The sequence below is a fragment of the Trachurus trachurus genome (genome assembly GCF_905171665.1).
Source record: "Trachurus trachurus genome assembly, chromosome: 21".
Lineage (NCBI taxonomy): Eukaryota > Metazoa > Chordata > Actinopteri > Carangiformes > Carangidae > Trachurus > Trachurus trachurus.
The window spans coordinates 7,717,227-7,861,405 of NC_139899.1; the positions used below are offsets into that span (position 1 = coordinate 7,717,227).

Below are 144,179 nucleotides of genomic sequence, written 5' to 3' on the forward strand. Positions count from 1 at the left end.
TTCCTTCCTAACTTTTTGACCCAATTGACCTAATCTTTTCCCTCCCTCCATCCATCTTTCCTTCATTTTTTCCTCCCATCTTTCCCTTTGTCCTTCCTTCCTTCTTTCCCTTCATCCTTCCTGCCTTCCTTCCTACCTATCTTCCTTCTTTCCCTTCATCCTTCCTTCCATCCTTCTTTGATTCAGGAGGACAACAGGAGGGTTAAGAAATGAAACAGATGCATATTATAGGATTTTTTTTTCTTCTTTTGGACAGCTAGCTCTTTTGGCACGGCTCACTAAAAAGAGCCGGTCTGTTGTTTGAAGCAACCTATTACCAAAAATAATGTAAAATGAATTACTAATATAAAGAACAAATGTTTATCATTTACATGGCTATATTTAGATTACATACTGGGTCTAATTCATGAAACGTAAGTAGGCTAAATCTGTGTGAAGATTTGCACATAAACTAAAACCATACTCCGGATTCATGAACAGTTCAGGAATCTCAGATTTGATTGTAGCTAAGTGTAAAATCATGAATGCCCACCCATGTAAATTGACTGCACACCCCTGGTGATCAGCAATTAGCATAGATCTCCACCCATGAATAGCCATAAGGAGACCCTGACCACCATAAGGAGGTAGGTGCATCCTGTTCACCTGCGGCCATGATGCAAATCTCAATAGCTAAGTCAGAAAAAAATTACCACGAAAAACAGAAAAAACGAAAAAAAAGTATATAAAAAATAAATAAATAATTAGAAAAAGAGGATTTAAAAAATATATATATATTACTCAAGTGAATGCAATACCCTTCTGTACTGCCGGCCTATTTTTGTTTCTATTGCAAATCACACTGCAAAACTGTGAACTGTGTGTTCACAAAAAACACATGTTTTACAGAGTAATCTTTTTAGTATCACATATACCAATCGATACTTACACTTCTTATTGAATGTATCAGGTGCAGCTTCCTGTATGGAACAAACAAAAGCTTTTATCAGTCAGGTTTAAAGGGATATACCAGCGTAAGTTTAAAGAAATAGTTAACCAAAAAATGAAATTCAGTCATTATTGACTCACCCTCATGCTGACGAATACTCCAGAGTAGTTATTTATTCCTCAAAGTGCATCTGGAGACCCGGGAGGAGGGTTCGTAGTCCAACAAAATTCTTATGAGAGTCAATAGTAATTCAGTAATAATCCTCCTCCCGGAGCTCCAGATGCACTTTGAGGAATAAATAACTACTTCGGAGTATTCATCAGCATGATTTTGTGGTGAACTATTCCTTTAACCCATGGTCTACACATCGTCGTGACACAGCAGAAATCACAGTGCAGTGCACCATCTGGGTTTATGATGAGGCACATGATAAAGAATGTGCCTGGGCAGCTCTCTACCTTTTATAATCTCATTTGATCACTCTGGTTAGAAGGAGGGAAGGTAGAGGTATTAAGCAAATTAGGGACAGTTGTAGGAACAGGTGTGTTATTTCAAAATATAATGTGAATGTTATGGAAATGAGAGAAGTGATTCCGTCACTTGCTCTCCAACCTACAGGCCATATAACACCACACTGGGGTGGGATCTCAGAAACACTCTCTAGACACATCAGGTCTCAGCTCACCTGCTGACAGCAGCTGCTTCTCACCTGTGCTGCTTCCTCATCTGGAGGTAGGCGAACTGTCACCTTCAACACACCCTTATCCAAAGAGATCTGATGCTCCTCTTTCCCCAACACATTTTTCTGGTCTGTGAGACAGTAAAAACACTTTCACACAACCTCGGTTGATTCTAATGAGGTAACAGTAATGACAAAGTACAGATCCACACTCACCCTTCTCTGTGCGGAAACGAAGTGTCGCTGTCCTGCTGCCGCTCTCATATTCGACCTCACAGTCTCCTCCATTAGATTTCTTACTCTGAAAGTATTTGACTAATTTGTTTTTTAATCTCGGTATATTGTTTTCTTCAAGCTCGATGAGCAGAGGGTAGGAGTATGCGTCTGCCATGGCTGCTGACTCTCAGCCTCTGTCCTGACTTATACTTTCACTTTAGTTTAATGCATAAAATGTGGGCGTTGCCGATCAATAAAGTGTATAATCATAGTGGGCTGTGAGATATCAGTCTGCTAAAGCTCTACCCATATGAAGACCAAATGGGCACAGGTTAAGGGCATCCACCACCAGAAATGACCCAGAAACCCCCCAGAAACTACACCCCCCTGAAGGTATCACACTGCACAGCAACACACTATAGAACAAGATGTGTTATAAGGGCGCACATGTAAATGCATACAGAGGTCATGTTTCCTCATCAGCCCTCTTTCAGCTCCAGGGTGAAACTGCCTTCAGCCGTCGACTTCCAGGCTGCGCAGCCTGGGAGGCTGCACTATGGGCTGCACAAGCACCACCCTCAACCGCAAGCGGCAAAGCGGAGTGATTCAACCGAGCGGCAACCTAAACAAACCTCTTAGCAACACTGCAAACTAGAGCTAGTATTTTTGTAAATAAACTGGTTAGTTGAGCTGCTCAAATTTTTTAATTTTAAGTGCTAACGTGAGCTTAGCTAACTTTGTTTGTTTGTTGATAGAAAAGGCATCAGCATGAAAGGCTGATAGCAGAGATTCCTTGCAGGCTGGCCATAATGCTATGATAATCTATCATTATTCAGTCATCTGCCTTCAAGGCTGATTGTAGAAACCAGTGCCTTGCAGGCTGATTATTAGGCTAATGAAGCTCAGCCTTGAAGGCAACAAAGGCAATAATGAAATGTGAAATAATCAGCCTGCAAGGCACTATTTCTACAATCAGCCTTGAAGGCAGCTAATGCAATGAAAATATATGCAATCAGCCTTCAAGGTACTATTTTATACAATCAGCCTTGAAGGCAGCAAAAGCAATAATGAAATGTGAAATCTGCATTAGCCTAATAATCAGCCTTGAAGGCAGCTAATGCAATGAAAAAATATGCAATGTGAAATCTGCATTAACCTAATTATCAGCCTGCAAGGCACTAGCTTCTACGATCAGCCTTGAAGGCAGCTAAGGCAATAATGAAAATATTATGCAATGTGAAATCTGCATTAACCTAATAATCAGCCTGCAAGGCACTAGCAACTACAATCAGCCTTGAAGGCAGCTAAGGCAATAATGAAAATATATGCAATGAAATCTGCATTAACCTAATAATCAGCCTGCAAGGCACTAGTTTCTATAATCAGCCTTGAAGGCAGATGACTGAATAATGATAAATTATCATAGCATTATGGCCAGCCTGCAAGGAATCTCTGCTATCAGCCTTTCATGCTGATGCCTTTTGTATCAACAAACAAAGTTAGCTAAGCTCACGTTAGCACTTGCAATTAAAAAATTCGAGCAGCTCAACTAACCAGTTTATTTACAAAAATACTTTGAAAATCTAGCTCTTGTTTTTATTTGTCGAATCAAACAGCAATATCTAGCTAAAGCAGTTTGCAGTGTTGCTTAGCGGTTTGTTTAGGTTGCCACTCGGTTGAATCACTCCGCTCTGCCGCTTGCGGTTGAGGGTGGCGCTTGTGCAGCCCATAGTGCAGCCTCCCAGGCTGCGTAGCCTGGAAGTCGACGGCTGAAGGCAGTTTCACCCTGGAGCCCTCTTTCATGTCCCTGCTGTGGTCCTAACCACTGCCTTAAAATCAATAACAAATATAAACCCAGCCACCCCAAAAGACAAGAAAACTACAGACTTTAAAATTATTTTAAAATGATTTATCTCCTGGGAGTCAGGACTGTCCCCTGAAGTCTGGGTTTTAGTCTGGTCCAGTTTCTTCCTAAATCAGTCCTGTGTCCAGCACAGCAAGGCATAAAACAGGAACTAGTCCCTCCAGCCCACTGCCACTGCCAACTAAGTGGCATAACATCTATTCACCAGAACAATTAAATACATACATTATTGTTGTTTCATTGTTTTTCATGAAGGTCTCTGGGCCACATGGCCTAAATACTGTTCCATGCATTACACCGGTCATTAATTGAGAAATGTGCATAGCCCATTTTTTAGAAACTATCCCTTTAACATAAGCAGACAGTACTTCCTCCTTTATGTGACGTCACAATGAAGACATCAACGTCCTCGCCTGGCACTGCCGATCTGGACTCGTCATCTCACCGCCGCTTCATTCTCGGCTTTCATTCTGTAAGTGAACTAAAAAGGTAAAAGAAAAAGTTTTTTTATGCAGTAGAATGGATGTCAGGAGACCAGTGTGGCTTATGTTCAGCACCAACTGTTTCATCAACCTGGCTAAATATAAAGCGGGTTTCATGAAGAAGATATTAAAAAAGGGATACTGCTGTCCCCACATGGACCGACTTCAACTCCACAACCATTAAAGAAGAATTACGGTCATTTTTGACCCCTAAATTGTTGTCCTGATGGTCACCCAGTGTTGGGGGGAGCAAAAAACGCGACTAAAATTGATGCAGGCAAACCGGAGTTACACCATGGCTAGACCGGCGCTAGCGACAACGCTAAACTATGTAAGTCCTTTGGAGAATTCTAAGGGCGTATTCACACCAGGAAAGTCCGATAGTTCACTTGCTTTGGTGCGGACTACATTTTTTTTTACTTGGTGCGGTTTGTATTCACATTGCATTTTTTCACAAGCGGATCAACTTTGTAAACAAAAGCACGTGTGTCCCACAGTCGCTCAATCATTGGATAAAAATTATCAGCGTAGCCTACTCAGACCAGGGTTTTTTCTGCATTATACATTTTGAGGCGGCCGCCTGTCTGCGTTTGTACGGAGAGATCGCGGCGCGCTGATCCGCTGCTGTTTACTTTCTCTCTGAGCGTCACCCCCTGCAGATGTTCAACTGAGGGAATACGCTCCTTGCGTCAGGAGCAAATTGATAAACAGCTTCATAGTACCGTGTTAACTCGGGTCGGGGCTTGAGGTTTTGCTAAGCTGGAACATGAACACAAAGCCTGGCTATGTTGAGCCTTCTTCGCAGTACTACAGGCCGGAGGAGTCGTGTTTTTTTTTTCCCCCCCGGCCTTTATTTTGAAAGGACAGCTGGAGAGAGACGGGTAGGCTACGCGGAGATACACGCAGTCCATTATTATCTGAAGCTTTCAGGCAACATTATCACCCCTAAAAATACCCTATATATTGGTGAGAAATGAACGAGGAGGAGGGGGGAAAAAAGACGTGTAAACGGCTATTGATTTTTCTAAACGGTTATGATTTGTTGTGTACCTGTTTACACGTGTAGATGTTGACACCCCTAGTCTGAAGGATGGTGCGCAAAAAAAAAAAAAGGACGGCACAGCAAAAAACAAACAAACAACAAAACATAAAAATTCTCTCGGGATGCCGCGTGCCTATCGGCATTTAAGCCTAGTCATATTTATTTCTATTAACGGTTATTAATTGGATAACGACTTTCTGTTAGGCTATCAGTTAAAAAAAATTGAATGTGCATCCTTAATGGCGACGGGTGCGTCCTCTCCGGCATCTGATAAATGTTTTCCACTGACCAAATATCAAGAAGGCAGCGTGTCTATCTGTACTCCTGACCCACGGCTCATTGTTGATAATTTCCACATTTTCTGACAACAACGGAAGCCTGTTGAATCCAAAAAGGCGCTTGGATTTTGCATTTGGTTCGGGAAAGGTTCGGTTTGCATTCACACCGTACGCGAATCGCACCAGGGTTTGTTTGGGACTCTGGTGCGGATCAAACAAGTGAACCGAGTCCCAGCTGCAGAGGTGGTCTCGGTCCGCTTGTTTGATCCGCACCAGAGTCCGCTGGTTTGTATTCACACCTCCCCAAAAAGTCCGCACCAGAGGAAAAGTCTGTTTTAAGCGGACCAAACGGGGCGCATGACATCTGTCTGACTACCCATTTCTCCGACCATACATTTCTTTATTTTTGCGTCCATTAGTCCGACCTCCCATTTCTCCGACTTAAGTAGCCCTAACCCTTAACCTTACCCTAAACCTAACCTTGACACTGTAGAATGGGTAGTCGGAGAAATGAGCCGTCGGACTTTTGGGCAGTCGGACTGATGTATGCTCCCCGACCAAACGAGCCTGGTGTGAATACGCCTTAAGTGATACACAAAAACTTTCATGAAAGTTTGACCTGGCTTAATGGCCTGAGACACATTTCCTCTGGGACAGTCTGACGTGTTCAGTCAGCACACATGAGATTTACATGTTAATGATGGATAATAAGCTGATGCAATACTCATCCATTACATAGTAAGCATGATGATTAAGCCTCAGGGTCATTAGTCCACTACACCTTTGTATCCCCAGGACATCAATTTATTGTTGATGTTCTGAGACCAGTGTCTCCATGCAGATGTACCTGTGTGTTAAGTCCCTGTCCACTGAGAGACAAGTAGTTGTTTGCTGTGGGGGGTTAGGATCTAGCCTTTCCGAAAATAGACTTCCATTCATCATAATAGCGGGGTTTTCTATTTTTTCTAAAGACCCCGCTATTCCGAAAAAGCTACTGGGGGAACCCCCCCACTCCGAACGGACAGACGGACGTAATCAGAAAGGAACCGGAGGCTGTGCAGTGGGCAATGATCCTTTTTTTCCTTTTTGGGGTCAAACGGATCATGTGCATAATTAACTGCAAAACAAGCAAATACTTCATATTAATGACATATAACGTTCATTATGCTTCTAGCCTGTCTAGCCTCTACCTGGTATTTTTTATTAAACTTAACCAACTCCTTTCTTAATTGCCTAAATCCAACCAAAGCATCTGAACTATCCCTTTAATCCGTCAGTGACCACTCCCTTAAAATGGCTCTGTTGTTTAAACCTCTCTGAGACTGAACTCCCAGCCATCCTGGCCAGTCCGTATTTTCATTGAAAAAGCTTGGTTACTGGAAACCTGGGTGTTTTTTGATGACCAGTTGTGTTGCAGCTTCTCTCAGTCATGTTGCTTTGCACAAGACAGCATCAAAGAAATCAGTGAATAAAATGCTGTTCTGGTGGGCTGTGCTGTGCACAGTGACACCCAGTTTTTAAGTCACTGTGCTTGTTCTCAGAGTGACTGCTGGGTCTGCACCTACTCATTCACTTAATACAGCCTTATGATCCCTCTTCTGGCATATGTCCTTAGATCTTCAGCTCCACTGAAGCAAGCCAATCCAGTGTTTTCCTTGTATAGCTCAATTAGACTATGATCGCCATTCAGCTGGTTTTTACCCAGACATCAATACAGTCATTCCGATCATAACTACACTTATAATAAACACTTACAATAAAAACAACAGTAACAACAACAATACACGCACACACATGTCAATTTACATGCATACTGTCACAATATATCAAAAACACCATAACTGATACACTATAATAGTATTGTAATGCTCACAGAAGTGTCCGAGACAAGGTTTATCTTCTGAGTCGCAATTTTTATTTAACTTCACCAAAACAAGCCTCGAGTTGTTTTTTAAAAGTGAATTTGTTTTGTGAGCGAGATATGTGAGGAGGTAAAGAGTTCCAGGACATTATTGAACGATAGCCTGGTTGGCACGACTTTCCAATGTTGATACTCAGCATTGGGTCTGGCCAAGACGTTAAGAGAATCCATTTCTCAAAGCGCATCCTTCAAACCTGGTTTACCCGCCCCCCTCAAATGCCTCAGTCTGCTATTGGTCGAAGCCAGAATAGGCGGTGTCGAAGCTTAAACCAATCACACTGCTGTCCGCTGCTCCATGCTGCTGTTTACAATGAGGTTCCGGTCGCTGCTCTACTGCGTCACTTACTTGAACACGCCTCTACCCAGAGCCGTTGGAGAGGCTCGACGTTGATTGGCTCTCGAAAAAGAGGGTGGAGTTCCCGAAAATTCGGGAGACAGAAATCCAGTTAATAGCACGGTTGGCCAGACTAGCAGTCAGCAGTGCTTTTGCGAGGCGTGACGTCACTAGTGTGGGCGCGACCAGGCTAATTGAACGATAGATAACAGAGTGTTTGAGTTATTATGTGTTTCACAAAGTTTGTGGAGTATCCCCACATTCACAGTGGGCACTGTCATTTTTCCATTGTTGCCCCCAAGTGCTATATTCCTGTCCTCAGGCAGTTGTACGGTGTCCTTTGCTTTCGGGTCAGGAACATCTATAGCAGGCATGTCCAAACTATTCCACAAAGGGCCGTGTGGCTGCGCGTTTTCGTCCCAACCAAGCAGCAGCACACCAGACTTTAACTCATTTAATCAACTGATTGGTCCATGTATGTGCTCTTGATGCTCAGTCAGTTGCATTTTTGCCTTGGTGATTTATGTATTCAGGGTGGATGCTGTCTACGCCTGGTACCTTACCAGTCTTCAGGTGTTGGGTGGCCTGCTCAATTTCTTGTGTCATGAAATGGATGGACAGGTTGGAATCACATTCTGGGGCCCTGAGCATTTCCTGGACTTTCACAAATGTTATTCTGGTGAAGTCCTTGTCAGCTATAGCAGCCATCACTCAGCAGGAGTGACGCAATGTAGTTTGCAGTGATGGGACACTGTGTTGGAGTTGCTGACCTCAGACTCAGCTTGTTCAAGGCCTGCCTGCCACACACAGCAGATGCAGTGTGTGTGGTTGACTCATTCCGCAGTCTCTGTCCATGATTGTCTAGTGTAGCGACTCAGCTGGTTGAGCCAAGTTTCTGCCTTGTCCCAGTTTTTGCTGGTGTGTGCCTCACATGGGCACTTAGTGAGTCTTTACATTTCTCATCCCAGAAGGGAATGTAGGCTTTACATAAACCACAGGGAACACTGTTCTTGGTGTTGGCAGCCTGCAGTATCTTATCCTTTGGATGGATGGATGGATGGATGGATGGATGGATGGATGGATGGATGGATGGATGGATGAAAGAAATGTATTATGTGACGTTGAGACTTTAACTCTATATCAGACACATGTAGGGAGGGGTGTCTTCTCTTACATCTGAAAGATTCAGTCAGATGTGTGTAGTGCAGCTGCAATTGGACTGACAAACAATAAGTTTTGTGCATCACATGTCTGTGAAGTACTTTTCCGCATTTTGATTGTTTTTCTTTGTGGGATTTCAATGATAATGAGTAATATATCTAATATAGTTTTATTTTCATTGTCTGGCCTCAATGCTACAGTCAATTACAGAGTAACTCTTTTCTCTCTCACTCTACTATGTTATAGTGTAATTTTGATGGTAAATGTGTGTCTGATTCTAACTATAATCTTCGATGGAAACTTACATGAACCCATGTATATTTGTTTGTGTAACTTGGGCATCAATGGACTTATTGGAACTGCAGGCTTTTACCCAAAATTTCTCTCTGATCTTCTGACTGATACTCGTGTAATATCATATGCAGGATGCCTTTTGCAAATCTATGTAATATACAGCTATGCAATGGTTGATTACTCTGTTTTAGTCCTCATGGCCTATGACAGATATGTGGCTATATGCCGACCACTTGAGTATCACTCTATCATGTCCAGGCGAAGGACCGCTGTGTTAGTTAGTTTATCATGGCTTGTGCCTCTGTGGATAGAGGCTTTGACAATATTTCTCACATCCACACTAAAACTATGTGGCTCCCAAATACAGAAAGTCTACTGTGACAACTGGTCAGTTGTTAAACTCGCTTGTGGTTCAAGTGCAGTGAACAGTGTAGTCGGATTGATTATTATTAGCTTCTATTTTGGGCATTTTCTCTTCATTGTGTTTTCATATGTGCTGCTGGTAAAATCAGCTTTAAAATCCAGAGCAGGCAGAAAAAGGTTTACACAAACATGTGTGCCACATTTGTTGTGTTTGCTTAATGTTACATGCACCCTGCTTTTTGACCTCATGTATTCAAGATATGGAACAGCATTTGTGCTACAGAGTGTGAAGAACTTCATGGCCATACAGTTCCTCATCACCCCCCCTATTCTCAACCCTGTTATCTATGGCCTGATCCTGACTAAGGTTCGCAGTAGAGTGATATCTTTACTCGTGATGGTAAATCAAAGGGTTGAACTGAGAATCTTGTAACTGTTGCATGATCACTCTGTTTTACTATAGAGGAGGTTATTTTGTTAATGTTTTGGTTTTTGATGTCTTGTCAGGTTTACTACCCTAGCATAGGGGCAAGATACGTGAGCTGTTGTTACCACCATGCAATCTGTACTTTTTTATTACCAGTAAGCTCTCTGACATTTAAAGGAAGGAACAAACTAGACAACATAAATGAATTATTAGCAGACTGAACACCTTATTCAAAGTTGAGAGCTGACCTCTGCCTATGAGTCAGACTGTGCTCAGTAGTCTGACTGTAAAATGTGTGAATAGTCTGTTTCTACCAGGAAAAGAACTGTCTACTCACATGTAGCAATAGAAAAAGTATAAAAGGGAGGCTGCGGGGCATACCGAATGCTTGTGGTGGAACAAAGAGGTAGACTCCAGGTGTTGCGGGGTGCTCTTGAAGCTAAGAAATATTAGAAGAACGAAAAAGCACTGGGCTTACTTCAGGCACTCACTCGCAGGAGCCAAGGGTGATGTGTAAAAGCCTTTAATCAGGGCATATACAGTAGAACAATAGTAAAAAAACGCTGAATGGTTTCAACCGTCTTGTTCTTCTTCAGGGCGTGTCGCTAAAGGAGAAGTATAAATCAGGATTGTTTTTGTACAGAACTGAAGTCAACATGCTTTTAACTCATTGAGTGCCATTGACGTCTATGGACGTCAATCAAAATCCAATGCTTGAGTGCCAATGACGTCCATAGACGTCAAATGCAGTTTTCTGCGGCTGGTTAAGGGGGACACTGTCGCGCACACTTGTGAGTAATTTTGGGGCTTCTGGGATGCGTAGAACGAAGAAGACTGTAGATCAGAGCAAGAAGTTAAGAAGAAGGAGAAGACGAGCGCGATCAGTATGGAGATAAAAAAAGTTGTCTTGTTGTATTTTAGTTGTTGTTTTTTTGTTTGTTTGTTTGTTTTTTTGAGGGGGGGGGGGGTCAATGAAAAAACATGTGAAATGAAATTTTCAGATGTCTTACATGTTTTTGAAGCCAAAATTAAAACGGATAAATCACTGTTTTTCTTGAGAGACTCTCTTTCACAAAAATGCATTTTTCTCAGCTTTCTAGAAAAAATTTGGTCTTTTTGGTGCAACCAGGCTCTATTCAACTTAAAGACCGGGGAAACCAAATTCAGTATTTTTCTTCTTATCGTATTAATTAGGCCTTAAATGTGTCCCTCAAAACATGTAAAAAATATTTGGTAACACTACATAATACAGCCCGCGACTTAGAACGTACCTACCGCTCTCTTTCCGCATAGGTTGCCCCTTATTTCACACAAGTACTGAGTAACTGCGGCTCACTTCCCCCTTTGTTTCCCCCGTGCATTTACAGTGTAACTAGGCTGCGTCTTAGCGCGTAACTCCGGTTAACTTACATCCTGCTTTACACCAACTTCCACACAAGTACAGAGTAACTCTCGCTCACTTCCCTCACGGTTTTACAGTATAACTAGGCTGCGTCTTAGCACGTAACTCCTGTCCTACTTTACACCAAATTACACAGTAACTCTCGCTCACCCCGCCACTATTTCCCTGCATTTTACAGTATAACTAGGCTGTGTCTTAGCACGTAACTCCTGTCCTACTTTACACCAAATTACACAGTAACTCTCGCTCACCCCGCCACTATTTTCCTGCATTTTACAGTATAACTAGGCTGTGTCTTAGAGCGTAACTCCCGTACAATTACGTGCTACTTTGCCCGGACTTACAGTGTAACTCCTGGTCATTTCCCACCAATGATTTTAACCAATATTAGAAATTAAAAAGTCTACTACAATATGAGCACAATTGTTACAATCCATTTTTTTTTATTGTCAGCAGGAAAATGTCACCTCTATTCCAGAGATTTATTATTAATTAATTAATTGTATGGTTTGGAATACTGAGAAATTGGTATAGAGCATGGAAATTGGTCAATAACAGGCTGGCTGGTAGCAAACTTACCTCTCTAAAATGCACATCTATGAAAGTCTAGTTCTGTCATCCAAGGGCAAAACACAAACTATACAGTAATACATCCACAATAATGAATCATTCAGAGATAGAAAATGTTTTTATTATTTATTCTTTATTAAACAGAAAACACATGACACATCCACATCCATGATCATTCATAAACTTTAATGCAAGTAGATCTTAATTTCCCTGTAAATGAGCACTGTTATCCTGTCCTTAGTGTGCAAATACACTCTAGTTGTCCTGGAGTTACCCAGTAACTACAAGATAGTGGGCTGTATTATAAAGTATTCTTATTCCCTCCTTAGTGTGCAAGTACACTGTAATTGTCTTGCAACTACACTCTAGTTGTCCTGGAGTTACCCAGTAACTACAAGATAGCGGGCTGTATTATAAAGTATTCTTTGTTATTCCCTCCTTAGTGTGCAAGTACACTGTAATTGTCCTGCAACTACACTCTAGTTGTCCTGGAGTTACCCAGTAACTACAAGGTAGCGGGCTGTATTATAAAGTATTCTTTGTTATTCCCTCCTTAGTGTGCAAGTACACTGTAATTGTCCTGCAACTACACTCTAGTTGTCCTGGAGTTACCCAGTAACTACAAGATAGCGGGCTGTATTATAAAGTATTCTTTGTTATTCCCTCCTTAGTGTGCAACTACAGTCTAGTTGTCCTGGAGTTACCCAGTACCTTCTACTACAGCTGCAACTACTGTCTAAGTAGAACCAGTAAGTTAGAACACAGTTTGTTTCACGAGATAAAATCATCTGAAAGTACAGTAATACAAAGACAAAACTAGCTGAAGTGTCCCCGACCCTGACATCATAAAATAACAGATTTCTACTGGCTTTTGTTATTTACATTAAAGTTGAGTTTTGTTCCTTCTGTTATAAACTGTTTAATTTAGTTTTGATCCATCTGTCTGGTCCTTCTAAGTCTAAAATAGTCAGTCAAGTCAGTTTCATCTGACAAAATGTACTTTCTAAGTTAGAAGAGTCAAGTTGAAAAGATCGTTGTGATACTACTATCACACCGGAGTGTGACACTCAGTAATGGAGAATGGATGGGCTCCTCCATAAAAGGTGATCTTGATCTTGATCCAGCTCCTTGGGTCAAGGCAGAGATCAGGGTCATGGGTGGCGTGCCATCTCCCTCGTCAGGCACCATTTTCATGGCATCTCAAAAACCTCACCTGTGTAGAAACATAATTATATATTGTATCATCAACTTCATCACATAAAATGCATCACTGTAAAACAAAGTGAGAAAATTAATAACTTTGAACGGTACAGTTTTTCTCTGACCGAGTCTCAGTCGGTCTCAGTATCAGTGCGAACCTTGCGCATGCGCACTGGCAGCGGAAGACCGGACAACAAACACTAGGAGCTAATGCTACAAACATGCTTGGAATGTGGACTTATTTAATTTTTTTCGGGACAATTACGCAATTTGGGGCTTCAGCACAAGACGGACATTACATACGAGCATCATGGAGGTATTTGGATGTTTTTTTGTGTGTGTTTTTTTACGAAGAGCTCTGGTGTCCCTTTGCAACCGTTGCATTGAAATGCACTGCTACGCCAAGACCCCCTGTAACTCAGAGAAGGGACGGTGGACTCTGATAATTCTTCCAGCCCTTAGTCAACATGAGGGTGAGTAGATAATGAGCGAAATATCATTCTAGGGTGAACTATCCCTTTAATATTTATCTTTAATAAGTTACAGTACTTTCTGTGTTATGATTTAGTCCGTTTTCTCTTGCGTATCCCAGCTCAATGATTGGATTGTTTGAATTCCCATGTTCATTAGCGCCTCATCTGTTGCTCCAATAAAGGATATCAACTGCAATAAGAACAACAGATGCAGCACTGGATATCTTGTTTTAAATACCATAGGAGCAAACAGTAACATAATATTTAATAAGATGGATAATGTTTCAATGATTACTCTGCTTACTCTGTCAGGGTTAAATGGCACAGCACACTTCAGAGTCACTCTCTTCGTCCTCACTTTGTTGTGTTACTGTGTGATTTGGCTGGTAAATGTGACCATTATTGTGATAATTATTGTGGATAAAAACCTTCATGAGCCCATGTACATCTTCCTTTGTAATCTGTGCATCAATTCACTGTACGGGACAGCAGGTTTTTATCCAAAGTTCCTCTTTGATCTTTTGTCTCCCACTCATGTCATCTCTTATGCTGGATGTCTTCTGCAGGGTTTTGTGCTGCACTCATCAGCTTGTGCTGATTTCTCTTTTCTAGTAGTAATGGCCTACGACAGATATTTAGCGATTTGTCAACCTCTAATATACCACTCTGTGATGACCAGGGAAAAAATAGGCATATTTGTGTTTGCTGCTTGGCTTGTTCCTTTGTACTTGGTGCTCATGGGCACGATAACCACGTCATTATCAAGGTTATGCGGTTCACACATACCAAAGATCTACTGCATTAATTTTCTGGTTGGTAAACTAGCCTGTTCTGTCTCTATAGCATATATTATAATTCCAGCTATTAATTACACGTTTTATTTTTTGCATGTCATTTTTATTGTATGGTCTTACATGTATTTGATAAAAACCTGTATTGTTTCCAGTGAGAACAGAAGTAAGTTTATGCAAACATGTCTACCACATTTACTATGTTTAATTGTTGTTGTTGTAAGTTTGTTTTTTGATTTGTTGCACATGCGATTTGGCTCAAAACTGTTATCAGAAAGCATCAAGAATTTTATGGGAATAGTATTTCTCTTTATTCCTCCAATCATCAATCCACTCATATATGGTTTTAAACTGACACAAATTAGAAACACAATTATACAACTTTTGTGTGGTAAAAATAAAATTCATCCCTCTTGGAGAAGTAACATGTAATCGGTAGAAAGAAAGTTGATGCTGTATAAACTCATTTTCCCAAGTGGTTCAGTACATATAGGACATATTTTTAGTTTTTAGTTACCTGCCTCTTATGTCCGAGGTCAGAATATTTGTCTTTCTCTTATCTTGCATTATTGTATAATTTGTCCTGTCCCCTACTTCAATAATACTTATACCAATAATAATGCTTTTTCGATGTTGATTGACACAATACTTTTTATATATTGACACACACGCACGCACACACGCACACACACACACACACACACACACACACACACACACGATATGTGCGTTTCTTTGTGATGTCTATTTAAGCAGTCAAAATATGTACAATAATCTTTTATACATGGATGTTGATATCAATAAATCTGCATCTGATACAATTTTGATGTGCATCTTGTAATACAAAGAACAGAAACCTGATAGTGCCATTACTTAGAATCTCAGTGTGAAAGAAAAAACTTTCATGTTACTAATTGTAAAATGACAAATACTTTATTATGATCATGATTAAGTGTGTTATTTGTGACCTTCAACACCTCACACCTACCTTACACTTACATCTGATCAACAGGGCAGCTGCACCACTATCGTACAATAAAATGCAAATAAAAATGTATTACAGTAATTACTAGCCCTACTTGTTGCCATATTTTGTTATTTCAACTTTTAGAGAGACTGAATCCTCTCCTCAAGGAAAATTTGCAACAACAAAAATAAAAAGGACCTAGTGGAAGTGGAGAGAGGCTTCCAAAAATCACAAAACTAACTTGTTGGTTGATACCAGTTGTAAATGGAATACCAAGAACTTTAACTTGAGTAAAAACCACTGCGTAAAAGTACAAAAGAATTACGATGAAAAATATATTGATGGATAATGTAGTCAGGGGTTTAACATTGGAGTTGATAGTGGTGAATCCTGTTTAAACAATGGTTGGGCTTTATCTGTAATAACACATTACAATTTATTAAAGTAACATTGCGGAGTTTTTCGGCCTTAAAATAATGTTTCCAGACTCATTGCAATGGTAGAAAAATGGTTAATAGGATGAATGGTGCTGCCGCTGCAGCCTGAGCCAGGTCGCGTCGGCTGAAACTGCACTATGTAACTTCCCTGCACGGGTACAAAACACCGCCCCCCCTCCCCTCTGCGTCGAGAGAGAGACGTGGTGGGTAAAAGCGAAACTTACGGTTCCCCTCCGGTCGTCGCCGCCGCCGCATCCCCCTTCACCCGCCACACAGTCTCCTTGCAAACATGTGGGAAATACTGTCGTTTATTAATGGGAATAAACGCTGGATGCGCTGGCTGATAAGTTTTGTTTTCGTTAAGTTTCGTTTTTCCCCCCAGACGATAGCGCTTCTCAACCAGATGGTGGAAGCACTGAGCTGAAACTCTGCAATGTTGCTTTAATTGACCTTGATTTTAAAATATAAAATAATAATAAAATAATACAATAACAAGTCACTTAAACAGATAAATAGTAATAAAATAGATCGGGAAATACCAGTTATGTTTTGTTAGGGTTCTCTGTGGTGTGGGAGTGAGGGAAGGTGTCCACTCATTCATGTCGTGCTCTGGATGAGCAGGAGACCCTCATCCCACTCCCAAAGAGTGGGATGAGGGTCTCCTGCTCTTGTTGTTTGCAGTAAGGGAAACGACTCTAGAATCCCTCGGTTTCAGCCCAGCTGACCTATCGGCCACACAGTGCGGGGAACTTTGTGCCTGTTAAAAGATAAATGACTTTTGACTCAGATGTTACGTGTGGAACACAATGTGTTAGATTATGTTAGCTCCTTTCGTGAACGTTTGCATTATGCAGCGGTTGATGTGGTGGTCTTTGCCCCTGCAGGATTTTGATTTACAGATCTGCCACAAGAAGGGGATTGAGAATGTGTTGGCAGATGCACTGTCATGTGTGGATGCAGGCTAGTGGTGGTGGTGTTGTTGTTTTCCTTGACCCTCCAACTTAGTAGTATTTCACTTCAACACGTCTGTGACTGGATGAACAAACTGTTTTATTCCCATGTGTTTCTTGTTGCTGTAGTTAAAACAGTATATTAATAGATGGTAGAGAGAGGGCAGATTTGCTAGGGGATTAATTGCAGCATGATAACCCCCTTGTTACTGCTGATGCTGTGACACAGGGAAGAGGAGTTCAAAGTCATTGGTGGTATTTGTGTGTAACCTTAGTGTATAGGTGTTAGACAAATTGAAACTGAATTGTTACAGAAAGTAGATTTCATAACTGCAGATTTGCTCTCTGACCATGGATAATGTTTCTGTTGTTAGAATTTTTATATTGTCAGGGTTAAACGAGACTCTTAACTACAGAGTTACACTGTTCTCTCTCACTTTACTGTATTACTGTGCCATTTTGTTTTTCAACATCTCTCTTGTCATCATCATTATATCAGATGAAAACCTCCATGAACCTATGTACATTTTGTTGTGCAGTTTTTGCATGAATGGACTTTATGGGACCACAGGTTTCTACCCTAAATTCCTTTTGGATTTACTGTCGCCCTCACCAGAAATCTCATATGAAGGCTGCCTTCTCCAGGCTTTTGTCATGTACTCATTTGCTTGTTGTGATTTGTCCATCCTAGCAGTTATGGCCTATGACAGGTATCAGGCTATATGTCGACCTCTGCACTATCATGTGTTCATGTCAAAGAGGAGGCTCTCTCTGCTGGTTTGTTTCTCCTGGCTAACTCCTCTCTGTATTTTCTCCATCAATGTTCTGCTAACATCCAGACTCAAGTTATGTGGTTCGACCATGCAGAAACTCTTATGTCTGAACTGGATTATTGTTAAACTTGCTTGCCCGGAAGTCGACACATTTTTAAACAGTGTATTTGCATATTTTACAATTTTCACATATGTGTCTCATGGGGTTTTCATTGCTTGGACATACATGCATCTTGTCCGAACTTGTGTGAGGTCCAAAGATGACAGGGCAAAGTTTATGCAGACATGTGTGCCCCATTTAATTTCCTTAGTTACATTCCTTGTTGTAATAGTTTTTGATTTGATGTACATGCGATTTGGCTCCACAGATTTACCTCAAAGCCTTCAAAACTTCATCTCTATGGAATTTCTCCTTATTCCTCCACTTATGAATCCTCTAATATACGGTTTCAAACTGACCAAAGTACGAAACAAAATCCTGTATTTAGTTCATATTGGCAGAAAGTGATCTCTTTTATTGATTGAATAATTCTGTGTAATGTGACAAAGAAAGATCAGCTGCCTTTGCTTTAGAATAGTTTCTCATCTCTAGTTCAGGGATTCCTGAAATATCTACTGGATATCTACAGGCCCGGTGATACAGGGTTCAATATGTTGACTACCTAAACATTTGACTTGGCAGTATTTGATAAATGTCAATTAACAATGTACCATGATGAAAACACTTCTTTGTAATGAAACCTCTGCATAAATGTTTCTTTTCTTTCAAATTGTCTTTGGTATAGTTTTAATCAGTGTGTAAATAAAAAAAGCACATCCGTATGGATGCACATGTACTGTATATCTAACAAATTTTCCAACTATCTGGTGGGAGAGGTATGCAGTGAAATACGAACTAGTAGTGATTAAAATGACAACATAAGTAAGAAAGAAAGAAAGAAATCCTGTAAAATGTACTCACATGCTATGCTATTGAAATTAGCTGTAGCTAACAGCCTCTCTTGCTCGTTGTTCAACAAATGAACTTTTCATCAGTGTAAGGTGTTTCTGTAACTTTAGTGTATAGTTATGATGTCTGTGTTTGTCTTTTTTTCAGTGTTTGTAGTTCGGTTTTCAGAGACTTGCCTCCTAATTGCAATTTTATTTGTATAAAGCCCATTTTTTACAAACAATGGCTTTACACAGCATTATCCCGAGTCCCGACATCGACTTAGGGAAAAACTCTCAAGAAAGCACTTAACACAGAAAAAAACAGGAGAAACCTCAGGGTGAGCAAAAGAGGAGGAATCCCTCACCCAGGACGGGCAGACGTGCAATACTGTAGATGTCGTGTACAGACAAGTAACGTGTTTATGACAGAGAAGACTACACAAATACACACATCGTAACATTTAGCTATATGATAATCCATCAATCCACTAATTGATTTCCTTGAAAACAAATCCACATGACCAGGAGGAGGCTTAGCAAAACAGTGGAGTGACCCCCAATGGCGGCTATTGGCTGGTGTGAGGTAAACAGGAAGTCATTGTTGAACCCATCAAAATTTCTTAAATTATTTTATCCAGACTAAATATAATTTTTTTTTGGAAAAGCAATACTTGTATTCTGCATCCCCCAAATGGCCTGTGGGTGTATTATTTTTGAAAAGATATAGCTTTTAATAAAAATTCTCCTTATTCAACCTTTGATGTTTAATTTTTTTTTTCCACAACAGTGTTTAAATCCCAGTTGTTCTGTCATCCAAGCTGTTATCAATGCTTGGTGTTGAAGGAGCAGAGTCAGAGCAGGCAGCACAGCCTCAGTGTAGGTCATAGTATTAGATGAGTAGAGATTGAATTGTTACAATTTGAAGATTTCATAACTGAAGGTTTGTCCTCTAACCATGGATAATGTCTCTGTTGTCAGAATATTCACTCTTTCAGGGATAAATGAGAAGATGAATTACAGATTAACTATTTTCTCTCTCACTTTACTGTATTATTGTGTGATTTTGTTTTTCAACGTCTCTCTTGTCACCATCATTATATCAGATGAAAACCTCCATGAACCTATGTATATTTTGTTGTGCAGTTTTTGCATGAATGGACTTTATGGGACGACAGGTTTCTACCCTAAATTCCTCTTGGATTTACTGTCGCCCTCACCAGAAATCTCATATGAAGGCTGCCTTCTCCAGGCTTTTGTCATGTACTCATTTGCTTGTTGTGATTTGTCCATCTTAGCAGTTATGGCCTATGACAGGTATCAGGCTATATGTCGACCGCTGCACTATCATGTGTTCATGTCAAAGAGGAGGCTCTCTCTGCTGGTTTGTTTCTCCTGGCTAACTCCTCTCTGTATTTTCTCCATCAATGTTCTGCTAACATCCAGACTCAAGTTATGTGGTTCGACCATGCAGAAACTCTTATGTCTGAACTGGATTATTGTTAAACTTGCTTGCCCGGAAGTCGACACATTTTTAAACAGTGTATTTGCATATTTTACAATTTTCACATATGTGTCTCATGTGTTTTTTATTGTTTGGACGTACATGCATCTTGTTCGAACTTGTGTGAGGTCCAAAGATGACAGGGCAAAGTTTATGCAAACATGTGTGCCCCATTTAATTTCTTTATTTACATTCTGTGTTGTTAGATTTTTTGATTTGATGTACATGAGATTTGACTTTACAGATTTACCTCAAAGCCTTCAAAACTTCATCTCTATGGAATTTCTCCTTATTCCTCCACTTATGAATCCCCTAATATACGGATTCAAACTGACCAAAGTACGAAACAAAATCCTGTATTTAGTTCATATTGGCAAAAAGTGATCTCCTTTATTGACCGAATAGTTCTGTGTAATGTGACAAAGAAAGATCAACTGTCTTTGCTTTAGAATAGTTTCTCATTTCTGGTTCAGGGTTTTCTTGAAATATCCACTGGATATCTACAGGCCTGGTGATACAGGGTTCAATATGTTGACTACCTAAACATTTGACTTGGCAGTATTTAATAAATGTCAATTAACAATGTATCACGTTGAAAACACTTCTTTGTAACGAAACCCCTGCATAAAGGTTTCTTTTCTGTCTAATATATTTGGTATAGTTTTAATCCAGTGTGTAAATAAAAAAGCACATCCATATATATGTGGATACACATGTATAACTAACAATTTTTCCAGCTATCTGGTGGGAGAGGTATGCAGTAAAATATTAACTAGTAATGATTAAAATGGCAACATAAGAAAGAAAGAAATCAATCTATAACATCTACTCACATGCTATTGAAATCTGGGCATCGGTTTATTATAGCCGTAGCGAAGAGCCTCTCTCTCTTGCTCGTCATTCAAATTGACTTTTTCATCAGAGTGAGGTGTTTCTGTAACTTTAGTGTAGGTTATGATGTCTGTGGTTTTACCTTTGACACAGCTTCTAATCAGAGCTGCTTTGGCCTGTGTCTGTATACAGCAGCCTTCAGCAGAGTGACAGACTGCTGCTCATGATATGTTGTATACACAACAAAATATATTGGTCAAGTTCATTTTTGATATTTTCATGTGCCAATATTACTTATCATACTTATGAATGTGCATAGGTATTTTATAGTATATTGCCTAATCACTTAGTTCAGAATGTGGGTCCTCCTTACAGACTGTAACTGACTCACATCACCCCACCTATCTTATAGCAATGTCAGTCTGGTTGCAAGGAAACATTTTCAACTTGATCAATTTTATTGATTGTAAAGTTTATTTTAAAGCACATTTAGATAAAAGGCTTTAAAGGGACAACGAGGAGTTTCTATTCGGTTATAAAAAGTCTCACGTTAATGTGGATGAATCTCCGCTACCCACACTTGTTAATGGGCCCATTTTCGATAAATATATCATTCTGTCTCTATCGTTATTTTGTTATTATTAGTGGTGGCGGAAATGCTGGTCGAGCCGACCAGCGTTTCCTTCGTGGCGAGTCATGAGAATAACGCCGCCGAATCGCCGTTTATGGTCAGAACTACGACGGTATGTGAACCTCTTCGAACCACTGACTTTAATTATTGATGAATGAAAACATGAGTCCGTCTTGCGCCGATCAAAGAATTTTACGGTGCGCACGGAGGCTCATAAATGTAGTGTGAAAACGCTTCGCTTTTCCAAAACTCCTCGTTGTCCCTTTAAGAAATACATTTATTCCACTATCCAGGGCCAGGTGATCGTGGCTGTGGGCTAAGCATGGCATTTCATCTCCCAATCCCCAATCGACACTCTCTATAGCTGCCAAAGCTCCCTCCAATGGGTCCACCCTGTCATTGGATGTGGCGCCCATGACGTGTCCCAATCAAGTCCAAACTATTTCCACTGTCTCCTTTCAACATAAAGGATTAGAGACTCGACTCAGCCTCCTCTGGCTGACCAAGCTCCTCACCCTATCTTTATAGCTGCACCCAGACACCCAATGGATGATCCTCCTGTCAGGTGCCGGAAAAACTGTCTGTAAATCTCCCACTCTATTTCACTCCCATACATGTCCAAGATGTTAGGATACTTGAATTATTCGATTTAGGGGCACCAACTAACCCCAACCCAGAAGAGGCAGTTTGCTGCTTTCTGGTTGAGAACCATGGCCTCAGGCTTGGAGGTGACTGACTCTCATCCCAGCTTCCTCACACTTGGCTGCAAAATGTTCTAGTGAACACGGGGGTTCACGTTGTGATGAAACCATCAAAACCACATAATGTACAAAGGGAAAAGATGCAACTCTGAGGTCCAATGAACAGCACAGACAGAATCAGGGACAAGGGACAACCTTGGCAGAGTCCCAACACTCAAGGAAAAAAGAGATACTTTATATAGAGGCTGTGACACAGCTCTCACTGTGGTTTAACAGGGTCTGAATGGCTCTTGGCAACAACCCCCATGGTCTTGCATTCAGCCCATCTGCTTCTCTATTCTATAGACTAAAAACCATCCACCTCTTGCCTCTGAGAGTGGATGGGGGTAATTGTGAGGAAGACAGAGTTAGTGAAGTGATAATTTTTGATGTCATGAACAGTATAGAAATGGGAATTGAAATATCTCAAAAAATTATGAATGAAACATTAGTTCTTGGCATTCGAACAAAACAATTTGTGCTGAATTCAATTGAAAGCCTTAATTGTCATTGCACATTAAAAATACAATGAGACTGGAACCCCTGCTCCCCTGTGGTGCATACAATACATATAACTAGAAACAGCATTTCCTAACGGAACATGCGTGTGAATGCTGAAACCCAATGCTGAACCATGCTGAATTAGCAGAATAAATTGACAAAGACATGCGGAATGGCATACAAGAAACATGTCCATGGAAGGAATTGAAGCCACAACTTCATGAGTGGTAACCTAACACACTAACCATATGGCCACAGAGAACCTGAGTTACAATGAGCTTTATACTATGAGGAATCAAAGACTGTCCAATGACAGCTGAATAATTGGAATCAAAAGTCAAGCAATGATGTGAAATGACAGAGGCAGGAATCGAACCCATGACCTTATGATCATTAATCCTTTACTCTGCCACTCGGCTACAGAGAGCACACTGCTGTCAAGACTGTTGTCATTCATTATAATGTGATGATGTGCTACAAACTGGTATGAGTAATCAAGGAGATAACAAACACCTGTAGCCAATTGAAGGCGGGGGAGGAGAGCAGAATTCAACATAACATAACAAGAGTTCTTCCCTTGAATTCAAACCAGTGACCTTGGGGTTGCCAAGCAGCCACCCTACCCCCTATACTACAGTGGAGTTGTGGGGAAGGAATTGAGACTTTGATGAATTTGACATTTGTCAATGATGCTTAAGAAAAAAAGTAAGAAAAGTGCAGAAATTAGCCACACCAAGCAAGAAGAGGACTTTTTTGTGACCTGTGACTATTTTTTGGTGAATTAAAATGAATTAAAAAGCACTTAACAGCAAGTTACAAAGTTGAGCTCCTTCTCCTGCTGCTGTGAAAAAATGCATTGGGCTGAATGAGAGCAGAGAGCTCCCTGGCTGCATTTAAAAAATATTTTAAATTATTATCTAAGTCTCTTTGCATTTTTGACCAGAATTTTAGCCAGAAGACAAGTGTGGCTACAAAACTGGAGAAAAAAGTTTGTCTAGAGTTTAATTTGGAGAAAAAGTTAAATGTTTGAAAAAGTATAAATAGTTAAAAAGAGAAAAGTAATGCCGATAAAGTTCAAAAAAAGCTGCACGTTTTGATATATGAATTGTTGAAATAGCACAAAGTATGAAGGACTAGAAGAAGACCGTGGGGTCACGTGATGCGCTTGCACTGAGAGGTTCGCTTTTGCCGACCTCCCGCTCCGTCAGCCGATAAACTCAATTTTTAACTGATAAACCTCAACATTTCCTGGCTACACTTGCTGGAGAACATGTCCAACGCTAAAGGGAATACTTCTCGAGTTGTCCCCGCGTCAGAAATACCCGTGCGAACCGTAACTCGTCAAGACACAAAAAAGCTACTCGCGGCTAATGCAGAAGCTAACATGGAAGATGGCGGCAGCACGTCGTTTGAGGAAAGCCTGGCTAACGCCGTTTCCGACACAGTTACTAAAGAGATTGGCGCTCTCATGGAACGGAAGTTTACAGAGCTGCATTCTACTCTGGACAAACTGAGCCGCTGTGTGGAAGACAACACAAAGCGGATCGCTGAGACTGAAACCCGCATCTCTGACGGCGAGGACCGCACAGCTTCTCTGGAGAACAAGCTAGCTGAACTCGAAAAAAAAGTGAAGATATTAACCGACCGAGCCGAGGACAGCGAAAACAGGAGCCGCAGAGATAACATACGAATCATGGGCCTCAAGGAAGGCACAGAGGGGAATCAGGCTGTCAGGTTTTTTGAGACCTGGCTTCCAGACACACTGGGTCTGGAGACCAAGCGAGGCTCCATTAAGATTGACCGAGCACACAGAGCCTTAGGTCCGCCGAAGAAAAATTACAATCGACCTGTCATCATAAAGTTACACAACTTTAGTGACAAACAACGGATCCTTTCTGCTGTCCGGGAGAAACGCGAAGTCACCTTCCAAGGAGACAAGATCTACATCCGTCAGGACCTATCGCCCCAGGTGAGAGAAGCCCGACGTCAGTTCAACGGTGTGTGTGACCGCCTCATCCAGAGAGGGCTGCGGTTCCAGATGCGCTACCCGGCCAGCTTATGCTTCACCCTGAACGGCGAGGATCACTCCTTCAAAAACCCACGTGAAGCTGAGGATTTTCTGAGCAGACGCGTCTAACCTCGGGCACAGGATATTGATGACACTGAAGTGTTTAACACGGTCTACACAGCGGACAGAAATTAAACTCTTGCCGAATGGAAGATGAACAATTCATAATCCACCCCGGTGTGGACCTCATCACTTGGAGTTTACTTTCAGAGCAACAGTGAGTCCCTCTCCCCTGACATGATACAGGTACCTGTTGTTAATCAGCCTATAGCCCAACGTCTTGATTCTCCCTGAATAATATTATTTTTATTCAGATGGATGGACTTATTTGTTCGTATATTGATATTTTAGCTGTGGCCGTCACAACTACAGTTGTCAGTACGATTTCCGCTCCTTAAAAAGAAAGGGAAAAAAAAAAAAAATCAATAGCCTATGTTTACTCCCTTTTCTGTTATGGATACATGCTCAGGTAATTTGCCTGCGTTCTTTTTTCTCTCTTTTTTTTTTTTTTTTTTTTTTTTTCTCTCCCAGCGGTATTTAATTATTTCTTGAGACTATATGCTTCAATCACAGGACGTGATTAATAATCAGCTGTCGGCTGCGGGGCGGGGGGGTTGCGGAGAACAGGCATCAGTAGTGGGATGCATGTGAACATTCCTGCAGCTGGTGTGTTCGTTTCTCTCACAGGTGGGAGGATACCTCTCTGCTTCACCTGCCCCAAGACTCTTAACGCCTTTATAAGGATGTTCTTTGTTCTTGTTTTTTCGTTTGGGGGGCTCTATTTTGTTCAGGGTTCAGAGCCTCAGTTTGGGGAGGGGTTTCTACAGACAGCAGTAACTATTGTATTCTTTTCTTGTGTGTTTGGCTTCAGTCCTTTATTAACTACCATATCAGACACTGCCTTTTTTCTTCTCTGTTTCATGTATAGCTGCATAGAACACTTACTGTATAGAGGGCGTAACCCTACATGAGTGATCTTAAGATTGTTTCACTTAATGTAAAGGGCATTAACCATGTCATCAAACGCCAGAAAATCCTGTCCTTCCTTAAAAAAGAAAGATGCCAAATTGCCTTTCTCCAAGAGACCCACCTTTCAGACCTAGAACATATAAAATTGAGGAGAAGCTGGGTAGGTCAGGTATTTTATTCGTCTTATAATTCTAAAAGTCGAGGCGTTGCAATTCTCCTACATCGCTCCCTGCCTTTTACTCTTGACAAAACATTATCAGATAAAGAGGGACGCTATGTAATTCTGTCTGGCTATCTTTATGGAGAACATGTCGTTTTTGGTTGTATATATGCACCAACAATATATGAGGCCTCTTTCATTCCACAGCTTATTTCGGATTTAGCAACATTTTCTTCTCCATATTTAATTCTAGGAGGCGATTTGAACTGTGCTTTTAACCCAAATATTGATTTATCCCCCCCCCAATCTACTCTCTCTAAGAAAAGTGCAAAAATGGGCGAATTTTGTAAAGATTTTGATCTATATGATACTTGGAGGGTGCTACACCCCTTAGATAAAGACTACACATTCTTCTCAATCCCCCACCAGGTTTCTTCTAGAATAGACTACTTTTTATCTTCAAGAACAATTTTGAACAGAATACTGAACTGCACAATTGGCACCAAGTTTCTTTCTGACCACTCCCCCATCAGTGTAACTATCTCTCCTCCTTATAGAGATCCTGCTTGCAGACACTGGAGGCTTAACCCTACCCTTCTAAGCAACCACTCTGTTACAGAGTATATAACATCTGAATGGCGGCAGTTCATCTCTATAAATAAAACCCCAGATATCAGTCCTTCTACGCTGTGGGAAGCCGGCAAAGCATATATACGTGGGGCTATCATATCGTATACGTCAGCACAGAAGAAAGACGCCCTTAAAAGACAGTTAGATTTAGAGAAGACAATAGATAATCTAGAAGCTCAGTTTAAGATATCTCATAGCAGCTCTCTTGCGAAACAGCTGGATGCAGCCCGTTCTGCTTTGAATCAGCTCTTAACCAGGAAGGCGGAGACACAGATTTTTTTTGCTAAACACAGACTATTTGAATCAGGCAATAAACCAGGCCGATTACTGGCCCGCCTTGCCCGAGGTAAAACCGATCCCAATGTAATTCCATCCCTTATAGACAAAAACGGGATGAGATGCCTCAAATCATCTGATATAAATGAAGTAATGAAACTGTTCTATAAAGACCTCTATAGCTCTGAATGTACATCCTCTTCTGAGGCTAGAACAACATTTCTTAACAAGATAAAATTACCGTCTCTTTCAGACACACAGAAGGCAGAGCTATGCAAGCCAATTACTAAAGAAGAAGTCTTACAAGCCATACACACTCTTAAGGGAGGCAAGGCTCCGGGACCGGACGGTTTCGGCCCGGAATTTTACAAAACATTTAGACAAGAACTAGTTGGTCCCTTAACAGACATGTATTCAGATTCCTTTAATAGGGGTTGTCTCCCCCCCACGTTAAACACAGCTAATATCTCGGTTACCTTAAAGAGGGATAAGCCATCTGACATATGTGGTTCCTATAGACCGATCAGTCTGATTCCTGTAGACAGCAAAATACTGTCAAAACTTTTAGCCAGACGCCTAGAAAAATTACTCCCCACTCTTATAAATCCAGATCAGTCGGGCTTTGTTTATGGACGCTATTCAGCTAGCAATGTGAGAAGGCTCTTGAATATTTTACAATTTACCTCTCAATATAAACAGAAGGCTCTGGCCATTTCTCTAGATGCAGAAAAGGCCTTCGATAGGGTTGAGTGGGGCTATTTATTTGACATCTTGGGGAGATTTGGCCTAGGGGGGGACTTCCTTAAATGGATTCAAACCATATATCACTCACCTACAGCTGTTGTTATAACTAACGGGCGGCGCTCCGAACCCTTCCCAATAGCAAGGGGTGTACGCCAAGGGTGCCCCCTCAGCCCACTCCTCTTTGCTTTAGCATTAGAACCATTAGCTGAAACTATTCGACTCCATACCGATGTAAAGGGAATAACAATAGGACATGAGGAACATAAAATTGTCCTATACGCAGACGATATCCTTTTGTTTTTATCCTCTCCTCAGCTTTCAACTCCCACAATTATAGATATCTTCAATAAGTTTAGTAATATATCTGGCTATAAAATAAATTTTAATAAATCTGAAGCTATGCCACTGGGAACCCTAGATATTACAGATGTTCAGGAAAACTTTCCTTTCCGGTGGTCAAGATCTGGCTTCACCTATTTAGGGATAAAGGTGTCCTCGGACCTGAGAGATCTGCAAAAACTGAACTTTACCCCTATATGTACCTCAGTCAAAAGAGACCTGGAGCGATGGCAGAATTTACCCCTATCCCTGTTCGGTCGAATCAGTCTCATTAAGATGAATGTGCTCCCTCGACTCCTATACCCTTTACAAATGCTCCCATTATATCTGACCAAAAAAATTAACCTAGATTTAGAGAAGGCGTTTTCCAAATTTATCTGGCAAGGCAAAAAACCTAGGCAGAGGCTTAAGATATTACAATTACCTACAGACACAGGTGGTCTCTCTATGCCTAATATGCTGTTTTATAATTGGGCCTGCCATGCACGCCACTTCTGGCTGTGGCTACATTCATATATTAAGAGAGAGACCTGTATTGATTCTTGGGCCTGCCACCCTCATTCCCTGTGGAGTTTAATCACTTGTGAAGCAAATAAGATAAATCCGGAAATAAAATGTAATCCTATTATCTATAACAGTATCAGGATATGGCGTGATATATCTAAATACCTGGGAAGAAGAAGTGCAAAATCCTTACTGTCTCCCATAACCCACAACCCTGACTTTCCTGCAGGTGTTAACTCACCTACATTCCTTTCTTGGAGGGACAAGGGAATCCACGTAATCGGCGATCTATTGAGGGATGATACTTTTCTATCTTTTCAACAGTTACAAGAAACATTCAATATCCCCAAACAGCACTTTTTTGGGTATCTACAGATTAGACATTTTGTATCCTCACAGACCGCCTCTTTCTCTACCAACATCTCTTATAGTGATGTCGAGAGATTTCTCCTAGAACGCAAAAATAGAAAACATTTTATAGCATCATTTTGTTCGCTTCTGGGTTCTTCTGTCACTTACTATTTACCAGACATCTCTCATAGATGGGAAAAAGACTTGAACAACGAATATCTAGAGGATGACTGGCTGTCAGCTATACGCCTGATCAAGTCTACATCTACCTGTAACCGGTTAAGAGAAACTCAATACAAGATACTTCACAGGCTGCATATTACTCCTATTATTTTAAACAAAATTGACCACTCCATTTCTCCTCTATGTACCAAGTGCAACTTAGAAAGGGGAACATATTTTCATTATTTTTGGGAATGTAAACTGATCTCCAGATTCTGGTCACTTATCTCAAAGGTACTCAGTGGTATATTTAAGATAAAAATTAAAAAAGATCCAGGGGTTTTCCTCCTAGGCCTGCCCTCTAGGGACCTACATCTCACTGCATCACATTATAAGCTTTTTGAAAAACTCCTTCTTGCTGCCCGAAAATGTATCCTGCAAAACTGGATCAAACCTCTTCCACCTACTGTCACCTTTTGGTATAGAGAGATCTTTAATACTCTCCCTCATGAAAGGTTGGAAGCTGTCGTGAAGGGCAAAGATGAGTTATTTTTAAAAGTCTGGACACCCTTTTTAGATTATATACCTGCAGATCTGAAAAATCTGCTAATGATGGGCAGACAGTTTTCTGAGTGGAATAAGACTCCCCCTGTGCGGGGACAATAGGCTGCTGATGATTGTTTTCTCTTAACTCGTAGTTAAATACTGACTGGAATCAAACCAGAAATGTAATTATTTTTCATTTTAATTAAATTTAATTTACATGTATTTTATTTATTTATTTTCCACTATTTATTATTATTTTTTTTTAATTCTGATCATTTAATTATATATTTCATTTTATTTAGTTATTTTACTTACTTATTTTAATATTACTTATTTATCTATTTATTTTAATTGTATTTTTATCTACTTATCTACTACTTTTTATCTACCATTAATATCACAGCCCTGGTAAATGTAACTACTTTTCTATTTTTTTTTTTATTTTTTATTTTATTTTTTTTTTTTTTTTTTTTTTTTATTATTATTATTATTATTTATTTTTTTTTTCTCTCTCTCTACTTGTCTAACTTTGTATAACATGTGCTGTCTGATGGGTTGGGGTGGGGGGTCTGTTTCTGTGTTTTGTATTGTTTATGTTTGGAAAAACAATAAAATGTGTTTAAAAAAAAAAAAAAAAAGAAGAAGACCGTAAAAAGGCGGAAGAAAATGGCCGAACAGAAGAACAATAGTGTGAATGCTTTCAGCATTCACACTAATAAACACAACATTAAAGCCCCGGTACAGAGCTTTCAACTGGATATGCAAAAGTCTCTGGTTTCTGCTGATGTGTCTCTGTTACCTACAACAGCAAATGAGCCCGAAGATACGCTATTTAGTGTGACTGCTGAAGCAGTCACACTATTGTTCTTCTGTTTGGCCATTTTCTTCCGCCTTTTTACGGTCTTCTTCTAGTCCTTCATACTTTGTGCTATTTCAACAATTCATATATCAAAACGTGCAGCTTTTTTTGAACTTTATTGGCATTACTTTTCTCTTTTTAACTATTTATACTTTTTAAAATATTTAACTTTTTCTGATTTTTTTCAGCTTTATAATGTGTGTGTGTTGCGTCTAACGAGCAGAGCCAGAGTGGTGTCAGAGTGGATAGAGGCGAAAAAACATTCTAGAGTTTTTCTGGCTAAACTGTCAGCACGGCCACAAATTAAACTCTAGACAAATTATTTTCTCCAGTTTTGTAGCCACACTTGTCTTCTGGCTAAAATTCTGGTCAAAAATGCAAAGAGACTTAGATAATAATTTAAAATATTTTTTAAATGCAGCCAGGGAGCTCTCTGCTCTCATCCAGCTCAATGCATTTTTTTCACAGCAGCAGGAGAAGGAGCTCAACTTTGTAACTTGCTGTTAAGTGCTTTTTAAATCATTTTAATTCACCAAAAAATAGTCACAGGTCACAAAAAAGTCCTCTTCTTACTTGGTGTGGCTAATCTATACTCATTTCTCTTTATTTTAAGCATCATTGAAAAATCTCACATTCATCAAAGTCTCAACCTCTCATCTTCACAACTCTGTCTGTAGTCCAGTTGGTAAGGTGCTTGCTTGCCAACCCCAAGGTCACTGGTTCCAATCCAGGTTCAGCACTCTTGTTATGTTATGTTGAATTCTGCTCCCCTCCATCACCCTGAATTGGTTACAGGTGGTCGTTAAGAGACGCGTTAATTGCTAGTGCCACCGTTTGCAGCACATCATCACATTACAATGGCAACATGCTTATGTTTGTGCTCTCTGTGGCGAAGTGGCAGAGTAAAGGTTTACTGATCATGAGGTCATGGGTTCGATTCCTGCCTCATTCATGTTGTACTTTCTGCTAGAGACTTCATTCAAATTCTGATTTGTAGACAAACTTCTAATGGCTCATTTATGATGCTTTTATAAAGACCCACTCCCGTGAAAATCGTGTTTTTTGAGCTTTTCACATGTTCCTGTGGCATTTTTCTTGTGTTAGAGCACATATCAGCAGAAAAGGAAGTGCAAAATTGCATTTCTGAGTTTTTCTGCCTTCAAACTGCTGTGAACCAATGGCAGACTCAAACTGGCAGTTTCAGGGAGACTGGAGCTGACGTGTCACAGCTCCAGGGGAGGGCACTAGTGCTACAAGCTCCCGCCCCGTTCTTCATCTGGCTCAGAGGTGAAAGGCTTGGCATCTCGGTGTAGCTGTCAAGGTATAATAGGTTTAGCTCACCTGGTAGAGCAGCTTGCACTGTGAGCAAGGACTATGCTCCAGTCTAAATGCGCTGAATCTGTAATTATACAATGTCCAGCTGTCAGCAACCGGGGGGTGGGGTGCGAGGAGGTGGCTGGGCGGGTGCAAAACAGCGCAGTCTCCGCCCACCCCCCAGAGGTGAATTGCTAATATGCATGGCTAATGAGCTGGTTTTAAAATGGCCGAAAAGGGTCGCGGGAGTGGGACTTTAAGCATCATTGAAAAATTTCACATTCATCAAAGTCTCAACCTCTACTTCATCAGAAGTGTTGGAATGGCCTAGTGGATAAGGTTCCTGCCATCCAATCACAAGGTCACAGGTTCAAATCCCACCTGAGCAGTCTTGTTAGTGTGTCAGCCACTTTGACCTTTAACCAATACCACTTGGTCTGGTCACAAGATCAAACTTGATAATGCATATGCACCCCCACCTAATCTTGGTTTGTGTTTCTTGTTTATACCACTGCACTAAGATTGATTTGCACTGGAACTACAGCTTTGGGCTTGTTAACTTCAGAGTGTGACAGAGTGCAGTTCATCAACAGACAACAGTCCCTGCAACTGTGTGTACACTGTGGCCTAGAGGCAGAGTGAAAGTCTGCTGACCATGAGGTTGTGGGTTCGATACCTACCTTGGTCAACCATTTGTATGGTGATCACTGCTTGCACTATTTGCTAATTCTGCAACAGTGTTTTCTTTACCCCTCAAATACTGTCTCTGTCTGTAGCCTAGTGGTTAGCTTGCTGGTCTGGAGACTTGAAGGTTGCTGGTTCAAATCTTGCCTCAACAACAATTATAGTGAATTATTTTCCCAGTTGTCCTCTGTTGACTTCTGATAACTTGCTTCATGTTGAAACTGCTGCTCTCAGCCTGAAATTCACAGAAATTTTCATTCTAAGTCATTCAAGCTTGACTCTCAAGCTTTCTTGATGTTGACAGTGTGCAGATCATTAACAGACAACAGTCTCTGCAACTGTGTGTGCACCGTGGCCTAGAGGCAGAATGGAAGTCTAATGACCATGAGGTTGTGGGTTTGATTCCGACCTTGGTCAAACATTTGTATGGTGATCACTGCTTGCACTATTTGCTAATTCTGCAACAGCATTCAGTTGCTATCAGCAGTCACACCATTTCCATTCTTGGAAATGCTTTTTCTAGTTCTAAATAGTCTAATTCTATACCTCTGGAAGGCATGGTCGGGTCAGACCACTGACGAAACGATACGAATAGATACATTACCTCATCCATATGCATGTCTTCTTTCCGTCTCCAAAAGAAATCTACACGTGCTGGCCAGACAAACGTCTTCACGACAGTGGGAAATGCAGTCTTCATTCCGGCAAAACACCACTGCTTTTGTCCACAGGGGCCACCAAAATCAACACTAAATGAAAAGTTTGCACAGGGGCTTTAAATACAACCACATACGGACAACAATAAGAAGACATGTGTGAGGTGTCTATGATGATAATTATTCTTTTCTCATTTAAAAAAAATTATGTATCCTTTCTCAAACTAAATACAGATTTTCTTGTCATGTCGAGTCATGTAACTATCACAATTACCAGGAGCTTTTTAATTAAGGGAAAAATGTACAATAGCCACGGGAAAAATCCTGCTTAGTTCCTCTTTAATGTTTCAACAGTGTTTAAATTCCCAGTTGTTTTGTCGTCCAAGCTGTTATCAATGCTTGGTGTTGAAGGAGCAGAGTCAGAGCAGGCAGCACAGCCTCAGTGTAGGTCATAGTATTAGACGAGTAGAGATTGAATTGTTACAATTTGAAGATTTCATAACTGAAGGTTTGTCCTCTAACCATGGATAATGTCTCTGTTGTCAGAATATTCACTCTTTCAGGGATAAACGAGACAATGAATTACAGACTAACTATTTTCTCTCTCACTTTACTGTATTATTGTGTGATTTTGTTTTTCAACATCTCTCTTGTCATCATCATTATATCAGATGAAAACCTCCATGAACCTATGTACATTTTGTTGTGCAGTTTTTGCATGAATGGACTTTATGGGACCACAGGTTTCTACCCTAAATTCCTCTTGGATTTACTGTCGCCCTCACCAGAAATCTCATATGAAGGCTGCCTTCTCCAGGCTTTTGTCATCTACTCATTTGCTTGTTGTGATTTGTCCATCCTAGCAGTTATGGCCTATGACAGGTATCAGGCTATATGTCGACCGCTGCACTATCATGTGTTCATGTCAAAGAGGAGGCTCTCTCTGCTGGTTTGTTTCTCCTGGCTAACTCCTCTCTGTATTTTCTCCATCAATGTTCTGCTAACATCCAGACTCAAGTTATGTGGTTCGACCATGCAGAAACTCTTATGTCTGAACTGGATTATTGTTAAACTTGCTTGCCCGGAAGTCGACACATTTTTTAATAGTGCATTTGCATATTTTACAATTTTCACATATGTGTCCCATGGGGTTTTCATTGCTTGGACGTACATGCATCTTGTCCGAACTTGTGTGAGGTCCAAAGATGACAGGGCAAAGTTTATGCAGACATGTGTGCCCCATTTAATTTCTTTATTTACATTCTGTGTTGTAATACTTTTTGATTTGATGTACATGAGATTTGGCTCCACAGATTTACCTCAAAGCCTTCAAAATTTCATCTCTATGGAATTTCTCCTTATTCCTCCACTTATGAATCCTCTAATATACGGATTCAAACTGACCAAAGTACGAAACAAAATCCTGTATTTAGTTCATATTGGCAGAAAGTGATCTCTTTTATTGGAATAATTCTGTGTAATGTGACAAAGAAAGATCAGCTGTCTTTGCTTTAGAATAGTTTCTCATTTCTGGTTCAGGGTTTTCCTGAAATATCTACTGGATATCTACAGGCCTGGTGATACAGGGTTCAATATGTTGACTACCTAAACATTTGACTTGGCAGTATTTGATAAATGTCAATTAACAATGTACCATGTTGAAAACACTTCTTTGTAATGAAACCTCTGCATAAAGGTTTCTTTTCTTTCAAATTATCTTTGGTATAGTTTTAATCCAGTGTGTAAATAAAAAAGCACATCCAAATATATGTGGATATGTATAACTAACAAAATTCCAACCATCTGATGGGAGAGGTGTGCAGTGAAATACTAACTAGCACTGATTAAAATTGCAACATAAGAAAGAAAGAAAGAAAGAAAGCAAGCAAGATTTCCAACTTGATCAATTTTATTGATTGTGAAGTTTATTTTAATGCATATTTAGGCTTTAAAAAGTAATACGTTTCTTCCAGGGCCAGGTGATTGTGGCTGTGGGCTAAGCATGGCATTTCATCTCCCAATCTACACTTTCTAGCTGCCTGGGCATCAGTCCATGAGCCAGGCCACTACTTGCAATTGAAAGGGTGGGCAAATTCTTGTTTCTATTTTCCTATCCCACTGTCCACGTTATTTATTGGTATGATAGCCTTTGCAGAGGAGTAGCTTAGCAACATTTGTCATGCATTCACTATTTTGACCATAAAAATGTCATATGCCAATAGTGGCCATTCTCGTATGTTGTACATTTTCATAATTTTTGTGCCACTACTAATGATTTAGATCACTTTTGCAGTTGCAGAAAGGCCCTGCAGATAATATTTGTTTGCACCACTAGTTGGTGCCAATTCCTCTGGGTGCATGAGTTACACACATGGAAGAGCACGGGAGAAAATCAGCTTTAATACTGCTGTTAGTAGGTGGTTCTCACCCTTTTTTGAACAGACCATACCATGATCCTCTTACAGCCTCTTACTGCAGAATTTGTTGAAAATTAGTTTTAGTAGGCTAATGTATTCAGAGATGGCAACACCACGCACACTTCACACGGACAACAGTGAATGAGCCAATAAAAGAACAGAAATCGCTCATGCATCAATTAATGCGCTCTAGGCTTATCAAAAATTTGAAAAGGAACGGTCATTACCTGAGGACTGAGACACTGGCACCAAGAAAAAAAGTGCTTTATTAATTGAAAGTGTGACAGTTGACGGTCCTGTCACTATGCCTCCCAGGGTTCCTACGCAAGTATGGAAAGTATGAAAAATTATGGAATTTGATTTTATACATTTCTGGAAATGTATGGGAAATGGAAACTATTGTATGGAAATATATTTATCTTAATATTTATCTGGGTTTGATCTTATCTGAAGTTATTTGGGTTAATTATTTTGTATGCGCTATTGTACCTAGCTACAAGCACCACATAATGGCATACACATTCAGAATAATGAAAACAAATGATTTATTGCTTTTTTTTATATTATGCGCATCTATTTGCTCAAATATCACAAATAATTTGATTTTTTTTTTTACCGAGAAGTCTGGAAAAAATATGGAATCTGGAAATGTCAAATGTGTAGGAACCCTGGCCTCCAATTGATCATGCGCCCTGGCTACTTGGCCACAGGGAAATCCCTTTGGTTGAATGGTCAGAGTGCATGACTCTTACTCGGGAGATTGGGGTTCAAACCCCACTGGGCCCTCCTACGTTCTGCCACAAAAGCAACTTTTGAGACCCCTGTGCTTGCTGGGCCACTGCCAGCTTTTTCACATCTGAACACTGGGATGTTAGTTTCAGTCTGAGAGCGCCAGAGCTAACCAGGTTCAGACGGTTGCGGTATTTCGTCTGCATCTGGAGAGCTTGGTTGAATCCCTGTTCGACGAGAACGTGGGGAAAGCGAGGAGCAGGAGATGGACCCTCTCCCACAATGGGGGTAAACACTGACCTTGTGTTACACACATCGCACGCCAACCAGAGGTCTGGAACGTTGCTTTTGCCTCTTCGTCGTTCTGAAGATCAATGATGGCTCGCTTGGATTTCGGGCTAACAGCTGGCAGCATCTGCTTGCCATGGCTCCATCACCCAGTCAGGCACATCTAACTGCTCGAGGTCCCTGAAACCAAAACCGAAGCTCAGGCACAGAACTCCTGGGAGTTCCTTTTTTTTTTTTTTTTTTTACTCCTAGGAGTTCCACATACGCCCCGCCCACTGAAGTACATGTTCCCCTGTGGGAATCCCCTTAGTGGAGATAGCAATTTTTGCATTGATTGAGGAGGAGAACAACACATTTGAAGCGGCGGAGGAGGATTTACTGATAGCTTATTATGCGCGATTGCGGATGAGATGGAAAGAAAGAGGCAATGGAGGTGGCATGTCCGACCTCTAATATGAAATACCTATTCTGACCAATCACACATTTCTTTCTTCTTGCGTAGTATGAACAGGCCTTAATTCAAAAGCCTACCTTGGCTAACTGTGAAAAATGAATTAATTGTTGCCTCCCCAGGTTCTATTGGTAGAGCTCCAGTTTTGCGAGGCAGCTACAGATGGTGACCTTGGAGTGGACCAGCGTCATCCCATCCCCCTTAGGCCTCATCATTTTCCCCACACAGCTGTCTGAAGAGCCGATCATTAAGTGCATGGGCTTTTATTTTGTTGACCGCCTTGACCACGACATCCAGGGACTGATAAAGTGACGGGTACATTCCTTTGGCCACCAATTTGTGACGGTGTAGTACGCAGTGCACTGTCAACACCCATGGGGACTTGCTGCTTGAGTAGGGTGGCGAATCCCCGGTGCCGACCACAGCTGGCGCTCCATCCGTGGCACAGGCAACGATGTTCGTCATTGGGATGTCCCTCTCCCACAGGAACTCAGTCAGGGCAGCGAAGATTGTTTCCCCTCACGTGTCTGTGGCCAGGTATTCCCCGAACAGGAAATCCTCAAGAGGATCCCTCCCGGACACATAACGGACATAGGCCATGTTGGTTGTGGTGGTCTCATCTAGCTGGACACTAAAGCGACAGCTGTGCAATGTAGCATACAGCTGTTGCTCAGTGTCCAATAGACATTTCCCGTATGCGCTGGGCCACACACATTGCTGAGCGGGATGGCCTTGGTGACTGGCGCAGGGTAGCGCTGGAGATTGCCTCCTTTATTGCAGGAATAACTAGAGACTCCCTTAGAGTGAACGGTAAAGCCAGTCTTTGTTATTAGTAGAGCTATATTATAAGATGCCACCAACCCGCTCTCTGTTTAGTTGACGCTCAGGGAGCAGAGATTAGATGGAAGCAAAAAAAAAAACTGAAGTGCTAGTTGTTGCCCCTGACAACATTTCCTCTAAAGTTGCTAGCTGTTGAGGGTCTCTCTCTTCAAATGTCAACTCCAGTTTGAGAAACCTGGGGGGTATTTTTGATCAGGCCATGCTTCTTGATGAGCACGTAAAAATATAACCCGTTCCTGTTTTTTCCACCTCAAAAACATTTCCAAACTCAGACACATAGTATCCCATTCTGAGCTATGATCACCCATGCTTTTGTCTCCTCAGGTCTCGACTACTGTAATTCTCAATAAAACTTCTATAGACCAACAATTAGTCCAGAACGCTGCCGCTTGGCTTCTGTCCAAATCTCACAGATTCAGTCATATCTCTCCTGTTTTGGCATCCTTACACTGACTCCCTGTTAATTTCAGAATCCAGCATAAAATATTAACTGTCACAGGGCCCTCCATGGTCAGGCACCTGCATACATAGCTGATCTTCTTTCTTGGCATCGTCCCGCCACTTCAGTCAGCTGAGCGCCATCTTCTCACTGTCCTTTGCCAAAAATTAAAAACCAACGGTGACAGAGCTTTTGAGGCAGTCGCTCCTAAATGGTGGAACACACTACCGTATGAACTAAGAAATGCCTCGTCGGTCGATAGTTTTAAAAGACAGTTGAAAACGTATCTCTTCAGGTGTGCGTTATGCTATTTGTTACCTACTGTAATTTTTTTTCTCAATTTCTAAATACAGACCCCCCCCAAAAAAAACAAAACAATATACACCAGTTTTCTTTTGAGGTGTCTATGATGATAATTCTTTTTTTTCTCGTATTTGAATACATAACTTTTCTCAATCTAAATACAGATTGTTTTGCTAGGAAATCAAAAGTATGTGTACAGATTTATTCACAAGAATAAAAACAACTGTGTTTAAATTCCCAGTTGTTCTGTCGTCCAAGCTGTTATTAATGCTTGGTGTTGAGGGAGCAGAGTCAGAGCAGGCAGCACAGCCGTGCATGTAACGTTAGTGTAGGTCATTGTATTAGACGAGTAGAGATTGAATTGTTACAATTTGAAGATTTCATAACTGAAGGTTTGTCCTCTGACCATGGATAATGTCTCTGTTGTCAGAATATTCACTCTTTCAGGGATAAATGAGACAATGAATTACAAACTAACTATTTTCTCTCTTACTTTACTGTATTATTGTGTGATTTTGTTTTTCAACATCTCTCTTGTCATCATCATTATATCAGATGAAAACCTCCATGAACCTATGTACATTTTGTTGTGCAGTTTTTGCATGAATGGACTTTATGGGACGACAGGTTTCTACCCTAAATTCCTCTTGGATTTACTGTCACCCTCACCAGAAATCTCATATGAAGGCTGCCTTCTCCAGGCTTTTGTCATGTACTCATTTGCTTGTTGTGAATTGTCCATCCTAGCAGTTATGGCCTATGACAGGTATCTGGCTATATGTCGACCGCTGCACTATCATGTGTTCATGTCAAAGAGGAGGCTCTCTCTGCTGGTTTGTTTCTCCTGGCTAACTCCTCTCTGTATTTTCTCATTCTGTATTATACTAACATCCAGGCTTAAGCTATGTAGTTCAAAAATTCAGAAGCTTTTTTGTGTGAACTGGATTGTTGTTAAACTTGCTTGTCCTGAAGTCGACACCATTTCAAATAACATTATTTCATATGCAACAATTATTATCTATGTGTCTCATGGGTTTTTCATTGTTTGGACGTACATGCATCTTGTTCGAACTTGTGTGAGGTCCAAAGATGACACTGCAAAGTTTATGCAAACATGTGTGCCCCATTTAATTTCTTTAGTTACATTCCTTGTTGTAATACTTTTTGATTTGATGTACATGCGATTTGGCTCCACAGATTTACCTCAAAGCCTTCAAAACTTCATCTCTATGGAATTTCTCCTTATTCCTCCACTTATGAATCCTCTAATATACGGATTCAAACTGACCAAAGTACGAAACAAAATCCTGTATTTAATTCATATTGGCAGAAAGTGACATCTTCATTCGACCAACTCAGAATGATTTGATGAGTAATTGCATTTAACAGGGACATTATAGATGACCAATGTTAGAAAGAAGTGGTGCAAAAGTAATGTTGTATTGTGTGTCCAGATGAAACAAATTTCAGACCCCGTTGTCTGGCAAAAGAATTCAGTGTGTTGACCTTAACATATGTCTGTGTTTTGAAAATGTCTTCAGTAGAGTGTGGTTTTACAAAGCTGAGATGTGTTCACTAACAAAGCATTTCATTTCCATTAGACTAATGTTGATTTAATGTCTGGTTTGCTACATGCAACATGTAGGAAAATATGGACCTGTTCTGGTCCTCTCTGTGTATGTAATGCCGAATAGGAAATTTGTAACACTAAATCATACAAACTAAGATGTATGATCCAAACCTCTCATTTAGTCTGGAATCACAGCAGAGGATGTATTTTATATGTAAAATATTACCAAAGGAAAATAAATATTAAATACTGTAGAACTTGAGATCTGTACATATGAATATAATTGATAGAGTTACCATACAATCAGAGAACAGCTATTAATGTCAAAAGTTCAGGTTACCTTAATGAGAATCTTGCTGTGACTTGACAAGACTCCCCCTGAGCACATCACTGACTCAATAGTTAACATAACTAGTGAACTGACTTTGATGATTTCGGCCATTGTTCATGACCATACTGTTTGAAAAACTGAGCAAAAAATGTGGAACTTCAACCCATTCATGGATGAATTCACCAATCAGGGCAACATGTTCTGTTCATGAATTCAACGATGAAGCATTTTGAAACTGCAGATTCTCACCCTGCTGGCTTTGTCCGAGGTTCTTGAGTAATTTGACTCACAACCAGATTGTCTTCAGGGTTCACCCAGCTCATCAGGGGGACTGCAGACAAGTTGTTGTTGGTTCAGATTATTGTTTGTGTAACAAAACAAAAGAAGAATAAGAGGAAGAAAGAAAGAAATCTATAGTAATAGGAACATTTCAAGTCAACATGTCTTGTCTATAAACCTTATACTGTACAACCTCAGCTTCTGCAATATCATATGGGCCTGTAGCCTAATTACCCAAAATATCTCCAGAAAGTATAATGTGTTTAATTCACTGGTGACAATGCTTTTATGTATGTTTGTTTCCTTGCTTGTTTGTTTGTCTGTTTTTTATATTGTAAGAATGCTGGTAGGACAGGCATTAATATAAGCATTATGCTTCTGCCTGTGCCCTTTCAGTCACTACCTTTGTTGATAATGTTTGTAGCTATTATGTGATGTGACTGAATAAAGAATTTCATCAATAATTTCATCATCACAATGTTGAAAGGACTGACTGACTTTGCAGGTTTTGAGTTATGTGAATGAGGTTTTGATTGCTCTAGGTAATTTAGTCGTATGAGAAATAAATGGACTGTTTTGAGAAGTGCATTCTCAATTTGTGGGAGAGATGTATGAAGTGAATCAGAAAATTGTATTGAAATGTATTACATTTTTTAGCCACTTGGACATTGGGCACTGACATATTGCAGTTTTATTTTAGTTGATACTGTGAAATGCCTCATAGACACACTTACATTAATCTTGGGACAACTCTATCAGTCTCTCATACTTGGTGAATTTCCTTAATTTGTTCCTACACAGGGTTTGTTTAACAGCTCAACGGCTCCCTCTACTGTCCACTCCCTGCCTCTGAAGGTTGATGGACGTGACCATGCTCACCAGCCTGAAATGTTGCGACGGTAATGGATCCACCTTTCATGTTTTGATCACGTTCATGTTTTTTCCTCTTCTCCATCATGGTCATGTAGGACGATGCTCAGGTCCAAAGTCCTGTTAAAAGTCACATTGTATAAATAACAATTATTCTCAAATGTGGAAAAAAAAATCAAATGAAGCTCAGGTCTGTTTTCTTGAGATTTTCTTGAGAAAGTCTATCCATGACGCTGAAAAATAGCAGAATTCCTAATGATTGCCTCCCAATCAAGGGGAAGTGTGTAGGTCTTCACATTTCAGACGACACATCCCAAAATGCTGTTTAAACAAGTGGACAACCATCATCTGTTAAAGACAATCATGTGATGATCAAACATCTACTTAATGGACCTTTAACTAGCAGCTGCTGCTATTCACACTGTTTTTATATTTCTAATTACAGTTTTACTCAAATAATACACACACTTGGAACTTGGTTGTTCTGAAAAACCAAGTCTGCAGTTTATCGATATGTAGTAAATAACTAATATCAGACTGAGAAATATGAAAACTACTTTGTAGCTTTTTTAGTTATAGTTTATGGCTTGAGGGAAAAAAAGTCATTTGAGTCAAGATATTTGACAAAAGCACGAATCACACTGTTTCAGCTTCCTCAGAAAGCCTTTTATTCAGATTCAAAGTCAGAGTTAATGCCACAGCTGTTGCATTGCCAGTCTTTAAAAGAGTCCCTGAGTCAGAATTAACTCGATTCAGTGACTGTGCAATAGTGCACATCATGCAAAAAGTAATGACAAAAGTAAGAAACCATGATTAATTATAAAGTCTGAAAAATGCTTCGTAAGCATCATCTGTGACTACAGCCTTCTGTCTGCGGCTTTTATCAGAAGAGAGGCATCGCTGAAGGTATTTACAGCTCCGAACCAGACAGACAGTGAGACAGTGTCAAGTATAATAATCGTTGCAGATAATTTTGTAAACTGCACCCGTGAGGCCAGCTCAGTTTGAATCTTGCTCTGCCGTAGATTTTCATCATTGGTACATTTGGTTGTAGCCTGAATGCATGGTCCTATCATTCAAAAGAGCTATTGCAAAAGAACAGAAGAGCATCTCGGCCATTTCTAAAACTGAAAGTCATAATGATCATTTACATTATGTACACATTTATACAGTCTATCAACACCCTGTCACACTCGGTGTGACTGTACAGTGGCAAGAAAAAGTGAGTTAATCCCTTTGGAGTGACCCGAATTTAAGTATAGATTTGTCTTCTTTCAGGTGAAATTCAAGTAAATCAAACCCCATCTATTTAACCAAAAACACACTGTGTATTGGTCTTGTCTATACTGAAATCCCTATTTAAACACTCAAAGTGTTGGCTGCAGTCAGATAATCATTAAATAAACAGATACTAGGAGTCCAGCAAAGATGAGTCCAAAGACACAACACACAATGTTTAGTTCAGAGGCTTCAAAGAACGATAGAAATTAGTGAACATCTCTGTACACAAGTCAACCATATGCAAATCATGTAACATGGTGTCCATGGATACTACAGACGAGGCTGCTGCCCTCTAAAAAAAGAAAAAGAAAAGAAAAACATCCTCCACACCTGAAGTTGTCAAAAGAGCATACAGCAATGACAACCCACAGTGTAACTGGGAAGCTATTTAACAGACTGGTGAGTTGCTTGGGAAGATAATAGCTCTATGGAGAAAGAGAAACACTGGATACCAACTTAGAAACATCAATCCAGAGGTTTAGTGGATGAAGCATCATGATTTGGGGACAGCTTGATATCGTCACCAGCTGAAGCTCTGTAGAACTGGAGTTTGGTGACCGTGAACTTATCATCTACAGAAAAATCTGAGAAAATCTTTTAATGTGGCCCAGTGAGAGCTCAGACCCTACTCCCAGTAGAGTAAAGGTGCAGGGGAACGACCCGAAGGGAGCTGCTCACACCTCACACACCCTAATAATACGTCTGATCTGAAGCAGCTCTAGAAGACAGGGTGGTCCGAGCTTCCTCCTGAACATCAGCTACTAGGAGCGCTTGTTCAAGGTTATCACTGCCAGGACTTTACTGTAAGTCACCAGCACTGTGAATGTTAAATGATTACATTTGTCTGTTGCAAGCTCAAGAATGATGTGTTCGTTTGAATTTGTGACTTAGACGAACATCAGATCTTATTCATGACCCAACAATATAGAAAACCAGGTCCGTCCAAAGTGATTACAGACTTTTTCTTACCACTGTATGTCCACAATGTCCTGTGGGCATCTGATGGAAAACTGGCTCATGTCATTCAGAGTCTACTGCAAAAGAAAAACTAAGTACATCTCTACAATTTCTAAAACTGAATGTGACATTCATCAATTACCTTATGTACATATTTTCAATTTACAGTTTCTACATACCGTCACACTTGACTTTATACTGTAGCTTAATGGAAAACTGTGGCTGTGTAATGATGGAAGGAGGAGGATGGATGTCAGTGTGCCTCTGTGAAAATGGCTGTGGATGGAGAAAAAACATGGGAGAACATGCTTTGTGTGGATTCAGCTACCACTGCCCCCGTTGTTGTGCGGAGCTACAATCCTTTCATCCAAACTGCAACAAGAGAAAGTCACACAAATCCAAATGAGTCGAAGAATAAGAGTTGCTTTGTGATTAAATCCTTTAATATTCTCAAGTGTTTGAATTGAAGAAAACATAAAAATAGCCTTAGAAAACAAAACAAAAGCTGACGCAAGAGGTGCCACTAACGGACTTATATTTGAGGTTTAAAAAATGTCAAAATTGTGTCAATTTGTAAAGGTATTTGGTTCCAGTAGAGAATTCAGAAAAGGAGGAAAGCAACCACAAGTTACACTTATATTTCTTTACTGAATAAAAAACATCCAGTGAAAAAAGTTTTTTTTTTTTTTTTTTAATTTCTAAATACTTGTTTGAAGTTCTCAGCATCCTTTCTGCTTTGGAAAATTTGTTTTACTGAATGACAGGATGGACCAGAGTGCATTTGTAATCCGATGCCGACTGATGGGATTTAAGGGAAAACGGACAACAGGCTAAGACCCTAAAGCTTTTCACAAATGTTTGAGGTAATGCAACTCCAAGAATCTATGTGTAAAAAAAGTGATGGATTAATTAGGAATCTGATGTTATCCATTCTCAGTTCTCTTTATTTATTTATGTTGAAACTTAAGAACAAGTCACTTGACAACTAATCCCAGCAACTTGCTTTTTTACTATACTGGAGGACATTTTTCACATTTTGATCTTTCACTACAACAGGGGCTCAGTTAGCTTCTACATGTTCACACAAAAATTAAGCAGCACTGTCTATTAAGGCTTGCATGAATTCTGTCTGGGTTGAGAAAACTCTACAGAAAGTACACAACGTATCGCTGCTGAGGAGTGATGATCCCAAAAATTTTAACCGACTAAACAAAAGATGAGATTAATACTACATGTGGCACGGGAGAGCAGAGGGGGAAGAGAGAAGGGGACACAAAATATCCCCTCCATGTCTTGCTACTGTCGCGTGTATTTTGGGCTGCGTAACGTGATCCACTCATATACTGCAGTAATTTTAAACTGTTAAAAACCACCAACTCTGATTCTAAAATTGTGAAATGTATGAAACTGAAAGTGCTCTGACGAAGGCCAAATGTCGCTGTGCCAAGTTTCTAGTGAAACAAAGTTGGCCTGATCATGAGTGTAAAGCAGCTTTCTGTAACGACTCTTCACAGTTACAAAGACGCCTTCGACAAGCCAACACCTTTCTAACTTTAAAGACTAAACACTGGTTTTCAATTATTCATACATTTTAGCCATCAGATCAGTTGAATGTGTGCTACTCCACCACACACTGTTGTAATGGGAGGGAGAGAGGGTGGGTATCCAAACATAACAGAGGTAAGAGGTGGGTGCTGTTTTAAAGGGCTGGCGAATAAGCAATCCCTTGCCTGAGCAAGCTTGATTTAAGGCAAAGGTTGAAACATCACTACAATAGATCTATGTCAGGAAAGCAAAACATAACGCTAACAGCTGTGAGGCTACATGAAGACAGTTGGTGACCTTTTTCTGGAGTCTGGGTCCACTGCCATTCAACAGCAGAGTGGCCACATCAACCCGAGCAGAGCGAGCTGCCGATTAACTGGCATCAGAGGGCGAGTAGTTTGTTGAACTGCTTCAGTGTTCAGACTGGGATTGCTGGTTGAATTAACGTCACATTTAGGGGTCAGAGATGGTCCAGTAATGTTAAAAGAAATGAATAACAGCATGTATGCATATTCCTATTTGTGTAAAGCAAGTGAAAATAGGAATGGAGGTTGGAAAGAGAACTGAAATGTTTTCGAATGAATCCGTGGGAGTCGGTGCTGCGGGCTACTAATGAGACCTGTAACAGATGATAGGTTTCCTTGATAAGGACAGTTTCACATTCAGAGCCCTTGTTGTAATTTAACAGACACCAGCATCTCCAAACCAGGATGTTAGTGGGTCAATTCACCAAGATCACAAGGTTTTAAAGTAAAAAATGACTCCCCATCTTCACCCCTGTGATATCTAGTCCTGGAGATGATGTGGGACTTTTATTCTGAGATCTCTCCTTTAAGACTTCTGCTCATACACTTATAAAACTGAGGTGAATTAAATATCACTGTGGGGGCTCAAATGATATGAAGTGATATTTGAAAACTTCAGAGAGAGAGGGCTCTTCACAGAAACAGTCTGCCAGTGACTTGGATAATCCAGTGATGTCAGTGTGGACAGTTTTCACTCATTCTTTACATTCGAAACATAGTTTCTGACTAAAACTGTCAGAACTTATCCGAGTAACTGAGTCACCGTTTCAAAAAAGACACTCAGCTGTTAAGTGTAATCAAATACAAAATGAACAAATGATTTGAGCCCCATTAATAAACTTTTATCCACCTCTATTTTTTGGTGTGGAAGTGGAAATCTCAGTGGTTTTTATATCAGACCTTGATTGTATACAAACGACTACAATCTACATTGCTAGATAAGTAGGGGATAAATGCATTTTTTCTTTTTTTTGTGATTTGGGTGAATTGACCCTTTAAGTTTAAGGAAACCAGGCTGGGCCTCAAGGCACCGGTTCCCATTACAAGTCCCACTTAGTGAAAAAAAGGGAGGGAGACGTCCTGCATACATATTACAGATTGCTGCAGCAGTGACGCTCTGCCCCTGGATGGAGGATAAGATTAAAAAACAGATCAGGTACAGACCGATTTGTGTTCTGTGGGCTAAAACAATGAGCACGCCCCCCACTCCCTGATTGGCTGATGAATGTGACAGGGAAGTGGAGGTAGTTAGTGCAGAGCAGAAAATGGGCGGACTGGTTGTCCATGTGACCTCAGACAGGTTAGGAGCTTGACCTCGGGTGTTACCAGGATTTAATGGGGCTGGGATGGGGACTAGCTGGATTAAGAAAGATGCAGGCGATAGATACGGCACTGCATCTCCCCTTCCTTTTGTTGTGTGTTACACCGGAGAGCTTGAACCCCCAGACCTTCCATGCTCTTTCTCAAATTAGTGCCATTAGTATCTCTAAGTCTGGTCTCTATTATGTTTTCACAGCTGGGTCTCCTCCCCGGCCTACCAACTGACTCAACAGTAGGAGGAGAATGGAGTTGGGTAGTGGTGAGACACCGCAGGGCGACCACACAGAAATGGCCGTACATGGGAGGGGCGGGGTGACACACTCTAGTTTTGTTTCTTGGCCTCCGGGTCGCCATAACTGGAGCCAGTTTTCTTCACCTCAGTGACCCCTATGAGGCGACGAATGGCTACGGAGGCTGAGGAGAGAAGAGATTTAAAAAAAAAAAAAAAAAAAAAAGAAGTGAATGAGAACAGCAATTCAAAATGTTTAATAACACTGAGCCTGGAGCAAATTTAAGAGATTTGAATTTAATTTATTTTCTTCCAGGTGAAGTGATAATCGACCAGTTTACTAGTCGATCCTCAGGAGACAGAAAAGTTTTCACCTTAGTGTCAGTGATGAGAGTGTACCCACCTATGATGAGGAAAATGGTGAAGCCAATGATGAGAAGGGGGGAGCCGCTGACAACCACTCCACATGCAAAGTTGATGAGGGGTGAAAGCAGCAGAGTGGCCCAAAACAGGAAGTTTAGCAGCGTCCATAGTCGGCGAGGAGGGATTATTGTGGGTCCGGGGAACTTGCCTTCCTTGCTGTAAGATTCCTGTAAGGCATCCTGAGAGGGGCATAAAGAATAATTTGTCATGTAACTTGAAAAAAAAAAAAACACAGAAATCTCTTGTCTATTTGCCTGACACATTCTGTAGAGTTTCTATTATAAGTAAGGGGTAGTAGGTAAGTAATAAGTCTTCTCACAAAAATGGTCATAAACATTTCCACTACAACATCCAACAGTAAGGAGAAAAAAACTTTGTAAATGTCCAAACGAGCCTGACTATGACTTTCTAAATAGAAAGTAATCAGTCCAAAAGTGTTTTAGTCAGTCATTGGAGACTTCATTCAAATGTGACTTCTTAGTCAAAACATGAAGTTTCTGGGCTCGGGTGTCTACTTGATATTCACAAACCACTTGTTTTAGCGTTGGGAGAAAATCTTACACACAATTCAAAGCACTAGACAACGCATACAATTTGTCCTGTATGAATTCTGATCATAAATGGTTTAATCAATTTTACCTTCTCCTGATAGAGTTTGTGCAGCCAACTGGCACACTCCTCTTCATTATCTGGTATTTCCTCCACAGGGAACCGCCTGCATGGGAGAGAATATAGAGATAGAGGTGTCATTTACAATTTTAGTCTTGATGGCCAGAGACGCACACATAATGAATAACTAGCTCAACTCGCTCATTTTATGCTGCTATTTGTGAGAAAGCAGCAAATAAACAGATGTGGAAAAATGGTGGATATACAGAAGCTGGTAGTTTAAAATGGCAGACACAGTCATGGCACAAAATGTATATTCCTTTTTTTTTTAAAACTTCTCCTGCTCAAAGCTACAAGAATGTACCTTGATGATAATGGCTGTCGTTACAACATACAACAAGGCTTTAGTCTTATTTTGGAACTGAATGTTTTTGAACACGTTGACCGAAGACTGTACAATAAAAACCTCAATATTCACTCTCTGCCTCTGCCAGAGCTGCCACTAGAATTTCACACAATCATTTATATCAATGGGCTTGCAAATGATTTTGACTCACACACACTGTGTGATCTTGACAACGGCCAGTGTTGTCTTCACACAAACATTATGACAAAAGTCTGAGTGGCAGAGGTAGTGATTCTAACTTGATATTAAATGCTACAGAACAGATGAATGTCACAATCCTGTCTATGATGATACTAAAGTTGTTTCATTTAAAGCTATTCTGACTTGCATGAACACGGGCTGACATCGCATCCACACCGTCACAACAGCACCACTGCTGAAAATACATTCGAGGGGGGAAACACTGAAAAATGTATTCTTTCATTATTGACAGGCGCCACAACCTGAGCCTAAAAGCGCCTTTGTAAACAAATAAATAAGATGTGTATTCTGATATAATGGAAAAAAAGATGAAGATACACTTCATGATCATTCTCATCAGGAGGACACAAACACACGGACACTTTCCATTTTCCTCTCAGCAGGCGACAGAGAATGTTTCATTATCAGTAATACCCTGCGTCAGACGTGGCCTGTTATGGCAGCTTCTCGCCACCAGAGGGCTCCCTCACCTAGAACTCACCTCCACTCTGCATCGTACATCATCTTCTTTTCCTGCCGAGTGACTTCAGCCACCAGGTCTATATTTAACTGACTCTGGTCAACTCAGTGTTCCCACAAAACTATTAGTAGGATCCAGCCTTCTCCTTTTTACTGTGGTTATCTGAGTAAAATTCACACAACACTATATCTTTTTTCTAATTATTCTGTTATGCCATCTGGGCAAAAGGCGCACTGCTCCTGGCCCTTTCAATGGGAGCCTTCAGAATCTGTTTCCTGCTCTTTAAAGTCAGGCTGCATCCACACTAATGCATTTACGCTTTAAAACGAAAATGTTGTCCATACAAATGACTCATTTGGCTCCGTATCAGAAATAGACTCTGCCCATAACGCGCCTGATAATGCGCACAACATAACCATTCATAGACACTCGGGGATGTGCATGCCAATGTATACAGGAAGCGGCTTGTCTGCTTTGTAGTTTTGTAGCTGTAGAAATCAGGAAGAGCTACGGGGAAAATGTTTAATTACACAGCTGCTAGCAAAGACTGCAAAGTCCACAAAGTGTTTAACTCATTATCCATGTTGCATTCACCACCGGTAGTTGAGACAGATACCGTTTGTTTTCGACTTGATAGGTGCAACATGTTGTGACTGATCAGGACCCAATCAGGAACCAAAGCGTGGGTGTGTGTGAATGTCTGCATCACTGTTTCCATAAGACTCTGTTTAAGGGGCTTGAAAACCCAACATCAGTATGGACGGCAGGCGTAAACAAAGCAAAAGTGATGCGCCTCAAAGCTAAAATGTATTAGAGTGGATGCAGCCTGAGTAAAGAGTGTCTTCCCCATCAGAGTTACTGTTCTGAAACCATAAACGTGGTGGGAGACTGGCCAACATTTTGAGCACTCTCACAGTCTCCTTCATTGTTACAGAACAAAAATGCAATTGGAAGGAGGCCAAAGGTTTAAAACGCATTCATCATCTTCCACTTGAGGAGATTCAGAGCAGCTGACAGTGTAATGCATCATTACTACAATAACCCAGTACAGAAATACACAGAGGCTGAAGTAAACAGAGGGTATTGGTGGCACTCACCTCACACTCAGGTCAGCTTTGTATTTCTTGCCGTTGACGATGCCCAGGAGAGTCGGAGTCTGGTTGTCTTTGAAGTTCAGGGTCACATCGTACACGGCAGTAACTGTAAGACACAGTGAAATGTCAAATTTAGAACAAATGACCCGTGTGTTTTGAGCGTGGGGAACTTTGTGTGTTGTGCGTGCTTGTGTTTGTATACACCACCTGTGCCCTTAAGACAATGCAGCGTTGTGGTGAATCCTTTAGTTCGCGGTAGGAGGTGGTACTTGAGCTTGGGCAGGCCTTTACTCTCCGCAACCTGCATACTGATTTGGTGTTTCTTCTCGGTGAAGCGGGTGCCCTCGCAATACAGGAGAAACTGTGAAGGGAAAAGAGCTGCGTTAGTACCCCAGAGCACGCGGACACACAGACACACGCACACACCTATGAAGTGACCTCCTTTCTGTTGTCCCATCCACTTCTTCTGCTTGGTTGATCTGCGGATCAAGTTAACCCCAATGTTAACACAGAACTAAAAATCACTGTCTTATCTAACATGCATTAATGCAGACAAGTGAATGACAGCTCTACCAACGACTTTAGTTAAGTTACATTTGTTTATCTGAACATAAAAAGCAATGTCATTAGCAGTGGCCTGATGCTTGACTTAAGCAGTAATTAGATCAACTGCTGATCTGCCTAATCTCAGCTGGCAGAGTGATTGAGTCACTGTGAAAATCTGTCACACCCGTTCCTTTACACCTTGTACAGCTCACACAGCAGGACGTGCTGCCACCAGGTACCACGGTGGTCTGAATGTAAAGCACTTGTTCATTTAAACAGAGAAGAGCTGCTTTGCATCGGCGAGCCGGATGAAGGTCCACTCACACTCCAGTGCAGTTCATCAAGTTTCACAAGGGGGAAAAAAAAAAAAAACACACACTGTGCTGCTGAGAAATTTCAAACACAGCTGGTGCACACAGAGAACTTGGTGTGTGTGTGTGTGTGTACCACTGCCAAGATCAATGTAGGTATGAGAAACTAGGCCGAAGGGCAGCGTCAGGGTGTTCTTGCATTCAGAATGGGGGAAATACATTTTCCTCAGTGAAATCTAAATAACTGCCAGTGGATGATTGACGGATATTTGCACTTAATCACAACTGGCATCATGTTTTTGGGGATTCGTAGTAACTTCACAGTATTCACTGAGGTGGGAGCTGAGATGTGAGGACACATGCAGTCAGCCCAGTGAGTCAAACCTTAATGTCTAACTTAACTGAATCCTCATTTCTCTGATCATTTCTGGCCCTCTGTGGTTCTTTTCAGCCACATCTCCATGTTCAGTTGCTGTCACTTAATATAATTCAAAGAGTAACACTTACCTCAGGCCCAAGCATCTAAGTGTTAACTAGGAGCATTATATACAACCGAGTAAGGCAGTTGTACACTTGTTATATTATGCATCTGTCAACAAGTGTTTATATTGCATCTGCTTAGAGCTACATTATATTGTGTAATAAACCATTCACCAAACGTTTGTAGAGTGCTTGTAAATGCTGAATAAGGGGACTGGGGGAGGTGCTACTGCTAAAACTAAGAAAACTTAAACCTATGAACTGGAATGCTCCTTGGAATGAATAAGTCCTTATCTACACTGTGCACTTTGAGTCCTAGATGGAAACAGTGATAACTACATTTCACAGCAACTGCATGAGTGATTTTTTTGAAGAAGTCAATTTTTTTTAATTTTTTTATATCTACTCTCATAGAGATTTGTCAGAAAATGGACAAACACAGTATATCTGAGTTGTACCTACCCACATAAATTCAGGATAGTCCTTGAGTCTGCCCAGTCCTCTGTAGACAGTGTTTCGGTCCTCCTCCCACTTTCTTTTGCAGAAAACTATTTCCAGGAAGTACCAGGTCCAGCCAATCAGAGGAACTTTCAACAGCTCGTGTTTGGCTAACACTTTTGAACTCTGGAGAGGAAGGACAGATATCTGGTTTTTATAAGTGAAGCAAAGAAGCATGGTTTTCTAATAGTATGGACTGAACTCATTCTCAACAGCAGATGAAGTTGGCATCATTTTTAACGGCACGTTTTACTACGTTACTGACCCCTAAGACGCCATATCTTTCACACATGGTCCAGCCACAAAGGAAATCGATTTCGTAGTTGTGGTTGAGGATGATGATGACATGCTCTTTGCCAAATTTGTCCACCGTAGCCTGGTCGGTGTATAGAGTGCACTCGGTCCCCGACCACCACTCCAGCAGCATCACCAGCTCTGCACAGAGATCACAACACATCATGTCCATTAGCAAAAAATAGTTAATCACATAATTTCTATCAGTAACAATAATTTCACTAAAGCATGTTCATTTCTCCCCTGCTTTCTTGAATAATATTAAAATGTTTCAGTATTTCTTCAGTGTTTCAGCGCTTTTAGCTCTTCGGTGCAAATATAACCTCTAGCTGAGCCTTGGCTCCTCTTGTTAACCCATTCAAGCAGCCACCTGTTGTATTAAGCTCTGATGAACACACTGCACACTTTCTGCCCAGCAACAAATGGTGGTTAAATAATGTTTACTGGGTCCTGGTGACATCATGAATGACGAAGGAGTTAAAGGGACAACGAGGAGTTTCTATTTGGTTATAAAAAAGTCTCACGTTAATGTGGATGAATCTACACTACCCACACTTGTTAATGGGCCCATTTTCGATAAATATATCGTTTTGTCTCTATCGTTATTTTGTTATTATTAGTGGTGGCGGAGATGCTGGGCGAGCCGACCAGCGTTTCCTTACTTTCGGTTTTGTGGCGAGTCATGAGAATAACGCCGTCGAATCGCCGTTTATGGTCAGAACTACGACGGTATGTGATCGTCTTCCAACCTCTGACTTTAATTCGTGATGAATGAAAACATGAGTCCGTCTTGCGCCGGTCAAAGAATTTCACGGTGCGCGCGGAGGCTCATAAATGTAGTGTGAAAACGCTTCGCTTTTCCGAAACTCCTCGTTGTCCCTTTAAGATTTTTCTCTCAGAACTAAAAGGAGACTGCATCTTTGAGAAGTGGCCAGATCAAGTGTCACAATATGAAAATATGATAATACCACATTGGTGTTGTTGTATACTGAATTATAAAACTTGGTTTTCGCATAAAGAACAGAATATTTTATACAAACAATATAGTAGGCATCATCTACTCACGGCTCCAGAGGGAGTAGGAGAGCCGGCAGTTGATTCTGCGGTAGAGCTGTTTGTTAAATGGCCAGAGGACGCAGGTGCAGAGCTGGATGAAGTTTATGATGAGGCCGCTCACCACAAACACAAAGCCCATCAGCAGCTGCAGGATAAACAGGCTCTTCAGATAGGCCAGCAGAGCCATGGCTGAGGAGCCTGGAGAGCTGAGTCGGCTCCTCTCTATACACTATGACCAACCTGAGGAGAAACAGCAGAGGCAATGAGAACAACTTCAGTCAGAGCCGTGGACAGACAACAAAAGAGCACGAGGGGGGAGGGAGAAAATGATGGGAGGACAGAGTGGTAAACAATTAACAGTTTCATGGAACGGCGTAGACAGAAGGATGTGGCCCTGTTTAAATCTGTGGGCTGCTCTCAGAAATTCAAAGACGAAAAGCAGCGTTTCTTACCACGGTGGGGTCCTTTTACAAGCCGCGTTTACACGGCCCGTCAGCCAACAGCACAGTCCTGCGGGCGACAGCAGAGGACAGGTTGCAGTAACAGTGGCAGAGGTGATATGAAACATAAAAGGCTACAGTTCGGTGTCATTAGAGTCAAACTTAATAAACGTATGCTGTGCTTGTGTCATCAAACAGGTTGAACTGGGACAGAAGGAACAGCCACCCCCCCACCACCGGCAACCATTGAAAAACCATAATTCTATATTTTATTAGGGGCCCTGCAAGTTTACGTCACAGTGCTGTGTATAGTATACATATACACTATACGTGTCTAAAATGTCATGTTAGTTTGGTTGTGACTGTTCTGACATTGACATCAGCAACGTTGACCACTGCTGTTGATCTGTCACCGACGGTTCATAGATTATTAAAGTTATTTTTACCAGATGTAGAGCAAACAACGGTTCTTGCCCCGGCCTTAGTCCTATGGTTTACATGGCTGGTCCCTTAGATTTGTGAGACAGTAATTACACATGTCAGGCAGGAAATAACTCAGACAAAAATTTGTTCTTAAATGACTCAATTAATTAAAATCATAAACGTGGCGACCGGTTGATGAGGAAAATCTTCTGCGAGGGAGCCCTTCATGTTGCCAGTGCAAAGGTCAAGGGTCTGTCTGGGCCTGTGTGACTTTCCTTCAGGTGCTCCAGGGTCCTCCCAACCGGACGGACTGGAAATATTTAATTGCCCCTCGGTGAGGATGTGGCCGTGTTCGTTTGACTATGAATCCATTTGAGCAAAGCATGCTGGGACAAGATAAGCTAGATGAGGAGAATGAACACATTCAGGAAAAAAAGGATGGATCTCTATTATGCAGACACCTGCCACGGAGATGATGTACATAGACAGTTTGGGTTCTGTCAAAAGACCGTGTGTACACAACAAGATGCTGTTTTGTTGTAGAACATCTCTCATTACACAATATCCTGCCCAGACTCACTCTGCCTGTTCAACTGCTGTCACCATCAGACTATCGACAGGTGTTTTCCTTAAACGACTGCTATCAACGAGTACCCGCCAGGGCGCCTGGAGAGCGACTGGCCCTGAATGGATTGTTCCCACATCTGCATCAAAGCCCATTACAGTGTAGGTCAAGCCAGTTTAAAGCTGTTCTGAGAACCCTTTCTAATCTGCCTCATGAGGAGCTGCTCCTCCGTACACCCGTGGACAGATCTGTGGTCAACGGGGCCAACGCCTGCTTTGTGTAACATCACAGAATATGGCTGTCAAATATTTATATGTCAAACAAAAACTTGACTTAATAGATAGACAGAACTAATTATGATTCAAGACTTTGTTCACATACAATTTGTGTTTTCTTCAATATAAAATATCTGATAAATGAATAGATAAGACAAAGAGTTTACCCTAAACTGCATGTGGAAATTGAGACACTTTCCTTGTAAACAAGGAGCACTTGATTTGATTCGCTACCGCAAAACCATTTAAGAGTAATGCATGAATATTACACACAAGGAAATTCAATTCATTGTGGAAGCCAAACCTTGTTTGCTCCTGACTGTTATTCGATTAACTTTGCCGTGCTAGCACCACCAACATATGTACAGTCACCTGCATTCACTGGCACAACTGTGTCAGCAAATCAGCTGAAAAAAAGAGGCCTTCTAGTGTTTGCTTTTTAGAACAACAGCCTGCAAGCTAGACAACAAGGGAGACACACAGAAACGCTGTGTGCCTGCACGTCACTGACATAGCAGTCTTCAACCACAGACGCCGTCTTGTTCACAGGGCATCTGTGATGACGACTTTCTTGTTTCTTCAAATATTATTGTTACTTCTTGTTCACAGTTGGATCTACATAGAACAAAAAAGCCCCAAATGTCCACTGAATACAATCCCAAAACAGTTTCATCTATCCTAACAAATTATAGACCAGCAGAAATCCAACTACCCTTATTGTAATCTTCTTTTCCAGCCAACTTCACTATATCACATCCTTTTAAGGGCAAACTAACAAAATTGAGGCACATAGTTGACACAAGGCCAGTTCATTGTGGGTAGGCAACAGGTCTTACCCAGTGCAATCAATCCCTCTTACAACACTGCAACACAATACAGAGAATAGCCAAGTGGGTCGGGTGTGAAAGGAAGGAAATCTTACATGCACATCCACAGGACTCCAGCTCAGTCCTCGGGGCCAACGGACATAAAAATGTTTCTAAATATCAGGAGTTGGGACATGCTGAAGTGTTGAAATACTGTCACATATTAATGTGTGTCACAAGTCACCCGATGGGTTTGATTATCAGTCCAGTCCACAGCAGCTGTCTCTGCATTATGTTAGAGATGTGAACTTTATTCTTACTGGGAGGAGGGAGAGAGTTGCACTATTGCACATTGCACTGGTGGATCTGGTTACGTTTTTGGAACGGTGGCAGGCTACAACGCTACAGAATCAAAGTGCACATTATAGACTCAGCAGACTAGACTAGATAGGTGTTTGGTGAGTGCAAGAAATATCTAACAGTCGGTTTCTGTAAGATCCTTCAACTTCATAGCTCATGTATTTGTCCACAGTAAAACTGTTTAATCAATGAATTGACTGCAGCATGGTCTTCTGTAAAGGCTTTGCTCCCATTAGTAGATCAGTCTTTTTTAAAAGAATCCTGATTGTTTGGCTTGGATCCTACATTGCATGCATTATTTGAGTGGGCTTAAACGGCAATACCCAGAAGATAACCAAAACATGTGTTATGTGTGTGACTTAGTGTTGTTAACTGCTGTGTTGCTCTTGTTTTCTACAGGTGACCCAAAAGGTGTGAACAAGTGTCAAGAGATTATTCATGTTGAATAACCTTTTTGTTTGTTTATTACAGATACAAATTCCAACAAAAACTATCCATGAGAGGACTTATAAAAAGGGTCAACCTTGGAGACTTATTTTTGAATGTTGGTTTCTGTCCACTTTAGTATTAAATGAGGATAAAGTTGGAGACTTGAAACTTTGTAGAAACGATACATTTCAGTCTGCATTGTCTGGCCGTGAACAGGCAATGGAGAAGTTGCCTGGCTGTGACAGCATGCAGCAACTCTCTGACAGCTAAGAAAAACATGCAATGAACTTTGTTATCAGTCTCTTCCCCCTTAACACTTTTTTTTCTTCTATCAACTTAAAGCAGAAGTAAGTGATATATTTGTGTTAATATAAGTCTTAAATAGTTATATCTTCCGACAGCAATCACTTATATAGAGTGTTTGGTCTGAAACACGGGTCTCTCAGTCCCTCTGCTCTGCTCTGAGCCGAAGAGAAAACATTTATCGTATCCTACAGTTTTTATCCAATGAGGAGAGAGAACGGCATGCAGGGCTGTGTGTGCAGCCAAGGAACGCCGTGAATGTGGCGACGTAGGGACGAGGACTGTTATGGTGCGTTCAAGGAAACTCGTATTTTTCCGACCGTGAAGTGGTACCAGTTCGATCTGGTACGAGTTCACTGGTCGGAAGTTACGAGTGGCCGTTATAGTGACTTTCACCGGTAAAACAGGTCGGAAAAACACGAGTGGGTTGCCTGGAACGCTACAAAGTCGTCAGTTGTGACTTGAAGCTGTAATTTACGATTTCAAAAGCCTGCCTGGAACGCAGCATTAGCGAAAACGACCGGACCACTTACTTCTGCTTTAATTACCAAACACTATTCAAGCTGTAAAGGCTGTATGTCGCTATTTTTCCGTCATCTTCATGAGTACATTCTTGTATTAATCTTTTATTCTTCACTTTTGCTGGGATAAAGGCCTGTTGTGGGTTTTTTTTTTTACATTAAGAGATTTGGTTCATATATTGATTTTAAGTAAGATATGTATGTATACTGCTAATATTAAATCTAACTTCTCAGCTCCTCAAGTATCTTTACTGTACAAAGTTACAATACTTCCCTTTAGCTTCTGACACATAAATGAGGTTGATGACCCTATAAGTCTCATTACACTTGTATCAGTCATATGAGCTTAGTTGGGCTCAATGTTTGTGCAAATTTGTTGCGAACTGCGATGGGTTATGATTTAAGTTAGAATGGTAATTTTTGCATTTCATTTTTACCAAGGTAAATTAAATGATAAGGGGATTTTGTTAGGTCTTGGTAGCTAACTAGCATGTTCCTTTAGGTTTGGAGAATATGACTTGTTGACTGAATCATCATATCTGTAGTCATTCCTGTGGCACCAAAATGTGTTATCCATGTTATATGTTGTGAGAAAAAAAATGTTTTTAATCATTGATGGCATTTCAAAATGTTTTAAATAAATCCTTGCATTTCTGTAGAACAATATCATATTCTTAATGGCAGACAGATACAGCCAGTGACTCATCTGTGATAAGAAAACATTGGTTGATAGTATCAGCCTGCTCTTCTGAGGCAGATTGCTATATGTCTGCTGAAACATAACAAAACGCTGTTTGTTTATTTTACCGTTTTCTACAGAATATATATTGACTACTACAGTGTATTTATACAAACAATCAAATAACCATGCCAAGATAAATCTTTCTCTAAACTGCAGGTAAACAGCTCAGGTCAAATGTGACCGATTGGATCAGTGCTCCATGGCTCTCAAAATTAAAACTAGGCAGTAAAAAACAATGATTAACACAGTATTCACACGTGACCTCCTCTCAAATCCCAGTCACCAATATTCATCTTGAAAATGGCACAATTTCATCACATCATTATCTCTGATCACCATACTTCAGGTATTTCCTCATACACAACATTTCCCTTGCAGGGTCCAGAATAAATACACTTGATTTGGCACAGAAGTCATCCACAGTAACATATATTGAGTGTGACGGTGCCAGTGGTGGTGGTCAACTTCCTGAAGATGCAGAGCCCACCTGTGACCCTACTTGGCCTAAGGTGAAGATTAGAGCTGCTGACTGGGTTAAAGCTGCTTAAGGGTGGACAGCTGCTTCTGCTGTGAAATCACCTGAGTGTGCCAACGAATAAATATGGCTTGCACTGACTCTCACACATGAGAAAGAAGTGCTGAATTTGACCATTAAAAAAAAAAAGACAGCTTAAGATGAGTTCAGTTCAACCACATCCTGGCAGGTACCACACATCGGTTATCGCTTTTACTCGAAAACTGTCATTCGGCTTGAAACTGTCTGCGTCCATGTGTCACAGTGAATATCTGAGATAAGTCTGCGAGTTCTAAACCGACCGGCATCTCTTTTACAAGTTCTTATTAATCTTGTATGGCCCACCGTGGCCTGTTGTGGCCCCAAGCCAAACTACCTCTCTCTCGCATTCAACTTACCAGTAGACGTAGTAGGCCATTGCCATGACCACCAACGCCCCACAAATTCCAGTGAAGATCATCACAGCACTCTGGTTCAGCATTTTGGCTCCTGGTATCTCACCAAATCACAGCCAGAATAAAAAAATATATGAAAGGCCTGCAGAGAACGAGGTAGCGCGGTAGTCACAGCCTGCCCTGCTTCATAACCATGATAATCTCACAGAAGGAAGGAGATTATGATGACAGCAGCCAGATCCCAAATCTTGCTGGAGGCACTGCCTAATCAGCGCAACAAGTTACTGAGGCCCAAACAATTTCCTGTCACCAGAAAAAATCCCAAAGTGGATCTCCATTGACAGCACGTTAAAAAAGAAAACACCAAAAACTCCTAAAGGGCACAGGGGATTCTTATTACAGCCTACTAAGGGTTGCTAGATAGACTGATAGATGGCTCACTTCTGGAAGAAGGGAGACACACATGTACTCTAAGCAGTGTCTTACATGCATTCACATCCTCTAATCCAGTGGATCAGATTAGCGCTGATTAGCAGGCTATGGGCACCCTGGATGTGTCACATTTCATTAACATTGACAAAGAAGAAGGCTGGGCTCTACCTAACAAAGGTGGAGTTAGCAGAAGGGCATATGTTGTGCTACAGGAACCAATCATTATGTTGAATTTCTTACCTCGTCTCACCATTGGCCTCCAGTTGGCGATGCGTAGCATAAGACAAGCGTAATGACCTCAGAGAGAGGGTCAATGGTTTCTAGAAGCAGTCACCCCTCATGTGTTGCCAGGCTGTGCTTTGTTTCTCTTTGGTCAAGTGTAATTAGGAATTAATTAATCAAATGCCTGGAAATCAGTTGTTGATCCTCTACTCTTACCTCCCTGAAGTCTTCCTGTCAGCACCTCAGGAACTGAAAATTGTTTACAAACAGATCTATCCTCGGCCACACAAAGATGGACAACAGGGCTTGTGGGGAAGCCAACGAAAGCCTTTAGGTTTTTCGCACGGAGCTAATGTCAAATAAGGTTCACACAAGCTGACAGGGAGACGCAGAAATAAACTGTCAAGCTTTTACTGGAGCAAATGGGCCAAAGGTTATAGTACAATCCTGAGGGCTTGCCACCGGCCACTAAAGCCAAGTATAAATAGAAATAAAAATACATTGTGATAGCTGGACAATGAAGGTCATGTTTCAAAGTAAGAAGTGCTGCACATAACACCACTATAATAGCCTCTATACTACACTTAACTGTGGTTTGTAATGTCAGTATGTTAGCAATGTGTGACACAGAGCCACATCATCGACCACCACAGCCAAAAGAACCCTTTGTGTTAAACTTTGTAGGTAAAATACTGAAAGTTAATTCACTTTCTTTGATTGCGAAAAAACCCCCCACCTATAAGTCAAAAGAGCTAACAATGAAAATTAAACAACATGAAGTGAGACTTAACTTTCACTTGCTGTGGTTACATTCCAGCTCTGTGAAACTACTACTCCACAGTTTATATGACAAATTGATATTTTCACTCATGTCAAAGTTGTGTATGGCAATAATACAAGCAATATGCTCAGTGCATTATTAATATCTTATTTTGGTCATTATTGATAATTGGTGACATTATACACTCACAAATCCATGCATCCACCCAATGGCTGCGTCGCTTATCTGTGCAGGGTTGTGGTTAGGCTGGGGCCAATCCCAGCTAACATAGGGTGAGGGCGGGGCAGACCCTAGACAAGTCAGCCGTCTATCACAGGGCCGACATATGGAGACAAACCTATATAGACAAAACCCTATATACAGACATGTTGTACAAGTACTGCAAAACAGACATATGCAGTGCATTAAAATGTGCTGTGAATAAGTTAGATGCAACAATGCCTACATGCACTGTACCTGACAAGTAAACTGATGAATTAGTGTAGAGATAGAAAAACATAATGCAATCACATTCACACCTATGGGCAAGTTGGAGTCACCAATCAACCTAGATGACATATCTCTGGACTGTGGGAGGAAGCCAAGCAGCAGATAACCCACACAAGCAACTCCCTCACTGCACCACCATACCACCCATAGTGACAAATGCAATAATCAAATCCAGCAATTCACTGGCCCGACTGACATGCATTATCTATGCAGCCATCTACTGTTGTACAAAAATGACAAAAAAAAAAAAGAAGACTACTAACACAATAAAAATCCCATTTTTGCTTTGGGCACCAAATTACTTATTACAAATATCTGTTTTTTTCCCTTAGCAATGTAAACATGACCTGTGTCATTGGGCATGCTCAGCTCAGAGATCAAAATTAAAGAGCAAATTGCTATAAAATAATTTTGAAAAAAAGTAATTTTATATTGAGGTAAACACCTCATGCATTGCCTCAACAAAGGAGTTTATTTCAGAAGTCAAAATGTATTTCACAAATGAGGTGAATGGTTGGCTGATGCAGAGTGGCCTTGCATCACTTAAACACATCAACCTTTCAAAGGTCCTTCTGGACTCTGTTGTGTTGCCACAATGTGAAGACGAGTGATAAGTGTTCAAGATACATAAAGGCACTTCTGGCTGAAGTCAGCAAAATAATAATGGGACTAACAACAGGAAGGGGAAAATGGGGTAATTAGGGAAGCTGCAAACAACTTGAATACTGACCCTTTATGTTGTACATGAGAGGTCAAAGTTACTTTGTAGTTCAGCAGATCTATCACAAGGTGTAAAATTTACAAGGTTCATTAAAATATGTGTCACTAGTGTAGGACCATAGTCTAACATGCACCTCCACAGATAAAGGCTTATCTGTGTATGTCTCAAAGTCCTGGAGGCCTCTTCACAAATGACCTTTATGCACCCAAGAGTATAGTAGGGCGGCTCAGCTTGATTAACAGATAAAAGATAACATGTCATTGGACTTTATGCAAACAGTGCTTTTATACGATATGCATGACTCACGTGTCTAATCTGAAGATTTGAGATAAATGGTTCAATTTCTCCCTCAGTGCCACACATGCATGTCTTACTGAGCATTCACTGCTGTGCACACTAGATTTTGGAGGCCAAAAAATGTTCCTGGCCTGCAGCAGAAAATACAATACATTGCAACAAGCTCGGTCTTGTGGAGAAACTGGATTGCTGAAGCTATGCTTGGCTATTTCGTTTAAGTAAATATAAAAGACCCTGGCCTCTTGTTGGCCAGAAATACTTTCTACCTGATTGAAAGCTGAAAGGTTTGAATATTTTCAGCTGTAGACCTTGTATGTTACAGTCAGAATTAGTCTTTGCTATAGGCTATGTTTTGTCTGATTAATTGATACATTGATTGAGGAGTGGTCATTAAGAGACTCTGTGGAAGAAATCATCAACAATGTTGTACTCAACAAAAAATTTACAGATTTGCGATAAAACTAAATAACTTGCTATATGATTCAGTTTTTCATCGGATAACCTCAAACCATACACATTTTGTTAAATAATAACTTATGACATTATGACACAGACAACTTTATGAGCTCAGCACTCCAATAGCCAACATGTATCTCTACAATACCTGTGTGCAACCAATGAGCCAATACAATACACATGTTCCCATCCAATATCCATTACTGCTTTACCAATCAAGCCAAATGCTGTGGCAGGATAGTCACAATGTTGTTGTGACAATGGTAGACACCGAGGAGCACTTAATAACATTGCAAGCATATAAATGTCAGGAATGATGACGGTCACTGTACTTGCCTGTCTCGCACCGTTTGCCTCGCTGGTTAAAACTGAGCCTAAGGTTAGCACTGGCTTTAGAGAACCGCAGACTTGAATGAACTCCAGTAACCTCACGTCTGGCGTGAGGTACGACGCAGGTCAACTCTGAGCCAGCTGGCGCACATGACGTACAGCGGGGCACAGGCGGCTTGCACTGTAAAAGCAGTTTGGGTTTTTTTTTTCCATAAATGAACCCTGTGACACTTTACCATCGACTCTGGCACTCTGCTCAGTTTTGCAGCCTCATGGCCCCCCGAGTTAAAACGCACCAGTGTAGATGGGGAGCATCGGTCCGGCATGGCTGGACCCCCGTGTCTAGTGACTGGGCTTATCTTCTGACACATGTCGTAAAGCTAGCAGCCCCGGGAACTCAAAGTTGCAAACAAAAATGACTCTACGTCTTATTCTTCAGAATAGAAAGCCAACATGCCTGATAAACCATTGATATGGGAGACGGCAGTGAGGTTACCGCCGGCTGACACCTGCCTCCTGCCTCAACCTGACATGACTGTGGGGCTCAGTGGAAGGACGGAGCCAGCTGCTAACGGCGCAAGCTAACATGCTAACACGGGCAGCAAAAAATAGTGCAGCTTGGGTAATGATTGTATTTGAGGAGGAGGATGGAGTTGGCATGTTTGTCTCTTCAGTGACAGACGAGTGCCAAATCCCCCCGGCATACATCATTAGTCAGCGGTCAACTGAGCCGTGCCGCCTGCTAACGTGAGCCATGCTAGTTAGCCTGCTAACGTTAGCGGTCAGTGTGAGCAGCGGAGCTCCTGTCTTACCTGGAAATATGTTCAGCTGGGAGTCACTCGGCAGGGTTTGTTGTACTTCTTCGCTGCTTTCTGGCGTTCAGGGCTGTGAAGTTACTCTGTCAAGGGGCCCCCTCCAACTTCACCCGTTTCCTGAAACGCAATAAAAATGACTTGAGGTAATGCGATTTGCAGGAGCGCTATTGTTTGTCGGTTAAAGCTCCACATTTCCTCAAAGCCCATCTGAAGGCAGCGTGTCCCACATCCGGTCCGGCCCCTCATTCATTTACCAAGAAATAAATAAAATACACATTATGTGTTTTATTCACTTGACGCACTGTTGTAGCCCTACAAGTTCAATAATAAGTAAAAGTAGAATAAATTTTACTTAAATAGGTTAAACAATTGTATTTTATTACTGATTTACAGTCAGGTACCTCAGTTTATGGAGCAGATTATTATTATAACCCTGGTGAGAATTTCTTGAATATTACAATTTAATTTACCAAATAGAGAGTAGGCTATATTTTTTTATTCAGAGTATTCAACGTTCATAATGAATTGGTGTTACACAGCTAATTTTTTTTTTTTTTGTATTATCTGCAACATGATTGCAACTATATGCAGTCACTTATAACCTCTGTGGTGCTACAGCAGTGAAAATCAAATTATTCTAAAACATTTAGCCTTTAATTGTAGGCTACTATTTACTGCTAGTGACTGGTGTCTTTTTTGTCTTGTGAGGTGATATGCATACAATGCATACACTTCTTTTTAACCAGTCCTTTTCTCCTGATTCTCAGCCTTACACACCAGTGTCATGTTGTCCTTCCCTTCCCCTCCCTAAGTAGGTGTGCATGTTTCATTCTTCAGCCCTATTTAGCCCTCTGCTGGTGTACATGCATAGCTGCAGCTTCACTTGTTCTGTAACTTCAGGAGCTGAGCACTGCTGTACACAAACCATCAGAGACTCGTGTAACAAACCTGGCATGTCTGAGGGTAACATATGGCGTTTTATCTTTCTGAACAACCAGGATGTTACACACACCATAACGAATTCAAAATATATCTTGCATGAAGCCAGCTGATTCTCATGTACATAGCCTTCCAGATATAAATAAAGCAACCTCTTAACTCTGTTGAGTGCATTCAGGTTGCAGGTGGGCAGACATGTTGGCCCGTCTGGTTATTTGGGTTAATGCTGGCTATTCATACTGTGGATTAGTGTTGGCAAAACAGGGCTGTGTCACCTGTCCCTAATCACACAATAAAATAAGCACCTAGCAAGACTTTCTTCTCTTCCTTTCTTCCGTATTAGTCATACTTTTATTTGGATTTATCTGGCAATTAAAATGACAAAGTTTGAGTATAATTAAATGTTGTCATTTTAATTGCCTCAGGGATAAATTGGTTAGTTAATTTAATTAATTAATTATCATATGAATCATTTAATTAAATGATTTATTTTGTCCATTTCAAATGGGTAAATTTTGTCACAGTCGAGACACAAGCAAAGCACACAGGCTTACTTTGTTTTTGATTGCAGAATCATGCCATTCTCCTCTTTTCCCCAGCTGTCAGAAAATAAGTAAATGGTAAATGGTAAATGGACTTGCACTTATATAGCGCTTTTCTAGTCTCTTGGACCACTCAAAGCGCTTTACAGGTCTAGGTTTACAGGTGTAGGTCACATTCACCCTTTCACACACATTCATACAGCGCTGTAGCGCAGGAATCTAACCATTCACACACATTCATGCCCCGATGGACACATCGGGGGGCAAGTGTGGGTTCAGTGTCTTGCCCAAGGACACTTCGACATGTTGCCAGGAGGAGCCTGGAATCGAACCACCGACCTTCTGGTTAGTGGACGACCCGCTCTACCTCCTGAGCCACAGCCGCCCAAGTGAACTTGATAAATCTGCTAGCATTTTACATTATTAAAAGACAAAAAACACATGTTGTAATTTGATTGATTTGACACAATGAGACAATTGTCCTAAAAGCAAAAAGGTATATATAAAAAGAAGAAAACACACCTCATCTCTAAAATGAAATAAATTATTCAATATTAAAACATGACATGAAACCCATTTCAGTAAAAGGTTAACAATTTATTATTTCTGACCTTATAGTGATCTATATCAGAGCAGCAGCTCAAGGTTTGGCACTTCACTTTCTGACATTATGTGAAGATCAAATGTTACATTACACAAAAACATTCACAACAATGTTTTTTTCATCCTAACCCTGTTAAGGCTAGTATACAATATGGACTTCCATAACTGGCTCTTCTGGAGATATGACAACAGTCAAAAATGAACACAATGATCATTAGTAAATACATTAAAGATTATCTGTGCAAATACCTCAATTTGAGATGATTAAGACATGGACAAGTTACAGCATTGTGTAATAAAAAGAGAGGTGAAAAACATTCTTCAAGAGTTTGTTAAAAGAAGAATTTGAGACATCAACTATTATGATCATCAGTAAAGTTACATTCTCTCTAAAACAAAAGTCAAATGAACTGTGTAATTAAACTGTGTAGACTACATACTAATTGCATAATATGGGAGTTACAATACATATCTCAGCACTTACAATGCATCCAATCTGAATGCATAAGGTTACTATTACTTAAAGTGCATGACATAGCACACAAGTGCAATATAAGCACACTGCATGCAACTGTATGTCTGTATCATAACTGTTGCAAAGTCACAATGCAATAAAATGCTCTGTGAATCTGATGCCACTGTTATGAAATCATACATATTCTTTCGATATTTTTTCTCACCAGAACACAGTAACACCCTTGCTTTTGTATTATGTACTTCTTCTGGCCTAACACATTATTTTTGATAATATTAGTCAGTATGTTAATGTGCTTATAATGACTTGTGAGCAACACACTGCACACTTTAAGTACTTTTGACAAGGGCTGAGTTACTACTGAGCCAAAACAAGTGGAGGCATGGACATGCATGCATCACTGGTTTTGTGTATTTTCTTCTTATTAACAGAGATTAAATGTTGTACAGGAAAAAATCATTTTCACCATAATAACTACGATTCAAGTACACTTACGCTATCTTTGTTGGCTAACATCCTTTTTTTTTCTTTTGAGGGCAGATGATGTCTACAGAGGCCAGAGTACAGACACATGGCAGTGATTCCAGTGTGTTTGTGAGCAGAATGTACATACAACAAATCCCGCTGACCCCATTCATGAAAACAGAGATTCTGTAAGGCAGAGACATGTGACAGTCTTTGATGTGAAAATCCTACATGGAGCTGGCTTCCCGCCCAGATTTGAAAACTGATTTGTACCAGCACGATGTGAACGTTCACAGAAACAGTGCTTTCAATGTGAGGACTTTTGCAGAAGCTTTGCTTCCACAACAATGGCAGGATTCTCGATGTCGGCTTTGCTCTGAACCATCCTCAGCTCCAGCTGTGCAGGACTGGGCCTCTTCCCAGGGCCAGCCATCTCTGAAAGAAAGAAGGGAGAGACGGAGAAGTGTTAAAGGGGAATTGCCGTATTTTACAATCTGGACCTTATTTCTAGCATAAAATACGATCATTTACTCACCCATTTGGCGTCATTACAAGTCGTTCCGACAAAATTTGCTCCAGCCGAGAGCCGCGTATATCCATATAATGCAAGTCTACAGGGCAGCAGAATGCTCCCTCTAAATAACACATTATCTGCTGCGAAACTCATTCATTTCACCAATATTTTGTTATGATATGCTAGTGCTATTCCCCTCTGAGTCCGGGGTTAGCTGTTATCAACATCCGGGGTCTGTAGGTTGACCTACTGACCTCTGACCTGGATGATGTCATCTCTGAGCGCTGTGCGGCGCTGCTTGTTGCTACTGCTAATACTATGGTTCGTTTCTGCGTGTTTCCGACTTGTCTGAACAAAATGAGCAGCTGGACGAAGTTCAGCTTCCACAGGCTTCCTCTCCGCAACCTGGACTTACTAAAGCTCCGGCTAGTTGCGCTCTCGGCTGGATCTAATTTCATCAGAACGACTTGTAATGACACCAAAGATATCTGGGTGAGTAAATTATCGTATTTTATGCTAGAAATAAGGTCCAGATTGTAAAATCACCCTTTAAGTAAAGCACCAGGCTTTTGGACTTTGGCTTATGGGTCAACCTTGTGTTCAGTGGACTGTTAATCATCTTGTAGATTTCAACATGCTGTATTTAAGACATTGTTCCTTCCCTCTTCTTAAATGCTATTTACTTACTGAATACTTGACAATACCAAAACCAACACTATGAGAGGGCAAATAATGTTGAGAATCAGATGAGTGAGAGATGCGTGTCTTGACCATCATTTCCTTGAGAATACTAGTGGTTAGCGTGTTATTTATAGCTAAAAGGAGCAAACAATAATAATCAAGATAATGATAATAGTAGTAACAACCAAGTAAAACATGAGCATTTTACCATGGGCATAAGTAATGGTCCTCTTAATGACGTGGTGCATGACTGACACAGTCTTTTCACAGGCAGCCTGTGACAAACCGAGGGGAGAATAGGTTACATCAAGCTGGCATTTGTTCATTACAGTACAACACTATTGATCCGAATCCTTCAGCTGCTGGAATGAAAGTAGTGTGTTGTTGACCTTCAGGTCCTTGGGGTGATGATGAGTCCAGGCTAGTAACATGGCAGCAAACAGGTCTCCAGTTCCAACAAATACAGCATCCACTTTGGGGATGTCCATGCAGATTTTCTGATTAGTGTTGGTCCCATCTGGTTTCACTGCAGTGGCAGGACAGGGATAATGGGTGAAGCTGAACTAAGTAACATGCTTATGGTGTTTTCAACCAGTTGCAACAAAGGCTGCAAGAAAGCGCTGTGTAAATAAGGTTGGCCTGACACTTTACCTATCTTTTGACTCCCAAGAGCCACCAGGAACTGGTCTCCAAGTTTTGAAGGCAGATCTGTACTAGTGAGGACCACAGTCTCTGGTCCCATTTTATGAAGCAAGTCCATCACCTAGAGAATACACAGGAACACATGTTCTCAAGTTTTGTACTTCCTGGTGTCACAAACTAAATCCAAATACAGAAGAAATGGAAATGCTTATGATACTCACTTCTACAGCATCTTCCTCAGTGTTAATTTTCCTCCCAGTTAATAGCCTGTGTAAAAACATAAAGTATTCACAGATCTACCCGTGACAGCTATATAACATAACTACTGTATATTACATAGCTTTTTTTTTCTTTCAGGTTGATGATTATAGGTTCACTCACTCTGCCTCAAACTGGTTGGGGGTGAGGATGTCGGCCAAAGGTACTACTTTGTCCTTGTAGACTGGCAGCAGGGTGTCTGGGACGTACTGGAACAGGCAAAAAATACAGCATTTTTTAAAACTACAGTTCACAGCTACATCCATAAAATAACATTATTCTAAATGATGGCAAATAGTCATAAATGAAGGGGTAGCAGATTCCCCCCAAAAATGCTTTTTCAGACAGAATATCACATACAATAAAGTGTTTTGAAAGTTATTGCTATAAATCAGAGGAACAAAAAGAGTCTAGTGTTATTAATCAATATGATGTGAAAGAAAAACAAGAATCACAAGAGGAATTTACCATAGCACCTTGGTCTCCCATAACGGGATCACAAACTGTGGAGAAGAAAAACAATTAAAAACATAAGCACAATCCATAAAATAATATCACACCTCTAAAACAAAACAAAACAAAATCTTACACTCACCATATACCAGCTTAGGATTGGCTTTCTTTAGCTCCTGAATAATGTCAACCACCATCTCCAGAAAGGACGTGTCCCTGCTGTATCCTTGGGGAAGAATGTGTAACAATAATAAAATCACCACAGTACAACATAGGGTCTCTCTAGCTCACCTCTATACATTACTTAAGATATTCCAATGTCATCTCAGTTGTCGTGAAATGAATGTGAATTCCTGTGTATTCAGGATGCAGCTCGAGGAGTTCAGTTCACATCTAAAAACACTGTAAAACCAAGTGTTCATAAAATGTTGCTTGCTCGAGGTCATCATGTTTGAGCACCGTCTTTTTGTGTGTTTTTTTATTTGGGTCTACAAGGTCTCACTCCATTCACTCACCTGTGAGGATGTAGTCATAGTGGTTCACCTTATTGAGCTTGATGCCCTCGTATAGCACATTCAGCTCCTCAGCTGTCAGTACTTGCCCCTTCCAGTGGCTGTAGCCTAGGATTCAAGAGACACATCAAATTCTGAATGCTGCTTGGATTTCATGGACAACACAAATACAGACAAAAAAAACTGAAAATGTGCAAATGCATCAACAAAAAGCATTCGTCACACTGAACAAATGCAGATTTCAAGTTTCAGATCCGTCAAAGGCACTGTTTGACAGCGAAATCAAAATGTTTTCAGAGTTTGAGGACAAGTGAGGGACAAAACCATTTTGTATTATTTAAACCAATCGAAACACTGTCACATTGTACTAGCCCAGCTGTGTTTAAATCTAATAAGAAGACATTCCCTTTTTGCCCTATCTCCCCATCCCCCCCCTGTCTCTCTGCTGAGATTCATCTCCTGTGTGGTGTTGAGGGCCAAACAGGGCCTCCACACTGACTGAATGGGATGCTTGTATACTGACTGCCAGCTTCCCCCTTCTTTGTCCCCTTCTCACCATTAACCTAGAATAGAACCTCAAAAGCTGTTCGTGCTGCATGAGAAACTGAGATCACCCGAAACCAAAACTTGACCGTGAGCCAGTGAGAGCACCTCAAGCAGCGAGGACTTCAATAACAAGCTCCAGGCAAAGTAGAGGCATCTGCTGTAGTTGGAGGGGAAAGTATATACAGTACTGAAAGTAAACATTTCTGAATATTAAATATTGTTGACATAGAAACAGCAATACAGTTTACACAGTTGTGTAATTTCATCCAAATGCTTAAAACTGGACAGTTTCCCTGAAGAGCAGATATATTGATTCAAGTGTTTTCTGTGCAAATGTCTCCTACCCCTGTGGTGAAAGCACATTCTTCACATACTTTGGCACATGAACCCTGATAATAATCCTATGATCTCTGCTGGTTGAACCAACAAGTTTCAACTTAAGAAATTATTCATGATCTTTCTGTTCTTAAGAAAGCAGTGAGTAACATTTTACTGGTAACTGTGATATGTGATCAGCAGGTTTCACAACACCAACAGAAGTGACTTTTTGCCGACTAGATGACATAGAATAGAACACATTAATTAGCACGCCTTTTACCCTGGCAGCTGTGCCCTGTTACTTCAGAGTTCAGCCATGAAGGAAGTAGTTTAAACACTGTTACAAAGTATTGGGTAAAGGAGAGTTAGGCAGTTGTTGTGGTTGTGTGGTGTGACATGGAATTTACTCATCCCGTAACTACATAGTTGCTCTGCAGACTGACTCAGGTCTAGTATTGGTTATGAAGATCCTCATACTATTTTAATTGCTTGTCTTTTGTAGTCTATTTCTGAGACTGAAAACCTCATCTCAATGCTTAAGAAAGTATGTTAATAGTGACTGTTAACGCTGTGCATTAAGCATTGACATTGAAATGTGTTTTCTGCATTAAAGCAGATATCAGTGGAATGTTTTTGTTAATATAAGTCCTAAATAGTCCTATTTTCCGTCAGCAATCACTTACATGAAGTATTTCAGCCTAAACACGAGTCTCTCCGTCACTCTGCTCTGCTGTAACCCGAGGAGAAAATTTTCCTTGTGGGATACAAGTGTTATCCAATGAGGAGAGAGAACGGCATGAAGGGCTGTGTGTGCAGCCAAGGGATGCGCGTGAATGTGGTGACGTAGCACGAGGACCAATTGATGCCTGACAAGGGCGGGGGCTGCTAACTCATGGTGCGTTCAAAGAAACTCGTACTTTGTGTTTTTCCTTCCTGTGAAGTCATACCAGTTCGATCTGGTACGAGTTCACGGGTCGGAAGTTACGAGTGGCCGTTATAGGGAACTTTCACAGACAACAGGATGGTAAAAACACGAGCTACGGGTTACCTGGAACGCTACCAAGTCGTAGTTGTGACTTGAAGCTGTAACTTACGGTTTCAAAAGCCTGCCTTGAACGCAGCATTAGCCGAAACGGCCGTGAAGCTGATATCTGCTTTAAATAAACTCTATTTCACTACAAAATAATTCAAATGTTTTAAATTATAACCTAAGGTATCATACAGTTACTTGCGTTTATTTTTTGAGACAGTATTACAAATTTCCTTTTTATTTAGTTGAGACTGCATTAGGTAAATGATTTTACGTAATAAAATACAAGAATACAGACTGTGTATGATACAGTACCGGTACCTAAATTACACAACACACCTCAATAATGTCCTCTGTTGAAGTCTGACTGAACTCTCTAAGTTGTTCTTTGAAAACATTTAGCACACAATGTGATTCTCCGTTTAAAACCAAATGACCCCAAAGGTGGTATTTCACCGAGTCAGACATATCATGCAGAGTGCATCAGAGACTGAGAAGACAAAGTACGAGGAAGGACAGTGATTAACTCTGCACATCACATGTTTACCCCCTCCTCTAAAGACAGTCCTCCTTAGTTTGTTAACTTTGCATTGATTGTTTCCCACTTAAACAAGTTGAGTGCATCCTTAAAACCTATGATTATGTCAAAATGTTTACAACCCTGCATTGGTTGTGTGTTTAAAGTATCTTTCTTCTTTTTCTTCTCTTTTACTGATTGTTCCTTTCCTGTCTTTCACCGTTCACCACCACCAACAGCTGAGACTTGGTGGCATTGCATTTAAAGTGACACAGCAGTTGTCTAACTATTTCTTTGTAGATATGACCAGACTTTCAGGGGAAGTGGAAATCTACTTTGAGGGGAAATTGAGCCATCTGTATTCAGCTTCACACACAGAGAGAAGTTTAATATCATTCAGCCGACCTGTGTGATTGGAGAACTGGACAGAGTTGATAGAGTCTACTTCAAAGCCCAGCACCTGAGAAAAGAGAAAAAAAAGCAGCTGTTAAAGCAGAGCAGTGACGTCAGCACAGGGCCAGCTCTATATGAGGTTCTGATTATTATATTGTGGGAACAGCATGGCGAATTACTGTGACAGCCATTTCATCACCTTTCAATTTTAGTTCTCATTGATTATACACTCGCCATGCACTTTTTTTAGGAATGCCACACAAACACTAGGTAGGATCTCTCTGTGCCTCTGGTTTTTGTGGCACAATATTGGAAACATCCCTGTGAGATTGCTCCACGCTGATATGACTGCATCACATCATTTCTATAGATTTGTCCGCTGTACCTTCATGCTGCCAATTCAATTCTACCGCATCTCTAAGGTTTTCTGTTAGATTTAATATCTGATAACAGGTCTGATAAGGAAGCTGCTGAAAGTCACTGAACTCTCCTGCTCACAAAACATTTAGAGACAACTTTTACTGTAAAATGGTGCATTATGGTGCTGGAGGTAACCGTTATAAAGATGGTAGACCATCATTGCAAAGCTAACGGACATGGTCAGCATTAAGAGTGTGATTGGTCGGTATGAAGGAGTGAAGATGTGCAAAGAAAACAGTCCCCATGCTATTACACCTTCAACTGAATTCAGACTCATCAGACCAGGCTGTGATTTTTCAGTCTTTAACCATCCAGGTTTGTTGAGCCTGTGCCCACTGCAGGGTTCCTACACATTTGAAATTTCCAGATTCCATACTTTTTCCAATTTCCAGACTTCTCGGTAAAAAAAAATCAAATTATTTGTGATATTTGAGTAAATAGATGTGCATAATGTTTAAAAAAAAAAGCATGCACTTAATCATTTGTTTTCATTATTCTGAATGTGTATGCCATTATGTGGAGATTGTAGCTAGGTACAATAGCGCATACAAAATAATTAACCCAAATAACTTCCGATAAGACCAAACCCAGATAAGTATTAAGATAAATATATTTCCATACAATAGTTTCCATTTTCCATACATACTCCTACTTGTGTAAGAACCCTGCCACTGCAAACTCCAATCTCTATTCTTGGCTGACATGAGAGTAACTTGATCTGGTCTTCTGCCGCTGTATACCATTTTAAGGTTTGACATGTATGATGTTCATTCCCAGATGCTTTTCTGTTTATTACAGCTGTTATTACATTCAGCTCAGACAAGTGTGGTTATTCTCTTCATTTACAAGATGTTTCTGTCTGAAGAACTTCTGCTCATATTTTCAGCTTTTCTCTGTCATTTTGAGGGGAGACTACTGTTTATGAAGGAAACCACAAGTCTGGCCCAATAACCACACAACAGTGAAAGTGGCTGGGTTCACTGAGTCCACTCTGATGTGTGAACATTAACAGAGCTCCTTACTGTTCCTATGTATCTGCATAATCTTAAGCACTGCTTTGCATGCCACATGCCCATCTGATTGGATAGTTACATGACTGAGCAAGTGTGCAGGTGTTCCTGCTAAAATGCTAAGTGAGCGTGTAATGCTCTGAATACTTTCTCCTGCAGAGTTACAAAAACCTGCTAGATAAGATAATCTAGGCCTACACTTCATCATGATGTTAGCTTTTCTTGTTATCTTACACAGTATTAAATCTATCAAATCCATTGCACAGTCCAACGATGATTCAATTTATCTGACAAGATGCTGTGTACACATATTTCACTGTTATCAGTTTACCACCTCAAATTGCAAATAGAGGGATTTGCATGGAAATCAAAAGAAACCAATCATGTTTTAAGTGGCAAATTAGAGGCAGAAATATCTAAGTCTCCATTGTGCTTCTATGAATATGAAACTTCAGTCTGCACAACTTATCTTTTCACAGTCTACCCTTCAGCCTGGTAATATAAATGTAACCCAACAAGCTTATCAAAATGAAGTACGGGTTTGGGAGCAGGTGCACTGTTTACAACCTGTAGCCTGGGTTAGAGTGAGTTGAGAAAGAGGGGAAATACCAAGAAGCATCTGGACTCACTGAACATGCTGACATATGTAACGGTGCTACTGTATGCGCTGTCTTTGAACAGCGCGTCTTTGAACTGAGTTTGGTGATGTTCAAGCATTCACATTTTCAAGTCAATGTGTATTGAGCTATAAAAACAAGAAAAATGTGAAAACAAACGGCCTATAATATGTCTGCAGGGTGGTTGCTTTATATAACATTATAATTCAAGACTTCTGTCGTAAACGAGGAAGCTGAAGTTATCTTCCGTGCTGTTTCCTTTAGCAGCTTTGTTTCAGTGTTTCCCCTCAGACACACTGAGCCGCTGCATGCAGCCACCTGCGGGGATCATCCGTGTCTTACCTGCAGCGGGAATGTTGCAGACTTGTTCCCGACGTATCCCCTGACAACATGACTCTGGATTGACAACACACGACACTCCATTACCGCAGCCGAGCTAACTGAGTTCACAAACACCGGGCCAAGACGAGAGACGCGACGAGTCCAGACTAAAGCATGAGACGTGCACAGGGGTTGACAGGTAGAAACTTAGCATGTGACGAACAACTCCTACATTGAAGGGCGAGCGTGGCGCTGCTGCGAGTGACATTTACAGTTTTCCTCAGGCAGCTGTAGGGACACCTAAAGTGGTGCGTTCAGGGGTTCACGAGAAACGTGGGACACGCCGGCTTTCTACTAGACTAAAAGTGAATGAATTAAAATATTATCGAATGAATGAGATTCTGAGATTCATTCAACCCCAAATCATTTGGACTTTTTTAATCATTATTATTCTACTTGTAATTACAAAAGATCATTTTTAAATAAGGGCTGAATATAGCTATATGCTACTGTTCTAAATAATCATGGACATTGGTGGGCCATACAAAAAGGTGATTAACTTCAAATCTCAACCTCATTCATATGAAATGCAGCACAAAGTGCTTTATCATGTTAAAAACAAAAATATTATTAATTATTATAAACTGGATCAAGACACCAGAGATTTAATTGTTTATTTTAGATCCCCATTACTGCCTCATCTGAATGTAGACTAGACATTAGGCTATACATATGCCTACACACATGCTCAAATATAGGCCTATAACACACCACAATTATCCTCAATTCTAGCCTAAGCTAAATGGAACATGTATCAATAAAATAACAATAACCAGAAACAAAACACTAAACTAAACTTGAACAAAAACAGGTGCAATGGAAATAAATGAAGCAGACATAAAGTAACTCCTAACAGAAAAGGATAAACTAGTTTAAGAGTTAGATGCAGTCTAAAACAATCTCTTTCTGTATTACATCTTTTCTCAGTGAGTTTTCACCAACTCTCACCCATTACAATTCATTATGCATTTTTTCGACACTGTAGGCTACCTAAATGAGCAATGCAGTAGGCTACAAGTCTTGCAGCTCTATTTTGAGTAAGTTGGATTCTATTTAGTTGTAGTTTGGATTCATTTTACCAGACTGCTTGGCAATAGTCAAGATGTGACAACCCAAGGGATTTCATTACTTGCTTATATTGTGTTAGTTAGAAAATAGGAAAATTCTTCTAATGATTGAAATACTTCTAGGCTGGCCTACTCATTTTTGCTACAATAGCCCAGGAAAGTGTTTCATCTGTTGTAACTCCCAGCAATCTGGTCTCCTTACCTTGTTCAATATTAGCTCCAAGCAAGAAAATACATAATTTTTGCCTACATTCTTTAAGCATAATTTTAACATATAACAAGACATTTGGTTTTGGATATTTCAGCTTCTTTTCAGTGAACCTTTTGGAAATCTGCATTAACTCGTTCTGAAGTAGACTATACTGCTCAGGTGATAGGCTACAAGTTGCATCATATAAGGAAGCTGGTCTCCTTCGAGATGTGTAGCATATGTGTATTTTACAGAGTAGCCTACCATGTGAGCAGCTGTGACTTGAATACAAAGTGAGTAGATAGCACCAAGATCATTTTTATTAATTTCTACTTATTTACACTGACAATCACACTTAATAAAACTTAAATTGGAAAACCGTATTAAATATGCAAATCCCAAAAATGTTCCAATTTGGAGACCTGTAAATGCATAATGAGGAGTTGTTTTCTTCTGCCGTTGGTGCTGCTCAGTCTGCTAGGCATCAGGGGAAAGATAAAGGTCTCAGTGGTATGTTTTACATGAACGCCTGTTCATGTAAACCACTGATAACAAGTTTAAAAAGAGGACTACAAGACTTCAGGAGGAATGAAGTCCTGATCTAAGCATACAAACAGGCAGGGCAAATAGAGAAAATATCTGGAAAAATACAGAATGTAGAAAGAATGAAAATTCTCATAACTATTAGTTCAACCTCCACATTTAGTCATTTGTGCACTTTTATCATTCCTCTGAACAAACTGCAAATTATTTTGGACATGTATGCTACAATTCTCTGCTGTTTTATAACATTATCATTTGAATTCAATTCAATTCAATTCAATTATCATTTGCTTATGTCATGTCAGTCAACATGAACTATTCTTATGAATTCTGAATAGTCATTCCCTATAAAACTAATAGTCCTCATTTCATTGCTTGAGTAGGCTACAAAACTAATTTTAAATGTCAGGAGAACCACTGTAAATTCAGTTATTCAAACAGAACAGTAGCCTATGTATAGTATTAGACCGTAATTCAGCACTAAACTGCACTACTGTCATTGTGTCAGCCATTAAGCTTACAGTGGGACAACTTTTTACATTTTACATTTAGACTTACAGCTTTACTACAGTACAGATTTACTGTATTGTAGTGTTAGAGCAACCTACTTACAGTAAAGATTTGCCATATTTACAGTACGTAGCTACTGAGCAGTAGATGAAAATATGTGGCCAGACAGACAGTCACATCTGGATATGCAGGAATGATTTACAGTAGACTATAGGTCCAGTTACATGTAGGCCTACTGCAATTGTGTAGAGTGCACAGCTCTACCCAAAAGATGTTTATGTTTGTTGTATGATGACTGTAGTGTAGCTAGCCTATTTTTCAACAACAAAAAACAAAAACAAAACAGCACAGGAAAATAAGAGACAGCATTGCGTGTCACGGTACAGTGAGCACGTTGTTACCATTGATCTATTTTATGAACTTAGTAAATTCATATAGCAGATCCATGGCTGTCACATACAGAGACACTGAGCTCCAGTCCACATCCCCCCGTCTTAAGTCCTGTTCAATATCCCTCCGCCCTGCGCAGCCTGTATTCATCCACACAGCGCGGAGTTAGACCCTCCTCCTACGTCTGGCCGGGGAGGAGCCAGGTAGCCGCTCTACTGACACGTAAGAAACCTGCGTAGATTTTAAGGAAGAAGCTACATCTTTTCCTCAAGTGAACGTGGATACGGCTGCTTCGCCTCAGACTTGATGTATAGTTGACCGGCTGTCCCGGACCAGAGGCCTGTTCGGACTCACGGAGCGACGCGGGACTGTCGGGGGGGAAGAGCCGACGAACAAGATGAGATTTTCAGCGTTTATTTCTGTCCTGCGGTCGGTCGGCCCGGTGGTAATCGGCATTTCTTTAGGGTTTACGTTGAGTTTATTGAGTGTGAACTGGTCGGAAGAAGCGTGTCATCTGGATGGCAAACAGGGTGAGGATGTGACTTTGAGTCAGGATGGACAGCTCAAAGGAGCCCGAAAGCCCAACTCCATTTCGACTCTGAACGATGTGGAGTCCGAGGAGGATTTTGAACCAAGAATAGTCCCATATAAACAAGTCCAGCAGAGTGCCCCGAAGAAAGTTTTCAGGTAAGTTAAGCTTTTACTTACCTGCTCGCTTTAACTGTTCAACACTTTCTGCAAGTGGGCGGACATTATTGCACTATCTATTTGTTTTGAATTTAGGCCACATGATAATACATAACAGTGCAGCAGGCCGCAGTGTCATAACTGATAGATAAGTCATTGTGTTGGTCAACATAATACCAGGTGTACAGGTGTCACTGTCATGTGGCTGTGAGATTTTACAGTAGCAGCCTAATGAATTAAGGTAATGACAAAAAATAATTGACGGATGAAGTGTAACACAGGAGGCTTTTCCCTCCCCATGTTACTGTCGAAGATCAAATTACAGCAAGTCAACTGTCCAACTTCCTCTGCTGGTTTCTACCTGCTAACAGTCCCCTGGTGAAGAGCCAAGAATAACTACATGTTTTGTGCCATGTCTCCAAGCTGAAGGATATGTGCTTTAACATGTTCTTTGTAAACAGGTAAACATTTCCAAGATTTCCTGGACACAGCGCTTAAATGAATGTTATCCCATACACCCAAAATAGTTGCATTTCATCACATTTCTGAGAAAGAGTTTTCCCTGAAGAAAAATTCTGCCCGCTTCATAACCAATCATTGTGCCATGCAGCAGTTTGTAGGCTACATAAAGGATTTGAGCTGACTGAAACTTAATATATTTTCAGGATTGATTAGTCTGATGACAGCCGTCTAGAATTAGCGATTGGTTTGTTAATGGAGTTGCAAAAAGGAGGATAAAATACCTATTTAGTGCCAAATTAATTCAGTTTTGTTTGATGGGTAAAAACTCATTTATCTAAAACAGCTTTTTTTCTTGAAAGGAAAAAAAGGTTTCTCGGAATATCTGAGGATCAGTTTCCTTTCATCTGATAATAATACAGTATCTCTTACTTGAGGCATAACTGATGCCATTTACAGTACACAATGAAATTAAGTAAGGTTGGGCCTCAATTGCAGTGATGAATCACAGTGCAAGTTTGTGCATGTTTACTTTTCTTTTTTAAAACGTCAACCATTTCTGCAAAATTTGGTGGACAAATCCACAGGTTCAGTCTTAGTCCAGAAGTTTTGTATTTCATAAACTTATATTTTGAAAAGATGAATCACTGTTCACACTGATGGAATCAAGTGATACAGTAAACCTGTAAGGTACAGATACAAAATGGTCAAAATAATGTATTTTTGAGCATTATTTAGTGTTAGTTTTAGTATAGCATTATTTAGGCTAAAGCACTATTTATTCAGTTGCTGTTTGATGTCTCTTTTAGGGCAAGATACATAAGCACAGAGCTGGGGATGCGAGAGCGTCTCTTCGTTGGAGTCCTGACATCGAAAAACACGATCAACACCATGGGCGTAGCTGTCAATCGCACCATTAGCCATCACCTGGACTCCGTGATCTTCTTCACTGGCATGCGCAACCGCAAAGTCCCTCATGGCATGTTTGTGATCTCTCATGGAGACGAGAGACTGATATGGAACATGTTTCAGACCATCAAATACGTTTTAGACCATTACATCAACGATTACGATTGGTTTTACTTTGTCCAAGATGACACCTACACAGAGGCCGACAGGATCAAAGACCTGGTGGCTCACCTGAGTATGGATCGAGAGGTTTACATGGGCAGTCCTGAGGAGTTCATCGGTGGGGAGATGGAAGGAAAGTATTGCTATGGAGGGTTCGGGTACCTCGTGTCTCGTACTTTGCTCCTGCGACTCCAGCCCTTCTTGGAAAACTGCAGGAATGACATCCTAAGTGCCAGGCCTGATGAGTGGCTTGGTAGATGCATCATTGACTACACCAACACAAACTGTGCCAGCGAATATGAGGTAGGCTGAGTGTAATCTTCACCATGCATACATTTCTTATCATTATATTTCTTTCAATTTATAGAGCTGTTTCTCTGCTTGTCAATCTGTCGTGCTCTGAAGAAAGAAAAAGAAGATGCTCGGTGTTAAAATGAATGAGAAGCTACAAAAAAGTGCTCTAAGACTGTCATTCAGAACAGCTGTGTGACAGGTTTCAGCAAAGGTTCTCCTTCTCGACAGAAAAACAAAACTGTCATGGCAGACATCATGCTTTCCCTCTGGGACACAGCACTTAAAATTGACAGCCAGCCATATAAAACTGTAATTACCATGCTTGGTCAGAGGTGGTATTTATATTACAGAGTAGATTGCTAATAGCCTTTAGCCTTCCACGGCTCCAGCAGCACCGTGGAAGAGGTAAACAGGCAAGTAGAGCACAGAGTTTAACCTTGCCTTGGTTCAATGGTGTGAAAATCCCCTGTGGGTCAACATGCTGTGTTCCTGTAATGTCATTAGCATTTAAGGTCAAACAAGCTCTGTGGAGCCTTGATCTCTGGAGCCTTGTCCCAGTGCCCTTTGTGGCGATTGTTTGCTACAACAATTTGCGTCTCCAGTGAAGGCGATTGCAGTCTCTTTCAAGGCATGAAAATGTGTTATTGCATAAAACTATAACAAAATATAACTTGATACATTCATTCTGGTCTAGATATTGTTGTTGGCTTATTGTGTAAATGCCCTTTTCTGCCATTTTCTCCCCCTTGGCCTTGACCCAGTGTAGGAAACCATCTTGTTTCACAGATGAGAGTGACTTGCATGGCTAACTAAAGTTCCCTGAACCAGAAGAGCTCCAGTGGAGCCCCTTAGATAAGAGAGAAAAGCTGGGGAAAGTTAAAAGGCCTGGTATGGGTGAAGAAAACAGCTTGAACACAGAGCCAGACATCAACTTTTCTGTTCAGAGAGAACATTGATGACAATTAGGCACGGACAATGCTTCACTAATAGTTCCATGACAGCCTGTAAGCTGTTGGCAAACATTTGCAAAACTGGCCTCACTACTTAGTTAAGCAGTGCCTCCCTTCTTTGTTCTTTTAATAGCTTGATCAGATGGGATTCACTTTTTTTAATCACCCATGCTACATAGGGGGTTCCTCTGCTTTCAGTGTAAATGACTGTGTCTTTAAGAGGGAAACTGCCAGTATCACTTTAACCTACTGTTAGGTTTCATGTTTATCATAATGTTACTTTTAATGCAAGGCCACAGTGTGCAGAGTCTAGTGTTTTCACACTACATTTACCATGAGCCTCTGCACGCACGGTGAAATTCTTGGACCGTCTTGTGCCGTTTTCATTAATCAAGAATGAAAGTCAGAGGTTCAAATGTCGATCAGATGCCGTCGTAGTTCCGACCATAAACAGCGATTCGGCGGCGTTATTCCCATGACCCGCCAGGCAGCGTCCACAAAACCGAAAGTAGGAAACGCTGATCGACTCGCCCAGCATTTCCACCACTAGTAATAATAACGATAGAGACAAAACGATATATTGAAAATGGACCCATTAACAAGTGTGGGTAACAGACTCGTCCACATTAATATGAGACTTTTTTATAACCAAATACAAACTCCTCGTTGTCTCTTTAAATGTTTCCAGAACAAATTAAGTTCCAGGAAACGACCAAAACTCTGACAGGAAAAATCTGTAGTTGTACAACAATAGTATTCTGTTCGTACCAAACGAATCTCAGTATTCACTTCACTATGTAATTATGGTTGAAACCAGTCTGTTTGCTATGGAAATGAGCCCAAGACGTTGCCTGGATAGCATGTAATGTGTGTTTGAATGGAGGTAGCGCAGTATGACAGCTAAGCTTGGAATAACATTAGGCATGTGTTTGTCACACCAGATTTAAGACAACTCATGAAAAGATCTCTGTTTCATCCCAGGGGCTTCAGTACCAGCATTATGAGCTGGGAAAAAATTCAGACCCAAGCAAGGAGCAGAGTGAACACTTCAAGAACGCTCTGACCGTCCACCCAGTGTCTGACCCTGAGCAGATGTATCGGCTGCACAGATACTTCACAGAGATTGAACTGCAGAAGACCTACGATGAGATTGCTAAGCTGCAGGTAAGCTGATCTTCAAGTGTCACAATTCACCTGGTGTTCAGTCAGAAGTAAAACCTGGCCTCTCTTTGCTCACGGCCTTCACTTTTTCAGGTCCTGAATGTTTTATTTTTAGTGTTGCATTAGCTGTTTCAGTGGCAGGGTGGTAACTGTATAGAGCTGAACACTTCTTGTGTTTCCACAGGCAGAAATAAAGAATGTGAGCGTGGTTGCTTTTGAAGGCAACCGAAGTGCTCTGTGGCCAGTGGGGATCAATCCACCGTTTGAGCCCAAGTCTCGATTTGAGGTTCTGAAGTGGGAATACTTTACAGAGGAAGAGATATATTCGTGCATCGACGGTTCTCCCAAGTGTGAGCTGCGCGGCATCGACCGCATGGATGTCGCCGATGTCATTGACACGGCTGTAGGAGAGCTGAACAAGAAGTACAAGCCCGTTTTACACCTGAAGAAGCAGCAGCTGATTAACGGCTACAGGCGCTTTGACCCCATCAGGGGTATGGAGTACACCTTGGACCTTCAGCTGGAGGTGGTAAACCAGAAAGGTCACAGCCGTTCCATCACTAAGAGGGTTCATCTGGTGCGACCTTTGAGCCAAATAGAGATAATTCCCATGCCCTATGTCACCGAAGCTACAAGGATTCACATCATTATACCTCTTACTGTGCAGGACCGGAACTATATTGACCATTTTCTTGAAGTCTTTGCCTCAAATGCCTTTGAGACAAGTGAAAATGCTATCCTAACATTCTTGTTTATTTACGACCCAGTGGAGGCACAGCAGGTTAACCAGAATGATATATTTGCCAGTGTAAAGACTCAGATCAACGCTTATGAACGGAAATACCCCACAGTAAAAATCCCATGGATTAGTGTCAAGACTGAAACGCCATCCCAGATCAAGTTCATGGACATCATCTCGAAGAAACATCCAGTCGACACGTTGTTCTTCTTGGCTAGTGTCAACACAAACATCAATTCAGAGTTTCTGAACCGCTGCCGCATGAATTCCATAAACAACTGGCAGGTTTTCTTCCCCATCCATTTCCAGGACTACAACCCTGACGTGGCCTATCACAGCCAGCCACGTCCTGCCACAATCGATTTGGTCAAGGATGCAGGCCACTTTGACCGCTGGTCATTTGACGACTCATGCTTTTACAACTCGGACTACATGGCAACACGTACACGAATGGTAACGGACGTCCAAGAGAATGAGGAGATACTAGAGACGTTGGACATCTATGACATGTTCGTAAAGTATTCGGGTTTGCATGTGTTCAGGGCAGTAGAGCCAGCATTGCACCAGCAGTATCGTTACCAAGCGTGCAACCCGCGACTCAGCGAGGACATTTATCACAGATGTGTTCAGAGTAACCTGGAAGGTCTCGGTTCTCGCTCCCAGCTCGCCATGCTGCTGTTTGAGCAAGAACAAGGAAACAGCACTTGAAAAAATGCTGTTGAAAAATCTGCTCCTGCACTTAAATGGATGCTAAAAGCTGCGTTTGTTGTGACGACACATCGACAGCAGTTAGAATTTGGGATCAACATGAGAAATACATGTAGTAGCCTACCACCTTTACCCTAAACTCAGCCCATGTTTGGAGATGTAGTTTCATATTGTATGTGAAGACATCTGACATCATCCACCTTCCAGTTTGCATTAAGAGTTATCTGGTTCGTTAGAGTTTTAGGCTAGTTTGGAAAAAACAAAACAAAATGAATGCAGTACATTCCTGATGAATCCTTTATTTTATTTTTTTTAATGTTTACAATACTTGTCCAAACAGATGAGTACCTATAACCAAATGTTTTTGCTACTCTTGGCTTTTTAAAAGTTGCTTTAAACTGTTTTGACCACTAGAGGGCAGGAACCCAAACACAACAGAGGTACTGTTGGTTTTTCTAGTTCTCATGGCGAAGGTGTCCACCAAAACACACATGGGCCTACACAGAGAATCCATCTGTGTCATCTTCCTCGCCCCGCATAGTTCCAATGTTCACTAGGATTTCACCTTTAGTTTGTCCCAACAATTCTTCGAGTAAATATGGTACGTTACTCTGTGTTTTTGCTCACAATGGGTTTGGTGGAACCGCAGCTGTCATGGTATTGTATACAGCTGGTCGATCGAACCGAGTGAACTCATACGGTGAGTATAAAATGGCAAAAAGCTTTAGTGGGTTGTTGCTGTTGTTAGTGAGAAAGAGAAGTACTAGCAACAAGGTTTCACAGAATGTTGTTTGATTTCATTTATCCCTTTTTAAATGGAACTTTATTTTATAATTCAAATATATTGGTGCAGCACATTGCACCACCCTTTGTTTTCCCTTTGAAATGCTGAGCTTTTGAAATTTTCAGATTTGAGTATTTTCAAAAGCACATCTTTCTGTGCCTTGACACTGACTATTCATATGCTGGCTGTTCTGAAATGTTATTACTCGTTCAGGTGTTGCACATTTAATGTTTTTCATTAGAAATTTGGGATTATTACGACATGAATACTGGAGATATTCTCTTTCACTGTGGATAAAGCCTGTTACATAGCTATGAGGATCATATGATTTATTGGTTTATTTACTTAACATTTTCTATTACTTGGAAATAATCCCAATCATCCACAGGTTGTTTATGTGCCTCAAACCAGGGTAAGGGTTCCCGGAAAATATCTACTGGTAGTCCTCAGAGGTTATCCTTGTCGATTGACAGTGTGTATTTGAGTTGAATTTTCCACTGAAATTTTGAAATAGGCGTAGGAAAATTCTGAATAATGGGGGAAAAATTGCCTTGGTAAATGTCTAAGTGGTTCCCCCAGGTCAATTTTTTCTTTTTCTTTTTTAAGTGTCCTCATTTAAGCAAACGGTACTTTAAAACATAATTTAATTAGTTTAGAAATGACTGAAATCAAGAATGTATGAAATATTTTTCTATGTCAAAAAGTGTAGACTTATAGACTCTATAAATGTTGAACTGTTCCGAAGTCTTTTTGACTGTATTGTTAAAAGTTGTGTTGGTTGAACGGTTTCATTGGCCTCCACTTTCTGGGCTCGCTACTTCCACTCTAGTGGAAGTCTTTTCCACATTGCTGAGTGGTGGTGGAGCTAGTGGTACTTGGCACCAAACAGTTATTAGCAGATTATAATGTGCAATATCACAGATAACACAACTGGACCGATGGAGGACAGGACTTTTAAGGTCAGAGACATATAGACTGCAGGTATAGCAGTGTGTATCACTTTGTTCATGACATCACATAAAATTTAAATTAAGACTCATTTCTGTTTAATGCTAAGTAAATACACTGTAAAATCTTTTGACAAGATCGTTAATGTATTTTGCTGACACCTGATACATTTTGACATCACATTCACTTTGAAATGTACAAAGATTAAGGCAAGTCTTTTTATTTGACTTTAATTGGATGGTATACGATGGAAACACTACATCCACAGTGATCTTACACAGTGTTTACTGTATTTTCTGCTGTGTGCACACAGACCACAGTCAGTTGTTGCTGACATTTTGCATTCATTTTTTAAACGCATCTCTTTGTTGACGAGAGCAGTCTTTCACCGTGACATGAATGTTCACCTTGATTCTTTGAAGAGCATGATGATACTAGATAATGTGCAGAATTGGAAAATGAATCTTCCAAAAACCACTGTGAAAGATGGATGGCTGAGATTACAATATGAAGTTGTGGTAAACTGCATCGTCTTTGCCTTGAGAACATGAGAAGCCTAAAGTTAAGGGAGCGTAGCAGATTAATCACCCAGTGTTGTTAACACAGCCACCATCTCTGAGCAAAGTCTCCCAAGTATTTTGTCCATAACTTATTTATCTGTCATTTCTCTATGAATTATGCAGATTTGCAATACTTCTGCACTAACAGAGGCTTTCATGACATTCTCTGTATGTGTATGAATATTTTATAGACACTATTTTTAAGCCTTTTTTTTTTTTTTTTTAGCTTTATTGACACAGCAACTGATATTTTATTGTTTTGGTGACACGATCAAACATATGTTTATCTTACATTGTATTTTGCAAATCATGTCATTTGACCATGTAGACAATGTAAAATGTGTGTATTTCCTTTCCCGTTTGAATCAACTAAATTGTAAAAGAAAAAGGAAAGAAATTGGCAAAAATATAGGCTACACTTTTTATTTTCTATTTATGTTTAGACCCATGGGTTTACATTATTTTACACACATGGGTACTATTATAACCAAAGCAATACATTTTAATTAATGCTGAGTATGTTTAATTTTTTTTTTTTTTGCTGTAATTCCCAATGAACTGTGAATTATTGTAATTTTTAAATAAAGAATATTTGAATATAAAAATAACTGTTTCTCATCTTTATTGTGTGTGTGTTTCTTTTAGGATAATAAAATAGTATTTTTATGTGCTGTAGCTACAAAATCCAGTTTGTCCTTTAGGTGTCAGCAGAAGAGCATGTTTACTATCTGCAGCTTGAACGGTGCTGGTGGGCTTGTTGCTGGTGAACAGTGTTGCTGAACTAGAAATCATATTACAATTCCAATAAATGTAGTTATAGCATTCATGTGAGCTTGAGAGCATGTGTTCAGTGGGACTGCAGTTTACATTCCCTCTCATGTCAGAGCAGAGGTATTCCTGATGTCTGGGGTTGGGTAAAAACAGGGAAAATGTTGAAACCTTAATTACAGCTTTAGTTATTTCAGGGGTCCATATGCACTACCCTGAGGCATGCTGTAAAACCACATAACTACAGAGCAGCTGGGAGTTAATTGTAAGTCATTATTTTGTACTTCGTTTTATGTCGGATCCCAGGACTTTCTCCTCCTACACGGGGACACAGTTGTTTCAAGTCCTCTAGGAACCAGTCCTAGAAAATGCGGCTTTTTCACAACAATTTGGGTTCACCTGGAGGGTATGTGAAGCAGAACTACACACACCTTTCTAGGTAATTATAAGAATAGTTAACAAATTTATTTTAAGTAGATAATGATACTTCCTCAAATAACGTTGTTTGACTTGTCTTCCCAAAACTTACAGTACCTTTGTGTTGTCTTCAGTTGCCTCCAGAATCCTTGAGGTGAAAAGGCTTTCACATGGGTGGTAAAACTGAAGTGTGTTGTACAGAAAAAATAGACAACATGAAATTACAAAGTGAACTAGGCTCTGGGTTTAGAAAGCACTGGTTTTTATCTAAACTTTAATGGTCATTGTATTTACCATATTTAACATTTATAAAATGTGTTCTAACAGAGGATATAATCACAAGATCACACTTCTGTACAAAACTAAGCATTCCTCGTTACTGCAGTGATGGTCCATTAGCATTTCTGTCAGACATGGGATGAAATTATATGAATTCCTGACAGCTGCTTGCATCTCCCTGCACTTATATTTTTCTCTTCTAAGATGACCTCTCAGGTCTTTGCGAAAAAAAATGTTCAGCTAGGGGGGGAAAGGACAAATAGCAGATATTTGAAATAAACATCAGTGGCTGGTTGGATTAAATTGATTTTTATGGATAATTTAATGAGCATACACAGGCTGAATGTTATGGAGCTATAAAAAGGTGGACTTAAAGAGCTGTGCAAGAACAGAGATTAGTGTGGCGGCTACCGGAATCTCAGGAATGTGAGCTACATGTTACCAAGCAGGGAAGTTGTCCCATCTGCTACAGTACAAACCTGCTGGCCACCACTCAACCCTGTGGCACTTCACACAGACTGCTGCTCTAACATCACCTCATCTGTATTTCTAAAGGTTTTTGGATTGAGAATTAACCAGGTTGTGTTTTACAGCTTAGCTAAACACAGCATGTAGGGGATAACAATCTTTTCTACAGTGACTCCAGGCTATACCATTCAAGCAAAACCCTACAGAGATAAATCAACCCTGTATTCATCCCAGCACACCAGTCCCTGTGACTTGTCTGAGGATAGCTACAATTATTGATGACAGAGGAGAAGATTGTTATGCAGAGCCTGTACAGGATGCCATCAGAGACTGTGATTGGGAACCTTTTGAAAATGTCAAAGTGACACATGATTATGAATATTAAACACCCATGTATAGCACATGATTACTTGACAGGAGAAAGGGATTTGACAGATGGAGGACTGTAGAATCTCACTGTGAGCAGAAGTGATGTATAGAGACACTGTGGCCACAAACGCACCAATCAAATTAACAGAAAAATAATTGTTTCATCTGTAAACATGGTAACCTGCGATTTACATGTACATTTCCCAAACAGATGTTAAGAGTAGATTTGTCTGTCCCTGGCATTTGTATAATGACTTAGTCTTACAATTTGTGTTCACAGACAGGTGATGTTTGTATTTACACAAACAAGCCCAAAGTGCAGCAAGACAGCAACCTAGCAGTCTGTATGCTGAACATCTAAACCAAGATAAAAGCATCTGTTGTGTTATTAAACCCATGTAGTCCCATGTGATAACTGCATGTGATTCTAGCTTTTAGCTTTCAGCATAGTCCAACATTTAAATAAATGATGGGACAAGAGGAAAAATTATAACACAGTAATACAGCAACAAGTTTAACATTTTGCTCATAAAACATCATTCTGAATATTTCATTCTCAGTGAGGATAAACTGAGCCAGCAAATTACCACTAACAAAAAAAAAGCAAATGTGACAGCACCATAATTTTAGATTAAAGCCCAGTGATGAAGGCAAAAGGAGGAGACTGTATTGTGAAGCCCAATTAACTCTTCCTACTTACACAAATTCTGTTGTCAGTATTGGTGTCAGGTCATGCTAGGTTAGCTGGTTTGTCCAGCAACTTAAGTAGCTTATTGTTAATGTGGGTAACTCACAGTCCAGCTCTTTCCACCACACAGACCTAATGAGACACAACATGTAGCTGTTGTCAATGGTTTTGTTTTTGTCTCCATTGTTCTTCAGCTGTTTTGGGAAAGAGAGCTAAATTTCAGCCTCGTCCAGGAAGTGATGATTAAAGTAAAGTTCAAGCACTATTGGGATTTGCCAGCTATAATTGGTCAGTCAGATGTGTTTAACTACAACAGACACAACAACAGTAACCATCTTTTTTTTTTTTTTTTTTAACTGACTCTATGTATGTGGATCAGGGCAACTGAAAATCTGTGGTTCAAAGTGTTGGCTCCACTCCACTGACAGGCCTTTGCTGCTCCCAGTGTCTACAGCAATTTTTCCCATTATTGTCTGTCTCAACAATTTGTGTAACTTTCCTTCAAAATGACAGACTGACGTGATTTGTCAGGAAAGTTGATGGCACTGTTTAACAGTGTAAATTTATAAAAGAAGCACACAAGGAAGAACCAACCAAATCAACAAAAACCTTAGTTTTTTTTTTTTTTTTTTTTTTTAAGTCTGCTTGTGTAACAGGTTGTTAATTTCATTCTGTGGAAAAAGGCTGAAAGCAGCTACAGAACAAGTCGACCTTCCATCATGATGACTGACGCCATTATAAATTAACTAATGTAAGGTTTCCATTTTTATTCCCACTTTTCAAACTTGTGCTTTTAAAACTGTGGTGTCCTTGTCCTGCCCTTTTAGGTTTAAGTAAATCAATAAACATATTTCAGGCTCCAGAGCAATGTTTACATTACACTCCTCTGTGCAGCTGTGGAACTGAATTTATTAGAGAAAACCCTTAGTACCGCAATAAAACTCTGCCAGCTTTCTTCTGACTCTGAACCATGGATCAGCTCAGCTGAGCCATGTCAGTCTAATGTGTGCAAAATGTTAAAGTGCACATGCAAACACACACACACACACACACACACTGATGCCAGGTGTACACTGTAAATAACTGCTATACTTTTACAGTGGTTCTGGCTCACGGCTGAAGGAGATGACTTGGCAAAAAATTCAATTCTGTCTCTATGCTTATGTCAGCTTAAAGTTATGATGCTAACCAAAGTGAAGAGTGGGGTGGCGGGCAGAAATGAATCAAATAAGCAAGAATAATTTGAGTACGACCATGTCATAACTCAAAACATCATCCATTCTTCATCCCTTCGCAAACAATTTGGAGGTTGTCCTGGAAAGTATTTTAGGTAACAACTAAGTTGCACAACATATAGGAAATAAAGATAAAGATAATAGTCGAGATCCATACAGTCCACTTCTGTTCCCCGGACAAATGTACTGATGCGTGGCGGTCTAACATATCTGATGATTGTAAGTGTACAGTAATTGCTACAATCGTGAATGCTATTGTCATATAAAAGTCTTTTCTAAAATGTATAAATAACTAAAATCAATAATACCTAAGTTATATACTAACTGAATATAAACAACAACAATTACAACAGAACCTTTAGAACTTTCTCATTTTAAAGTTGGACTTTTATGTACAAGTACAGTGCTACTCGCTAACACCTCAACCACAACCAGACAAAGTGTAATCATGTGGAAAGATGCTCCTGGCTCTGCTAAGCCAAGGTCACACATTTCAGCCTAAATAACTCCCCTCATACCTCAGATGGATGTAACACGAATAAGATCTGCTTACTCAAGTATTCTCATCTTGTATACAATATAGAACATATAGATAATAGTACCTCTTTAAATAATTACATAATTTATAACGTGTAATATGGTACAGTGTGTTTTCCATGAAGTAGAAGGAATTGTTGGAGGAGAGATAAATGGAGGGATACAGACAGGAAAAAAAAAATCTGAGATGTTAGTTGAATAAATAAATTATATTTTTCCTTTTTTTTCTTTTTGAGTATAAACTGGATCAAGGTGACATGCAGTCCTCAAGTGGTCCCCTTGAAGTGATCATGTACCAAAAATTGGTCCTGAAATCACGAATTGCCTGATTCTCACATGAAGCAGGGCAACGCTGAGAGGGGTCCCATCCAGAGAGAGAGAGAGAGAGAGAGAGAGAGAGAGAGAGAGAGAGAGAAAGAAAGAGAAAGAGAAAGGAAAGAAAAAGCTGTGTCCAATTTGTGCCTACATACTGCACGTACAAGTGGTTTGTTAGCAGCACAAGTTTGGTGTTTGACTTTGGCTGTAGCTTTTCACTGGTGACAGCAAAGGAAGGACAGAGATGCCAGGGGTCTGTGCCTGAGCTCAACACAGACAGCTCATATCCTTTGTTGTCACCAGGACTGGAAACAACGGCTGGCTCTAGCAAGCAAAGTCCTCAAACACCCCGTGGTGTCCAGTGTGATGGTGGTGAGGGTGAGGGTGATGGTGGTTGGGGAGAATCGTGTTGGCGTACGCCCCCTCTGGGTGACTCCGTGTCATGTCGTTCGGCTCCTGTTGGAAGCAGAGGATAATGTCATTTAACGGATATTTTTAGCACTGCAGACTCAGGTTTTTATTAAGTCAGATGATAAAAATTCAAAAACAGTTTCATCTGTGAATGATGAATCATGCAGAGATCAGAAATCTGAGTGAGGCTGAGTTAGTAGCTTAGCGTAAAGACTGAAAATGACAAACTTTGCTAAACGTACTGTGTGTGCAACACGTATACTTGGCCAGACAAGCAGCTTTGGTTGTGGTTTCTCATAGAAAGATGCAAGTAGCTAGGTCAGTAGACAGCAGCTTAGTGAAAACTGCTTCTTCTTTTTTTTTTTTTTAAGTTCCTCTCCTAATCCACCTCCAGGTCAACTTGAATGAATGATCAGTGAATCGTTAATATTTGAGTTTCCTGCCCACACTCTGAGCTAATTCTGTCGACCACTAAACTGAACATGAGACATTTTAATGTTAGCTAAAGGCTTAGAACATCCAAACTTGTTCACAACTGTAACAATTAAATGGTAATAAAGCAGATTGTTCCTTTGGTTTCCCTGACTCACTTCAAAAATGAACACCCAGTCATAGTTTTATTTTGTAGGATGAAACTGAGACATAATTATGGCTGGATGTGCGAGAGAAGTCTATTGTTCAAAAATATGCATCTACAAGATAAAGATGCAGAATATTACTCTGAGCTCTGGAGGAGATTAATTAGGAACATTATTCTCTTCATTATTTCAAGAATTGAAAAATATTAATTTGCTTTCCCCTGAATTATTCTTGTCTTGTTTTCTAATGGAGTCACAGTGCTGCAGGGAAAGTTGTACACTTGGCATTAAAATAATGCCTAGTGCATTGTGTTGTGGTACAGTATGTGCTGTACCTTTGCTTTCGTTTCCTCCAGACCCACTGTTGCAACAGTGCTGGTCTGCTGCTTGTTCTTCTTCTCCTCTTTCTGCGGCCTCAGCAGACGTTGTAACCGGTGCTTGATCACCTGCTTTCACCCAGAGCACAGAGGCAGGGAGGGCAAGAGAGCAGAGATGAGGAGGGGGAGACAAGAGACGCAGCGGAGTGAAGAGTTTATTCACCATGATGTCTGCATTAAAGTTCCTGCCTCTGACTCTGCTTTATTCATACATGTTTGGCAGTCAGCAGGCAGCTGGCTGGGAGGCTTAAAGGGGATCCAGCTGAGGCAGGAGTTCATTTCATGATCAGAGTTAGTAGCATGTCCTGAGCACAGCGGATATTAGTTTCTCCTGCCTGGAAATGAAACTTCTCACATGAATTATACGTGATAACATTTGCACTACTAGATTTTTGATGATTACGTCTGTGAAGAACATCGAGACACTGAGACGCCCAGTAACAGTTAAAGGGGAAAAAAAGGAACATTGAGCAAAATTAGGATAAATGATGGAGCACTAATGTGTTTTGTAAACAGTGACTACTGTGAAAAAGAGCAGCGCAGTAACTGTTAATTATTACTAATTACACCCCAGCCACTCTAGGTCTGATTTCATATTGTGATTAGCTGGTGTGTGTGTGTGTGTGTGTGTGTGTGTGTGTGTGTGTGTGTGTGTGTGTGTGTGTGTGTGTGTGTGTGTGTGTGTGTGCGTGGGCTTTCACAGACACAGTACCTCATAGACATAATCCAGTATTTCTAAGATTGTCAGGATGCTGGCTCCGATGAATAAGCCCATCTGTCCACCAATGTCACCTGAAAGGAGAGAGTATTTAAGGGAAATCATAATGGACACAGCACCATAACTGTTCCTGTTTGCTGCTAATGGCAATGAAAAGAGATTGCTGCTACTATAACAACGCCTTTCACTCTGCACTGGAAATATCTGCTTGATATTCAGAGGACAGAAAAATGCAATCTTACCTAATAAACCTGCAACATCATAGGCTTTCTTTTGCTCAATTGTTTCATAGTTCAGAGCTTCAAAGAAGATGTCTAAGACCAGGAAGTTGTCTCTGGAAAAACAAGGGTGAAGAGTGTGAATGGCATACGAATGAGAAGAAATGCACTTTTGATTTTGTTTTAGATAATAACAATAATACCAAATTGAACAAATTTGTTTAAAAAAGAAAAAAAGTCATCTCTTTAAATTGTCGTGATGGGTTTGTCACGCCTACAGTGCTTTACACAGATCTAACCAGCGACCGTGAGATAATGAGGTGTTTCTGGGTTTAACTGAGATGAGCAGAAGGAGCACTGACAGCACGCACCGTCACTACCATGTCTGTGATCTCTTTGGATTTAGACAGTCTGGCAATATTAAGCTTTGTGAGGCATCATGAGCTCCTCGGTTTAGACCTGTTTACACTATAACACATGCTCGATGATTAGGAATTAGAGCATAAACACACTTTTAATGTGCTGAATACATTATTATCAAAATAGTATTGAATGCTCCATAAAACATATTGTAGAACGTGATTAACAGCTAAAGCCTTGTTAGGGGTAGATGCTACTTTATACCTGACAGAGTGCCACATGGAAAAAACAATATAATGACATTCAAAAAAATAATCTTAATGTAGTGTACTAGGTTTTTTGTAGAGCTTTCAGTTGCATTTCACTCATCTGTACAAAATATGCACTTTAAGTACTTATTAGATGGCAGATACTGAACAAGCCCAAGAAAACCAAGTAAGCAGACACTGTCTTTAAATGATTGTGTCAAGAATAAACTTAAGAGCTTAATATTTCAATGGCTGTGCTATTCCCACAACCTTAGAAATTGTTTGTCCTAAAGGGGGCACTACAGGGAAAGCCATGAAGGTCAGGAAGTTCATCCCCTAATTTACTGCCAATATTCTTTGGAAATTAGATTTTGAAATGAGTCCACAAAATTGACATTTTGATTTACAAGAGAGTAAAAAATTATAAATTTCTATTCTCTGGGGACCATTTTGCATCTAGTAAATTTCACAACAATCAACTTATTAGACTTTGATCTATTAGGCCTTGATTCATTTTTTAATTTTTTTCTTGGCACAGTAGAAAGGTCATGGGGTCACCTTAAAGTTTCACACTCACCTGATGGAGATCATAAATTCTGTGTTGGATATTTATGATCTCCATTTCATAAAAATGGTCATCAGTTTTGAAGGCACTCAAAAGTTTTTTTTTTCCCCAGGGGTTTTAATCCTGACCTAATGGTGTTGCTAAAAATCTGTACAAGGTCACCAAAATCACATGAAAATTAATGGAGTTAAAATTAGCCATGCTGTGAGAGGCTTTATGTGTAGTGGCAATCCTACACTGGTGTAATTTGGTTGGGTGCACAGGCAGAGATGCGCATTGAGTGTCCCCCCTTTACACACACACACACACACACACACACACACACACACACACACACACACACACACACACACACACACACACACACACACCTATCTATTGAACAACAAAGGTTGAGAAACATGTACATTTGTAACCAAGAGAGATGTTGCAGTGTGTGTGTGTGTGTGTGTGTGTGTGTGTGTGTGTGTGTGTGTGTGTGTGTGTGCCTGATGTGTATCAATGGGATCAGGTAGTTTAAGAGGAGACAGTGTGACCTTATCTCTGTAGCTACAATTTACAGATGATATTAACTTCCTTCCTGGACCAGCCTTACAGCTGCTGTGTTGACAACATCTTTCTTAGGGAGACACACACACATCATTAGAGGCTTTTGGGCAGCAGCTGGTCATTGTATGGTGACTTTTTTTTAGTGGGTTGTCATCTCAATATGTGCCAAATTGAGGGTCTGTAGGTTTCTCTTTTTCCAGATTAATTTGAGGGCCCCCTAATCCTTTGCTTGGTGCGCCTTCCCTGATCATGGGCCTCTGATTTTTTTTGTTCAGTTAAATACCCCCTAAAAGTTAAAGAAACCATTATGCATTTAAACAGGTGCCCGACAATCAGCTGCCCATTACTAGATGAAAACATAAATTGATGCTTCCATGAACAAGAATTGATTTTTGTTTATATTTATGGTTGTCTGTTAGTGATCAGAGATTGGAGGTCAGAGTTTATGGTCCTTTTTATTGGGCCCCACATCACTGCTCATAAGTGAGTTTAGTCGTGTTGAAGGTTCGCTCTCGCACCTGATGTAGTCCTCTGACTTGTCGTATTTCCTGGAGAGATAGCGAGCTGAGCCCTTGCTGGGGATTTTGACCATGGAGAGCTCTTTACCGTAACGTGTGAGATTACAGGGCGTCTCGCATGGACAGGTGTCCCCACTGTTCTTTTGTAGCTGTGCTGCAACACAATGGAAATGGATACTGAGTGGGTTAGTTTAGCGCTGATTTTATTTTGGCAAACACTCTGTCAGAGAATCACAGAAAAACACAAGACACCACCAAAACACTGCACAATAAACACTTATAGACACACATACACATTCATCACTCTTCCTCCCCATATAAAAAAACATGGGGAGAGACAGAGAGAGAGAGAGAGGAGACGCTAACATGTAGAGTTGAATGACACTGCAGCCTTGGTGATAATGATGTGTGGTTTTGCCACTATGTGCAGCTCTTTTCACATCACACATAATCCTTTGATCCGTTGTAAAAAATAACAATATTGATTGGTGCAGCTTTAAAGTTGTCTGTTATTATAGTTCATGGCCACAGGCATGATGTGTTTCTGATCTGATCCGATCTCAGCAGGTGTCTGTTAAAAACCAACATTACGTCACCCGACTCCAAATATAGTGTTAATGAATAGTTCAGCCTTCTATATGCACAGGGCCTATTAGACTAAAGGTAACCATAGCAACAATACTTAAGAACATAGTCATTACCTGTTAACACTCACTGCAGTTTAAGCACAGACTGTGTATAATCTATAATAAGTGGTCACAATGTACAGAAAGTCAGTTGTCTGCTATAGTTATACAGTTATACAGATATACGTATTTTGTGTGAGTGTATTTATGGTGTAAAGGCATTTTGTCTCTCTCTCTCTCTCCGAGGTTTTTCCTGTGAGAAGAAGCAATAGTTTGTGCCAGCACTCAGCATCATTAAATTATATTACCTCCAATTCCAGAAAACTACTAGTTGTTAAATGCTTCTCCCAGTTGTATTGTACAAATTGTACAAATTCATTATGGCCTTTAAATAACAAATCAATATTTAACAAAATCATCTCAACAAAATGTGCTACATATTGTCTAGTTTTATGGACTTGTCTGGTAGTGGTTAGAAACAGACTGCATGACATTAACAGAACAATATCTGCATATTTAAAGAGATGTGCTAGTCCGACCATGTTTGATGGTGTTTACAGTGACTCGGTTACAGCATCAGAGAATATGGCTAAAGTACAGTAAGTGCTAGAGAGGGTTCTGCAAAATGCTACCTGAGCTTCCACCCTATTAACATGCAGATGTGCACTGCTCACACAATAAGAAATACAAATTCATAATTCTACCTCTAAAACAACACCACGTCCACAGGAGAGTAAATAGCTTTTTCCAGCCTCTGTTTTCAAATTCTAAATGCATTCGGTCCAAACAAAAACGGGCAGAGGGAGCAATGAAAGCAGTAATTATAATTTGATGACTTACGTATTATATAACTCTAAAAATTAGGTTATTTGTATGCAGGAGCACGGTGGCACATTCTACTATTCTTTGTCTGATGTAAGAACAAAACACCTTTACAATATAAATATATAAATTTTATTTTAATTTGTTACCTTTCATGGTGGGTGGGTGGATTTATTCACACCATTTGATTCAGTAATATGACTCACATGAATATGACCCATTCTTGTAAGATATATCTAAGATTTCATTCAGCCATATTTAAATGGGGTTCGAATTCAGTGAAGAGAGACATAATTAAATTTCTGGCTTTTTTGGCTGAGGGATGATAATTCTACTTATATGTATGCGATGCCTTTAAAAAACCCTTTTTTTTCTTTTTTTACTGCGGCTGTTATGCGTTTGAAACCTTTGTTCAGCCGCGATGCCTGGTGCAGGAGAGTGAGGTTGGAGTTAAGGCTGAGCGTGGGGGTGTAGGTGGGGGCGGGGGTAAGGCTGGTGCGGATACAAAGAACACAGCGCCGGTTAAATATTAACAGTTCAACAATGGCGGCAGCACAGCCATCAAGTTCTAAAGTGACTAAATCACAATGAGGAAAAGTCATTTCAAAATATCCATTCTACCTCCAGTTATTTGTGTAACAGAAAAAAAATCCTTATCATATTTACTGATTGTGTTTCCATTTCCCTTTGAGGGAATCTATTGTAATGAGAAAAGAAATGAAGGAAGATTGTTTCTTACCGAGTGCTTTGTCAACACAGTTGATTTTACTGGGAGGGCAGATATCTGCAGTTCCTGGAGAAAAGAACAGAAAATGAGTCTGATCAATCAGAAACAAAATGATCAGTGACCCGTGTCTGCTGCAATGAGGAACCGAGGCTGTGAACAACACTCCACAGCTTATCATTCATCTCCAAATGAAGGCAGGCACACAGAGGATGACTTCTATCCATAGAGCCCGGGCCATCTTGGACGTCTATCCTTGATTGCACTGAGAAATGGAGCATGGTGGCTCCACCCGTGAGGCATATTTAGAAAGTCTTTAAAAACCAATCAATGAGTCACTTCCTCGCAGACAAACATATTGCCCAGGCCATTAATGACAGGTATTCATCAGCAACGAATTAATTGGCAGAGGTGTGTTTGTCTGCCTGTGAAATGCTCGTGAGGTTAATGTTTTGTGGAAGACTCCTTCCCAGTCACTAAGAAATGTTAATTGATACACAGTGAAATAATGGCTGATGACCGGAAGAGTGAGTCCCTCTGAATAGAGTTAGACTTATTCTACTCTCTACATGATTTATGCTTATACGTTTTTCTCAAAGAGTAGAAATGTATTGACATCAGGTAATTCATCAATAAACATTATTTTCGGAGCAAAAAAACACCAAAAAAAAAACACATTAAACATTAATAGGACATTAAAATGCCCTGTGTTTTTTTCTTTTTTCTAAATATTTAGAGTGAGAAGGAAAAAGCTTCATAGTGTCTGTGTATGCTGTCTACATATCAAGAGCAAGAACAACTTAATAGCATTTTTTGGGTGGTCATCCAAATATAGAAATAGGCTAGAACACTAAAATATTAATCTCAAACCAAAGAATTCAGGAAAACACAGCTTTGCTTCTACGCCACACAGTGCAGGAGCTATGTGCAAAAACATGAAATGCTTTATTAATGGTCACATGGTGGTGCGAACCACCTTCCAGTCGCAGCGACTCTTCCTTGGACCTAGTTGCAAAGAAACTTTTAGAAGTTTGAGAAGTTTTTTTTTTTTTAGGGAATCCACCTAACAAACAATCACACGCACAAATATGTCAGTGAAAACATAATCTGAAGGACAGAATTAGTAACAATAATGACCTGAAAACAACATGATCAACATGATTCGACATGAAAAAGAGAAAAAACAAGACACAACAGGCTGTAAACCAATGTGTAGAATTATGTAAACAGATGATGATACAAATCTGCCAGAATATTAATTAGACAGTTTAACAGCTGCTGGATTGTCAACTTGAGTAAGAAACACTTGTTTCCTCAGAAACAACCTCAAAGCTGAAAAACATAAATCTGTAACATCAAACTAACATTGCTGCTGTGCCAGCACATGATGAAAAAAAAACAGATACTGCAAATTGCATGAGGCAAAGGGCAAACTTTTCACTGATACAGCATGGTGTTGTCACACTAAGGCTTTAAAAAGATTTTCAATTCACAAGTTGTCCTTTTGCTCCCTTGGCGAGCTACCGAACCAACAGCTTCCTTGAACCCACTGAAGGAATTTCAGTGCACTGAATATGCAACAGTAAATGTATTCTCTATTGATAAGTGCAGTCAACTATTGTGAGCTGCCTCCCGCACCACCTAAGATCTCCCCTAAAGCCACAATGGGCAAACTACCACGTTTATTATATCTGATATAACAAATATCATATCTGATGTAATACATCACCACAGAAGGCAAAGAGGCTCTGCTGCCTTCTGAACACCTCTGTGAGCAGAACTTACTATCTATTAATTCTAAAGTTTCATGGGTTTCTGAAGTACAGGTTTTTTTTTTTTTTTACTTGTCTCATTGATTTGAAAAATTGTTCCAACAATGAGTATTTTTGAGAAAGGTGCTATTTCTCCAGACAGCTGACTGGTGAGACAGAAGACCTTTGACAGGTTTGGATCTGATATCCAGGTGAATTGGCTTTGCAGCTGTGTAAGACAAAAAGACATAGAGGGAGAAAGGAAAAAGAATGAGCGGTAAAGAAAATACGACTAATTCTATGCACCGATAAGAAGTTAATGGGTGAGTTAGCTAGTTTTCCCAAAACCTTGAGCTCACTTTGTTACTCCAAAGTCAGAGTCTTGTAGTGAGGTAGCTGCAGTCACCCTGCAGAGCACACAAACTGATTAGAGACGTGTCCAGCTCACAGCCTGAGATCAATGATTTGCTGTGATTTCTCTCCACGGATCAGAACAGCACGTTGGTCCAGCTCTTACAGCTTGTGAATGTGAGATATTTAAATATGCAACATGGGACCTACAATATTTATATTCAATAGTTTGTCTTTGTCAAAACTCTATGACTCATTAGTTCAGTTGCTGCAGTATGGAGGTAAAGTCGTATCAAAACTTAATTTCTCTGTGTTGTTTATTCATAGAACTCCAGATATTTTCAGTTGTGCTAAATAGAGTCAGGTGCACTGTGGAGATATGGAAATGGAAATGATTCATGCTACATCGTAAGTTTCCTGCCTTAACTTCAAATGCTACCGCTCCTAAAATGCCCACTTGTTAGACACGTCAGACTAACAGCTTGCATTTAGTGATTCAGCTCTTTGACTTCCTGCTCTCTGGCCGTGATGACGCACACACCAACCGAGTCTGTGTTGTGTTTGTTGCCCTCACTGCCAAAGCACAAACACAAGCTGAAGAGAAAAACTGGCTACATGGAATTACAGTGGCGAGCGTCCTCGCGGAAAGACGATCTGCCTGACACACGTACAGATGTTTCCCGTCGTCCACGTCCAGTATCTGACTTGATTATTAGAGTTCTGTGGTGCTCTTACCATCACACATCTGCACAGCTGCTCAGTCGAAAATAATTCAACCAGAAGTAACTGCTTCATTAAGAATGTGTGTTTATGTACTAGTTAAAAGTGCTGTTTTCCATTAAGTCGTTTTATGTGTTTATTTCAGTCTGTATTCACAGGAGATTTGGACCGACTTACCCATTCATGCAGCTAGATATTTTTCTATATCAAATACTATCACTAATTGCTTACACTAAACTGAGCCTCTCTCTTCTTTCATCTCTGATTCATGAGACATCCACAGATCCTGACTCATTTTGCGCCACATCAACCAGTAGAAGATAAACATGAAAACAGACAAGACCAATAATGTCAATCAATCATAATAATTGATGTTGGGTACAGGAGCACAACACAGCAATTTCCAAACAGCTGAGATGGATGAGCGAAAGGATCCAAAGCTCAGAGACTATGGGCGGATGTGTCACTGTACCCGGAGAGCTGGCAGCACCGCTGAAGAGCATCCCACTCCAGATATCAAGCATCAAGGTCAGGCATGTGGCAGCCCAAATTATATCTGGGCTGCAATTTTTCAAGTGGGCCAAAAATGATGGCTTCTTTGCTCAATGGGTCATTTAATATCATGCAAATACTGGGTCGGCTGGCTGCTTTTTCAATTATGCAAGAGCAACCAATTTCAAAAACAATAGGAAGTACTTGAAAATACTGACTTTGCTGAGATTTTTTTTTTTTTAATCTCTCAATGTTAGTTTTGTGTACGTGTTACGTGCACAAGCTGTTCTGTGACCTTGACATCATCACAAAACACAAAAAGTTTTTGTTAGCAACATGGTCATGGTTCACTGTTCTTGGGTTTTCACTACCTGCCATTCTGCTTACTTGACATTAATTTTGCAGCATGAATTACTGATTTGAATGCCTCTTAATTCATGCCGAGGCTGTGTGTAAATACAAAGGCAGGATCTTACCAGGCATATGGACCATTCTGCAGCTGCAAACTCGCAGGACCTCGTTGGTCTCACAGAGCAAGCGGCAGGCGCTGATGCTGTATGTGTCGTATCCTGGGAACTTCTCTTTGCTGGTGGAGCGGCAGTTCCCCCAGGGCTGGGGCAGGTAAGTCAGCTAAGCACACAGAGATTTATTAGACCCCAGTTTTAACCACCGGGGGCGAACGATTTCAGGGAGAGGAGTAATCTGCTGGTGGGGGGAGGGGAAGTGGGGATGGTGTACTGTGATGAAGACGACCTACCCTCTGCTCCTGACATGAAACAAAGGTCTGGAAGCCTGGAGAGACTCCGAAGCCCAGCTGGTGGATGTAGGGAGGCTCGTCTTGACTGTGGATCTGAACTCGGATGCCGGCCTCCAGGGATGTCTCATCTTCAGGATGAATCACAGAAGGAGCACGGAGCGTTGCAAAGGCAGAGTACAAGGGAATATCAGATTGCTGCCTCATCTGACAGCTTGGACTCGGTTTGATGCAAACTCCAAACCATATTTCAGTCATGTTTGAAAAATAAGCCAGCAGGGATTAATATTATGTGACAACGAGAATGCAAGCACAAATCCAAGGTGGTATATTTTGTTCAGGAATCTCCTTTTACAAATCACATTTCTCATGTTGTGGGAATGCAATCAAAAACTGCATTATTTACAGTGTATGAACCAGAGAAATGGATGGAAATGGTTATTTTCTATTTAAAACTCAGCAGAGGTATCTCATGCTGTACCACAGTATAGGATTGCAATGGACAAATACAATGGAGGCTTACTTGTCTCTCTCCAGATGGGCAGATACTCATCCTGTTGTATATCCAGCATGATCTCCAGCCCGTTCCCCATTCCGCCCTGCTTGGTTTTCCTCGATGTGGTCTTGTTGCCGTTAAAAGTGTAGCATTTCCCATATCTGGTGTAAACCTGGAAGAGCATAGATTCATATCATGAACATCACCATAAACATGACAATGTCCACCTGCTGGATGTGACAAGTGTGGTGCATTGAAATGAAGCCAGAGACACGGAACATAAAATAAACATAGCTGGGTCTCTGCAAGTTGCAGAATATTACCCACAAACCTCTAGATGCAGTTTGCTGGCTCCATCCTTCATAGACTTTGATAAGCTATATTTGAATGAATTCCCTGCGCCCACCACACAACCCCTGCACTGTGCTGCTCAATAGCACTACTATCCCACTGAAATATCAAATGGCATGAGAGATTCTTTAATCATACTTCAAAAGAGAATAAAAGACAATAAGAGAGACTCTGCTATAAATGAACTCACCACCTATCACAGGAGCTGTCTCTGTGGGGGACACATCACCTCTTTGTTTATGCCGCCCGTCTAAACTGCTGCGCTGCAGAATATATACATCTTACGACTTATTTATCTGGCATCTCCTGTGAGTTTTCAGAGCACAGTGTCCATGTGGTGACTGTGGTCTCACCAACAAGATCCAAAACACAGGATGTGAACGACTGACATGTCTCCTAAAATACAGACACAACAACTAAGTTATTAATGTCTCCAGCCTAGATTCAGGTCAGTTGTAAAAAAAAAACCCCCACAAATTTCTTATTTCATTCTACTTAAATAATCCTTCTCTGAGCTCCTCCACTGGCGGCCACAGTGACGGCCCTTAGCAGGTCACATTGGATTTCTCATCTCTAACCCTAATGTACATTTAGTTGCAGGTAGTGAATGTTTTTTAGACTTTCAAAAAGAAAAGGAAGAAGAACTGGGAGGAATGGATTCAATTTATCTTCCTGATAGAGGCTGTAATCAGAAACATGCTGAGCTAACTAGCTTAGTACCTCCAGTAACTGTTACTGTAACTCTGCTGCCAAAGACCCCACTGCATCATTACTGAGTTATATTAGTTTGTGAGTCTACAGCTATAGAGTTTTGGCTACGTTAGCAGATCTGCTCTGCTTTTTATTGGATTTAAAGAAGTTTGTTCCCTAACAACAGCAGCCCAAGTTACAAGAGTTTGTCTTTAGTCTGTACACAGAGACATGATGGCAGCCCATTCCTTTGAATAACAGAAAAAGTTGAGTCATTTTATACAATCATTAGCCTATATGAAGGAGGACAGTGATGGAGCCATTAAAGCTGAGGTCAACTGATAAGGTGCCGGAGAAATGAAAGAGAAATAACAATGCAGCTGAACAGAAAACAGACGGCAGACATATCATTAAAGAGACACTGTTGATGGCCCCGACATTCACTGAAACATCGACGTCTGTGTTCTGACTTTGATATCAGCTTGATCCACCTAATGAGCACTGTGATGTCTAAATAAGGGACACTGGTGGAACAACACAAGCTCTCATTTACAGACCACAGGTTGTATTCACATCTGAAATGGATGAACAACAAATCAAAGCTTCGGTTGTGGGGTTCAGTCAAGTAATTCTCTGGAACAGTGGGCAATTTTGCCATGTCCACAACAGTGATTAGAGAAAGAAATGAGCACCGTTTACAAAAGCTGCTGTTTAGACAGACAGCTGTATTTTACGTATTTTTAGTCCCCCCGGGCCTTTGATCTGTGATTGTGTGCATGCATGTTTGTACGTGTGTATGTGTTTTTGAATGCCTTACAAACAGTAGCCTTCAAAGTGAGTTTTAGCAGAGGATTCGGAGAAATGGGTGTCACAATAACAGATCTCAGCTCAGTCTGTGATGTGGTTCAAAGAGGTCTCTGCTCCCTGAGTTGTGAATGCTTTGCATTTTTCTTTTTCTTTTTCTAAATTGCAGCATCGTTCCAGTGAGTGTAATTAGAAAATGGGAGGTGACAGAGTGGGGGCAGGGGAGAGGGGAGAGGGGAGTACAAGTATTCAAGTGTGACTTTTTGACTGACATGTGCTATTAGGTTGAAATGGTTTAATCTCTATTTGGCTGGTGCGGAGCAGTTGAGAAGGTAAGCTGCACTTATCATTGATCCTCCCCTCCCCGTTCATTGACACACTTAAGCCTCTGCAGGCAGACTTTATCTGATGGAGCAGGCAACAGAGGCAAAAGAGGATTTCACTTTAGAAACGCTCAAAACACCCCGACCAAGTGAATGGGTTCCGCTCTAAAACTTAGGGCTCTGGAGAACGTCGGTGTGTTCACAAATAATGTCCCCAGAGAGAATGAGGAAGTTTTCCCATCATCTCACCCAGGAAATGGTTGCTGGCAGAGTTTCCACTGGTTTATTTCTCAGCCTGTGAACCTCACCCCAGTCCTCACTTTCTGCATCTGCACCGTGATTGATGGAGCATTTTTCCCGTGTTACATCTCACACCAAATTTAGCAAAGGTAACAGGACTGACTTGGGCAATTCCCAAGTGGGGACTTGGCTCTGCTGTTGACAATCTGAAACTGAGCAGCAGCATGGTGGACACAGACTGAATGAAAAGAAGTATTGTACTCCCCCGAGTTTCTAAAATACAGCAGTACACATGAGATAATTATTGTTGCACTTAATGCAGCATTGTTCACTTTGTTGTCGTGTGGAGCTCTGCAGAGATACCATTGTGTGTGACAGAGTTTCGATGCTAATGGAAAATAGATCAAAACATGGGCTTCGGTTCCTCATTATCCTGTCACTTTGTCTTTTCACAAATCTGAAACCCTCTAATGTTTTTATTTGATATCAAAACATAATATTATAGGCAGTGTTCTGATATTACATGTTGTTCTACTGTGGACGGACTGTAGATTTCAATAGGCCTATCCTCATTGTGAGTGAGTCTATTACTCAAAGCTGAATTTCCAGCCAAGCAAAGGAACTGCCGGAGGCCCCAAAACCTTGGGGCCTACAAATGCCCGGGATTCATTATATAGCAATTAGTTTGATTAAATGCTAATTTGTTTTGTAATAGTGTATGCACCACTGAAAGAGAATGCAAACTGAAAACAAGAAGGGCCTTCAAGCAGCTTTTCTAACACTTTTATACCAACAATGAATCATACCACTTGTATGTGAGGGTGGTTGCAGGACCCTGAAACCAATGCTGCTGAATGGGATTCAGATATTCAGTTTTTTCTACTGTGACACCATATTTTCTAAAAGAAAGGGCCTTCTGCTTTGCTTTTATGGCTAACAACTGTATCATTTTGGTCCAGTGTCATCTCTCTCATAGAATTATTCTTGGTTGCAGGTGGCAGCTGTTATCAAACCCACCACAGAACTAGCTGCTACCTGACACAGTTAGTGAGTCACTGGTGAACACAGAGGAACAACAGTCCAGAAAATCTGTTCACGCCAGTTTAAGGTAAGTCTTGCATTTTTACCTCCTCTGCATTCTCTGTTTTACAGAGGGGTCCCGTGTCCAAATGTACTTCTAACACCTTCATGGATTCAGCTGAGTGAAGGACAATATTTCTGAATAAGAGTAGTGGTTGATTTCAGCCTCTGGGCAAAATATAATGAAGCTGCCATGTCTGCTCCGTGCACTGTACATGATGGACACTACAGGATACACACATAATGCAAAGGGAGAGGGAAGGATAAGGGCCCTTATTTTAACATGGTGCCCTTTCCGTGCTAATCCAGCTCTGCTTCTGTCTCCTCTCTACATCGTACATGTGACATCTGCTGGATGTCTGTCTGTCCTGGAGGAGAGATGCTCTCTTTTTCTTCTGAGGGATTTCTTTTTGTCAAAAGAATTTTTTCTTATTCACATTAAAGGTCCAAGGATGAAGGTGTTCACGCTGCAAAGCCCTCAAAGACAAGGCTGCAGAAATAAAGGAGGCTTAACTTGACTAGTCTCCACAATGAAAGTACAAGTGCATTAAGATGAAGCTCTCATCTACAACTGTATCATGCCAATTCATTAAGCTTTTTTGCCTGCGTTTTCCTCTCTTCTGAGGTGCCTTAGTTTCTTCTCTTTATTCACTTTAGTCTCTCCATGCTAAATGCATTAAGAGACCAACACCTTAGCATGTAATTCAAAGCCCTGGTGGGGGTAAACCCTTAAACACCCTCTTTATGACTGTGATCTGACAGTCCCATGGCACTTTTCCCTTTAAATAACCTGCAGGAATCACTTCAGTGCTTCTCCGGAGGACATCCATTTCCAGGCAGGCTGCGTGTCATCGGGTTGCTTTCTGAATATGAGGAAGGAGGATTTGAATTCATTTACACAGGGTGGTAGAATATGCCATAGCACTGATTGGCAGTTGAAAACCATTAAGGCTGCCTCATGCAGGTTAAGGTTGAGACAGTGTGTTCCTTGATTTAATGGCTTCATTACATCCTGCGAGCTTAGCGACTTAGATCACAATGACATAAACTGAATATTTACATATTTCTGATGTTTTCTCAGGACCAGTGGGATGTTCCACAGGGCTGCCAGTCAGAGTATGACACTGCACAAATATCACTCTCCTCCAGTTATTAAGTCTATTATCAACTTGTTATTACTAGAGAGAGAGATAGCGAATGTAGTGATCCAATCAACCGTTCATTTTGTTTAATCAGTCTCCAGAATCCAGGGTCTTCCTCCTTCACCATTCCAGCATAAATCTGTGAGGAAATTGGCTCTTATCATTGGAAGCCACGCTCTCTTGTTTACAGAAAAGCATATCACGACACAGAATGGCTAGCTGTGACACACACACACACACACACACACACATAGAGTAGAAAAATGGCTGTAATGTTATTTCATCACAAGCCATGAGCATCAGGGAGCAGTATGACAGAAAACAGCCCTTGCTCTCCTGCTGTAAACATTCATTCTCACTGCAGCTGAGGGCGTCCCAATCTACAGTTTTCTTCCCTCACACAGATGTGCTGATATTTTCAAAAGGTCAAAATAGCAAAAGCAACATTCAACCTCATTTTGTTTAATCCTACTTTAGATTTTTTACATAGGCGATACATGCAGTTTGTGTTTTGATGTTGAACCCTCCCAGTTAAACAACCAAAGAAATAAATAAATCAGCATCGCCATGACAAGCCATAAATCTTACATAATGCATCTGAGACAGTGTCATCATTTTTGCCCCAAAACTGCACTGGAGGACAAGACACAGACACAACAATGAAAAGAAAGCCACATAGCAAAGTTGAAAAGTACTCAAGGAGACACCTCAGTACAGTCAAAACAGTTGCTGCCAGCAGGCATTAGGAGGTAGACATGAAAAGGATGTGATGTCTTAATCTTAGGGTTCTTTCTGAACGGAGAAGAACAAAGTGTGACAAGTGTGTTTTAAAGAAAAAATAAACCTACAGAGTGAACATAGCCTTTAAGTGCAAGCACAAAGTCTGGGAACGCATTTTACTGCATCCCATATGCTTCATTGAGATAGAATGTGTTGCAGCGCTATTGCATTGCATTGGACACAAGGCACCTCCTTGTATTTTATTTATTTATCTGACACACCAAAACCCCCTCCCCCCAAACACACAAAAAATTACACACACATAAATTCCCTTGAGACCAGATTCTTCAGGGATCTTGTGAAGTCGCGAGCGAGGCTCAAAGCAAGGTTGCAGAGATTCTGAACATTGTTAAGCTCAAGATTAGGACAGAAAAAATGATATTGATGTGTTAACGCGGCCTACATGTCGGAGAAACCGACGCAAAGTGATAAGAACTTGTTGCTAAATCTTTCATCTTCTCGTGCATCGCAGTAAAGCTGCATAATTCATAAATAATCTTCAGTCAAATGTCAGGCACATTACTTTATGGTCAGTCAGCGCTTTGAAAACCTCTGCACACGTACTAGTGGGGAGTAAATAGAAATCTGGCTAATATGAAAACCTCCTTCACTCTCCCTTTAGACATAATGAGAGAATAACAAACAGTCTGACTAACCAGAGGAGAAGCTCAGGCATGCAGACAGGAATGTGCGGCACACAAGTTTTGCACCATTAGCCACCATCTCAGTGTCAGCCCCCCTGAACACAGCACCGGGGACGCTGCTCTGGATTGCCATTCAACACACTGCAGTTATTGTGTATCAATTCCAACCTTCATTACACAACTGAGTGCCAAGATCTCAATTTAGGTTTAATACAGTTATTCAAGTGAGGTAAACACTGTGTAATCAGCGGGGTGTCACGGCTTGTCTCTCTCTCTGCTGTTGGGTGGGAAAACATGTTAAATAAAGAAGGGTGATTTCCCCTTGTTGTCATAAGACATGTAAATGAATGCTGGATATAATGAGTGCTCCCAGCAGACTATTTGATTAATAGGAAGAGAAGAAAATATTACCATTCGTGATGATCCCTCTGTTGTCATTATTGGAGCTAAGTTTACACTACGAGGTGGTGAACTTGACCAATTTAAGAAGAATGCCTTCACGTTTTGCTCTCCCATTTGACTAAGTACCATACATTAAAATGATGAGCTTAGATGTGAACCTGCAGGACTCTCTTCAGTCATTAGTGTAGGAGTTCTGACTCATCTCCTCTCTCCCCTCGCTGCCCTCTTTCTGGTTTCCTCCAGCAGAGCATCAAAAATAAGTGGAGCACCAAAGTCAGAACAGTGCACTCAGCAAACCTCTCTCTCTTCAAATGTTAGCATTCCCATTCCCCCCCCACCCCCGTCCCTTTTTCCTCACAAGCTGCTATTCCCCGCATATCCAAGCATACTCAGCTAATGGGGCGGTGAGAGATGCTCTTGAAAAAGAGGTTGAAAATGGACAGACTCTCCAGCACAATGCAGCAACACACAAATAGAATAGGCCACTACTTACAGCATTGTCAGAAAATGTGTTGGAGGACAATGTGCGCTCACATCGCGGCCCATAAAGGTGCTGTTTTAAATGTGATTAGAAGCTACTGTCATGAGAGGGATAATTCATTTGGATCACCATGGTGGTGAGACAAGTCCCTAATCAGTCTTTATGTGTAATTGAGATGAATCATCTCCAGCAGCTAAAGCTTGTAGCGGGGTCCAACTAAAATGCTAAATATCTCTTGACCCTAAAAGTTGAACAGAACGTAGCTTATTAATTGTGCTCCACAGGGGACGGCAGCTGCCATTATCCATCTCTCTAGTTTAAAATGAGGGGCACAATGATAGCCCCAGTGTTCAAAAGGTCCTATCAAACTGAGGGTTGTATAAGTCATTCAGACTCCTCCCTGGAAAACCTTTAGAGTGCCTCTGGTTAAGCTATGGTTATTTTTTGGCCTATGGTGCTTTCGGAACAATTTCAGACTATCTGTTCCTCCACAGAGCTTGAGGTCATGGCTCAGAGGAGGGAAGTACAGTACAGTCATGCTGAATTTAAGGTATAACGCTACTCTTAAAATGGCCAAGGAGCATATTGCCTGATACACGAGCCAAGTGTGACTTCCTTTTCCACTTCACCTCATTTTGCCCACAGGTCTGATCAGTCATTCTGTATGGTAGACACTGATATAGCCAAGGAGAAATCTGCCCTGGGCACCGCACCAGCAGACGGTCCCGCCTTAGGCATTTGTCTAACTGTCGACTTTGTTTTTCTGCAGCCATTTAGATATTCAGGTTTAATTAAGGTACCTCTGTCATTAACACAGGATTTCATTTCCTAAGCTCTCAATCTCATACCGGCTCTCGGCTTCTCTCAGACTCTGGCACCCACTTCCACAACACAAACACTCCCACCCAACTGCCTCTGAAGAAACGCCGTCACAGTTCCCTGGCCAACCTTTTCTTTAGTATTCATCATAACCAAGACACCTGCTCTGTTGTTTTTCTTTCCCAGGGAACTCTGGGGAAATGATATCTGTTGGATTGAAGCCACACGTTAGGGTTGATGAAACTTCCGGAGAGGAAAAGCAGGATCTACTATCTCTTGACATGAAACATCAATATAAAATATGTTGTCCCTCTGGGGATACGAGAGTGATAGAGATGCAAATAAATATCAGCTGCTAGCTCTTGTCATTTTGTGACAAGTTATTCATAACTGAGCACATGTATCAACACATACAAATGTTTGCAGCTAAAAGTATTTTAGAAATGTGTCTGCTGCATGAGATAATTTTTTTTAACCTCCTGGGATTCCTAATAAAATGCAACACTTGCTTTATTCACAAGATGGTGCAATAAGTGCACTTACTTACCAACTTACTGACTCACTTACCCAAAAGTTCCCCTATTGGTGAGTGCACCATGAAACAATATTTTCCTCTCAACCGTGTAACATTTATGAGCATGGGGATTTGTGTTTTTCATGCTACATAAATCATCCAAGTAAACAAGTCTGATTAGTGTTTTTGCTCATGCGAAAGAGCTTGCTGTGAGTCAAAAGCAGATCTCACAGTCCATTAGACTAAGCTGGATCTAAAGCCAGAGCCTAAGGAAGTCTGGCAGACACAGAGGTTTAAACCACACACCTAAACACTCCCAGTTTAAATTGGTCTCTAATCACAATCCCCTCAAATGGCTGCATTAAAAAAAAGGAGATAATGCAGCAATACAACAAAGGACTGGCAGATCGAATAACAATTGAAAACCCTGGACAGCCGGTCCTGTCCTTGACTGACTGTGATCAAAGTCACAGTGAGAAACATTTTTACAGGACAGAATGACCATATTTCTGCAGAGTGTTTCTGCAGGGGCCTGATAGAGTCGATGATTAATTTCAGCGAATTAATGACATTTGAGGTGGTGACATTTCTGGCATTATAAACTTACTTTCTGGTGCTTATTCTATTCTGGAACAAAAACTCCACAAGCCCATTCAACCTCCCACCCACACAAACACACAAACACGCACATACACACATCTGTGCATTGTCTTACAAATGAGCAACTGGCATCACATTTCATTTATGAAGACTTAACACCCATGCAAACAAAACACTAATATTACTCTGCAGCATAATTATTTCACTATTTATCACTTCTACAACAGAAATGTCTTCCTCATTCCTTAGTTTACTTGTCTCCCTCTATCTCTGCCTCAGGCCCATCCATCACTATTGTTGCAACGCCTACTGTTAACCAATGGAGCTCGATAAAGATTATAGATGATGTGATGCCCCTTTAATACCAGGTTATTAAGAGTGAGAGCAGAGGACCACAGTAATCCCTGTCTGCACATCAAAGACAGGCCAGATATCTGGCCTGCTATTAGCTGAGTGGCTGTATGCCACCTGCCCAGATGTTTGGCATGTGGACTCCAGTTCTGCCAAATGGGGATCATGAGACCACAGGACGCCTTCCAGGAAGCATCTGAAGCTCCCAAACTTCAAGGACAAGCCTGCAGTCACTTTTTTTTTTTTTTTACATGTTTCTATAATAATGTGCCAGTCCCTTTATATTTGCAGCATGCGTCCGTATGCTGTTCAATGTCCATTCAAAGGTTTCATAAAGATCAATTTCACACGTTGTTAACAAGGTTACTGCGTCCGTTGCAGGAGCCTTCAGAGGCTGATGACAGAGCTGCCTCACTTTCAAATTAAAATTTGCTATGAACATAACGTGCACGTTTGATATCCTGCATCAGAGACAGAGCTCAGTGTGGATTAGAAGGAGCTGATGTTGGACTCAGTGTATCCCACAGTCGTGACAGTCCCAGGCCTGTTTCCTGGGCTCTGACTGTCAGTTAAAGAACTTGCTTGTGATAGGGCCTCAAAATATTGGAAGGCTTCCTGTGGTTACAGCCCTGACTGTCAATGTGCATTTGATCTCCGCGGAGTTAACTCACACTCAAGTTGTTTGTTGTTATTTACAGCCAAAGCCTCAGAGTGAGCCTGTGCCATTGCACACTCCACTAAGCTGAGGTGGAGGTCGAAATTGGTTGTCACCATTATGTGGCCCATTACTGCAACACATTACTCGCTGTCTAAATTACAGACAGAGAGAAAGACCAATTGAAATGCTACGTTCACTGACATTGACAGGGCTAGATTCTCACACAGATAACACGGTCCCAAATCACACACAAATGTTAAATATTAGTTAAATATTAGTCATTTAACAAATGTTAAATATTAGTCACTGTTATTTGAAGAAGTTATTAAACTGAGGTAAATATCAGTGGGGTGGTCAGTTTGTCCAGAGCTCTGGTCCAGACAAAAACAGCTCCACAACTAGGGATTGCCAAGACACAACACAAACACAAATGATTTACCTGCTACTTCAGCAACATGTCATACAGACTTCCTGTGTAGAAATTCAGCAAACATAAAGACTGCATTTCTTACACCCCTCTACATCACATATTTGCTCTATCAACATACAACACTATGTTATTACATTCCACCAGCAACTTCACATGATGATATTTTTGCTGACACTATACACCTTCATGCTCACAACAAGATAAACCCCCGTGATTCAGGCAGGCACAGACGTTTATTCTGATGAAGGAAGCAGTAACCTTGAAGTTATCATCAAATGCCTGATATATGCAGCTGATATATTCTCAATGACTTTCTTTTGCTGTTAATATTTTTAATTGTTGCAGAAATAGGAGAAAACCTGTTTTTCTTTTTGCAAACAGTGAAACCTATAAGGTATTTATACTGGGCTGAGCAATATATTTATTTCCCCTCCCCTGGTGTCACAGTTGACTGTGGCTTCAACACTCATAAAACCAAACTATCAAAAGGCATGCATTTTTTAAACACACATTTTCTCCTTGTGGATACATCTGTGTCAAATCAATTTCAGAGGTGGTAGCCTCGACTTTGACCTTGTTTCCGAACTGCTCAAATTGTGACTGAGTTCCATTAACACAACTCAAGAGCAATTTCATTGCATTTAACAGACACAAAGCCAACCTGAATACCTCTGGTGACAAGCTCTTTAGCAGATGGAGGAGGGCTGATATAAGGCAAACACTTTACATATCTATCACCTCTAGGAATAAGTGAATTTTAAAGAGTTAACAAACTATTAGAATTTCTGGGCTTTAATAGATTCAGGGTCATGACTGAAGACACACAATTAATTTATCTTTTGCAATTTGATATTAAATCACCAAGCGTGCGGGAATATTTCTCTTGCAACAAGGTCATCTACACCCCCAACCCCACCACCAATCAGCTCCATTACCTGAAGGTGGGGAAGCAGCTGCCGTGTGTTTTGCTCTTGTGTTTTGCCTCTAGAGCACGTGTTGCATAAGTCCGATTTCAGCCCACCACTAAAAATGCAAGATTTATTTTGACAAAAAACCAAAAACAAAGCTATAAACCAAGAAGAAGAATCGAGACTCCCGCATCTGTTCTCGAAATCTATAATTCACTTTGACAGATGTCACAAACAGAGAGTGTTTATTTTAGCCGCGCTCTGACAACAAGCTGCAAATATATCACTGAAGACAGACGTCAGACGTCTTTACATCCTGCAGCCTATGAATTCTGTGCTGTGAATGATTCAATCATCAGCAAGCGATGCAACCGTGGAGACGACTTAATTATGATTTCAAAGTCTCCTGAATTACAGACGTTCCACTGTGACGGAGGACGAAAGACCCACCAGACTGTACACAAAGCAGGTCTTTACCCTACCAAGACATTTCAAACATGAGCAGCTGACAGCAAGCGGAGAGGAGCCAGGCCACACTGTTTGCACTCTAGACACCCCTCAGCATAATCACATTGGTTGTCATCATGACTTCAACAGAAAGTCAAGACTTCCTTTTTAAAAGTGACTCCGGCAAAAACAGTCAAAGTAGATTTTTTTTTTCTCTGAAAGAAAGAGAAAAAGAAGACGAAGGCGCTGCTGTGAAATGAAATGAATATGTTCTTTGTACTTGGTGACTTAGTCTGATAAAACCGTGTTCGGTGTCTTTCAGCTCCACCAAACAGTGGCAAACAGAATGTCTCTAACTGATCGGCATGGCAGTCAATACATCAGCGTGTGCATTAGGATGAAGAAATCAATGTCAGTGTATTCCCATGGCGCCTCCATCTCTGGCAGTGAGTTCTCGCACGGGGATGGAAAGCCATCAACTGAACCTACCCAAAGGGGGTACCGATATTGATGTTTGAAAGGTTGCCTTGGTGCCAAGAAAGCTCCGTGTAAAAGCCATGGTAAAGGATTACCCAAGCAAGCATGTCCTCCTTCAGCGCAGCCCAGAACACTAGTTTCCACCCTTGGAACCATTTTGAAGGGTCATTTTTAAACACAGCGAGGGATGAAACAAACAACAGGAGAAGCTAGGAGGGGCCATCCATCACTCCTACTTGCCTCTACCCTGCTGTTTGTTGAGCTGGAGATAAAGTTGGCCTTATCTTCAATTAAGCCTGATCAAACATTGTAAAGGCCCATTCTGTAATGCTAAATAAAATCGAGCCAAAAGCTCAATTTGGATAAAAGGAACACTGTTTATATCAAGCTGAATGACAGGCAATTGCAGCTGTGCTATGCTGTATCACAATCTAACCAAATCACATCAAAATCTAGAAATGTAAATAATATGATCTGAACTGTGATTGGATTGGTTTTCAAAAATCAGTTAGTACCCTTAGTTAGATCAGCTGTCATCGGTTCGACACGTCTAATATTTCATGTCTTTAAATTGATAGTCTGACACAGAGGACAGGGCTCAAATATAATTAAATATATATAAAAAAAAGTTCTCACTTTGTAACAGTAAACCACAGAGTATAATATCTACAGCACTTCTTTGGGTCATGAGTCCGCTGAGAGGTTTCTGTAGAGGTTTGGGATTGTTGCATGCAGCTGAGCAGATAAGATTGATGTGCCACTGCTCTGCCAAACAGAGAATGTAATTAAAGTCATGCAACCATGGTTTGTACCATAACTGAGGCACATGCAGCCATGTCCTGCTTCTCTTGTTATTCTATTGAGTGCAGTGGCGCAGATTCTGAATTGTTTTGTTTCTACGAGATGACACTTATTGTTTGAAAGTGGTAAAGCCTGGTGGATCCAGGAATAACACAGAATTTATTCTCAATATTTACAACCAACCATCGAACCAACTTGAAATATTAAAGTACATGTTTTGATTCATTATTTTTTAATCACTTATTTAGTCAACCACGTCATGTTAAATAAATGATTCAATAAATCTGTAGTGGGGGGAACATGGAACACAGGAAATTACTGATTGGGATCACTAGTTGTAATTGTGATGTAAAACAAAGACTAAATCATTGTGTCCTAAATATTGTTTGCCCTGAGGAATATAAACAAGACACACGCGCACACACGCACACACGAACACACACACACACACACACACACACACACACACACACACACACACACACACACACACACACACACACACACACACACACACACACACAAAGGCAGCAGTGCTATCTTGCCCAAACACTATCTGGCTATGCTGCTGCTAAATGCTCCACTATGTTCACCAGCTAGTTGCTCACTTCGTCTGTAGCTTGGTGCTGTGCAGGTAGAGCAAAGTGGGTTTATCAGGGCTTTTACGCTGAAAGCAGATGCCTGCTGTGCCCGCATACAAGGTTGATGAGAGTGGTGAAAATGAACCAAAACATTAAAGTTGTGGGGCACAAAACCAAAAACAAACTGGAATGCTCTCTAGCTGGGTGATAATCCTCAGCAGGCCTGTTGTAACAAATGACCCCTTTCACATTACACATTTTCCATTGTTAACATAAAAATATTGATCAACGCAGCTTTAAAATGTGACTGAATTTAGTCGGGGGTTTTAGCAGAAATTCATTATGGATGCTCAAGCTGACATTACGTTTGAATATAAAAGAGATTCACGGAGGAATAAAAATGATTAGTGATGTGGAGGGCATTCATGTAAGCCAGTCAGCTGGAGACATTGGCTGTGTCCAGAATCATTCACTACCCACTATATAGCCCACTGTATAGTTATATAGACCACTACATAGGGATTTTAACCCTCCTGGGTCAAGGAAGGAAGGAAGGAAAGAAAGATGGAGGAAGGGAACAGATTGGATCAGGGAAGGAAGAAGAACGAAGGGAAAGATAGGAGGAAGGAAGTGAAAAGGATGGTGGGAAGAAGGAAGGGAGAAAGGAAGGAAAGAATGATGGGCAGAGGGAACAGATTGGGTCAAGGAAGGAAGAAGGAAGGATGGAGGGAAGGGAGGGAGGGAGGGAGGAAAGAACGAAATAAAGAAAGGGAACAGATTGGGTCAAGGAAGGAAGGGAAATGATGGTGGGAAGAAGGGAGAAAGGAGGGAAAGAAGGATGGAGGAAGGGAGGAACAAAGAAAGGAAAGGAGTGGAGAAAGGAGGGATGGAGAGACAGAAGGAAGGGAGGAAAGAAGGACCATTCAAGGGTTAACCATTTTGTAATATCAGAATGTATGTCTGAGAATTACAGTATTAAACCCTATATAGTGGATTAATAGTATCCTAAAATGCATCATGAAAAGTAGAATACAGCCAGTGGCCAGTGTTTTTCATTCATCCAATGAGCTCACTATATAGTCATCGACAGTGACATTACTTGAACACAACCTTTGACTCTGTGTCTTTTAGTATATTGTTTAATGGAAAAAAGCACACAGAAAAAATGACTCATAAATATTTCTGGCTTTTAGTTTTTTGTGGTGGAGGGGCACGTTGATGCGACAGTGGAACGACAGGAAAGTGCATCACCAAAATCACCTGAAATCATTCACATGGACTCACCGCGGGGGTCAAGCATTCAGGCCTGCACTGCTCTCTTGGGGTTCACCACACGTGCACTCTCACCGTGGAGGAGTGTATGGTGAAGGATGACTCATCTGACCATATCACTTTGTTCCACATCTCTGTTGACCAGCGCCTTTGGTTTCTGCTCCACTGAACTCTCAAATGTGCATTCATCTTTGTAATGAGGGGTTTACACGCTGCAACTCTGCCATAACATCCCTCTCTGCGTAAGTGTCGATGGATTGTTCTTTCTGTCAGTCACTTGTGTCAATTACACATCGCACTAATATATGAGCAGCGCAGCCATCAAAGGTGCACTGTCACCCACAATTTCCGACCATATTTACTGACGCCTCCCCCATCACTTTAGTCACTGCTCCTATTAAAACACTAGTCAAGCATGACTGGAGCGCTGCATCCGTGCCCCAACAATGAACCCTCAAAGTCACTCAGATGTGTTCCTCTGCAATATTTATAGTAAATCGGAATCAACTGGGCCTGCTCATTTCACAGAGTCTGATTGGATATCATAGGTTTAATTGGACCACACATATGCATCTGCATTCTTTATGTTTCTTATTATTCAGTAATTGTGATGTTGGGTTGTGTTAATTTGTGCCTTTCATCTGTCACTGTCTGTAGATTCGCTGCGGTTTGCAGTGGTGGGATGTGAAATTACTGCTCTAGTAAAACTGCAAGTACTTAGGAATGATCATTTGTAGATTAGCGCAGCAGAGATATCAGCAGATTCAAACTGATGAGGGTGATTTTGTGGGACAAGAAAAGTCTTGCACACATTCTTAAAAGGTTAATCTGACAAATGAGGTGGTGACATTAAAATCTGATAATTAAGGAGCAAACAGCACATTTTCCACTGTTAATAAAACAGTTGACACACACACACACACACACACTCACACACCAAACACAATTTTATCACCTTATCATTTTAGTTTATTGTAAGACATAAATCATCTCTATATCATACTTGCGAACTCCACATGTTTGTTTTACCCATGAGCTGTGACCTCAATACACCAAACTGTCTTTACAGAGGACCAAACCTTGGGTATAAACAGATAAATATGAGAAGTTGACCCCACTGAAATCCCCAGTTTAATTAATGCCAGGTCCCCTCTCTGTAATTTGAAGACTCCTTTATTAGAAATGTTAAAAGTGCTCTCCCCAGGGATCGTCTGAGTCACAGGGAAATTGTGGCACAATATGTTTTTAATTTCCCAGGAGGTCCTGGCACAGCAACTATTTAACGATGGAGCAGCTTTGCTGAATGAAACTAAAAGGTATGCTTTTTTTTTTTCTTTTTGTCATTATGACTGGCCCATACATGAAATATTATGCCTATTTGCATGGTCCTGAGTTGCTCTTCTTCAAAGTGTGTACTACTTACTTTTATTTGCCTTCCACTGGGACGTGCACTGGATCAAACTACAATGCCTCAGCTTCAACTGAATGGAAATCTCATGTAACAATCAGTTTCTCTAAATAGGTCTACATACCTCTTTTTTGCCTTTTAATTATGTAATAAATGGTATTTCTAAGTTAAAGCACAACTGGCATTAAACATTAAAAGAGACAAATTTTAGTTCATTTTTTGACATGAAAAGAACATTATGTCTGGGCACAGCACAACACAAGTGCCTATGTGAGTTTATAGACCAACATATTTGTCATGTTCTTGCCCAGCACTTGTGTTGTTTAAAGAGCAAACATACTTGTGCAACTGACAAACAGAAACCTGAAAATCTATTTACACTTCTCATAATATAACATAAAATATTTCTAATGTTGTGATGTGTGCTGTTTCTTCTTTGTAGACTTGTGCTCAGTGCATTACAACAATAGCAATCCACCGAGGCACAAGTGCACCTGGCTTCTACAGGGAATGGGAGATGACACTGTGATTGGGTTGTTGGATGTTACACCAAACACACTTGTACAACCCATTTGCACCGTACACCGGTTTTCCTCTCTCTCCATTTTTCTGTAAAAATAGCAAAGTGATAAGGCCATGTGTTCTAGACTGTGAACTTTGGGCAGTTAAAACAGAGCCTTTTATTTTTTTAAGTCCAAAGAGCAGAGTCTACACGGCCCAAAAGCATTTAAGTTGGTCTTTATCGCTTTTGCTATTTCAACAGCAACAAAAACAAATCAAAGTGCCATCTCCCCGCCACCATGAAGTGCTTGCACCAAGGCAGGTTGCTATCATAATGGAGCAGTGTTTGACACAAAGCGTCTATCTGGGGCAACTTGATTACATATTGTGACTGTCCAGTCGTCACAGTCCCAACACACACACAACCCAGTGAGTCCGGTGAGGTGAGGAGGGGCTGAGGGAACCAACAGCTCTACAGCACACACCACAATATCAAACATCACTTATGTTATATTATCAGAGGTGTAATTTGACACTCACAACAAATTGATGCCTCTGTGATGAATGGAACTTGTCGGGTAGTGAGAAGGAACTCCTCTCTGCAGAGCCTCATTTATGGCCATGAAATATCTATGATGCATTGCCAATGATGAACAAAGAATGCACCATCTACTGAAAGCTACTGTACACAGTACAATCAAACATCTGAGGAGCATTTTCAGCCAACTCGGCTAGAGCATTATACATTATAGTATCTGTGCATTGTGTACCTACAGTATGTAGGCACATTATCTATCTTGATAATGGTGACACACAATTGCAATTTACCTCAGTTGTGCAATTACCGTACTTGGTGCCGCTCATTTTCACAGTGTATTTTTTAGATGTGGTTTCAAGCAACATGGATGCTGGATGGGAAAATATCACCTACACTTGTCTGAAACTTGCATTTCATTTTGCAGCTGGACATGTCATACAAACCTACAGCAATGTCCAAGACATATTTACATCTGTCTTTGGTAATCACAAATGAGCACAAGTTCAATTGTGAATGCATCCTGGATCAGTTGAGGACACATTTGAGATGTGATGACAGATTTGGAGGTGGTCTGTGCTACATCGAAGGTCCCCCTCACCCAGTGTGATCACAAGTGGATCCACAACACTGTGGTGTGAATCTATCTATAGTGTCTATCTACCTATCTATCTGAACTGGTTGTTTGTTTGACTATAATAAAACCTTCCCAAGAGTTTATCACCTGTATTTTGTTCTTTTTGTCTGGAACATAGCCCATCAACGTTACCATTAACATATAGAGTAGTCAAAATGACACAAAAACGAACTTTTAAATACAAATATTTGTTCTTCCTTCAAAGTTTCAAAAATGTTTAGGTGAAATCTATTCAAGCCAGAGAAAGTAGATGACTCAGAAAGACTCAAGGTTAGACAGACTTCCAGTCAATTTACTGATGGAGATGTCGCTTCCGTGGCACCTTAGTTATTCTCGCATCAGTACGGCTCCATTTGTCAACAGCAAAACAGAAATAGGGAAAGTTACTTTGAGCTGTATTGTTGTTGTTAAAGTGACAGTTTCTTTAAAAACTTCATTTCCAACCTAAAACAATTTACACAATTGGAAAAATAAATCACAGATACACATCCTCTTCCTCTAACAGCAGATACTGTAGATTGACAGCAAAGTGACCATGGCTATAATCACGCTGTTCCTCTGATACATTTTGATCTGGGTCAAAGCTAAAGAAGTTACTTCACGCAAGAAGTTAGATCCACAGGATAAGGATTCGTTAGGGTCTGCTCACTGTGATAGTGCCCTGTCCATATTTTTAATCTTTAGAGTCCGAGGACACATCCATCATCTGCTCCTGCAGTCTGGTAGGCAGCCTGCTGCTCTCAGTCTTACTGGAAGGGTTCAGTTAACAGATGTGCTGTCAATATCACTCAAACGTGAGTTAATGTTCAGCTCAGAGAGACACATTTTCACCACATGAGCTCCGTCTGTGTGAGACTGTGCGTATCACACAGTATGAAAGGGCACACATTTCCACCCTCACATCTACTCTGCCACAGTCTGACCTTGCTTTTAAGACTATTAACCTCCTAGGATTTCCTTTACCTTGTTCATTTTTGGCCAGTTGTGATGTGATCACATCAACAACTTATTGTGGGTCATCCGCTATTGGATCAACATGGTTCAGGAGCAGCAGCTGAGGAGCAGCTCTGATCCACTGTTCAAAAAACACTTTGACTCAGTCTGTGATTCACAGGCCTGGGCTGCAGGATTTCTGTCATTTCACTGCACTGTTCACAACAAAACCCTTCTTATTATTGTCCCAGTTTGTACACTGCCCGGGGTCGGATTGCAGTGAGCTGGAAACATGAGACTTGCTCCCAAAACTGGAAACGATGTGCATGTGCTTCCCTAGAAATGTGAGTCCAGTCAGCCAGGCGGTGGCGCTGTAATTAAGCCCCCAAAAGTCAAATTTGGAAATGATTGACATGAAGCTTGACACAAATCCAGCTCTAAAAAAGCCTCTTGGACTATACACCCTATCCACCATGATGGATCTCTTTGCTAATTTGCATTTCATAATGTGATCAAACAGTAATGTGACAGAATATATATATACATACACACACACACACATATATATTTATGCACAGCACAAATTGGTGTGTGGATCCTGATCTCTCTCGCTGTTCTCCTGTGTTTGATTCCACAGTGTATGTTTTTCTACCACTTGGGGAGGCAGCAGCATGTCAATCATAACTTTGTGTATTAATCAACATTAGCATTTGGGCTTGTCTACTGCAAGCTGTGTGTTCAGGATTTGCAGTGTTGGCATTACGAATCCATCACAAGCTAGTGGGCAACTGCTGGAGGTATGTGAGCAGTGTGTTAATGCTGGGGTTTTATAATGAACCTACTTCATCTTATGATTTAGCTACATGTGTGATTTTATTTCACTCCTCAAAATTATGAAAACAGAAAACATCGACCTCTGTGTTATCTTATATCTTTTTTTTTTTGCTGTTGCAGTGATAGTGCCCATTCAAGCTGGAGGAAATGCTGGGATAAGGAGCTTTGCTGGACGTTGAGCATGCCATGGTGGGCTATTTTTGCTCTGGTTCAGCATCTGTGCCGGTGTGGCATACACACTGCAGAGTCAACACACTGTCAGGCCTTGTGGTTTTTGCTCCCCAGTGGGAGACTTTAAGCAGACAAAGCACAGATGACTGCTCCAGTCACAGCGCTGGTCACTGCAACGCCAGTTCCTTCACCCCACATGCTGATGGTGAAGTTACATCAGATTTTGTGACCAGAAGCTTTATAAAGTTTCTCTTTGGATGTAGACCTTCTCAGCCCTTGCTAAAATACATGGGTATCTTTTTTTCATTATTTTGTGTGAGGCTTTGATGTTAGGGATTTAATGAGAAAACGCAACTACACACCTGTTGGGAAGAAACACATTCAGCAAATCAGTAAAGCAGCTAAGCATCTGTTTGAAGTGCCTTGCCCTGTTCTCTTTTCACCTTTTAATGTGGAAAGATACTGTCTTCTAATGTGCTTGTAATATACTGCATGTTCCTCACGATGACACAAATCAATAGATATACTAATCCTGGTGTATCCACCGGGGCATTCTCTTATCCAGCTGGATTTTCACACACTAACTTAAAAATCCAGTGAGTGGTCTTTAGGGCAAGTTTCTTATTCCTGTCAGAAGTAAGGGGGATTATGTACGATACTTAAAGCTTCACCCACTTAGAGTTGAACTTTTTTTCCACATGAGGCAGAAAAGACCAACTAAAAAACAGACGGGTTTTACATTTACTGACATTGTGGGAGGTGATAAACAAACCTGAAAACAAGAGCTGTGCAGATTGTCCCATCAAACTGCCAGAGAAAATATCTACTGTTTTCTTGTTTCTTGTTGACATTTTTTGAAGGTGAAACTGCATCAACATTTTAGTTGCACAAGATAAATAAATGAAATAACCAGATACAAGAAATAAAAAAAAGTGCAGTTGGTTTACACAGCTCCAGTCAGTGACCTTAAACAGCTCTAGAGGACTGTTCCTGTTGTCCGTTTTAATACTGTGTGAAAAATATGTGCCATCTAATGTATGGATGGCTTTTCAGCTTCCTTCCTCTGAGGTTGATACGCTGCTATCTGCATCACTGTGACCAGTCACTGTTCATTTACTTGTCTTAGAGGCAAAACTGTGATGTACAGTTTCCAACACTGCTGAGTCTTCTTGGTCAAGCATTGCCTCTTGAAGGACGAGTGCTTATACTTATAACAGAATATATTTGACTTTAATCCACTCCTGTGTTTGCCTCAGTGATCCTCTTACCAGAACTTATTCCACATTAAGGGTGTTTACAGTTGACATATTCCTCACTGCTCCCTCCTTCCATCAATCCACGACTCCAACGTTGTTATTTGTAGCTATTTTGAGAGTATCCAAAGAGGATAAAACAAGGCACCTTACTGATGGTAAATTATTCCCATCCAATCTTTGAACTGTGCGTCAAAGCTTAGATTTATGACTCAACTCACATCTAAGAGAGCTCGAGATCCGACATTGTCACAGAGTAAAGAGTTGGCGTGTAATTGAATTGAAAAGCACAAAGCTAGTGGTAGGTTGCACTGGAAATTCCCAAAGCCTGCAGATTTGAAACCAAGTCACGACCCTGGTAGCCATAAGTGCCATCCAAGTCAAATCCCAGTTGCTTGCATGTGTCTCTCTCTGTCACACAGAATCCAAATTCCCCCATCAATCGTGGCGGTGGGCGACACGATCCCTGACAACTTTTCACATCAGTCTGGGGATTAGAGCCACAAGGTTTACGCTGGCCTTGCCAGAATCCAGGATAACATTTTTTGATTCAGCAATTTAAACTAATTTCAAGGCTGGCTCTGCAGCAATTTTCTGGATCAATGGAATGTCATAGCTCACTTGGTCACTAGCCCTCTTATCACAGGTACCTAATGCAGAGGGATGCTATGCTAATTGCTTGGTTCGCAGAGCTGAGGATCTACATTTCCTCCACTTAAGTCTGACGTCTGATGGTCAGAAGTGTACATTTGATATGAGCCATTATAGTTATTTCCAGCCAAATGAGCAGCTATAGGTGCAAAGACAAGATGTAACATGACATGTTGTGTTGTTCACAAAGAATAATTTACACTGTGAATAGTCTGGCACTATTATAAGAAATAGCAGGATGTACTGATTGGATCCAAAATTGTCCACAGAAATAACTCGCCCCAGCTCTCAGAGGCTACTCTGAGCAAAGCTCCAGATGTGGATCCATTGGAATTTAGATTAAAAAAATATATGTACTGTAAAAAATAACAAAACTATAGTGTTTAAAATGTAGTTTTTAAAAAAAAGAAAAATATATAACTGCAAAATAAGCCTTGGGCAAAGATAGTTGAAATGTATTCAGTTGTGAATAGATTCCAACATTGGGTCGTACGATTTATGGAAATGCAGTATACCATTCCATTTAAGTGAACTCGTTAAACCAGCACAAAATAAATAAATATCTGCAAATCGTTTCCGTAGTGTTGCTTCAGGGTGGCACAGCTGAGGACATTATCTGGAGGTCTATTTATCGGGGCTTCTGGCTTCCCCTATTCCTTTGAACATGAATAACTCAAATGTTGCAACTGAATCTTCAAGATATTAAATCTGGCAAGAGCAAAGAGAAGAAGTAGAAAAAGTGACAAAAGTGACCAAAATTGCAGTAATCGGTGAGATATTCCACAGGGTTCCTCTTTTTCACTAGTTTCTGCAGACATGCCATTTCAAGTCTGTTTTGGGATGAGACCAGAAAACATTTTTTGGGGGGAAAAACAGTTTTTTCTCCCGATCCCTTGCAGGGCCTGCTCCATTTTCTTATGTTTCAATTGCCAAGGACAGAGCAAAGCCACACAGGGTTAAAAAGCAATTTCCCACATCATGACAACTGTACAAATGTATGGTGGCAAATGTTGGGAGGAGAAAAGGGGGGAGGTGGGTACAGATAAGGGGGTGAAAGACACCACGGTGGCAGTGGCGGAGTAGAGAGGTTAATCCTGCTGTTTAATCTGTGGAGGTATGAGGGGGTCTTATCTCTGCCGCCTGCTGCCGTTGTGCTCTCCTTCAGCATCCAGCATCCCTGACTGTCTGACATCACTCAGCACTGGGTGGTGGTGTTAGGGGCGGGGGTGCTGGTGGGGGTTGTGGGGTAGGGGGGGATGAGAAGGGGAGAGGAAACACAAGCTAGCTAAAGCAACAGTAAGTGCCATGTACCCCTGGCACATGCAGTATACCTCCCACGTACCCCGCCGCGCAGCCTTGTGACAACCACAGAGACTCAGATGCTGCTGATTCTCTTCAAGATCCTGTGGGACTCGGCGCTGACAGCCTCATTTCCATATTTGTTTTGGTGCAACTGCAACAAGGGAAGAGACCACCAAAGAAACGCTGGGACTTATTGGCCTGCTGTTTGACAAGACTGTTGGCGAACCTAGCATCTGTCAACTTACCCTCAGGCAGCAGAGAAACGAGAAGAATCCCACACGGGCATAAATTGTAGCGAGATTCTCTATTTGGAAAAACTAAAACGAGGGGTGTTCATGCTCGTTGAGTATCACCACATCTCATTGCAGTTGAGTTTACGGCTCTAATTAGTAACTGTGTGGTATGTAAAAGCGCAGTTAGTACTGTAGGCCTGCAGCAACCTCGCCTCTACAGCACAAAACAACTGACCTGCCTAGAGGGAGACGGACAGGATCACAGATCTCAAAATCTTTTGATGGTGACTTCCACTTGACCTTACACCCACCATTTAGGTTTCAGCCAAGGATCCAACAAACCTTCCTGCAGGGTTCCATGTAAGAAACAGCCTTGACGACTGGAAATAGAGAGAGAGAGAGGTACTGTTGTACTCACAGTGTTCATTTAAAAACCAGCATAAGGAGGGAGACAGCATCAAGTGATTTCCTTCTGACTGCCTGTTCCTGTGTATCCGTTCTCGTTAAAATACCCACTACATCAAACCGTAGAACAAATGTAATAAAGTTCTTTCTGTGTGTCTGTGTACGGGGGTGCATGTTCTTTTGGGGTTGGCTTCCTTTTTATTTCCCTTGTGTTAGAGTATTTTTCACCTTCATCTTGATTTACATATTTTTCTTCAACCATCAGTCATATTCCATTATAATTCTCACAAATACCAGTCACGCTAAGTAAATCGTTTTCCTAACTTCAAGAGCAATGTCATACCTGACAAATTAAAAAAAAAAGATTTTTAAAAAGCCAAATATACTGAAATAGGTTACATAAAGACGGCAGTTATTTTGACAAGTTAATGGTAAAAGTTCCTTTAATAATAACTCTGCCAGAAACCATTAGAGATATATATTTTTTAATTTACACACACTGTAGCACTGATTTTTTTTAAAGAGACTATAGAGGCTGGATTGGAAGTTAGATGCCCAGTTATTAACATAATCTAACTTTGCATATCAATTTATGAGATAACAAGAGGAAGAGTTACAAATGTTGGCAGGAAAGACTTTTGGACCTAATTAAAATGGCTTGGCAACCATGCTTTTCAAACAGTATGCTCATGCAGAAAATGGGCGACTCTTAGCTATGATACTGAAGGAAATAAACAGACCAACAAAACAAATCCGCAACCCGAGCCTCAGGCTAAAAAAACAATCACCAGAAAATCCATTTATACATATACAGCTTCCTATTCTTTTAATGACTCTATTAATGATAACATTCCATTTACTGGCCAAGGTCCCAACTCTATTGTCCATTTTGTTCATTCTTTTAGAGCAAAATGAGAGAAAGTGCTGTTTTGACTGACTGAAACAGCTTGTTGTCTTCACAGAGCAAATCTGCAATAAGAACAGCAGAATGTTTGAGATTTGGACAGCCCAGTCAATACTGTACTTGTTTACACAGACGACTTCCCCCGAGCAGCAGAATCGCGATAGCACGCTCTGAACATTTGCATCAAAACTACAATGTCTGGATACACTGGCAAATGTTGGTTAGACAGATTTAACAGGATCAGTGCCACGTGGTTGTATGCCTTCTTAAACCAGTCAAGCTGCAGTTAACATCCACGTCTGTCCAGGCAGAGAAGATCTACACAGTCCAATAAGCACAGTTTAAAGTCAAGGTTATTGTCACCAATTCAGTGTCTGACCAAATGTGAAATATGGTCAGTCTCCATCTCTCCTGTTCTTGAGTTACAGCACTGAAGTGGTTTTTATTGCATGAAATTATGATGTAACAGTGAAGTTGGCCTGTGACATTTTGGACATAAATGTTATTTCATCATTTATCCTGTTAGACATTTCTGTTAAAATGTGTCATAATGAGTATATGATGACCCAGAACAGTTTGAGGTTATAATTATAATAATGAATAATAACTTTTTATTTCATCTTTCAGACCAAGTGAAAGTTTCTGCTGAATTTCAGGCAACTCTGATGATGCCTCTGGCCAGCACGGAGGCATAATAATAAGATTTGTCGATATGAAAATCCACGATCCTAAGAAAACCTTTTACCAGGATACTATTGGCATCAACACCTGTAAATGGCTTTTTTAAAGCAGACAGATCCACGAACTGAAAGTTCCTGAAATAAAATTGTGGACCAAATGTTCCTGTAGAGCATTAGCTTTACTCTGTACCCGAACAAAAATGGGCAAATTCGACTGTTCTCAGATAAAAAGCGGAAGTATGGATGGCTTGCACCCGACGAGACAACAACAGTCATCCAGATGTTCTCTGGACAGGAAACGCGGAAAGGTGGAGAGGGAGATTATATACTCCATAAAGCAGACAGAGCCATCTCCAAAGGAGACTGTCCTTATCAGAAATTACAGCAAACTCATTTGTTCAAATGCTTTAAAGCAGCAAAGCCAGAAGTAGAGTGACGTTATACACACATCCAAGAACTTTCTGGGAGGTTTAGGGTGAGTGTGGGTGCTCCAAATATTAAACATCTTTTCATCTCCAAAGTTCTATTCCCTAGCTTTCAAAAACATACTCATTTTTGGAAGTCATAGGCATTAATTTAGCCTTGATGTTAATACCAGAGTTGTATGTAGCATATGAGTGTATATGAGGGAAGTCCTGAACATACAAAGTTATTTTACTCAAAGCATCAAAGCATCAGACAAATCATCAAAACATCGGATGCATTTTCAGTTTTGAATTGTGGCAAGGCTGCATTGCTTCCTCAGTGATAAGCCTGGGCTGGTGGTGTTAATACACAGTTGATGTCTAATGATAGGTGTATTAAGTGATCATGAGATTTTAAAGGCCACTTATTGCTGGCTGTCAAAGGCAAGAGTCTCCAGAAAGCTGCAGGGAGCAGCTACAGCAGCTGTCTGTCTGCCAAATGGACAGCTTTCTGCTCCCAGCCTCTCTGCCTGTCCCAAGTTTCTTTTTGACTTTATTCTCCTCCATCAAATGAACAAATTACACATTTAACTTAACAGAGCACTTGTTTCGTTGTTCAAGAGAGGCCTCTGTAATATTTCTATCAAAGCAGTTTCAACAAGCCTGCCATTCTTTAAAGGGGACATATTATGGAAATATCACTTTTTGAAGGCTCTTTACCATATAATTGGGTGTTTGTCTTGCCTTCCAGCCCCCAAAATGTGACAAAAAAATCTGTAATGGGCTCCCTAGGTTGAAATCCACGTGGTTTTATGAGCTGTTCCCTCAGTTGTCTTCCAGTGATGTAACTAGGACTCTAATTTGCATAATCCCACCCCTACCTGGGACCGATAGAAGGGGCGGGACAGACACTGAAACCAGCCATTCTGAACAGGGCTGTTTAGAGAGGATGAAAAGAGCCGTGATGTTTGATCCTTGGGATATTTTGACCAGAGCATGTCACAAACATGTCTTTAAGACACCTGGGAACTATTTTAATTTGTGGAAAGAGAGCATATATAAGTCTCCTAAAAATGACAATACCAATGGAGTTTGATGTGCACATATTTAAAGCATGCAGTGAAGCACAATACCTATTAGATGAGCTAAATATATATATTTTTAATTTGCTTTTTATCGAGGGTTACTTCCTACTGCAACTCACTGATAACAGCAGTTCTTAATTATTAGTCACTGCTAATATTTACATTTTAATAATAATATTTACATTTTAATAATAAAACTGTACTGTAAGAGCAAAGAAGGAACTGCAGTCTTGTATATAGGCTAGATTTCAGAGTATTTCTAGTTGATAATTCAAGTAACAAAAACTGATTCAAGCATGCCTTTAGGAAACATAGGCTGCTTGCGAAAATAAAAATGACCCCGCACAGTGCAGAACACCGTATGTAGATTTTATTTTTGTGCTAAAGCATGTCAGAGATTGTTGTTTGTACTAAAATCATGAGGTGGCAAGGTAAGGACTGTTCACCCTTGAACTCCGTATCTAAGAGAAAACAGGTAAGAATGCATTTTCTTCCCTTTTCCTTCGGCAAAGAAGATTTCTCATCGTCAGTCTCCAGGGGAACTTTCTAAAACACATCCAACACCCACATTACTTCGATTTAAGATTTGTACCTCAGCTAGTAACATCACAGACTAACATTTCACAGTATCCGACCATGATGCTTCGTCTTCTGTCCCTGCTTTTGTTATGTACCTGTGATTACCTCTGGGGCATCGGCTCTCCGTGAGCTCTTGGCTGAATCCCCTGAGGCAATATTTAGCTCCAGGTCTTTCAGACATAATGGTGTTTGGATGGTAGTGCGCTGCAGGTCACACAGCATGTTGAGATACATTATATAAAACCAGAGAGTGACATCTATCAGGTCAGTCTGTATTAATTCATTCTTTGGATCAATGTATTCCTTTTCTCTTGTAAACGACACACACATCTCATCAAGCCACAGCTGAAATGCCACTGGTTTTATTGATTTCCATTAGTTCAGTTCACGTCCCCTGGGCGATGCTACGGCCACGCTGGTCAGAATATTCAAATTTTCCCAGTGTTTAACACACCGCTGACTGTAAAGATCGCATGGTGCACTTCAGTATTCCTTTCTCCGACTGAGCAGGCATATATGGTAGAAGAAAAAAAAAATACTACATAGGACATACTGTATATTTGTCCTGCTCAGTGACATTCATTCACACCTGAGGACCAGCTCTATAGTGGTGCTCCCGCTCAGTGCAAAACCTAAGGTCCATTTGGAAAACCAGAGACGATCTGTCCAGTCCCTGTAGGATAGCGAATGCACACAGCACTAAGAACTATTCGGTGGTCCAGGGGACATACTTGAATGTCATGTTGGATCACATCACACATACTGGGAATAAGGTCAGCATCAAAAAGCGTAGAGGACCTCGGTGGCTACAAGGACGAAGCTGAGTCAAGATGAGGGGATTATCAAACAACCACAGCTGCCTGACGGACTGTTGGACTGAAATGTCTCTGTCTCTTTGACTCAATAACTGTCAGAACAAACAGGAAACAGACGTAATTATCCACAGTTGTACAAATACGAAGCTGTCAGTCCTACAGTCAAATGTTTATACGGTATCTCTTTCGCATGAGGAAAGAAACGTTCCCTGAGAAATAATCACTATGGCAACAGCCAAACAGGACGGTCTTATCAATTCTGCAATGGAATTAAAATGATCATATCGTTGTCTTCAGGATGCTGTTGGGCTTTTAACGATATATCAGTTAATGCGTTGGTTGTCTCAAATAGTGAGGGAGTGAGTGAGTGAGTGAGTGAGTGAGTGAGTGAGTGAGTGAGTGAGTGATAGTCAAAATAATTAATAACATTGGAAGGGGCATCAAAACTGGACATGCGGACAGAAAATGCGGCTGTCTAACTGGTTGATTTGCTGAAGTAAATGAAACAAATATTAGTATTTCAACATACAGCAGCTATAAAAATACTGGTTTTGTATCGGATATCAGGAGGAACCTGCTTCAATTTAATAACATGCATTGAAAGTGTGGTATCGTAACATACAGATTGAATGTTAATGCAGTGAAATGTACTGTCTAAACTTCTATGGCTCTATCATATAGATTAAACAATCAAGGCTTTTGAAGCTTTATCCATTCTGTCATGATCAAGACCATTATACTCATTCATAAAAAAAAAAGGCTAAATCAGAGACAGGATCTCAGCAGGGTGTTTCTTTGTCACCTGTCTGCGTGCTCTGGCTGCTCGTGTAATGATCATGTTTCTGAGCTGTGAAGATCAAGCAAAGAGCCACGTGTGCCTCTCCTAGCAAAAGCGTCACTATAACTGCTTTTGTCAGCAACATGTGAGCACCTTCACTAAAATGTCAGCTAACAAGCTAAAGGAAAAAGAAGTGCACACACACACACACAAGCTCATTAAGACGTACTATGATCTCCCTGGCCTCCAGCTGTATCACTAGGTAGTTGTAAAGAAAATTTAGCCCGGGAGAAAGTCAATGAAGTGATGATGGAAATGAGCCCCCCTGTTGCAGCTGATTGATTTTTTCAGTGAAAAATGGCAGGTACGGGGGGAGTGCTTGTCTGCACTACACAAATCGCAGAGGGTGTGGGGAATCGTTTTTACTTGGTATTCTCACACCACCTGAATTTATCTCGGAGAGTGAGGGGATAGTGTACGCCTTGAGATGCAGAGCTGCAGAACTGTTTTGACCTTGACTGAAAAATCTGAGCCAATCATAGATTAGAAAACTCACTCTGGATTTATATTTTAGAGATTACTTTTGCTTACCATTTAGAAAAAAAAAGGAAAACTCTGAAAATCTTCTTGGTGTGACAGATCACAGAAAATGTATTTATGGTAGAAATATCCAGAGGGTTCACGGTGCTTCATTTGGCATTCAAAGACCAGCAAATATTTAGACACTGAATCAATACAACAGGGTTAAAGTCGGGGTAAACAGTCATTATTTGGCATAAAGATTTTCTAATCACCTTTCAGCATATTGTAATTCATGTGGTCTGAGAACAGTGTAAATATCTGCGACTACCGTACTGTACTTTAAAGAACCCTCATCTGGAAGTTTAGACAATCACAAGTCTGATGTGTCGCTATCAGTGAGTCATTTCAGAAATGCAGAGAATTGTTCTTGTCCTGTACACGTGACAAGTCACTAACTTCATTTTCTGTTTCTTCTAAATGCGTCGTAGTGGTTGGTTGTTTAGGTAGATTTGCCATGGAAGCAGGTGATAGGTGACTATGCTGAATACAGATAATATCAAGCATTTGTAAGCTTGTGTTGTGCACTTGTATGAAGCGTATATGCCCGTAAGGGGAGAGCTGCAGGCGGGTGGCTGTTTCTCATGATTTCTGCCTACCACAGCTTCAACCAAAACCAGAGTCAATAAATACAGCACCAAATCACCAATGAACCCATGTCTGTAGTCATCCAGAATTGCCACTTGCTCAATTTTGTGACATCAGGACATCAACCGTAGTCGATGCCACACGATGTCACCAACAAGGTGAAAAGCGGTGCTTCTCGCATCTTTCAGCAGCGGGAGGTACTTCTCAGATCAAGGAGAGCACACTTAAGAGGGAAAGAGACTTAAGGCTGATTTGCAGCCTTTCCATGTGGAAACAGACTGGAGTTTTGACTCTACTAGTGTGTCTTCACCACACTCAAAATGTAGTGTAAGAAAAAAACGGAGGCGTATTTCAGGTATTTCTATGTTAGAGTGCAGATTTGTTTGATATAGGATGGTCACTCTACAGTAGACTCTAGAGAGCAACTAACTGGCTTAAGTAAAGAGGCTCACCACACCATACACAGAAGAAGAAACTGAATCCAGCGATTTAGGATTGCACTTTTTTCCATAGTTGTGGAACAAGGTACATAAATATTAGGATGAATACTACTGTAATTATGAGAGGCTGAGATATTCAAACCTTTACTTAATCTTTCATTTCCCTCTATTCAACCCAATAGTATGTTTCATGTTGCCTCTGCTTTAAACACCCATTTATTGTAAATCCCACATCTCCAGTTTCTTTTACAGATTTTTTATATGTATATAAAAAAAAAAAGGATTCTCCAGTAACCTTGAGGTACAGCTGGGAAATCTGGCCCAAGAATAAAATTTTAATAAATAAAAGCTTTCACCCGACACCTGAATCATGATTTGAATCGATTTTTACCCCTTAAAACCAAACTACAAATGACAGTTTTTTCATGTCTTTGGTAATATGAACCATTTCTGCATCTGCAATTTCCACTGGGATCTCTTCTTCTCATACATGGTGCTGCGAGAAAAATGATCCCGCTAATATTTTAGAGCTGCTGCCGCCCTCTGCAACCAACAGACTCAGTCAAACCGCTGCTTTTATTTGCCACAGACTTTTGGTGAACTGCAGTAGTGGTTTGCTTGAGGTCGGACAGTAAAAACCTGGTTCAACTATAGTAGCTCAGGGAAGTGGTGACAGCTCTGTAATCGTAATTATTAAGTATGAATCAGACAAAATCAATAAAATTGATTCATCGTCCAGCTCTGCCTTGAGGACGTGATGTTCTCATGTAGATGATCACTGTCCACATTAACACGTCTGGAAACACATACAGACATGACCTTGACTGTGCACAAACTCATGTAAACTGGAGGCAGATTGTTCATTAGTTGCACCAAATACAACAATCAAGAAAACAGCAATTTCAGTCTTGTAATTCATTATGCATGTTGCTTTTAACACAAGTCCAGGGTGATAAATCCGAATCGGGGAGTGACGAGGATTCTCTTTGTCATCTTGATTTTCGAATTTTCTAATACAACACAACCTCAGATTTTTAAAATAAGAGGCTTAGTACTGTAGCTACTGTGGATGTCGCTTCAACTCTCCTGCTATTATGAGAACATCATGTGGTGGGTATGCTGCCGCAAATGTACTTGTGTGCTTCAGATTTTAAGTGCGGAAGAATGTGAAATGAGGTATTCTGTCAGATGTGGAAAAGCTTCCTCTCGGGCCACAGATTACACTGCTGTTTTCATTGGCTGATTGGTTCCATTCATCATGAGGGAAGTGAAATAGGTGTAAGAAAAATAGGTGTCTTTGCTTCTTTACATTAAAGCAAACTATTTTTTTTTTTTTATCTGAGGACTGAATGTGATAAAATTATGTCTCGGGAGCACTGATGCTTGGAAAAAATGGTGTTTGTTGATGTAACACAATGAGGTGGCTTCAGATTGTTGCTGTTGTGAAGGCAAACATGTGACAAAGACAATCTCTGTAGCGATTTTCCAAACTGAAGAGACATTTTGTGTGACACTCGGCGTCAAAACATTTCTTAGTTATGACTCCTGACCGTGATCATGCAGCAGGCACCAACTTTACATGTCATCCACCACTATTTGTCAGGCTGTGAAATCATAAAAATGAGCATGTTGTTTACTCCATCTAAGCCCATTTGAACTCCTTCACACTCAACATGCTCTTAAGTGCTCTCAGCGAGCTGTCAGTCACTTACATGACTGATATATGGAAAGAAAAGAGGAAATGGACTAACAGAGAGAAGAAAGCATCTCTAATAGCAGCATCAATAAGCATCTTCCAAGCTGCATTTTCATTGGAGTGGGAGGCCAAGGGAGGGGGCAGGCAGGCGGGAAATGTTGAACATCTGAACTAATGGCCTTTTGCTGTGTTTTACAGGACTGCAGCCTGGCCAGGATTGTTCTCTGCTTCCCAGAAGACACCAGTCAGCTGGCTAATGTTAATTAGAGTCTGTCAGCAGAGCAGCCTATAAAAAAGGGTCAGAGAAAAGGTCAGTGAGCTGTATTATAATTATTTTACATGTTTAAACCAAAGCCTGTTTTTCTCTTAGAAAAATGACACTGAAATGATCTAATCTTTTTTTTTTCCAGAGTGGTATTTGTCTGTCTACAGTTTCACCCACATTCACAATGTGACTCATTATCTGGAAGTGAACAGTCTGAACAGCAATTTATTGTACTTGACTGACTGTTGACTGATACAACCTTTGTGATGAATTACATTTTTTTTTAAAGCCAAACATTAGCTGTGTACTGATGGAAATTACCATTTATTATTTCACTGAAATCATTATTTTAGGAAATCGTCCTCATGGCAAACACAACATTTGTTCAAAAGCCTGATATAACCTGACACGTTACTCTAGTTGATATTGGAAATGCAACTCCTGTGTGACAGAAAATGGGGGGAAGTGTCTGCGGTGTCGTTTTAGAGTCACAAACACTTGAAGGGTTTGAGGTGAATCCAAACTCTGTCACCACACAGATGATTGAAACAGAAGATTCAACACTGAAACACACAGAGACTTTTATTTAATGTCCAATGTAATGATTTTCAAAACTTTTTCATTGGATATGGTCTGCACTTAAAGTATAAATTATAATTAGGGTGGTGTATGATTAACCATAGGTTGATGTCATTTTCAAAATGTCACTTACATTACATTTACAATGTTCAAAATGGAAACATACAGTGTTAAATATCACAGCACAACTTGCCTGAGATTTCTCTGTGTTGCAGTAACATAACATTTGTCCTGCCATGTTCCACCAGAGACCCCCAGACACTGTATCCTATCCTTTCACTCATACCATGGCCCAGTGCCAGTGTTCACACCTGTAGCTGTGTTTTCCCAGCTCCCCACTCTGAGCCCTGTTTTCACCTGAGGCTGCAGAGGAACAACAGGAACAACACAACCAAACACACAGCATTATCTAGCTGGTAGGGCTGTAAACTTTATCTACCATATGAGCTAGCACTAAAATGCCCATAATAAACTGCATTTTGGACATTTGGCTGCATCCTGCTCCATTAGGCTATTATTTTCTTCTAAATTCTCTCTTTCTCCTTCTGCTGCTGCCAGTGCATCCAAACCAATGTAAACAAACACGTACCATCACATCTCTGATAAGCCAGAAGAGTTCATCGCTGTTAATGGGTTATTACCTGATCAATTACACATTGTACCACTTGAGGAAGTGCTGCTCATTTACCCCCCTACAGTAAATATAGAAGTGGCTCAAACGCTGCAGTGAGGGCACAGTTAGTGGGATGGCGCAACAAGACATCTTCTACAAGTATATGGCAGATTTTATAAAGGTAACTTTTATATAGACAATATGGTTAGCCTATACAATAATCCGTCCAGCCATGACTCAGAAACACCATTGTAAGTTCCTGACAACCATTGTGCTACTGGGCTTTAGTGATGTGATTATTTATATCCCTAGGAATAATGTTGATAATTGCCCAGTGTGCAGGAATTAGTGTGAACTATTTGTAGCCAGGCAGAATCTGTGCTCTCTCATTGAACTGAATGTAATGTGTCATCATTTTATGAACCAAAAAACACGATCATAGGGCATCAGATTTTGTCAACTAACATCTTCAAGATAACCCATTATGTTTTCAATTCAACTAAACATAATAAAAGACAAGACTTTTACAAATACTGTAAGTTGTGTAACATCAGGCCAGCAGAGACAAGGAAAGATTCAGCTGTGTCTCACAGATGTCTCTGTTGTTGGCTGAGCCGACGGCAACATTATTCTGAGGCTGTTAACCCACAATACATCAGGTGACATCTGCCTGTCCTGGTGCTGACCTTCCTATTTTGTCCTCGACCCGCTCCTGTCCATCCTCCCTGCCAGTGTCAGACAGAAATCTCCCAGGGCCAAACTGTGCCATGTCCATTCACTGCTTCCACCCTGTCAACCAGCAAACATCTTCAGATTGGATTTGTCCGACGCAACACACACCTCGCCGCCCCCCCCAACCCCCTGGCTAAATAGATTGCCCCCCTTCCCCCCTCCCCACAGACAGGTGGAGACAGGTAGAAATGTGTGTCTGTCTCTGCTGGACATTTATCACACCTGCTTCCCCCTCTCTTGTATCCACTAAACAATGTAGCAGAGATAATACAGCATTAGAGTCCTCACCTTCATCATGCTGACATTTGGTACGCATCGGCAGAGCCGCTGTTTGATCCAGCGCATGTTTCAACATCACATCTTTAATCTGTGTAAACAAGTCAAAGGGCAGCGTGGCTTAGGAGTCGGAGGATGGAGACACATTATTCAGGCTGAGGCACGTAGCACATCGGGTGAACCTTGCTGGAGATTAGAGTGTATAGTCATGTCACGAGGAGTCAGGACAGTCACGTCCCGAGTGTGTGCACGTGCGCGTGAATGCGGCTGTAGCAGGTGTTTTCTCGGTGACATTCGAGCAGAGTCCTTGTTCAGATCCCTGTGTGGATTTCCAACCCCGGGCTGTACATCACAGGGCAGCGTGTGACGTTTGAAATTGACATTTTTAATCTGCACTGCTTCTCTCCATGATGTGATCTACTGTACTGTCAACAAGGCCTGGGAGGTGAGGGAGACATTAATCTAACAAACACATTTATTTTAAAAACATCATAAACCCACCCCCCCCCCTCAAGTCTATGCACCTGATTATAGGTATACAATAATTCACCACGTCTTATGGGAAAAAACGTTGCCAGGTAATTACAAGCTGAAAGTAACATTATGTTTAAAATCATTTAGGAGTTGTGTGCAAAACACGTATCACCTCATATTTCTACAAAAGAAGGCATAATGAAAATCACCTGTTCACAGCTCTTGAGATTTCCATACTAAAAGGTTTAATTAGGCAGAGAATGGCTAAGAAAACACTCAGAGGTTTGTCTGGAGGAAGAATATAGATAATACATTTTTCAACACTTTGCTGCCGTTCTCCATCTCTCTAATGTCTGTTGCCAGCAACAGCGGACATTTGTCAATGATGACTAATGACTGGGGCGTAGATAGCAGACATCATAACAACCTGTGATGCATGTGGACTGTTACACTGTGTTATTACATTTGCTCCTCTGTCAGTTTATTAGCTATATGGTACATTATTAGCTATACTGTGCAAAATTTACTTTCAAAATGATTGGATGCTGATGGTTATTCTTCCAACTCTGTAATCGGTGCTGGGATTTACCACAATGAGCTGCTTTATTGGCCGATCAATTTAAAGGTGCGCTCAATTCATTCCACACTGTTGGTTTGTCTCAGCGTGACACAACCTGTGCGTCTTTCAACAGATGCAGAGTTTGTTAGTGCCATGTGTCCTCACCAGCAAAGGAAAACACAGAACAGATGAGGTGGGGGGGGGGAATTGAACAAATGAAAAACATAAAATCACAAGGATCCTCAAAATGAAAGCCCGCAGCTGCAGTGGATCAGTCTAAGCTGAGACTTGACAGTGCATACAAGTTGGCATATCTACCCAAAAGCACTCCACAATTTTTCACTGACCAGTTATAGAGTGTGTGTGGCTCTCATTGAGCAGCACAGTAAAATGAGAACATCACTCAGAACAGTTTCTATTTGAAGCTGTCATTTTGTACAAAGTAAATAACAGGCTCACACACTCAGTTCCCCCATTTACTGTGCTGCATCTCCAGTGCAGCGTGGATCCACACCCATGTTGAACATGGACGATTTTTAAATCAATACAAAAGAGTCTCTGTGAAATTGACATAAATATTTTAAAAATGCCTTATTTCTCTATAAATCTGGTAGGTGGGTCCACCACTTTGCTCTGAACCGATGTATTTTAGATGGATGACCATGAAATTTTGATTAATTTTGGTGCTGGATTCAGTTTGAGTTTGGATATATATAATTTACTGTACTGTATGTGGCTGTTATTCTGAACCTTTGCTGATCTTCTCAGCGCAATTTGAAAACATTAAATGGAAATTATGTCAGAATTAAAAAACAAAAACAAAATCCTCATATAATTAAAGTTTGTCTTAGCTTTGTCTGATAGAATTTAAGGAACTATGTGTTTTATACATAATTGAAAACAGGCTATTTTGAATGTTATCAACATGAGAAATTAGTCATAACATTTAGTCCTGCAACTAAAACACCTAGCAGTTAATCTGAAAATAGTGACAGGGTTTTAATTAGGTTTAAATTGCATTTGTAGGAGCTTTGTGTTTACATCTAGATGGAATACTGCACTATTAGTGTATCGTCCTGCGAAATAATTCTTAGATAAACATCTCTGGAAGGGGCATACAAATCTAAGTATATTTATAGATGAAGGAGGTAAAGGGAAAAAAACAGCCTGGGAACGTCATCACATGATGCTCAGGTTTAATGCAATACTGCCCTGAAAACATGACCATTAAGCCATAGCAAGGCAGCTTTATGCTTTGTTAGTAAAAGGTCAGGCCAGCACATTGATGATGTGCCTATTATCTGTCTCACTGGCAATCTGTTTAAAATTACCTCATTATGTTGATGACCAAATCAAGTGCACCCCTGGGCCCCATGCACTCCTCCTTAGATACTGCTTATGCCAAGTCACGGGCTACCAGTGCCGTCATGTTAGACCTGATGAGAGCTCCAGGGCATCAAATACAACATGTATGCCAGCGAAGCCATGAAATGTTATTAATTAAGTTAAAGCCCTTTTTGTCAGGCTGCCTGATCTCATTAGGATCACAAACAGGTGACACTTCCATCTCCTTCACCCACTCTGCATAATAGTACACGCTCTGTATGACCTCATACGTATGTTGAAAGTCTCCCAAAAATATCACTGTGTTACGAGAGGGGAAAAAATATTCAGCTGCAATTTGCACTGATGTTTCTCTAAATTTTCATTTGATTAATGTTTGCAGAATCCAGCTTTAATTATTTGTTTGTATCCTGTTTAAATCAGGTTCAATAACAGTGAACCAAAATAAGATGTAGAGGTGAATATACGGATAGATACGGTAATGGAGTACAGCCTAAGGGAAATGAATGAGGCAGCAGCTAATAGTATTCATACTGAGGCACACCCCTGGTTTTCACAGTTTATGTAAGACAAGCTTAACCATGATTACAAAATTACAAAAATCTTTGTAAATTAATTGCAAAGGTTAGTCCCCAAATATTTAAGAAATGACGGCAAAGGTGTTTAGGGAGAATATACTGTGTGTGTCCTATTAATTATGTATGTATGTTAAATCATTTGGATATAAGAAAGGCAAATTAACTCTGTGGTACTCTTTGGAAATGCATTCACTGCAGTCTGAATGATTTACTTATTATTTTAATTAGTTGTGTCTTTTGAACGTATTCAGCCTGGGAATATTTATATGGACAAAATGATCATTCGACAAACACGCAGGTATTTTGACACCAGATAATTTAATACTAAGGAAGAAAAGCAAACCAGCTACTTTCCCTGAAACGGATTATGGAAATGTAGATGCCCTGATTATGTAGAATAACATTATATAGAGAGTACTCCACATCCCTGCTTGCTGTAACACCTGGAGTTATTGATGTGCAGAGATTGTTGTTTAGCCTGAGGAAATCTCAGGTCAAAATCACATCAAAAGCTTTCAAGAAGTATTGAATTAGTAACATTTTTTCACCTACAGTACAGTAGTTCGATTATTCTTCCACTATTCAAGTTACTTGGCCCTTTGTTTGCAAGGAACTGTATTCGAATGAATGCATTCATGCAGAACATGTAAGTGGCCACCCAAGTTCTTATTGATCAGGCTACAACACGCTGAAAGACCTGACACTTAGAGTCCTTTGACTGAAATAAAAAGCAGCCAAACCTTGACACTTTACCCACTGAGATCTGTATTATTAAACAGCTCTGTGTGCTGGGTCACATGTATGGTTGATGATGCTGGACAAACACAAAAAGTCAAACAAAAGAACCATTCAGCAGCAGGCCTAAACACACAACCAGTATGTCAATAAAATAAAGGTTAAAACTAGTCCCAAATCCACAAGCATCAACAAAACAGGACATTCAGAAAGTGAGCAAAAGTGCATTTACAAGCTATAATCACATCGAAGCCATATTAAATGGAAAAGAGTGTGATGAGAACCACCCAGATAATTCTGACCATCATTAACCTCTGGCTGACCCTAATTCAGCTTCACAATCCCCTGGATTCTGAGGATTAATGCTACATTTAAATAATTAGGGTCAGCGATGGACAAACACCACATATATAAAACTTGAGCTGGCACGACCGCTATTGAATTTAATAAGATTGTGCAGCTACAATGAGCTGTCATCCTATATGGAACTGCTGAATAAAATGTGGTAGGAAATAACATGTTGATTAGCCTGTTTTATGCAGCCAGAATCATTATGTATTACGTCATACTGTATTACATTATTGAATGCTATTCATATACAAATATTTGTTTAAATGCATAACAACTACTGGCTTTAAAATTGTGTGAAAAAAAACCTCCATATGATGGCCAATGGTCTGTAATGATGCCAATTCATAAAAACACATTAAAATACAAAACAAATATAACAATGAGAACCTACTGAAAATGAAAAGATGTGCTGCTGGAAGCCATAACAAATACATTAGAAGCAAACACACTGCAATTACATGAACAATACAAAACCAAAAACACACAAACCCTGAAAACAAATGCAACAGAAAAACACTGCTTATCCAGCTATTGAACACTGCACAAGTTAACTAGGTCACGGGTCTTTGAAGTTTTTTAGCCTCTTTCAGCACTGTTTCTGCTTAAAGCCCCAGTATCTAACTTATTTGGCTTTTTATGAGCAAAAATGAAATATTGCTTTGATAAATACGTATTTCACTTAAGTCGAATCACACCCGCATACAAATGAAAGCTTTCTCGTACCTTAGAATGAGTTGTTACAAGTCGTTAAATACGTAAGTGGGTGATGCACTGAACCGAGGCTGCCATGTTGCATCGCCATTTTTTACGTTGAGTGGCAGCGTGACCGTAGGTAACCATAGAAACTCAGCGGAGCTGTCGGCTCGGCCTGTTAAAACTGTCACCACTGTGTAGTGTGAGGAAGGACGGAGGCACTGGTGTTGCATTCAGGTGCAGTCAGGCAGACGGCCGTCGGCAAACCAACCGGATGTCATTTTACTCCACGAGAGAAAGACGGTAAAATGTGGGTCGGGTAAACAGTATGACATCACCATGACAACATATTGTCACGCCTGTATTGTTTTGCCTCGTGCTGGCGGACCACTTGTTTACATAGACGCTTGTTTATCCTGTTACATACAACGTCTGTTGTCTGTCTGACTTCTGTCCGATTTCACGTGAATGCAACATCAACAATACTTTCCAATATGCAACCGCACCGCTAGATGGGGGGAATTCCTACATATTATACCTGTAAGGCTTAGGTGTTTTGGTTCAGTCACTGCACCGTTATCTGGGGGGTGAAAACGGTATTTTTTTTGGAAACGGGTCCCAGAGTGGGAAAATTCTTCGTCTGAATGCCCAAAACTGATTTTTTTCTAAAAAACAATGTCATACCCCCCAGCGCTCTCAGGTGTAACCTGAGACACACCGCTACATATTACAGTCTATGGACGTAACGTAACAACAACAGCCGACTACTGTCGGTCGCTCAGACACTGTAGCTGAATCTCACCCGTTAAATCATCACCGATCGTCATATTTGCACATTTAATCCACTTTTAATGTTTGAGTTTGAATACAGCGGAGAAGCTTTCCCTCTTAGCGTTACAGCGCCATACATGCTCCACACAGGCCTGGAGTATGTACTACAGAATTTTTTTGTTGTTTTCAGTGGATCTGTGTGTACACAGATATTTCTGGAAACGATGCCTTGTTTACGGACAAGAAAACAAGAAAAATATTGTTTTTGGTGAGGCTGCGTTTCAGTGTGGACAAGGCCACAAACTGCCCAGCATCAACCAGCAGACAACGTTGGTACGCTGATGAAATACTGTTGAAAGGCATTTCGCAGCTAAACAGACAGATATTTCTCTCACATGTTGGTGGAGACAAATGGGCCTAAAAGGAGAGTGAACATTGGGCATTAGCATTCCAGATTAATGCTAATGTTATTTGCTGAATATGTAAATGCACAAGTGTTGAGCAGAATTGACAATGTTGTGTTTAAAGCTGCGTCGGCTGCACTAAAGTGGCCAAATTGATGTTAAAATGTAGGTTTAAAGGATCCGTGTGGATTTTTTGACTGTTAGTGGTCAAGAGGGCAATACTATACAGCTATTCGCTAGACAGGCAGTGGTAAATAATTTGATTTGCGAAGAAATACAGCAATGCTCCACAAGGACACAGATCTGCTAGCACATACCAATACCTTTACCATCTATCATCATGAAACAAACAAAACATCAAGACTGTATCTGAGCTTATATCTGTCTTTTGAATCTCTACAGTTGGCTAATGTCCATCATGCATTTGGTAGATACGATTGGGCCAATGGGATACCATATTTCTGTGAATACTGAATATAAAATACCCCCTGCATAATACGAGGCACCCTCAACAGCCCACTAGCATTCATTGCACTGAATCTCATTTAACACCTGCTGTTAGTATTTTGGATCAGCGTGATGTAGAGCATTAAATGCCATATAAATCTAATGCAAAGTGTGTGCTTCGAGGCTCGCAGCTTAAAGTTGATGCAAAGTTACCCTAAGTTTGTGTTTTAAAAGAAAATGGTGCACAGTTCAGACTGCAAAGGTGAGAGTTAACTGTAGCACAAATAAAACAGCACTTCAAACAGATAATTGATCCACTCATTGGGAAATATAATCTGAACATCTGAAATACTTTAGGCTTCTTTAGAAGTGCTAATTAGGGATATTGATCCCATATAATAATGTTAAAGAACAGGGAGCCCATTTCTCACCATGTAATCTAGTGTGCTAGCTCAACACTTTTGTGAAGGGCATTTCTCCCAGAAAGCTTTGATGGTATGTGTGTGTGTGTGTGTGTGTGCGTGTGTGTGTGTGTGTCCAAGTGTGGATGATTAGGGGGAGAGGAAAGGGTTGGTAAACATTTCTCCTCTTTTCTGTTTTCTTTCCTTCAGCCCTTCCCTCTTCG

The 144,179-nt window shown here is 40.6% G+C and overlaps 9 protein-coding genes across 11 annotated transcripts in view; 6 read left to right on the forward strand and 3 right to left on the reverse strand.

Moving 5' to 3' along the window:
• Positions 1–9,050: 9,050 nt before the first annotated feature.
• On the forward strand, positions 9,051–9,995 carry LOC311004758 (olfactory receptor 6N1-like; the record flags this gene model as incomplete). Its single annotated transcript, XM_083996927.1, has 1 exon — positions 9,051–9,995. The coding sequence occupies one exon, from the start codon at positions 9,051–9,053 to the stop codon at positions 9,993–9,995; it is 945 nt and encodes a 314-aa protein (XP_083853053.1).
• Positions 9,996–10,713: 718 nt separating this feature from the next.
• Positions 10,714–34,401, forward strand: LOC311004759 (putative olfactory receptor 2W6; the record flags this gene model as incomplete). The annotated part of the gene is made up of 4 exons (XM_083996928.1): positions 10,714–10,780; positions 13,947–14,200; positions 33,766–33,872; positions 34,146–34,401. 4 exons carry the CDS (start codon positions 10,714–10,716, stop codon positions 34,399–34,401), a joined length of 684 nt encoding a protein of 227 aa, XP_083853054.1.
• LOC311005076 (olfactory receptor 2C3-like) lies at positions 17,125–18,060 on the forward strand (the record flags this gene model as incomplete). The annotated part of the gene is made up of 1 exon (XM_083997389.1): positions 17,125–18,060. The coding sequence occupies exon 1, from the start codon at positions 17,131–17,133 to the stop codon at positions 18,058–18,060; it is 930 nt and encodes a 309-aa protein (XP_083853515.1). The 5' UTR covers positions 17,125–17,130.
• LOC311005075 (olfactory receptor 2C3-like) lies at positions 19,438–20,367 on the forward strand (the record flags this gene model as incomplete). Its single annotated transcript, XM_083997388.1, has 1 exon — positions 19,438–20,367. The coding sequence occupies one exon, from the start codon at positions 19,438–19,440 to the stop codon at positions 20,365–20,367; it is 930 nt and encodes a 309-aa protein (XP_083853514.1).
• Positions 34,402–38,822: 4,421 nt separating the features above from the next.
• On the forward strand, positions 38,823–39,752 carry LOC311005074 (olfactory receptor 4E1-like; the record flags this gene model as incomplete). Its single annotated transcript, XM_083997387.1, has 1 exon — positions 38,823–39,752. One exon carries the CDS (start codon positions 38,823–38,825, stop codon positions 39,750–39,752), a length of 930 nt encoding a protein of 309 aa, XP_083853513.1.
• Positions 39,753–45,499: 5,747 nt separating this feature from the next.
• On the reverse strand, positions 45,500–64,022 carry agpat3 (1-acylglycerol-3-phosphate O-acyltransferase 3). 2 transcript variants are annotated; one of them, XM_083997256.1, is made up of 10 exons: positions 63,794–64,022; positions 53,933–53,990; positions 53,490–53,720; positions 52,396–52,565; positions 52,095–52,256; positions 50,503–50,656; positions 50,299–50,401; positions 48,165–48,240; positions 47,506–47,704; positions 45,500–47,287 (listed from the first exon to the last, which is right to left on the reverse strand). In XM_083997256.1, exons 3-10 carry the CDS (start codon positions 53,665–53,667, stop codon positions 47,196–47,198), a joined length of 1,134 nt encoding a protein of 377 aa, XP_083853382.1. In that variant the 5' UTR covers positions 53,668–53,720; positions 53,933–53,990; positions 63,794–64,022; the 3' UTR covers positions 45,500–47,195. The 2 variants fall into 2 exon arrangements, with proteins under 2 accessions (XP_083853382.1, XP_083853383.1); XM_083997257.1 differs by lacking the exon at positions 63,794–64,022 and adding an exon at positions 62,988–63,057.
• A 1,910-nt stretch (positions 64,023–65,932) lies between these two features.
• Positions 65,933–75,310, reverse strand: LOC311004220 (pyridoxal kinase-like). Its single transcript, XM_083996175.1, has 11 exons — positions 75,074–75,310; positions 72,697–72,751; positions 69,884–69,988; positions 69,511–69,594; positions 69,384–69,418; positions 69,039–69,124; positions 68,879–68,924; positions 68,667–68,778; positions 68,405–68,541; positions 68,224–68,290; positions 65,933–67,255 (listed from the first exon to the last, which is right to left on the reverse strand). Exons 1-11 carry the CDS (start codon positions 75,152–75,154, stop codon positions 67,128–67,130), a joined length of 936 nt encoding a protein of 311 aa, XP_083852301.1. The 5' UTR covers positions 75,155–75,310; the 3' UTR covers positions 65,933–67,127.
• Positions 75,311–77,515: 2,205 nt separating this feature from the next.
• chpfa (chondroitin polymerizing factor a) lies at positions 77,516–86,662 on the forward strand. 2 transcript variants are annotated; one of them, XM_083997129.1, is made up of 4 exons: positions 77,516–78,499; positions 79,768–80,332; positions 82,255–82,437; positions 82,619–86,662. In XM_083997129.1, exons 1-4 carry the CDS (start codon positions 78,210–78,212, stop codon positions 83,879–83,881), a joined length of 2,301 nt encoding a protein of 766 aa, XP_083853255.1. In that variant the 5' UTR covers positions 77,516–78,209; the 3' UTR covers positions 83,882–86,662. The 2 variants fall into 2 exon arrangements, with proteins under 2 accessions (XP_083853255.1, XP_083853256.1); XM_083997130.1 differs by lacking the exon at positions 77,516–78,499 and adding an exon at positions 79,413–79,664 and having other exon boundaries at positions 79,697–80,332.
• A 4,911-nt stretch (positions 86,663–91,573) lies between these two features.
• Positions 91,574–144,179, reverse strand: part of asic4a (acid-sensing (proton-gated) ion channel family member 4a) — a gene marked incomplete at its 3' end in the record, with an annotated part of 74,380 nt that continues 21,774 nt past the window's right edge. Inside the window, exons 2-10 of the mRNA XM_083996348.1 lie at positions 102,555–102,699; positions 102,035–102,162; positions 101,754–101,907; positions 97,979–98,032; positions 95,792–95,945; positions 93,576–93,667; positions 93,328–93,407; positions 92,574–92,684; positions 91,574–91,705 (exon numbers count right to left, since the gene is read on the reverse strand). Of these exons, the coding sequence (XP_083852474.1) occupies positions 91,574–91,705; positions 92,574–92,684; positions 93,328–93,407; positions 93,576–93,667; positions 95,792–95,945; positions 97,979–98,032; positions 101,754–101,907; positions 102,035–102,162; positions 102,555–102,699 (1,050 nt within the window). The remainder of the gene's footprint in view (positions 91,706–92,573; positions 92,685–93,327; positions 93,408–93,575; positions 93,668–95,791; positions 95,946–97,978; positions 98,033–101,753; positions 101,908–102,034; positions 102,163–102,554; positions 102,700–144,179) is intronic.

What these genes read in the sequence shown, in the direction of transcription:
- chpfa (XM_083997129.1), top strand. Translation starts at nt 78,210, where the DNA reads ATGAGATTTTCAGCGTTTATTTCTGTCCTGCGGTCGGTCGGCCCGGTG. An exon ending in GCCCCGAAGAAAGTTTTCAG is followed by an intron (nt 78,500 to 79,767) that starts GTAAGTTAAGCT and finishes TGTCTCTTTTAG; the next exon opens with GGCAAGATACATAAGCACAG. An exon ending in ATGAGATTGCTAAGCTGCAG is followed by an intron (nt 82,438 to 82,618) that starts GTAAGCTGATCT and finishes GTGTTTCCACAG; the next exon opens with GCAGAAATAAAGAATGTGAG.
- LOC311004220 (XM_083996175.1), bottom strand. Translation starts at nt 75,154, where the DNA reads ATGGAGTGTCGTGTGTTGTCAATCCAGAGTCATGTTGTCAGGGGATAC. An exon ending in CCCAACCAGTTTGAGGCAGA is followed by an intron (nt 68,925 to 69,038) that starts GTGAGTGAACCT and finishes GTTTTTACACAG; the next exon opens with GCTATTAACTGGGAGGAAAA. An exon ending in CTGAGGAAGATGCTGTAGAA is followed by an intron (nt 68,779 to 68,878) that starts GTGAGTATCATA and finishes TGTATTCTCTAG; the next exon opens with GTGATGGACTTGCTTCATAA.
- agpat3 (XM_083997256.1), bottom strand. Translation starts at nt 53,667, where the DNA reads ATGGCTCTGCTGGCCTATCTGAAGAGCCTGTTTATCCTGCAGCTGCTG. An exon ending in CTCCTACTCCCTCTGGAGCC is followed by an intron (nt 52,566 to 53,489) that starts GTGAGTAGATGA and finishes ATCTCTGTGCAG; the next exon opens with AGCTGGTGATGCTGCTGGAG. An exon ending in GCATTGTCTTAAGGGCACAG is followed by an intron (nt 50,402 to 50,502) that starts GTGGTGTATACA and finishes TGTGTCTTACAG; the next exon opens with TTACTGCCGTGTACGATGTG.